At 42.3% G+C, this 130682-nt stretch overlaps 8 protein-coding genes and 2 long non-coding RNA genes across 16 annotated transcripts in view; 6 read left to right on the forward strand and 4 right to left on the reverse strand.

Moving 5' to 3' along the window:
• The window catches only part of LOC115144422 (chitin synthase chs-2-like), a 16837-nt gene extending 15211 nt beyond the window's left edge, over positions 1 to 1626 (reverse strand). For both annotated transcript variants that reach the window (XM_029685464.2, XM_029685463.2), the window contains exon 1: positions 1502 to 1626. In XM_029685464.2, the coding sequence (XP_029541324.1) occupies positions 1502 to 1548 (47 nt within the window). In that variant the 5' untranslated portion in view covers positions 1549 to 1626. The remainder of the gene's footprint in view (positions 1 to 1501) is intronic.
• Positions 1627 to 7956: 6330 nt separating this feature from the next.
• On the forward strand, positions 7957 to 17771 carry LOC115144424 (membrane-spanning 4-domains subfamily A member 15-like). 3 transcript variants are annotated; one of them, XM_029685465.2, is made up of 7 exons: positions 7958 to 8128; positions 11687 to 11881; positions 12260 to 12370; positions 12566 to 12622; positions 14358 to 14537; positions 14750 to 14863; positions 15122 to 17771. In XM_029685465.2, the coding sequence occupies exons 2-7, from the start codon at positions 11759 to 11761 to the stop codon at positions 15158 to 15160; spliced, it is 624 nt and encodes a 207-aa protein (XP_029541325.1). In that variant the 5' UTR covers positions 7958 to 8128; positions 11687 to 11758; the 3' UTR covers positions 15161 to 17771. The 3 variants fall into 3 exon arrangements, with proteins under 3 accessions (XP_064858723.1, XP_029541325.1, XP_064858722.1); XM_065002650.1 differs by lacking the exon at positions 7958 to 8128 and adding an exon at positions 8694 to 8788; XM_065002651.1 differs by lacking the exon at positions 12566 to 12622 and having other exon boundaries at positions 7957 to 8128.
• An 18808-nt stretch (positions 17772 to 36579) lies between these two features.
• LOC115144425 (nucleolar RNA helicase 2-like) lies at positions 36580 to 43950 on the forward strand. Its single transcript, XM_029685466.2, has 14 exons — positions 36580 to 36735; positions 38886 to 39128; positions 39378 to 39539; positions 39654 to 39726; positions 39859 to 40037; positions 40201 to 40318; positions 40491 to 40676; positions 40824 to 40969; positions 41682 to 41831; positions 42054 to 42215; positions 42330 to 42683; positions 42831 to 42965; positions 43153 to 43197; positions 43534 to 43950. Exons 1-14 carry the CDS (start codon positions 36652 to 36654, stop codon positions 43747 to 43749), a joined length of 2253 nt encoding a protein of 750 aa, XP_029541326.2. The 5' UTR covers positions 36580 to 36651; the 3' UTR covers positions 43750 to 43950.
• A 226-nt stretch (positions 43951 to 44176) lies between these two features.
• LOC115144426 (interferon regulatory factor 2-like) lies at positions 44177 to 55226 on the reverse strand. Its single transcript, XM_029685467.2, has 8 exons — positions 54680 to 55226; positions 53980 to 54079; positions 50459 to 50638; positions 46952 to 47044; positions 46682 to 46831; positions 45035 to 45075; positions 44818 to 44911; positions 44177 to 44694 (listed from the first exon to the last, which is right to left on the reverse strand). The coding sequence occupies exons 1-8, from the start codon at positions 54764 to 54766 to the stop codon at positions 44615 to 44617; spliced, it is 825 nt and encodes a 274-aa protein (XP_029541327.1). The 5' UTR covers positions 54767 to 55226; the 3' UTR covers positions 44177 to 44614.
• A 2452-nt stretch (positions 55227 to 57678) lies between these two features.
• Positions 57679 to 61107, forward strand: LOC115144427 (kinesin family binding protein). The gene is made up of 7 exons (XM_029685469.2): positions 57679 to 58289; positions 58535 to 58633; positions 58858 to 58937; positions 59013 to 59196; positions 59459 to 59552; positions 59673 to 59785; positions 59882 to 61107. Exons 1-7 carry the CDS (start codon positions 57777 to 57779, stop codon positions 60758 to 60760), a joined length of 1962 nt encoding a protein of 653 aa, XP_029541329.1. The 5' UTR covers positions 57679 to 57776; the 3' UTR covers positions 60761 to 61107.
• Positions 61108 to 62198: 1091 nt separating this feature from the next.
• Positions 62199 to 72145, reverse strand: LOC135561240 (uncharacterized). The gene is made up of 3 exons (XR_010459348.1): positions 71218 to 72145; positions 64318 to 64406; positions 62199 to 62614 (listed from the first exon to the last, which is right to left on the reverse strand). It is a non-coding gene; the product is annotated as an uncharacterized LOC135561240 (long non-coding RNA).
• On the forward strand, positions 70355 to 75155 carry LOC115144428 (serglycin-like). Its single transcript, XM_029685470.2, has 3 exons — positions 70355 to 70520; positions 72275 to 72413; positions 74131 to 75155. The coding sequence occupies exons 1-3, from the start codon at positions 70448 to 70450 to the stop codon at positions 74342 to 74344; spliced, it is 426 nt and encodes a 141-aa protein (XP_029541330.1). The 5' UTR covers positions 70355 to 70447; the 3' UTR covers positions 74345 to 75155.
• Positions 75156 to 87824: 12669 nt separating this feature from the next.
• On the forward strand, positions 87825 to 102849 carry LOC115144429 (vacuolar protein sorting-associated protein 26A-like). The gene is made up of 9 exons (XM_029685471.2): positions 87825 to 87931; positions 97874 to 98023; positions 98712 to 98787; positions 99299 to 99455; positions 99660 to 99824; positions 100000 to 100106; positions 100316 to 100384; positions 100567 to 100709; positions 101649 to 102849. The coding sequence occupies exons 1-9, from the start codon at positions 87929 to 87931 to the stop codon at positions 101760 to 101762; spliced, it is 984 nt and encodes a 327-aa protein (XP_029541331.1). The 5' UTR covers positions 87825 to 87928; the 3' UTR covers positions 101763 to 102849.
• On the reverse strand, positions 102452 to 104322 carry LOC135561241 (uncharacterized). The gene is made up of 2 exons (XR_010459349.1): positions 103522 to 104322; positions 102452 to 103396 (listed from the first exon to the last, which is right to left on the reverse strand). It is a non-coding gene; the product is annotated as an uncharacterized LOC135561241 (long non-coding RNA).
• Positions 104323 to 104555: 233 nt separating this feature from the next.
• LOC115144430 (ATP-dependent RNA helicase SUPV3L1, mitochondrial-like) lies at positions 104556 to 112446 on the forward strand. Of its 4 annotated transcripts, none has more exons than XM_029685472.2 (15): positions 104556 to 105020; positions 106347 to 106424; positions 106552 to 106659; positions 106784 to 106898; positions 107229 to 107397; positions 107564 to 107675; positions 107851 to 107928; positions 108059 to 108150; positions 108335 to 108515; positions 108732 to 108825; positions 109254 to 109473; positions 109598 to 109678; positions 109804 to 109980; positions 111215 to 111363; positions 111554 to 112446. In XM_029685472.2, exons 1-15 carry the CDS (start codon positions 104735 to 104737, stop codon positions 111960 to 111962), a joined length of 2349 nt encoding a protein of 782 aa, XP_029541332.2. In that variant the 5' UTR covers positions 104556 to 104734; the 3' UTR covers positions 111963 to 112446. The 4 variants fall into 4 exon arrangements, with proteins under 4 accessions (XP_029541332.2, XP_029541334.2, XP_029541335.2 ...); XM_029685474.2 differs by lacking the exon at positions 104556 to 105020 and adding an exon at positions 105041 to 106142; XM_029685475.2 differs by lacking the exon at positions 104556 to 105020 and adding an exon at positions 105041 to 105897.
• Positions 112447 to 130682: the final 18236 nt, after the last annotated feature.

Raw genomic sequence — 130682 nt, forward strand, 5'->3', positions numbered from 1 at the left:
TGAGGTCCTGTAGAGTGCCAAAGAATTTGTAAACAGATATCATTTGGGCACCATCAGACTATTCAGATGTTTTGAGAAGAACCAAATGGCCATGCAAAAACATGGGTGTTTCTGTAATTATTTTTTTATTTTTTTTATTTTACCTTTATTTAACTAGGCAAGTCAGTTAAGAACAAATTCTTATTTTCAATGACGGCCTAGGAACAGTGGGTTAACTGCCTGTTCAGGGGCAGAACGACAGATTTGTACCTTGTCAGCTCGGGTTTTTGAACTTGCAACCTTCCGGTTATTTCTAGGAAAATTATTACATATGATGATTCATGAACATGAATGTTTTTGAAGTTAAGTACATTTATTTGGTTTATTTTTTGGGTATCACATTTGACCCCAACCAACTAGTGTTAGAATTGCCCGTGCCACGGGGAAAATTTAACTTCCAATCTTTTCGGATTAAAATCGATATTGTGATCCAACCTTCTTACGTACATACCTATAAATGGTATGAATGATTAGGAGACATATGTACCTTTCTTATATCAAAACATGACTGGCCTAGTTCAAGTGGTCTCTGAGCAATAGAGTAAAATAGAAACATTTCCTCCAGTCTCCCCTACTTCAGGCAGAGCAAAATGTAGTTGTGGGTAGAGTTACCAGAAAGTATTGCGAACCCCTGGTCTTTTAGACGGATAGTATTAGACAAAAGAATCCACATATTCGGTCATTTAAAAAAAATATATCAAATCTAATTTTATTGGTCACATACACATATTTAGTAGATGTTATTGCGCGTGTAACGACATGCTTGTGTTCCTAGCTCCAACAGTGCAGTCGTATCTAACAATTGTATATTTAAAACTTTTCATCTATTGATCAGTTTTACATACCTATAATTGCATGCTATTATTGATCCTAAAGCATGAAATCATTACAATGCATCTATCATGCTCATTCTAATGTCTCAAAACACTTATTCTAAGCAAATAATATGTGTAGTCATTTAACAAATATTACATTGTAAGATGTTAGTGGTGTTTTAATTCCTATTAAACGGCTTTCTTTCAATATAACAATGTCAGTATTGATCTAATATCTATTGTTCTAACACTATATCCTCCGTAGAGTAATAGATGAATTATAACAGCTTCTAGTGACATCTCACACACTGCCGAGGAAAGTCCCAGCATTATCAGAGCAGCGGCCCGCGATAAGGAACATTAGACAAGGAGTTCAACTTTGCTTCCTTATATTGTATATCTTCAAAACTAAATTCTCATTAGTTTCCCAATAATGGTAAATGATATCTACCGTAGTACATAGTATCGTTGTATCATGATATAGTTGTATTACTTATATTTAGTGTCATTTCAGTATTGGTAGAATATTTTTCCATGTCTACAGTGCTAATTATTTTCAAGATCAGGCCCTGTGAATCCTAACAGTTTTGATTGAAATGATTCTCACGTGAAACTGAATTAAATTATTTTTGATTAATAAAACTAACCTGTGCCTTCCTTCCCTTTTCCTCCCTCTGAATTTGAGCTCCTCCATGTTTCACTGTCCTCAGTGGTACAGCTTAGTGGTCCTAAGTGCTAGTCCATTTGCTGAGGCACTAAGGTATTGGCATGCGTCAGTTCACTTTAATCAGCTACCACTATTTGAGATGCCTCGGGCCCTCCCTCTTTTATTGTCCTTTCACCCATAAAGAGGTACAAGGATCATCCATAATACGTAACACTTTAACATCTTTATTGTCTCTCACCGAAATGAATGAACATTTTGAGGTATCTTTTTGCTTACCTTTATGACAATTTACATAATTTACATACTGTACAAACTTAACCACCTAAACATTTACATGTTTTCAGTGGGGCAATTTCGTCACCAAGATGAGTTACATAGCAACAATGCTTTCAAAATATACTTGATATTCTGGTTCTATCATTACAGAACATAAATTAACAGGTTTTCAATGCAAGGTCATAGTATGATGAAGGACCTCATAGATAAATACCCACCACACTCAAACTTAACACCTTGAGATGTGATTTTGCTTTGAGGACCATTTTGAAAATGCTTTTAGATTACAAATGATGAATTTGTTCAAAGACTCCCTCAGTATACAAAGATCCTCCATTTTTACTACAGTATATCTACAAAAATAAGAAACACAAATCTCCACTGGATGAGGAGCTTAGTAACTCCAATGACTTAAGACAGAATTCAGAGAGTTTATTTCCTTGTTCATGTGTCGATTGTTCCATTTTTATCCACCAAGAATGTAGGTAGGACTTTGGTTTCATAAGGAAGTGAATATCTTTTTTATTTCACAAAAACAATTGAAGTTATTTTAGAAATGTATAGCCTTGTTTATACCTGGTGCTAAAATGCATCTTTGTCCTGATCTTGTACACATTCAGAGAAATACAGTATGTCTACACATGGTATTAAAATGTGTCTCTTATCTGTCGACTTTGTTCCCATTGTGACCATATATACCACTTTTCCTGGTCCCTCACTATTATTTGACGGCTATTCTATAAAAATAATATTTTTTTCTTTATTTTAAGACACCTATTGATGCCATGAGCCATAAAGGTTTACTTTAATCAGCTAACACAATTTAAGATGCCTCAGGCCCTCCCTTTTTTACTGTCCGTTCACCCATAAAGAGGTACAAGGATCATCCACAATATGTATGTCATGACTTCCGCCGAAGTCGGTTCCTCTCCTTGTTCGGGTGGCGTTCGGCGGTCGACGTCACCGGTCTTTAGGCATTGCCGATCCACCTTTCATTTTCCATTTGTTTTGTCTTGTTTTCCCACACACCTGGTTTACATTCCCTCATTACTTGTCGTGTATCTGTTCCCCCCCATGGCTGTGTGTGGAATTGTTTGTTGTAAAGTGTTTGTGCACTTCTGACTGGTTTGTGACTGGTTATTTTGTACCCATATTTTGTTGTTCTGGGTGCCGTTGGTTTTGCTTAATAAACTGCTCCGGTTATTACCCAGTTCAGCTCTCCTGCGCCTGACATCCCTGCAGCCAGACACGCACCTCTTATAGAATTCCACACCTGAATATGGAGTCAGCAGGTGCAGGTGCCCCTGGTATAGGGGTCGAGGAGCACATCCGGGAGCACGCGGCAATGCTCCACCTTCATGGCGCCACCACGGACCGCGTCGTCCAAACCATGGACCACTGGGAGAGACAGGGAGTTCCTCCAGCGCCCCCACAAGCACAACTGGGGTCTCCACTACACGCTCCCCCCTGCACCCGGTCCAGGTGGGATTCGTCTCGCCCTTCCCCTGGTGTACGATGGAACGGCGGCACACTGCCAGGGTTTCATGTTGCAGCTGGACCTCTACCTGGCAACCGTCCACCAGGCTCCTTCGGGACGTGAGAGGGTGTCCGCCCTCGTCTCGTGCCTCTCGGGGAAAGCCCTGGAGTGGGCCAACGCCATGTGGGGAGAAGGAGATGCGGTGCTGGACCATTTCGAGGATTTCACCCGCAGCTTCCGGGCAGTCTTTGACCACACGACCGAGGGTAGAGCGGCAGGTGAACGTCTCTTCCATCTTAGGCAGGGGACGAGGAGCGCCCAGGAGTTCGCAATGGACTATAGGACCCTGGCCCCCGGCGCAGGATGGAACGACAGGGCCCTGATCGATCACTATCGCTGCAGTTTGCGCGAGGACGTCCGTTGGGAGTTGGCCTGCAGGGACACCACCCTCACCTTCGACCAGCTGGTGGACCTGTCCATTCGGCTGGATAACCTGCTGGCTACCCGCGGACGTCCAGAGCGGGGTCTGTTGGTTCCGTCCCCCAGCACCACCGTTCCGATGCCCATGGAGCTGGGCGGTGCTGGCCAGCTCCTGCATTTCCCGTGGTGCTAGGCCTACCCTGGTTAGCTTGTCCCCACTTGACCCCACTGTTTCATGGCAACGGAGGGCTCTCACGGGGTGGTCGCGAGAGTGCTCGGGAGGTGTTTAGGGGTTTCCATTGGTGCTACTACGGTGGAAAGTCCAGACCAGGTCTCCACCGTGCGCATTCCCCCCGAATATTCTGACTTGGCTCTCGCCAGGAGTCACATGTATATCCTATCACAGGTGGAGACGGCGGCTATGGAAACATATGTCTCCGAATCCCTGTGTCAGGAGTACATTCGGTCCTCCACTTCACCCGCCTCCTCAAGTTTATTTTTTGTGAAGAAGAAGGAGGGAGGTCTGCGCCCGTGTATTGACTATCGAGCCCTAAACCAGATCTCTGTGAAGTACAGTTACCCGCTACCTCTCATAGCCACAGCGATTGAGTCAATGCACGGGGTGCACTTCTTCACCAAACTAGATCTCAGGAGCGCTTATAACCTGGTGCTTCTCCGGGAGGGAGATGAGTGGAAGACGGCTTTCAGGACCACCTCTGGGCATTATGAGTACCTCGTCATGCCGTACGGGTTGATGAATGCTCCATCAGTCTTCCAAGCCTTTGTAGACAAGATTTTCAGGGACCTGCACGGGCAGGGTGTAGTGGTGAGGGCTCTGGGAAAGGAAACTATGACGTGGGGGAACGGGAGCTGTTGGCTGTCATCAAGGCTTTGAAGGCATGGAGACATTGTCTTGAGTGGGTTAAACACCCTTTTCTCATCTGGTCTGACCACCGCAATCTGGAGTACATCCGGGCGGCGAGGAGACTGAACCCTCGCCAGGCAAGGTGGGCCATGTTTTTCACCCGTTTTGTTTTCACCCTTTCTTACAGACCAGGTTCCTAGAACGTGAAGGCAGACGCACTGTCCCGGCTGTATGACACAGAGGAGCGGCCCATGGATCCCACCCCCATACTCCCGGCCTCCTACCTGGTGGCGCCGGTAGTGTGGGAGCTGGACGCGGACATTGAGCAGGCGTTACGTGCAGAGCCCGCTCCCGTCCAGTGTCGCTCTGGGCATCTGTACGTTCCGTCTGCTGTCCGTGACCGGCTGATCTTTTGGGCCCACACGTCACCCTCCTCTGGTCATCCAGGCATTGGTCGGACGGTGCGCTGTCTGAGCGGGAAGTACTGGTGGCCCACTTTGGCTAAGGACGTGAGGGTTTATGTTTCCTGCTGCTCGGTGTGCTCCCAGTGCAAGGCTCCTAGGCACCTGCCCAGAGGTAAGCTACACCGCTTACCCGTTCCACAACGGCCTTGGTCGCACCTGTCTGTCGATTTCCTTACCGATCTTCCTCCCTCACAGGGTAACACCACGATCCTGGTCATTGTGGACCATTTTTCCAAGTCCTGCCATCTCCTCCCTCTGCCCGGTCTCCCTACGGCCCTGCAGACTGTGGAGGCCTTGTTTTCACACGTCTTCCGGCACTACGGGGTGCCTGAGGATATAGTGTCGGATCGGGGTCCCCAGTTCACTTTGAGGGTCTGGAGGGCGTTCATGGAACATCTGGGGGTCTCGATCAGCCTTACCTCGGGTTTTCACCCCGAGAGTAACGGGCAGGTGGAGAGAGTTAACCAGGATGTGGGTAGGTTTCTGAGGTCTTATTGCCAGGACCGGCCCGGGGGAGTGGGCGGTGTTCGTGCCCTGGGCAGAGATGGCCCAGAACTCGCTCCGCCACTCCTCCACTAACCTCTCTCCCTTCCAGTGCATACTGGGGTATCAGCCGGTTAAGGCTCCATGGCATCAGAGTTAGACCGAGGCTCCTGCGGTGGATGACTGGTTCCGGGGGGCGGAGGAGACATGGGACACCGCCTATGCTCACCTTCAGCGCGCCGTGCTGCACCAGAAAGCCAGCACAGACCATCACCGCAGTGAGGCCCCGTTGTTCGCACCGGGGGACCAGGTCTGGCTCTTGACCTGAAACCTGCCCCTCCGCCTGCCCTGCCGGAAGCTGGGTCCGCAGTTTGTGGGGCCGTTTAAAGTCCTGAGGAGACTGAACGAGGTGTGTTACAGATTACAGCTTTCCGCCGATTACCGTATTAACCCCTCGCTCCATGTGTCTCTCCTCAGGCCGGTGGTGGTTGGTCTGCTCCAGGAGTCAGAGGTGCGGGAGGTTCCTCCGCCCCCTCTGGACATCGAGGGGGCCCCGGCTTATGCCGTTTGCTCCATACTGGATTCGAGGCGTCGGGTGAGGGGCCTTCAGAACCTCGTGGAGTGGGAGGGGTACGGTCCGGAGAAGAGATGCTGGGTTCCGGTGGAGGACATGTTGGACCCTTCAAGGGGGGGTTACTGTCACGACTTCCACCGAAGTCGGTCCCTCTCCTTGTTCGGGCGGCGTTCGTCGGTCGACGTCACCGGTCTTCTAGCCATTGCCAATCCACCTTTCATTTTCCATTTGTTTTGTCTTGTTTTCCCACACACCTGGTTTACATTCCCTCATTACTTGTCGTGTATATAACCCTTTGTTCCCCCAGGTCTGTGTGTGGAATTCTTTGTTGTAAAGTGTTTGTGCACTTCTGACTGGTTCGCGACGGGTTATTTTGTACCCATATTTTGTTATTCTGGGTGCTGTTGGTTTTGCTTATTAAACTGCTCCGGTTATTACCCAGTTCTGCTCTCCTGCACCTGACTTCCCTGCAGCCAGTCACGCACCTCTTACAACGTATCACTTTAACATCTTTATTGTCTCTCACGGAAATTAATGAAACTAGAAAGTTAACATTTTGAGGTATCTTTTTGCTTACTTTTATGACAGTTCACATCATTTACATACTGTATGTACAAACTTAACCACCTCAAAAATGTACGTCTTCAGTGGGGCAATTTCGTCACCAAGATGAGTTACATAGCAACAATGCTTTCAGATATACTTGATATTCTGATTCTATCATTACAGAACATAAATTAACAGGTTTTCAATGCAAGGTATGATGAAGTATAATGAAGAACCTCATAGATAAATACCCACCACACTCAAACTTAACACCTTGAGATGTTGATTTTGCTTTGAGGGCCATTTTGAAAATGCTTTTAGATTACAAATGATGAATTCGTTCAAAGACTCCCTCAGTATTCAAAGACCCTTCTTTTGTACTCCAGTACGTCTACAAAAAATAAGATCCATAAATCTCAAATGGATGAGGACCTTAGTAACTCCAACGGTTTAAGACAGTGTTCAAAGAGTTTATTTCCTTGTTCATGTGTCTAATCAATCTAATCATTAATCAATTGTTCATTTTTTCCCCTCCGAATGTAGTAGGTAGGACTTTGGATTCATAAGGAAGTGAAAATGAAGCAGGGAGAAAAATATCCTCCCTTGACAAAATGTTTTCTCAGTATACAGTGACGCACTTCATGACCTTTATACAGTATCACAGATCATTCATCACTTTGGCATAGAAGCCTAAATGTCCCTGTTGTCCACTCAGCAGAATTAGAAAGGGCATTATTATGTCTGTCATGCCCCACGGCTGATACACCAGGTCTAAATTATACTATTACAGTCAATCACAGCCATCTATTCAACTTGAACTTTGAAATGACACACTATTACATAACCACCGAGACCTCCCAACCCCAAGGTGACACTGCATGTGAATCACCATGTGAATAACCCCAAATAAAAGGTCAAGTGTATTATGTTCCTGTTCAGTGTCAAGAAATAACGTTACAAAAGGTTTACTAGACCAAAAGCCTATCCTTAGGTTTCTAGGCAGTATTGGTCATCATTTGCCCTATTGGCCATATACTCAACTGTTTTAAATGCCATAGATTGGCTAATTAATATAATTTAATTGGATATGTTGGTTGGCGCTTGCATGGTTACCTGATATTTCTGTTTATTCCATAATCAATAAACGTACACAGGCACAGAGTAAACAAACATTTGAGTCAGCTCTTACTGCGTGCATTCATGTGCATGCGTGTGGAGAGAGAAAGAGAGCGAGGGAGGGAGAGAGTTTGGGCTAGGTTGGGCGAAGAGAATGATTTCCTCCACAGCTGTGTTGGGGAAGATGAGGGGGGCTGGAAGTGGGCGGGGGGGGAATGGTCTCATAAAATTTGAGGAATGTTATACATTGCTAAAAAAGCTTGTTTTCGACGGCCAGAAACATATAAGTTGGGTTCAGTGATCAGGAAAACCTCAAAGTTAACGTCTGTTGGAAAGTTCAGAACGATTACCTCTTGATTTAGTCAACTGATCAACTCAACAGTTTGGTAAGCTACAATTTTATCTGGATCCTTTTATGTCTCAATTTCTTCCCTTATTCACTAGTTCAGAAAGCATCTCTGCATGGAATATTTTCTGAATCCTGAATGTGTAGGATGTTACACCCAGATATTGCTTCAAACCGTTCCTTTATGATCCATCTCATCTCGTTCTCCTCCCTCTTCCTTACGAAACACTTTAGCAGGCTCACCCACAGCCAAATGAAAGTAGACATTGTGTAAAACTTTTTTTCTCTCTTCCTCCCACTCCCTCTGCTTTCTGTTAAGCCCCTAACGCATGTCCCATCCCCCAGTATTCTTCTCCATGCTCTCTCTTCTCTCATGTCGGAAAGTGGCTGGGGTCGCAGAACAAAACCAGCGATGTCCTTTTTCGTATTTCAACTGACTGACATTCAACATGAATAAACAAAATGAACCTGTAGTGCACGATGGCAACGTCCTACTCTGCTCTGTCTTTTCTTTCTACCTCGCTCAAAAGTGTTCATTTTCTTTAAATGTTTAAATGACAGATTCCATTGTAAGCACGTTTCTGTGGCCCTATCATACTCCCGCCCGCCCAACCATCCCCACACCCACCCGTCTCCCTCATGTAAATATCTCCCTCCAGTTGTGTAATATTAGTTCATCTACGCAGTTCAGGCAAGCCAGGTCTGTAACTATTTCACTACTTTCTATGCTATACATGTACAGTATCTATCTGTTAAATATGCTACAGTTAGATTATTTGTGAATTTGTAACAAACAAGTTAGGCTCTCTTATTAACAAAGCTTAGATTAGAATGTTTACATATGTCACAGACAGTAATCCATTTCAAATTCCATTTGAAAGTGATCATATTATCTATATCATAGGTTCTATGGTTCTCTGTGCAATTTCAGTGACGTTTTTTTGTTGATGTTGAACTGTTTGATGAATATTGCAGTTCCCTTCAGAAGAATAAAAATACATTATATTATCTGACATTAGTTAGTTTTGAGTTATAGGTTCAGACCTTAGTATTCAATCTCAACCTTATTATATGTGTTTTCAAAACACTAAAAGCTTAGGCTATCTTGTTTTGATGAGGCATATAGCATCTGGCTGGCTACACCTTACAATCCGCATATCAGTTTATGACTTATGATGGTTGTCACATGTAGGCAAGATGAGTTCTGGCGTTGTTTTCAGATGGTTCATTTGTTGCTAAGTTCTTTTTGTGTTATGAATATCATGTCATTTTGAACTTTCACCCAGATCTACACTCCCTATGATTGGGACCTGGGCCTTTACAAAAACATTTTAAATTCTGGTTGCTTTAGGATTGCTTTGCAACTGTTCTAACACTGTTCTCACATAGTTTATAGAGTAATTAAAACCAAACAGGTTTATGTTCATTTATTTTCATCACAGCTGATCTGCTGTATTTTAAGGCCCTCTCCTGGTTCTCTGTCATGGTATTATCAATGTTGTTATGCCTACAGTTTGTTCACTATCCTTCAACAGATGATCATGGCGGACTGCAATAGCATCGAATAGTCCCCACGATATGCAACTGTTCAGGGAAGTCCGGAACCAATACATGCAGTCAGTCAGGCTATTTTTTTCAAGCAGAAATTCGCATCCTAACTCCAAAAAGTTTTGGGACATTGTAAAGTCCATGGAGAACAAAATCACCTCCTCCCAGCTGCCCACTACACTGAGGCTAGGTAACACGGTCACCACTGATAAATCCATGATAATCGAACATTTCAATAAGCATTTCTCAACGGCTGGCCATGCCTTCCTCCTGGCTACTCCAACCCCGGCCGAGATCCCTAAAGATTGAAAAGGTGCCGCGGTCATCCCCCTCTTCAAAGGGGGTGACACCCTAGACCCAAACTGTTACAGACCTATATCCATCCTGCCCTGCCTATCTAAAGTCTTCAAAAGCTAAGTTAATAAACAGATCACTGACCATTTTGAATCCCACCGTACCTACCCGTGACCGGCTCGGTGCACCTCAGCCACGCTCAAGGTACTAAACGATATCATAACCGCCATCGATAAAAGACAGTACTGTGCAGCCGTCTTCATCGACCTGGCCAAGGCTTTCGACTCTGTCAATCACCGTATTTTTATCGGCAGACTCAATAGCCTTGGTTTTTCTAATGACTGCCTCGCCTGGTTCACCAACTACTTTGCAGACAGAATTCAGTGTGTCAAATCGGAGGGCATGTTGTCCGGACCTCTGGCAGTCTCTATGGGGGTACCACAGGGTTCAATTCTCGGGCTGACTCTTTTCTCTGTATATACAATGATGTCGCTCTTGCTGCGGGCGATTCCCTGATCCACCTCTACGCAGACGACACCATTCTGTATACTTCTGGCCCTTCCTTGGACACTGTGCTAACTAACCTCCAAACAAGCTTCAATGCCATACAACACTCCTTCCGTGGCATCCAACTGCTCTTAAACGCTAGTAAAACCAAATGCATGCTTTTCAACCGTTCACTGTCCGCACCCACCCGACTAACATCACCACCCTGGACGGTTCCGACCTAGAATATGTGGACAACTATAAATACCTAGGTGTCTGGCTAGACTGTAAACTCTCCTTCCAGACTCACATTAAACATCTCCAATCCAAAATCAAATCTAGAATCGTCTTTCTATTTCGCAGCAAAGACTCCTTCACTCACGCCGCTAACCTTACCCTAGTAAAACTGACTATCCTACCGATCCTCGACTTCGGCGATGTCATCTACAAAATAGCTTCCAACACTCTACTCAGCAAACTGGATGCAGTCTATCACAGTGCCATCCGTTTTGTTACCAAATCACCTTATACCACCCATCACTGCGACCTGTATGCTCTAGTCGGCTGGCCCTCGCTACATATTCGTCGCCAGACCCACTGGCTCCAGGTCATCTATAGGTCTATGCTAGGTAAAGCTCCGCCTTATCTCAGTTCACTTTTCACGATAACAACACCCACCCGTAGCACGCGCTCCAGCAGGTATATCTCACTGGTCACGATAACAATACCCACCAGTAGCACACGTTCCAGCAGGTATATCTCACTGATCATCCCCAAAGCCAACACCTCATTTGGCCGCCTTTCCTTCCAATTCTCTGCTGCCAGTGACTGGAACGAATTGCAAAAATCGCTGAAGTTGGAGACTTTTATTCCCATCACCAACTTTAAACATCAACTATCTGAGCAGCTAACCGATCGCTGCAGCTGTACATAGTCCATCTGTAAATAGCCCACCCAATCTACCTACCTCATCCCCATACTGTTTTTATTTGATTTACTTTTCTGCTCTTTTGCACACCAGTATCTCTACTTGCACATCATCATCTGCTCATTTATCACTCCAGTGTTAATCTGCTAAATTGTAACTATTCGCTTCTATGGCCTATTTATTTCCTACCTCCTCATGCCTTTTGCACACACTGTATATAGACTTTCTTTTTTCTACTGTGTCATTGATTTGTTTATTGTGTTAATGGCTTGTTTATTGTTTACTTCATGTGTAACTCTGTGTTGTTGTCTGTGTCACACTGCTTTGCTTTATCTTGGCCAGGTCGCAGTTGCAAATGGAAAATTGTTCTCAACTAGCCTACCTGGTTAAATAAAGGTGAAATAAAATAAATAAATGTCGATGAACATGGCGTCCGACATCAGTCCAGCAGGGGGAGAAGGAGGGCCACATACCACTATGGTGGGAGGAAGTAAACCACTGCACCGCTTCATCAGAGGCGAGCCAAAGAGCACTGGGGTGAGACTGGAGAACAGACAACTGATGTATTCATTGTTGCCAAATACTCAAAGGAGTCACTGCGGACAAACGCTGTGAACATTTTATTTTGTGTAAAATGTTTGTATTTATCATTAATTAATTTAGTGTTAGCACTTTACATTACAGCACACAATAAAGTGGTAATAGCATGGTTATAGGTAACATATGTCACGACAGTAATCATAATGAAAACATTATTTAACCAGATACCTCTTCATTTTTGTGTAAACATATGATTATTTCGGTGTCTTTGTTCTATGTCCCTGGTTGGTTAGACTGCAATGCTGGTATTTATTCTATGTTCCTGGTTGGTTAGACTGTAATGCTGTTCTTTATTCTATGTTCCTGGTTGGTTAGATTGTAATGATGTTCATGGGATCATCACTCTTCATCTTGGGGATTCCAATGAGGCTGGATACACTGATGTCCTCTGCTGAGACTTTCACCCCTTTTTGGCTAGGAATCCTGGTACGCCCTTCTTGTGTGTGTCTATATAAATCTATGATACTGACAATCCAAATGTCTTAACATGACATCATGCCTTTCAGTCCTAAAAACCCTTATTTCTTAATCTTCCATTCAATGATATCTTTCAGACCTTCTCCCATGACAGTTTGGGCATGTTGTTGAACTTATAAACCCCCTCCCTCTGCTTTGTGACAGTTCATCATCTCTGGGTTGTTATATGTGCTCACAGAGAGGAATCCTTCAAAACAACTGGTGAGTCCCATGAATTGGAATTCTGCGCAAAGGCATTATAAACGATTATAAGAGCGTCTGCTAAATGACTTAAATGTAAATGTAAATGTAGTCATGGCACATTAATGTTCATAACTATGGCAAACGATTTTCATTATATAAAAAATAGTGTAGAAAACATTAGGAACACCTTCCTAATATTGAGTTGCACTCCTTTTTGCCCTCAGAACAGCCTCATTTCACCAGAGCATGGACTCTACAAGGTGTTGAAAGCATTCCACAGGGATGCTGGCCCATGTTGAATCCAATGCTTCCAACAGTTGTGTCAAGTTGGCTGGATGTCCTTTGGTTGGTAGACCATTCTTGATACACACGGGAAACTGTTGAGGATTAAAAAAACGAGCAGCTTTGCAGTTCTTGACACACTCAAACTGGTTTGTCCGATACCTACAACCATACCCCGTTCAAAGGCACTTAAATAATTTGCCTTACCCATTCACCCTCTGAATGGCACGTATACACAATCCATGTCTCAATTTTCTCAAGGATTAAAAATCTTTCTTGAACCTCTCTCCTCCCTTTCATCTACACTGATTGAAGTGGAATTAACAGGTCACATCAATAACGGATAATCGCTTTCACCTGGATTCACCTAGTCACCTATGTCATGGAAAGAGCAGGTGTTTGTAATGTTTGTATACTCAAGTGTATAGTGAGCGTTCATGTGTGCATTCCACAGAGAGATCTCTTTTTAGTAACTTTTATCAGATTAAGGAAAAAGGAAACCTCACACTGCTCTTGATAGTATCACTGATCTTTAATAAGCTTTACGTATCGGCCTCACGGCCTCACGGCCTTCGTCAGAGCTTTTGTGAGTTTAAGAAAAATTTGCACCCTTATGTAGACCTAGCCCCGCCCACATCCGTTCCAGGAAAAACAAATAAGTGCTACCAAATATAACAATATGCATTTCATAAATATTCAAGTAAAGTGTGTAAATAAGACGTATTAAACAGGTCTGTAAAACCACAATGAGGACGTGCTATGCTACAGACGTGTTTAATTCTTATTTACACACTTTACTTGAATATTTATGAAATGCATATTGTTATATTTGGTAGCACTTATTTGTTTTTCCTTCGCCTCCAACCCCATTCGGTGTGTGGAACGGATGTGGGTGGGGCTAGGTCTACCGAGCAAGTTTTCATTAATCATTGGGTACATCGTACGAAAAACATCAGAGTAATCTTAAATAGGGGCATAATTCCTGTTCAAATCACCCTCCAGACATTATTTCCTAAATCCCTATGTATGTTATGTTGTGAATTTGAACATGAGCAGTGTGAGGTTTCCTTTTTCCTTCATCTTGTTCAACTGTTACCATGCACCTGCAAAAAAGATTGCTCAGATGTGCGAGTGCCTTTTGAATTTAGTAACTTCTACCAAAGAAATTCGTAAATGAATGTCAAACCACAGTTCCTCATCCCATTCTGTTTTTCTTATTAGTCATAGTAAAACCCACTGTGCAAAAGGTAAATAGTGTCAATTTTCAAGATGGTTATTCTTTAGGACTGTTCCCAGACCCTGACAACAGTTCATCACAATGTGATTGCCACTCTGTACTTCAGTCTGGAAGTGTCAAGCAAATGAATGCCTATTCAACGTTCTGTTAACTTCAAGTTAAAGTGCCTTGAAAGAGGCTTTGTCACAACGTGGTTGCAGTTCTTTCACCACTTTATTTGTTCTCACCCTGTAGGTGACAGCAAGCCTGGCCCTTAGTATCATCTCTATGTTGGGGGTCACAGTGGCTTTCTTTGAATTCCTTAAAGGCATCCTGCACATTCGGCAATCACATGACTACTATGATCATTACAACTATGACTACAACGCCACAGAATCTGGCAGAGTTGTAGTCCCCTGGCGTAAACAACATATGGTATGTTTTGTTGCTGTTGTTATTGTTGTGATTCCGGATCACTTTTATCTGGATCAATTATTATTAGAGCTTAGGAATTTGCTTCATCACAATCTCTTTTAAAATGTGATTAAGAAAGGATAAACATCTTATAACACATCTTTAAATCGTCTGTAACTCATTCTGTCTAAATGAAGATACCTTTCATTCTCTGCTCTCTCTCATCATCACAGTACCAGTTGATCAGCCTCGAGGCTGTATTTATGTACCAGAGCTTAGTAGGCATGGTGATCCTAATTGTGATGACATCATTTGCCAGGGTTGCCCTGCATTCCAGCAAGACACAGGTAAAGTACTGTGACATACTTTAAAAACGTAGCTATATGTATTGTGACCTGAGGCTTGTAGACTGTGGTCAGTATGCCAGTACAATTAATCAAATACATTTTGGTTTATAAGTGCCCTACAGAACCAGACATAATCTTATCTGCAACTAATGTTATTACAGTGTATGTTTATATACAGTACAGTGTATATAATGCTTTTTTGTGTGTCTATCTCATGCAGGAATGCCTAAGATAAACTCTGTTCTTTCTTCTTTACAGGCAGTTGTGGTAATGCAAGATCTACCATCACCAGACTGAATAAAGAAAACAAGGCTTTTCTGACTGTCTCTGCCGTGATGAATAGATCACTTGGACTTGCCCATTGATATGAAATAAATGTATTCACAAATATGTAGAACATTTCTTTAAATCCACATATATGGAATTGTCTTTGTATACACTCATCTTTCTATACACTTGTACTTTGTAATAAATATAACATACACCACCAGTCAAACGTTTGGACACACCTACTCATTCAACGGGTTTTCTTTATTTTTACTACTTTCTACATTGCAGAATAATAGTGAAAACATCAAAACTATGACATAACACATATGGAATTAGGTAGTAACCAAAACAGTGTTAAAGAAATCAAAATATTTTAGATTTTAGATTCTTCAAAGTAGCCACCCTTTGACTTCATGACAGCTTTGCACACTTTTGGCATTCTCTCAACCAGCTTCACCTGGAATGCTTTTCCAACAGTCTTGAAGGCGTTCCCACATATGCTGAGCACTTGTTGGCTGCTTTTCCTTCACTCTGTGGTCCAACTCATCCAAAACCATCTCAATTGGGTTGAAGTTGGGTGATTGTAGAGGCCAGGTCATCTGATGCAGCACTCAATCATTCTCCTTCTTGGTCAAATAGCCCTTACACGGCCTGGAGGTGTGCTGGGCTCCCAAGTGGTGCAGTATTCTAAGGCACTGCATCTCAGTGCTAGAGGCATCACTACAGACCCTGGTTCAATTCCAGGCTGTATCACAGCTGGTTGTGATTGGGAGTCCCATAGGGCGGCACACAATTGGTCCACCGTCGTCCGGGTTAGGGTTTGGCCGGGGTAGGTCATCATTGTAAATAAGAATTTGTTCTTCACTAACTTGCCTAGTTAAATAAAGGTGTACACAATCCTATTGAAAACAGATGATGTGCAAACCAGATGAGATGGTGTATCGCTGCAGAATGCTGTGGTGGCCATGCTGGTTAAGTGTGCCTTGAATTCTAAATAAATCACTGACAGTGTCACCAGCAAAGCATCCCGACACCATCACACCTCCTCCTCCATGCTTCATGGTGGGAACCACACATGCAGAGATCATCCGTTCACCCACACCGCGTCTCACAAAGACACGGCGGTTGGAATCAAAAATCTTACATTTGGACTCATCAGACCAAAGGACAGATTTCCACCTCTCTAATGTCCATTGCTCGTGTTTCTTGGCCCAATCAAGTATCTTCTTGTTATTGGTGTCCTTTAGTAGTGGTTTCTTTGCAGCAATTAAACCATGAAGGCCCGATTCACACAGTCTCTTCTGAACAGTTGATGTTGAGATGTGTCTGTTACTTGAACTCTGTGAAGCATTTATTTGGGCTGCAATTTCTGAGGCTGGTAACTCTAATGAACGTATCCTATGCAGCAGGGGTCACCTTGGGTCTTCCTTTCCTGTGGTGGTTCTGTTGAGAGCCAGTTTCATCATAGAGCTTGATGGTTTTTGCGACTGCACTTGAATAAACTTTCAATGTTCTTGAAATTTTCCATATTGACTGACCTTCATGTCTTAAAGTAATGATGGACTGTCGTTTCTCTTTGCTTTTGAGCTGTTCTTGCCATAACATAGACTTTTACCAAATAGGGCTATCTTCTGTATACCACCCCTACCTTGTCATAACACAACTGATTGGCTCATATGCATTACGAAGGAAAGAAATTCCACAAATTAACTTTTAACAAGGCACACCTGCTAATTGAAATGCATTCCAGGTGACTACCTCATGAAGCTGGTTGAGAGAATGCCAAGAGTGTGCAAAGCTGTCATCAAGGCAAACACTGTCTGTTTTGCTTACTACATGATTCCATATGTGTTATTCCATAGTTTTGATGTCTCCACTATTATTCTACAATGAAGGAAATAGTGTTTTTTTAATATGTAAAAAAAACTGGAATGAGTTGGTGTTTCCAAACTTTTGACTGGTACTGTAAATTGCTCAATTAGGGCCTATGTAGCAGTATAAGAAAATATTCAAAAACACATCTTTGTATTTTCAAAATATACTTCACTTTCAAAATTAAACAACATCCATGTAGTGCAATAGAAAAGGAACATGATCATTATAGAGGGGTTATTTGTTTAGCAAAAACACAGACGCATGAGCAGCTACGGTGCAAAACAGACGGGGTTGACTTAGATTGTTGACAAAATGTAAGCTATATTTTACTCTCCAATGTTTATTGAAAACATAAATACATTTGCACAATGAGCACTTGCTGTCTCTCAAATCATTGTTACAGTTGTTGGTTAGCAAGCTAATGATGTTTAGCCATATTAGCATTGACATGAAATCGATGCCTCTCTTTGTTCGGGAGGTGCTCGGAGGTCGATGTCTCCGGTCTTCTAGCCATCTCCGATCCATTTTTCATTTTCCATTTTGTCTTGTTTTCCCACACACCTGGTTCTCATTTCCCTCATTATGTGTTGTGTATTTAACCCTCTGTTTACCCCATGTCTTTGTGTGGTATTGTTTATTCTGTTTCATGTTATGCGCACGTTAGTCTGTTGCGCTGGGTTATGTTAACCCGTATTGTTATTTCATTTTCACTTTGCCGTGTGCTTTTGGTTCGCCTAAATAAAAGGCTCCGTTGGCTACTCAATATCTGCTTTCCTGCACCTGACTCCCTTACAGCCATTTATGCATACCTGACAGAAAACCACACACATTATGGAGTCAGCAGGAGCAGGTACCTATGGTAATGGAGTCGAGGAGCGCGTCCAGGAGCACACGGCGTTAATTCACCATCTCGGCACCGCCATGGACCACGTCTGTCAGACGATGGATTGCTGGGAGAGACAGGGAGTTCCTCCAGTACCTCCTTCAGCACAACAGGGGTCCTCACTACCCGTCCCTCCCGTACCCGGCTCCAGTGGGATGCGTCTCACCCTTCCCGGAGAGTATGATGGGACGGCGGTACGGTGCCAAGGCTTCCTACTACAGCTGGACCTCTAACTGGGCACCGTTTATCCAGCTCCTTCGGGAAGGGAGAGGGTGCCCGCCCTCATCTCGTGCCTCAGGGAGAGCTCTGGAGTGGGCCAACGCCATGTGTGGAGAAGGAGATGCGGCGTTGGATGACTTCACGGAATTCACCCAGTCTTCGACCACCCGCCCGAGGGTAGAGCGGCGGGTGAACATCTGTTCCACCTGAGGCAGGGGACGAGGAGCGCCCAGGAGTTCACACTGGAATTTTGGACCTTGGCCGTCGGAGCGGGATGGAGCGACAGGGCCCTCATCGACCACTACCTTGCAGCCTGCTCGAGGATGTCCATCGGGAGTTGGCCTGCAGGGATACCACTCTTACCTTTGACCAGCTGGTGGACATGTGCATTCGAATGGATAACCTGCTGGTCACCCACAGACGTCCAGAGAGGGCTCTGTCGATTCCCTCTTCCAGCACCACCGCTCTGGTGCCTATGGAGCTGGGAGGTGCTGCGCACAGGGAGACCGGAGGAGGGGCTTTCACGTGTACCATCTGTGGCCGCAGAGGTCACACTGCTGGTCGGTGCCGTGTTGGCTCCTCTAGGGTTCGAGGCAGCAGGCAGGGCACTCTGGCGTCACCCCAGGTGAGAAGGTACCATTCTCACCCAGAGCCCTCTGTTGCACACATGTTATTGTTTGTTACTTTTCCTGAGTTTTCCCCGCATTCCTAGCATAAGGCGCTCGTCGATTCAGGCGGAGCTGGGAATTTCATTGATATATCATTTTCCCATAGTTTAGGGATCCCCATTGTTCCCGTGGATGTGCCATTCCCCGTTCACACCTTAGATAGTCGACCATTAGGGTCAGGGTTGATTAGGGAGGTCACCGCTCCTTTGAGCATGGTGACATAGACTCTCCTGCATTTCCCATGGTGCTGGGCCTACCCTGGTTAACCTGTCATAACCACACTGTTCTTGGCCACAGAGGACTCTCACGGGGTGGACGCAGGAGTGCTCAGGTAGGTGTTCAGGGGTTTCCGTTGGTGCCACTACGGTGGAGAGTCCAGACCAGGTCTCCACCTTGCGCATTCCCCCTGAATATGCCGATTTGGCTCTTGCATTCTCTAAAAAGAAGGCGACTCAATTACCACCTCATCGCAGGGGCGATTGTGCGATAAATCTCCTGGTAGGCGCTGCACTTCCCAGGAGTCACATGTATCCCCTCTCACAGGCGGAGACGGAGGCTAGGCGCTGCACTTCCCAGGAGTCACATGTATCCCCTCTCACAGGCGGAGACGGAGGCTATGGAAACATATGTCTCCGAATCCCTGCGTCAGGGGTACATTCGGTCCTCCACTTCACCCGCCTCCTCAAGTTTATTTTTTGTGAAGAAGAAGGAGGGAGGTCTGCGCCCGTGTATTGACTATCGTGGTCTGAATTTGATCACTGTGAGGTATAGTTACCCGCAACCGCTCATACCCACAGCGATAGAGTCAATGCACTTGGCGCGCTTCTTCAAAAAACTAGATCTCAGGAGCGCTTATAACCTGGTGCTTCTCCGGGAGGGAGATGAGTGGAAGACGGCTTTCAGGACCACCTCTGGGCATTATGAGTACCTTGTCAATGCCGTACGGGTTGATGAATGCTCCATCAGTCTTCCAAGCCTTTGTAGACAAGATTTTCAGGGACCTGCACGGGCAGGGTGTAGTGGTGTATATTGATGACATTCTGATATACTTCGCTGCAAGCACCGAGCATGTGTCCATGGTGCGCAAGGTGCTTGGTCGACTGTTGGAGCATGACCTGTACGTCAAGGCTGAGAAATGTCTGCTCTTCCAGCAGTCCGTCTCCTTCCTAGGGTATCGCATTTCCACCTCAGGGGTGACCGCATTGCAGCCGTGTTTCATTGGCCGACTCCCACCACGGTAAAGGAGGTGCAGCGGTTCTTAGGGTTTTCCAACTATTACCGGAGGTTTATCTGAGGTTTTGGTCCGGTAGCGGCTCCCATTACCTCACTGCTGAAGGGGGGCCCAGTGCGCTTGCAGTGGACAGCTAAGGTGGACAGGGCTTTTAGTCACCTGAGGGCTCTGTTTACCTCAGCTCCCATGCTGGTTCACCCGAATCCCTCTTTGGCGTTCATAGTGGAGGTGGACGCGTCCGAGGCTGGGATAGGAGCTGTGCTCTCTCAGCGCTCGGGTATGCCACCAAAGCTCCGCCCCTGTGCTTTCTTCTCGAGGAAGCTCAGCCCGGCGGAGCGAAACTATGACTTGGGGGACCGGGAGTTGTTGGCTGTCGTCAAGGCTTTGAAGGTGTGGAGACATTGGCTTGAGGAGGCTAAACACCCTTTTCTCATCTGGACTGACCACCGCAATCTGGGGTACATCCGTGGGCGGCGAGGAGACTGAACCCTCGCCAGGCAAGGTGGGCCATGTTTTTCACCCATTTTGTTTTCACACTTTCTTACAGACCAGGTTCCCAGAACGTGGAGGCAGACACACTGTCCCGGCTGTATGACACAGAGGAGCGGCCCATGGATCCCACTCTCATACTCCCGGCCTTCAGCCTGGTGGCGCCGATAGTGTGGGAGCTCTATGCGGACATTGAGCGGGCGTTGCATACAGAGCCCGCTCCCGTCCGGTGTCTCGCTGGGCGTCTGTACGTTCCGTCTGCTGTTCGTGACCGGCTGATCTATTGGGCCCACACGTCACCCTCCTGCAAGTGGAGAGAGTTAACCAGGATGTGGGTAGATTTCTGAGGTCCTATAGCCAGGACCGTCCAGGGGAGTGGGCAGCGTTCGTGCCCTGATCAGAGATGACCCAAAACTCACTCCGCCACTAACCTCTTCCCCTTTAAGTGTATATTGGGGTATCAGCCGGTTCTGGATGCCGCCCATGTTCACCTTCAGCGTGTCGTGCTGCGCCAGAAAGTTGTCGCAAACCATCACCGTAGTGAGGACCAGGTCTGGCTCTCTACCCCAAACCTGCCCCTCCGCCTGCCCTGACGGAAATTGGGTCCGCGGTTTGTGGGGCCATTTAAAGTCCTGAGGAGAGTGAACAAGGTTTGTTACAGGTTACAGCTTCCCCCCGATTACCGCATTAACTCCTTGTTCCATGTGTCTCTCCTCAGGCCAGTGGTGGTTGGCCCGCTCCAGGAGCCTGAGGTGCGGGAGGTTCCCCCGCCCCCTCTGGACATCGAGGGGGCCCCGGCGTACTCTGTTCGTTCCATACTGGATTCGAGACGTCCGGCGAGGGGCCTTCAGTACCTCGTGGACTGGGAGGGGTATAGTCCAGAGGAGAGATGCTGAGTTCCGGTGGAGGACGTGTTGGATCCTTCCCTGCTGCGAGAGCTCCACCGCCTCCATCCGGATCGCCCTGCGCCTCGTCAGGCTCCATTGGCTACCCAATATCTGCTCTTGTCACGCCCTGACCATAGAGAGCCTTGATTCTCTATGGTGGTGTAGGTCAAGGCGTGACTAGGGGGTGTTCTAATCGCTGTATTTCTATGTTTGGGTTTGAGTACGGTTCCCAATTAGAGGCAGCTGGTTATCGTTGTCTCTAATTGGGGATCATACTTAAGGTGTCCCTGTTTCCACCTGCATTTGTGGGATATTGATTGTGTATGTGCTTGTTGCACCACGTAAGTCACATTTCGTTGCTTGTTTATTGTTTCACTTTTAATAAAGATGTGGAACTCAAATCACGCTGCGCCTTGGTCCGTCCATTCTAACAACCGTGACAGCTCTCCTGCACCTGACTCCCTTATAGCCAATTACGCATACCTGACAATTATGGCTAAACCCCGACTATTTCTACAATTTAAATCCTAAAATCTGATTTTAAACCTAACCTTAACCCTACCTTTAACCACACTGCTAACTTTATGCCTAACCCTAACATTGAAATTAAGACAATCAAGTACATTTTGTTACCATGAACACAAGCACCATCAGGAACCTGTTCCTTCTAAAGCCATTACTGGTACTTTCAAGACAACTGGGAACCCCCAAAAAAAACGAGGTCAAATCATAACATAATTGAATTTCAGGTTGGAAAGTCGGAGCTCTAGAAAGATGCCAGAGTTTCCGACTTCAAATTCCTAGTTGGATGACCGTTCAAAACAATTTTACCAGTCGGAATTCATATTTTTTTCAGAGTTCCCAGTTGTCTTGAATGCATTGAAGTCGGAGATTACCAAGTTGCGAGTTCCCTGTTGTTTTGAACACGGCATTAATATCATAAGCACTCCTCTGTAACCACAGCATACCTGTCCATCTAGCCTATACCGGCTACGTAAAACCAGTTCCGGAGTATGCTGTCCCTGGGTCTTGAGCTTAATGACGAGTTTGGAGGGTACTATGGTGTTAAATGCTATGCTGTAGTCGATAAACAGCATTCTTACATAGGTATTCCTCTTGTCCAGATGGGTTAGGGCAGTGTGCAGTGTGATTGCGTCATCTGTGGACCTATTGTAACGGTAAGCAAATTGGAGTGGGTCTAGGGTATCAGGTAGGGTGGAGGTGATATGATCCTTGAGTAGTCTCTCAAAGCACTTCATGATGATAGTCGTTTAGCTCAGTTACCTTAGCTGTCTTGGGAAAAGGAACAGTGGTAGCCCTCTTGAAGCATGTGAGCACAGCAGACTGGGATAAGGATTGATTGAATATGTCCGTAAACACACCAGCCAGCTGGTCTACATATGTTCTGAGGACGCGGCTAGAGATGCCGTCTGGGCCGGCAGCGTTGTGAGGGTTAACACGTTTAAAAGTTTTACTCACGTTGGCCATGGTGAAGGAGAGCACACAGGTTTTGGAAGCTGGCCATGTCAGTGGCACTGTATTGTCCTCAAAGCGAGCAAAGAAGTTGTTTAATTTGTCTGGGAGCAAGTCGTCGGTGTCCCTGACGGGGCTGGTTTTCTTTTTGTAATCCGTGATTTACTGTAGACCCTGCCACATACGTCTCGTGTTTGAGCCGTTGAATTGCGACTACTTTGTCTCTATACTGACGCTTATCTTGTTTGATTGCCTTGGAGAGAATAGCTACATTGTTTGTATTCGGTCATGTTTCCAGTCGCCTTGCCACATAATTTAAAGCAGTGGTTCGCACTTTCAGTTTTCTGCAAATACTGCCATCAATTCACGATTTCTGGTTAGGGAAGGTTTTAATAGTCATCATGAGTATAACATCCCAGATGCACTTGCTAATAAACTCACTCACTGAGTCAGCGTACACATCAATGTTGTTGTCTGAGGCTATCCGGAACATATCCCAGTCCACGTGATCAAAGCAATCTTGAAGCGTGGAATCCAATTGGTTGGGCCATCGTTGAACAGACCTGAGCACGGGCGTTTCCTGTTTTAGTTTCTGTCTATAGGCTGGGAGCAAAAAAATGGAGTCGTGGTCAGATTTGCCGAAAAGAGGACGGGGGAGGGCTTTGTATGCATCGTGGACGTTAGAGTAGCAATGGTCCCGAATGCTGCCAGCTAGAGTCGCGCATTCGATATGCTGATAAAATTTAGGGAGCTGTCACGACTTCTGCCGAAGTCGGCCCCTCGGTCCCGGGCGGAGTTCGGCGGACGACATCACCGATCCTCTAGCCATCGCCGATCCACCTTTAATTTTCCATTTGTTTTGTCTTGTCTTTCCACACACCTGGTTTCAACTCCATCATTACATGTTGTGTATTTAACCCTATGTTCCCCCCATGTCCTTGTCCGGAATTGTTTATTGTAGTGCTTGTGCACGTAATGCTGGTGTGTAACGTGTTTTGTTTACCAATTGATTTATTGTTCTGTTTACGGTGCTTTTGTTTATTAAACAGCGCCGTTGTAAATCAGTTTTTGCTCTCCTGACGCCAGTACGCACCCCCTACAGGAGCCTTATTTTCAGATTAGCTTTGTTACAATAAATTTAGCCTCAGGATATATGTTTTCCAGTTTACATAGAGTCCAGTGAAGTTCTTTCAGGGCCGTCAAGGTGTCTGCTTGAAGGGGTATATACACGGCTGTGATTATAATCTAAGAGAATTCTCTTGGTAGATAATGCGGTCGGCATTTGATTGTAAGGAATTCTAGGTCAGGTGAGCAAAACGACTTGAGTTCCTGTATGTTGTTATGATTACACCACAAGTTGGTAATCATAAGGCATACACCCCCACCCTTCTTCTTACCAGAGAGATGTTTCTTTCTTTCGGCACGATGCGTGAAGAAACCGGGTGGCTGTACCGACTCTGATAACATATCCCAAGTGAGCCATGTTTCCGTGAAACAGAGAATGTTACAATGTCTGATGTCTCTCTGGAAGGCAACCCTTGCTCGAATGTTGTAGTATACTCGGGAGCGGTGAGCGATGTGCCTGTCTTCGGAGCCTGACCAGAAGACCGCTCCGTCTGCCCCTTCTGCGTTGTTTTGGGTCGCCTTATGGGATCGGTTCCATTGTCCTGGGTGGTGGTCTGAACAGAGGATCCACTTTGGGAAAGTCATATTCCTGGTTGTAATGTTGGTAGGTTATATCCAATAGTTCTTCCCGGCTGTATGTAATAAGACTTAAGATTTCCTGGGGTAACAATGTAAGAAATAATACATTAAAAAAACAAAATATTGCACAGTTTCCTAAGAACGCGAAGCGAGGCAACCATCTCTGTCGGCGCCATCTAACAGTGTGTACTGCATGACAGAGTTATAGACCGTTTCATCAACATGAAAGAGAGGAGGATGGCATTGGTGTTTCTCTACAAGTAGGGTCAGTTTTCTACCCGCACGAACACACACACACAGTTTTAAAATCACCATTGGCCTCATGGTGAAACTCCTGAGAGGTTTCCTTCCTCTCCGGTAACTGAGCTGGAAGGATGCCTGTATTTTTGTAGTGACTGGGTGTATTGATACACCATCCAAAGTATAATTAACCCTTGTGTTGTCTTTAGGGTCAAAAATGACCCGCCACTATGTTTAACAGCAGAGAAAACCCCCTAAATTATATTATTTCACCTTGACATTTGATGACTTTTCCTAGAGTGACCCCAACCTTAGGAAAAGTGAAACATCACCTTTGTTCATATTTCCATGAGAGCTGTACACCTCCAGGCTACAAAGATTGTCTTAAGGTCATTCTTGACCCGGCAGTTATAAAATAATTTACACACGACAAAAAACACAAAGACACACACACAAACAATGAGAAATTGAGATTATGCGTGCTACTGATTGAACTCAGAAAAAACGAAAACTTTCTTGTGCATGTGCAGCATCTCCCTTCCACGACCCCTCCACGACCCCTCCACGACCCCACACATGACTCAAGTTCAGACAAAATAAACAACATTTCAGACAAAATAAACATTTCTTGAAAGCATTGTTTACTATGGGGAATGCAGTCAGAGGCTATAAAGGTGTTGCAGATGACAATCCCCCTCAGGTCTCTCTTTGCTGAAACCATGAGTGCACGTTTCAGTGCCCAACAGGTCATAGATCAGATTTTTTTCAGATGTCCAGGAGGAACAAGAGAACAATGATTTTGAAGAGGAGAATGTAGCTGAAGAAGAAAATGGGGAAGAATATAACCCAGAGCACGATGTATCATCTTCAGATGAAGAAGAAATCCCCCAGGCAGAAAGAGAGACATTTTTGTCAAAGAACAGCAAATGAACATGATCCTTGCCACCATATGACAACCAGGGCAGGATGGCAGCACAAAATGCCATAAGGAAGACCCCAGGGCCCACAAGACATGCAGTTTCCCAGGACATCACCTCAACATTCAACATGTTCATCACACCAGCCACAAATTTGGATGATTTCCATAAATATGGAGACAACTGGAAAAGGATGGATGAGATTGACCTGTATGCCTACATAGGGCTGCTAATCTTAGTGGGTGTGTATAGGTCCCGAGGCAAGGCTACTACATGTAGTCTCTGGGATGCAGAGAGTGGAAGAGCGATTTTCCATGCCACAATGCCACTGAAAGTCTTTCACACTTTCTCATGAATGCTACGATTTGATAACCGTGAGTCAAGACCTGCAAGACGTGTGAGAGACAAACTGGTGGCCATAAGAGAGGTCTGGGAGAAGTGGGTGGAGCCATAAGAGAGGTCTGGGAGAAGTGGGTGGAGCGCCAACCATACCTCTACAACCCTGGGCCTGAAGTAAGAGTGGAAGAGCAACTGGTTCCATTCAGAGGTACATTTTTATTTTCATATCTGTAATGTAAGTGATTTTCATTGTTAATTGTATAATTTATTGATATATCATTGATTTATGTGATTGTTTTCTGTGACAATGATACTAATTACTGATCGTAATCCCTTTTGTCAAAAGTTCGCTGTCCTTTCCGGCAGTATATGCCCAGCAAGCCAGCAAAGTATGGCATCATACTTTGGCCTGTGACATACAATCCAGCTACGCTTGGAAGATGCAAGTCTACACAGGGAAGACGACCATTGGAGGCCCGGTGAAGAACCAGGGGATGTGGGTTGTGCTTGATGTGACAGATGGACTGAGGGGGCACAATGTCACGTGGGACAATTTCTTCACCTCTTATGAACTCAGCCAGCAGCTCCTGAAGAAGAAGATCACCATGGTTGGCACAATAAGCCTGAGCTCCCCCTGCACTCCTTGCAACGAGGGGGAGAGGCCTTCTCATCAAAGTTTGCCTTCACCCCTTCACCACCACTCTAGTTTCTTACCTCCCAAAGAGGAACAAGAGGAGGGTGTTCCTGGAGCACCCTGCACAATGCTTCTACACCTGTATTGCTTGCTGTTTGGGGTTTTAGGCTCTGTTTCTGTACAGCACTTTGAGATATCAGCTGATGTACGAAGGGCTATATAAATAAATTTGATTTGATTTGGAGCAGCTGGGAAAGGCACTTTTAATCCCACACATTCAAAGAAGGGAGCGCCTCCCCCACACAGCAGCCTCTGCAGCACTTGTGAAAGCTGAATCTTATCCTGATCCACCCGAGGCTGCAGCTGGGGCAGGCAAGAGGAGGAGATGCCAATTCTGCCCCCCCCCAAAGAAGGACTGTAAAACAAATACTATGTGCTGCACATGTGGGAAATACATCTGCAAAGTACATGCACACGCACTTGCATACTGTCCTACATGTGCTAATTAGAGTTGATTGATTTATGTTCTTCACGTTTTTTGGTTGTATCTATTATCTTAATTTATTCTTATTTATTGTTGTTGTGTATTCACCTTGTGGGTGGGGGCAATGGTTAAAAAAATGGGAGAAGACTAGTATTTTGTTGTTGAATTCCTCACTGTACAGTATATAAGAATATATCACTGTGTTGCCAAAAGTTCAAGACTATTATTGTTTCCCTTCAATAAAATGCATTCAAAACTACTTTATGCACATTTCTGCTACTTTTAGGCTATACAAGTGCTATCTCTTGCTAAAAATATATATGTTTACATCTATGCAGTACCTTAAGCAACAATAATAATAATAAACCTCTACTTTAGTAAAGAAAACAATAATGCCAGGTGTGTCGTAATAAAACGAGTGGTGTCCACTGATTAAATGCAGTCTTTCTGCATTGTGAAGAGGGAAAACCCCAGATATTCACAACGTTTGTAATGAATGACAGGTTGTTTCTTAATGCAAAATAGTTTTGGGGTTTAACATTAAATGAAGCTGCTTTATTTTAGGGGTTTAGTGAAGGTGGGTCATTTTTTACCCTTAGGACAAGGGGAGTATAAAGAATGTTAAGACTACACAAGAGTTAATAACTTCACCATTATCAAAGGGATATTCAATGCCTGCTTTTTTATTTGTACCCATATACCAATAGGTGCCCTTCTTTGCGAGTCATTGGAAAACCTCCCTGGTCTTTGTGGTTGAATCTGTTTTTGAAATTCACTGCTCAACTGATTGACCTTAAAGATATTTGTATGTGTGAGGTACAGAGATGAGGTAGTCATTCAAAAGTCATGTTAAACAATGTTATTCCACAAAAAGTGAGTCCATGTAACTTTTTGTGTGACTTGTTAAGCAAATGTTTACTCATGAACTTGTTTAGGCTTGCCATAACAAAAGAGTTGAATGCTTATTGACTCAAGACATTTCAGCTTTTCATGTTTAATTTTTATAAACTTGAAAAACATCATTCCACTTTGACATTAGTAGGTTTTGTGTGTAGGCCAGTGACAAAAAAATCTAAATTGGATCCATTTTAAAATCAGGCTAAACACAACAAAATTTGGAAAAAGTCAAGGGGTGTGAATACTTTCTGAAGGCACTGCAGCTAGCAATGCTAATGTTAGCTGGCTAGAATGTCAGTGCTCTCCCCTCAATCTTAGCTAGCTACCTAAAGTTATATTGTATCTAAAGTCAATCTGAAGACATCACAATGATGACAAAGGCCTGCCCTGCTAATTATTTGCCTCCTTTTGAAATGTCATCATGTTTCCAAGCCACAGTAATGCACTTTAGACAAAATCTTCCTCAACACCCATTGAGACTGCATTGAGTAGACTGTTCAGCTGGGCATCTGACCTAAAACTAACGTTCAAAACAATATTGTGACGAAATGTGCAACCCATGAATATAAGGCCACTTGAAATAGGGTATAAGACAAATCCATCTTGATGATTCATTTTCACTTCATCAAATGACAAACTAATGCCAAAAGGTGCTTTCAACAAATTGTTTTCGAAGTGACAGAGAACATCTGAAAGCATTTCCTTTTCATCAAATGGCTGGTAGCACAGACTATCATACCAAAAGCGCTTTCCCAAAGGTTTTTGGATACAGTTCACAAGTGGCTTGAACCCTGATCAACTCTATCTCACAAACTGATCTTGATAGAGTTGAACAAGCCGTAGCCCTGACCTAATTCCAAAGTTGTGTAGGATTTTCAGCTGAAGCTCCATTGCTTTGATTGTTGCTGCCATCAGGTGGGGCCTGTCCTCTGAAGGTCCTCGCAGCCCCGTTGGTGGACGCGCATGTGCTCAGTGACCCGGTACTGTCTGGAGAAGGTCATGGGACACTGGGGGCAAGAGTAGGGCCTAACACCCAGGTGGGAGCGCATGTGTCTGTTGAGGGAGCCTCGCTGGCTGAAGGCCCTATCACACATAGTGCACTGGTAAGGCTGGACAGAGGCAGATGCAGGCACACCCACACTCCCATTGGAGTCAGGGTACCCTGCCAAGGGATGTTTGGCTGAAATGTCCAGTAAAACGAAATCTGAGGTGCTGGCTTTGACATTTATGCCAAGGCCTCCTCGGAGATCAGAGTTAGCCATGGCACTATACAGACCATCGTCGTCCGAGTCACTGGATTGTACAGGGTGATGTTTTTCCCTTGCAAGATAGTGATAGCGAACTTGTCCTTGATATGTTTCCATTTCGTTGGTGTTAGTGTTACTGCCCTTGAGATCACATCTGCTCTCGTTTGATGTTACCTCCTCAGATATTTTGGGGTTTAGTGTAGAGTAGCTCGTTGCCTCAGTCCATAGATTTAATCTAGAGGCACTCTGAAAGCATTTTGTTGCGTTGTCCTGGGAACAATATCCACTGGTGATCATTGAACTCCATAAATCCTTTAATTTACCCTTAGGGGTGTTTTCTATGGCATTATCAGGGATGTACTCATCAGCATCTGATATATTTTCAAATTGCCGTGTGGGGTGGCATTTAGAACCTTTCTCTTTGTTTGACTCCAACTGATCTATTGTAGTTACCCCTTCGTTATCACTACATTTGGAAGTTGTATCTAAGTGAGGACAACTTTGAATCCTGGAGTAATGACTTGAAGTATTTAAGTGGGATGTAAATTCCTGATTTGTAGTGTTTTCAGTATCATCCTCCTCACCAATTTCTGAACATACAGCAGTGTGTGTCAGGATGGCATTCCCAGAACTTTGTAATACCGATTTTTCATCCAACTCCCTTTGACGCCTTCCTGTGTAATATGCTGCATCCTCTGGGGCAGCCATGAGCAGATCCTGGACATTGGAGCATGTACTGCCAGATAAAATCTTGCTTTGTTTTGGTTGTGACTCATATAAAGCTGCCTCATAATTATCATCCGTTTGTAATCCATAGTGCTTTAAATTGTGTCCATGACCAAGTGTCACCTTTCGTTCACTGCCTCCTGCCTCCTTTATGGTCACGTCAGACTCACTGTTCAATTTTCTCCTTTCAGGTCTGGATTCTGACAATAGAGAAGGCTTTCCAGTTGTGCTGACATGGCATATGACGGGGACGACTTCACAACTTAGAGGGGTTGGTGTGCACTGCGATGGAGAATGTTCATTCTTCTTGTTTTGCTGCTGATCTGAGCATTTCCTCTTTAGATTGGGTTTTATATCTGCTGAAAGAATGAATATAGAAATTAGAAAGAATATATGATTTTAGAAATTAGAACACAATGTGATATTATTCTTACACAATTTAAATAATGAATAGATAGATTATTTGACCTGCAACAGTGCAGTCAGACTCAGATGATGTGTCCAGTGTGCTCCTTCTTATTAAAGCCTTCTGTAGTTCATCCATTTTCAGATAAGTAGCAGCAGAGAGAATAGATTCATCCTGATCTGATGGGGGTAGTGTCCCAGTGTAGATAAATTCCAAAAGAGACCCCAGAATTTCAGTTGAAAGGGATGGAAACTGCAAGTCCAGCAGTGCACCTTTACTGGGGAGAAGGGAAGCCAAGACGGGACTAGAAGCTGACAGGACATTTTTGTGGGCCAGATAGAGTTTCACCGGGTTCAGATGTTGTCGAATCACACAGTCACAAAATTGCCCCTCCATTCTCTGAAAATTGAGTTTCCTCAGTAGGGCCACAGCATGGGTGCTGACCACTAAAGGATATGTTCCCACCTAGGTAACAGATTAGAGCAAGTCATTAAAACAAACTCTTCATAGTGTGGCGTGAGTCTTTTTGTTCAATATGTGTGAAGTTTGCACATACTGTATTGAGCATGTTGAGATCTATAGGCTAACTAGACCATTGCAAATATTATGGGAATGTTATGACAATTTAAAATAGGCTATTGTTCTATGATTCTAGAGGCCTCCTGTCCCAATTCTATGGTGACAATAAAATACTTTTCAGATTTATAGAACTGTTGTTTCATGCACACAACAGGTTGATTTGGTTTTGCATTTATTACATACAAAATAATCTCACAATAAGAAACCAGACAGAATAACAAGAAAGTTTAGGCCTATCAATAACTTCATTATTATTATAACTTCATTATAGACCTATTATTCCAGCCTATTATTACAAACTAGGATTTCTGTTGATTCACTCAACAAATCGACCATGAAAATAACAGTAATAGGGTTACTATGATAAAGTTGGCACTAGCTGCAATAAGTATGGAACACTGGATACAATTCTGAAACAATAACATTTTCATTCAGTATAGTTTTATATACTAATAAATGGCATATAATAAAATGGAACATCTATAAAACAAGACAAAGGTATTGTGTTACTTACATTCATCGTGAACGCACTCTTCTTAAATAAGTGCATAGAATCCTTGCAAAAGTGAAAACTAAAGTATCCGTGTATATACTCCGCTGCCGGTGTCTACGTGCGCTTTCATTCGGAAAAGAATCACACGCTTTTGATACTACGAGGCTGGCGACGTGACACTCTTCAACAGCTGCTTTTAGGGAGTCCCTGCCATGACGTCAAAGTCTCCATGTCCGGCTATGGTGAGACCCAACCCACATTTCCCCTGCGGTGTCCTCACTTGTTCCACCCAATGATGTATACAAACATCATTGGTTAACAACCCTGCGCAAGCCCTCAGTGATGCTTTGTTGATAACTCCATAAATGCAGTCTCCTCCTGTCCCCTACCCCACGTGCTCGTCACATCCCCACTGTACACTTACTAAGGTTACACATATCACCGTAGTCCCGTGGGTATGTTTCTTGCGCAATGGAAATACCACCACAGATATAGGTTGCCGCAGCCTCATTCGGAAACAGGGATGATGGTGTATGATGTATTATGAAGTATAGGCACTATTTTAAATATAGTACTTAAATAGAACACAACAACACAATAATATCCCCTGTTAAGAAATTACCAGAAACAATGGAGGCTGGTGTTGAGACTGTCTTTTTGGAGGACCCAGACTGCACACATTAGCAGCGTTTAGACAGGCAGCCCAATTCTGATCTTCTTTTACTAATTGGTCTTTTGACCAATCAGGTCAGCTCTGAAAAAGATCCGATGTGAAAATATCTGATGTGATTGGTCAAAAGATCAATTAGTGGTAAAAAAAATATATATCAGAAATTGGCTGCCTGTTTAAACACATCCATTGTACATAATCGTATTATGTTCCAGTGATATTTCAGCTATTTTATTTAATCTGAAAAATGGAATATGAAGGAGGATGATGATGTTAATTATTGAGGATGAGTTTTATTAATGGTCACAAAACTATGTAATTGTTATCATTGTCAATATAATGATAGGGACCTTAAGGTCATACTCCAGTCTCCTTTTCACCTCATTTATCATCTGATTTATTTAACAAAAGGCACATCTCAATAGGTGGTCCAGGTGTCCTTATGACATGGACTTTCCTCTTTTGTTCTCTATAGCTCCTCTATTGTTCCCGCAAGCAAGAGAGGAGGATGCCGATGACATCAGAGGACACCATCACACCAAATCCTTAAATGGTTTTCAGTTGTGTCTGAAAAACACTATTTTGGTCAAAACAAATTTCTATACTTATACGTGGGATTTTGTTTTTCAACAGGAAAAGTTCAAAAATAGCTGGAGTGCTTCTTTAAGCAGTGGTGGAAAAAGTAGCCAAATGTCATACTGTCATACTTGAGTAAAAGTAAAGATACCTTAATAGGAAATTACTAAAGTAAAAGTAGAAGTAATCCAGTCAAATACTATTTGAGTAAAAGCCTAAAAGTATTTGGTTTTAAACATACTTAATTAAGTATCAAAAGTAAATGTAATTGCTAAAATATACTTAAGCAAACCAGACGGCACCATTTTCTTGTTTTTTAAATTACGGATAGCCAGGGGTACACTCCAACACTCAGATATAATTTACAAATGAAGCATGTGTGTTTAGTGAGTCCGCCAGATCATAGGCAGTAGGGATGACCAGAGATGATCTCTTGATAAATACATGAATTGGACAAATGTTTTGTTCTGCTAAGCGTTCAAAATGTAACGAGTACTCGTGGGTGCCAGGGAAAATGTATGGAGTAAAAAGTACATTATTTTCTTTAGGAATGCAATGAAGTTAAAGTTGTCAAAACTATAAATAGTAAAGTACAGATACCCCCAAAAAACGACTTAAGTAGTACTTTAAAGTATTTTACTTAACACTACTATCTTTAAGCCAATGCCTCCTGGGTTGAGTCGCTGAACCCGGGCTCGAGTCCTGGTTGGGGCTCCCCCTGAATTTGCTGCTAGATGCAGTCAAGAGTGTGCAAAGTGGTATTGAATGTCACTGTCTGTCACCTCAAATTTGTCTCTCGACCTGTGTGCACCTACGTTGTAAACTCATAGGATAGGTTGTAGTAACCTCGTGAGGGGTATAGGGTAGATTTGGTATCATGTAGTAGCCTAAACCTATCGCTGTTACATTGAACTGGGTGAATGTAATATGAATAAGAGTCATTCAATATGCTGTAATAGAAATAAGGCCATGCTCATCAAAAAAAGAATGTCCTCCCTCCTCTTAAACATCACTGACCACCACTGGTAGTAGCAGTAGTAGTAGTAGTGGTAGTAGTAGCAGTAGTAGGTGGTAGTAGTAGCAGTAGTAGGTGTTAGTTGTAGCAGTAGTAGGTGGTAGTAGTAGGTGGTAGTAGTAGCAGTAGTAGGTGTTAGTTGTAGCAGTAGTAGGTGGTAGTAGTAGCGGTAGTAGGTGTTAGTAGTAGCAGTAGTAAGTGTTAGTAGTAGGTGGTAGTAGTAGCGGTAATAGGTGGTAGTAGTAGCGGTAGTAGGTGGTAGTAGTAGCGGTAGTAGGTGGTAGTAGTAGCGGTAGTAGGTCTTAGTAGTAGCAGTAGTAGGTGGCAGTAGTAGGTGGTAGTAGTAGGTGGTAGTAGTGGCAGTAGTAGGTGGTAGTAGTAGCAGTAGTAGGTGGCAGTAGTAGGTGGTAGTAGGTGGTGGTAGTAGTATCAGGTGGTAGTAGTAGGTGGTAGTAGTAGCAGTAGTAGGTGGTAGTAGTAGCAGTATGAGGTGATAGTAGTAGGTGGTAGTAGTAGCAGTAGTAGGTGGTAGTAGTATGCCTAGAAGGTGGTAGTAGTCATAGCATTAGTAGTGTAGGGCTGTATCACTAGTAAGTGTTAGTAGTAGCAGTAGTAGGCAGTAGTGGGTGGTGGTAGTAGTATCAGTAGTAAGTGTTAGTAGTAGCAGTAGTAGGTGGTAGTAGTAGGTGGTAGTAGTAGCAGTAGTAGGTGGTAGTAGTAGGTGGTAGTAGTAGCAGTAGTAGGTGGTAGTAGTAGCAGTAGTAGGTGGTAGTAGTAGGTGGTAGTAGTAGCAGTAGTAGGTGGTAGTAGTAGGTGGTAGTAGTGGCAGTAGTAGGTGGTAGTAGTAGCAGTAGTAGTTGGCAGTAGTAGGTGGTGGTAGTAGTATCAGGTGGTAGTAGTAGGTGGTAGTAGTAGCAGTAGTAGGTGGTAGTAGTAGGTGGTAGTAGTAGCAGTAGTAGGTGGTAGTAGTAGCAGTAGTAGGTGGTAGTAGTAGGTGGTAGTAGTAGCAGTAGTAGGTGGTAGTAGTGGCAGTAGTAGGTGGTAGTAGTAGCAGTAGTAGGTGGCAGTAGTAGGTGGTGGTAGTAGTATCAGGTGGTAGTAGTAGCAGTATGAGGTGATAGTAGTAGGTGGTAGTAGTAGCAGTAGTAGGTGGTAGTAGTATGCCTAGAAGGTGGTAGTAGTCATAGCATTAGTAGTGTAGGGCTGTATGCCTAATTATTATAATAGAAACTGCCTATTTTATTTGTAGCTTTTAAATAATGTTGCTGAAAATCATCCAAGGCTCAGAAAACCATCTGGATGTATGCCATGCCCATTGAGCTTGGGCTGCCTGCTCTGGCCGGTTATACCACTTTCAGGGGTGACATGGCAGGGGCTACGTGCGTTTCCATTCAATGGGCACTCCACGCCATACCTCACGTACAGATCAGAGGGAGTCCCCTTGTACAGTCTAATTCCGGAATAAGCCAGCTGTTCACCTCGTGCCTCGTTGTTCCAAATTTATCCCAACGCCAAGCAGCAGACACTGGTCAAGGCAATATTACACAACTGCCAAGAGCTATTCTTAATTTTTTTCATGACCTGGCCTATATATGTAGTACAATGTATTATAATATAATGGAAAGTTATGGACTATTTTAATCGCCTATTGTAATATATTTTCTTTCCCTTTTACATAGACAACCACACTGTTAGCCTAATAATATAGGGGAAAACATATTTTAATGTATATTTTTATGGTGTTTTATTATTATTATTATGTCTAATTACCCAGTAAGTATGTGTAACATATTGGAATATAGTTAGAAATCATGGCCCATTTGATGCAGACCTGGGTTCAAATATATGCATATTTTAGTGTTTGTAATACAAATACTTATTTTATATGTATTTGAGTATTTTCAAATAATGTGGCTGAATCCAACTACTTCTATTTGAAGTATTTTAAAATAATCTCCTATAAAAATAGCTACTGTTTGAAACTATTTTCAAACAGCCTACTTGTTTCCAAATACATTTCAAATACCCATAGGGCCAAACAGACCTGGGTACAAATGCATGTTAATTTGAAAATACTTTTATTTGGGAAAAAAGGCTGGTCTTACTTCAAAAAGTAGGCTGTTTGTTCATACTTTATTCATATAAATACTTAAGTGTTGAACCCAGATCTGATTTGATTAGCCATTTGCAACATATGTTATCATATTTGACGTTTGCAGTCATTGAGTGCTTTCTATCATGAAGAAAATATACATTTGTATTTTTCTTTAGATCGGCTATCATGACCAACTGATTGGAATCGTGTCCATAATATCAGTGTGTTTCTCTGGTGTGGGCCCAGGTAGGCTAGAGAGACGGGCCAGCAGTTGCACGATTGCCAGATCGAATCGTCCAACAGTGAGTGAGTGAACTGGCAAATCTCTGTGCTCTGACAATAGTAATTGCGTAAAAAAATCCCAACACTAACCATCGCAATGCCAATCTGTATTGACTCCTCTGGCTTTCCGTCATATCCCTAGAATTAGAACAAGTAGAATAAATATAGGTATATTGTGTACATAATTTTCATAAAACTATCATATGTCAGCACAGATTAGATGAACATTGTTATGAATGGAGTACAAACGCGCATAAAACAACTAAGAATAGGACACACATATTTGTAAGCTAAAGAACCAACCTAAAGTTCCACATCACGGCGTCTAAGTTGCTCTGTACTGGCTTCCAATGAGAGGGCCGTTCTACCTACTCAATTTCTATGCTTGTAAAAGCTCTAGCGCAACACCACACAGTCGTGTCGTTCCTTTCTGTACGCGTGCCGGTGGGGTTAGCCTGTGTCCACTCTAAGGGAAAACAACCGGGGAAGATGCCGTCAAAGATTATTTTTGAAACCGAAGACATCGGGATGGAAGGTGAAATGGACATTAGTGCGGGCAGTACGACACCAAAAGTAAGTAAAATGGAACACAAATAGCTGGTTGTTAACGCTCGCTAAATAGCCGAAACTGTACTATGCCCTCTGGCTAGCCCCGCTATACGGCATGCTAGCTAGTTACATTCTACATCCGCGTTGTAGCTAACGTTATATAATGTCGTCACAGATGTCATATTGTTCAAATTGTATTGCCATTATGCTAGAGGTACGCTTTACGGGGAAATACAAGTAGAGGTTTAAACAACTGCCAGTCTTTGTAGAAATTAGCTAGCCATCACCGCATGTTCATTGCTACTAGCGCGCAGCCTCGTGCCCATGACACGTGGTCAGCTGATCCGCAAAACAGAAGGATAAACTTTCCACCATGTACTCTTCTTCGATGAGGTTTAACGCCGGTTGGCAACCAATATGTTGCATTACCGCCACCTAACGCTTGGAAAATATACAAATACCCTACCATCAAACACTACACTCTCAAAATAACAAATGTAATTAAAATAACACCACCCTACTCCATTATTTAAATCTATTTAGTCCTACCTCATGCCAACAACTGGAAATTGTGACATCTCTACTTAACACACCCTGTATATATCCTAACATCACTTTGTCAGGCAAAGACTCTGCATCAAAACTCAAAAGAACAGACAATGACACTTCTGTTTCACCACTCTCGCTGCTCTGTCTGCTTCTCACCAAACGACGAGCATCACACACACTGGGAATCTTCCCCTTCAGTTGGTTATCTTTAACATTTACTGCTACCCCAGTAATCACTCCTTTCAATGTGGCCCCCTCTTGAGAGCGAAACAATTCACATTTCTTGCCCCCATTCGTTTAACACTGAGCGCCTTCTCCCTCAGACCAGCAGAAACAAACAATTATCACAAGACCACTTCTGGTTACCCTCACAATTCCATAGTACCCAACTCTGTTTTCACCCACCCTGAAAGCACAAATTGATCAGCCAAAAGGCAAAGGTCCACTTTTTCAAAAAACTTCACTCCCACTGTTAGACTAATCTTTATCCTGACCCTCGGTGCAAGCTTCAGGCTCTGAGAACTCCACCACACCTACCACCTCCGATACTTCCCCCTCATTCACTTCGTTCTCCTCCTGTCTTCAGCTCCTTCAGCTTTTACTTTCTACCATTCTTCTTTAACAAACCATCTCCCTTTTTTCTACAATTTTTAACTGACTCAAGCTCACCCTCTTACTCCCTCCCTCTCTCTTTTAGACCTCCCCTGCCTCTCTTTTTCCCTTCATTCCTCCCCCGTATTCCAGTTATACATCTCCTTATGATAATACTGCACTTCTCCTGACATATATCTTGTTCTTGCTTTCTCAAGGGACGCCATATAACCGAATGTCACAATCGCCGTACAATCAACACAAACCCCTCGGGATGTAGCGCTCAACAATGCATCCCACTTATTTTTTTATATATATTTTATTTATTTATTTAACCAGGTAGGCTAGTTGAGAACAAATTCTCATTTACAACGGCGACCTATAAAGCAGCTGCTTCCATAGTGAGCAATGATAGACTTCGGCACCTGAAATACCGGATTAGTGATGTTTTCAGAGCTGGTCAAACCCGGCCTCTTGAACTGCACTGTATTTACTGCAGCCTCTGTAGCCTACTGGGCTACGTTCGCACAGGCAGGAACCCTAACTCTGCGAGCCCAGCATGTACTCGGGTACAGTCACAGCCAATCAATTTGTGCCACGTACAGCACTTGATGGATGACGTTGCTCGACATGTTTCCATTGCTGATCCGCAACAATTTATCCAATACAATATAATTTTTAAAAGCCTTTATTTAACTAGGCAAGTCAGTTAAGAACAACGTCATCGTTTATAATGACGGCCAAACCCGGACAACGCTGGGCCAATTATGCGCCGCCCTATAGGACTCCCAATCATGGCCGGTTGTGATACAGCCTGGAATCGAACCAGGGCCTGTAGTGACGCCTCTAGCACTGAGCTGCAGTGCCATAGACCGCTGTGCCACTCGGGAGCCAAATGTATCCATCTGTCTTTCTAGTTCACTAGATAGAAGAAATATAGCTATACATTGATATAACTTGCAACTATTCTGTCCCCTTCAACTTAATGTCTGGTGCCCTGTGTTAATGTCTGGTGCACTATGTTTGGTTGGTAGAAAATAAAGGAGAAGAAGACCAAGGAGGGAAAGAAAATCAAGAAACAGAAAACGGTTGTTGAAGAGGAACCTGACTGTGAACCTCCTGCTCCCAAGAAGAAGAAGAAGAAGAATAAGGAAAAAGAGGACAAAACTAACGGGGGCGCAGAAGTTGATGTTAACAGCAACACAGAAGAATCACCTTTGAAGGACAACACATCTCTTTCCAATGAGGAGTCTGCAGACAATGACAAAGCAACCGAGGTTACCTATATTATATGTTGTTTTGATTAAACATGGCTACACTCAGTACTGCATTACAACGGATGGGTATTGATTTGTTTTGACATCTGTTTTTCAAATACACATTGTTTATTTGAGCTAGTCTTCAGATGGGAATTAATAGAATAATTTCATAATCAGACCTTTTGAAACTAGCTAGGTCAACAGAATATATGTTAATCGGTAATCAACACAGCTTTTTACCATGTCCCATTCTGCCATTACCAACAGAAGAAGAAGAAGAAGAAGAAAAAGGAAAAAAAGACCGATGAAAAGGTCATCGTCAACGGAGTGTTGCCTGAGACTCCCACGCTGATTGCACAAAGTAATGGGCATACCGCGGCGACAACTCCAGCACAATCAAGCGAGGACTCCGACAGTGGAAAAGAAACCGTGAGTCTTTCCAGTGATTTTCTGATTCATCAGTGAAGTGGTTTTTGGAAAAGTAATTTAAAGGACTTTAAGAACATTGTCAGTCTGTTGATTTCTCTGTTTTCATGCATTTAGGAGACGCCAGAACAGAAAGAGGGAGCCTTCTCTAACTTCAGAATCTCCCCCAACACCATTAAACTACTTCAAGGTATTCTTTTTCTTATTTGTCTATTTTCATTCAACTAAAATGCTTTTTCAGTTGAGTTACACATTTTTAAACGTGCAGTCTGTTATTTGATATTTGGGCCGCCTACATTTTAATCATCTCTTTTCCCTCTAGCAAGAGGCATATCTTACCTCTTTGACATCCAAACACAAACCTTCAATTCTGTGTACGAGGGAAAGGATGTGATTGGCCAGGCAAGAACAGGCACTGGGAAAACTTTAGCTTTTGCCATTCCGCTGATTGAGAAACTCCAAAATGACCCAGATGACAAGAAGAGGGGCAGAGCCCCAAAGGTAGGTCTGCTGCAGATACTGCCATCAGATATTCAGCATGTGCTGTTAGTGCTAACATATTGTCGATTAGCTACATAATATAGTCTTCGAGAGGATGTATAATCTTTTGACCGAAATACCTAATTTATTTTCTTCCCGTCATTAACCGTGTCCACTTCTATAGATTTTGTGCCTTGCTCCAACCAGAGAATTGGCTATTCAAGTATCCAAGGATTTCAAGGACATGACAAAGAAACTGTCTGTTACTTGTTTCTATGGTGGGAGCTCCTACAACCCCCAACGTGAGTTTCATTCCCATTTCTTACTTTTTCAATTGAACATCCTCTAGTTGTGCACAATTTGGCTTCATTGCAAAGTGGCTGTTATTTATTTGTGAAAAGTGATGCTGTAAACTCCATATACGGTTAACTTGATCATATTTGTGGAAAATAATTTTGATCTGTTTTCTCTCAGTTGATGCGATCCGCAGTGGCATCGATATCCTAGTGGGAACTCCAGGTCGTATCAAGGACCATCTACAGAATAACAAACTGGACCTGTCTCAATTGAAGCACGTTGTATTGGATGAAGTGGACCAAATGCTTGATATGGGCTTTGCAGATCAGGTGGAGGAGATACTGTCTGCGTCTTACCAAAAAGGTAATGAGACATTTTCATATGGGATTGATTTATTTAGGCCATATACTGTAGATTTGCCTTGGGTTGGATGGGAGGCCAAAATAGTGTGTCATAACATTTAGTACGGAATAAATGCACAGAACTGATCCAAGGTTTCTTTGTGGGCAGACTCTGAGACCAACCCCCAGACCCTGCTCTTCTCTGCCACATGCCCATCGTGGGTGTATGATGTGGCAAAGAGGTACATGAGGCCAACCTATGAGCATGTGGACCTCATTGGCAAAAAGACCCAGAAAACTGCCACCACAGTAGAGGTAAGAAGGAAAACTATTTTGTCATCCTTTCAGCAAGTGATGGTTCATTTTGATTGACAAGTCCTCTCCGTCACTTTAGTTAAAAAAATAAAAAATAAAAATTAATTCAGATTACATTTTTCATATTTTAAATTGTACATTTTAGAAACTAAAAAAATGTATAATAATAGTTTCATCGTTCTTAAGAAATGCACAACAAGTTTCTTAAACATCATACTTGCTGAACCAGTTTCTTCTGACTCTAGCTACTTTAGCCTTTAACTCATTTTTTTGTATCCCCAGACTCATACTATTGTAGTTTCTACTTTGCTGTAATCCAGCGATAAAGATCAAGTGTGTGTCTTACCTGGAAGCACTCTAGTGATCAAAAACAACAACTTTATTTTAGGCACTTCAGCTGCTGACACACAAACCAGTTAACATATAGCATAGCTATTTAGCAGCTTTACCCATATTTAGCCCGTCCCATTTATAATAATTATACACGCCATTTATCAGATGCTTTTATCGAAAGCGACTTACTCATGTGTGCATACATTTTCTGTTCATATCAAACTGGTAAAAGACCACGCAATACTGATTCTTAGCTGTCATTTCTAAATGTTTCTCATTTTGTAATGTGTGGTTCACTCAGGCCTACTAAACATAGTTGTTTTCACACCGATCAATGCTTTTTGTTAAAAGTCCTCTCCGTCTCTTCCTCCCCACCCAGCACCTTGCCATAGCGTGTCACTGGTCCCAGAGGGCTGCAGTCATTGGGGATGTGGTGCAGGTTTACAGCGGGAGCCACGGCCGCACCATCGTCTTCTGTGAGACCAAGAAGGATGCCAACGAGCTGTCAATGAATGCCTCCATAAAACAGGTACCAGAAACCTGCCGTAGCTTTGTTGATTGTTAGTTTTAATTTTGCTACACAGTGCATACTGAATTAGTGAGGTAGGACATTGATACAAGGATCAACCTGGAAGGTTTGACATGACAAGACAGTAAATGACATTGAAAGTCAAGTGAGGTAGTTGACTGTATTTCTAATGGGTTCATTGGCTTATTCATTCTCGGGTCTGATTTGTGTTCAATGTTGCAGAGTTCCCAGTCACTTCATGGGGACATTCCTCAGAAGCAGAGGGAGATCACACTGAAAGGCTTCAGAAGTGGCACCTTCGAGGTCCTAGTGGCCACCAACGTTGCTGCCCGCGGGTTGGACATCCCAGAGGTAGACCTGGTCGTGCAGTGCTCACCCCCAAAGGTAGATGAATACTGTGATAACACCATGTTAGATGTTCTTTTCAATGTGTCACTGTTATTGATCTAGCAACAACAACAAGGCATTAACGTGAACACTTCGTTGTCCCTTTACCAGGATGTGGAGTCCTACATTCACCGGTCAGGTCGAACTGGTCGGGCTGGCAGGACTGGCGTCTGCATCTGTTTCTACCAACGCAAAGAGGAAGACCAGCTCCGATATGTAGAGCAGAAAGCGGGCATTACATTTAAGCGAGTTGGAGTGCCCACGGCCAATGACATCATCAAATCCTCCAGTAAAGACGCAGTGAGGTTTTTAGACTCTGTGCCTCCTCAAGCCATTGAGTATTTCCGCGTGTCTGCTACCAAGCTGATTGAGGAGCGTGGGGCCGTGGAGGCCCTGTCTGCCGCCCTGGCACACATATCAGGAGCCACTGCCTTGGAGCAGAGGTCCCTCCTCAACTCTGACACGGTGAGTGTTTAGACCCTGCTAGCTCAGTCTACATGCAGCAATTGAATAATGAAGGACATGTCAACATGTGTAAATGCCCATAATGGTTTAAAATGCGCCACAAAAGGTTCAAACTTGTATTTAATGTTTGTTATTCAATCCATCCAGGGCTACACCACAATGACAATGAACTGCTCCCAGGAGCTGCAAAACATTGGCTGCGCCTGGCGTGGTCTGAAGGAGCAACTGGGAGAGGAGATTGACAACATGATCCGGGGGATGACCTTCCTCAAGGGCAAAATGGTACATTTGTCATTCATTGTGCCTCCAGTCAGAAGGGGAAGGGTGATATCTTTGTTTTCACCTTTGAAATAAAACCACCCTCCTTCACTCTTTGTACTATAATAGCAATACTATTGAGGCTCTGTAATTTACTTGCCTGATGTTAAGCAAAAATGTGATCAGTGAGCTGTATTTTTTTGCTCTGCAGGGAGTCTGTTTTGATGTCCCGGCTGACAAGGTAAAGGAGTACCAGGTAAGTCGAGAGCAGATACTTTTCCACTCAACTTTGACGAATTGGACACATGTAAAATGCTTGGTTTAATGTTATTCAAAGCTGAGAAGAGCAATTATCCAAGACTATTTCTCAAACTGCATTTTCATTGTGGGCATTTTAGAGTATTTCCCCAGCCTACTGTCAAGCTCTGCCAGAGTGATGCTACTGCCTCAAATTTCACAACACACGCAATTCATCATCGCTTTTTCTTGTTAAAAACAAAGGCTTCCTTAATTAAGGCCACTGTAGATCATGTGGTTATTAACAGAGTCCCGATTGTTCTTGCGGTGATCACTCCAATTGTCTTCTCCTCAGGATGCCTGGCAGGATGGTAGACGTTGGCAGCTGTCAATCGCCACAGAGCTTCCTGAGCTGGAGGAGAAACCGCGCATGGGTGGTGACCGTGGATATGGACGTTCCTTCGGAGGACAGGGAGGTGGCCGTGGCTTCAGAAACGGCGGAGGCGGCGGCGGCAACTGGAGAGGTGGAGGCAGTCATAAACGCAGCTTCAGCAGTGCGTTTGATTATTAACCACTGACTTCCCAGTCGCTGGACTGTTGACATAGCTGTCTGTCTGTTTCCTGGTTTTTACTGGTGTTTGGTGGACTGACTGTTACCAGCGCGAAAGGAAATTCCGCAATATATGTATGACCTGATTGATTTGCAATTATGCATTCAACTATCTGTACTTGAAATAAGCCCATTCATTAAAGGTTGTCTGAGGAAATCAAATTCTAGGTCTTTTTTCACATACTATTTTTATTCCCCCAAATTCTTCCTTGGACAGTACCAGTCAAACGTTTGGAAACACCTACTCATTCCAGGGGTTCTCTTTATTTTTACTATTTTCTACATTGTAGAATAATATTGAAGACATCAAAACTATGACATAACACACATGGAATCATGTAGTAACCAAAAGTGTTAAAACAAATCAGAATATATTTCATCTTTGAGATTCTTTAAAGTAGCCACCAGCTTCACGAGGAATGCTTTTTCAACATTCTTGGGAGTTCACACATGCTGAGCACTGTTGATGTTTTTCCTTCACTCTGGTCCAACTCATCCTAAACCATCTCAATCTTGAAGGGTATTTCCTGAGATGCTATGCTAAAACTCAATTGTGTCAATTTTAAGTTCAATAAAAAGCAAACATTTAAAAGAACTCAGTCATTCTAATCTGAACAAGTAGACTGTCACTGTAATGTGATGGTGTAGCACTTAATAGTTTTTAATGTACTGTATGTGTGCTCAGACCCTTGGTCGCCGTCTGGCAGTCCATCAGAATACAGAATTTTAGAGAGCTTGTGCCAGCATGGCTTGGAATGTGGTATATCCTCCTTTTTCAGGGATTTTAGCTTGGCATTCCGTTCGATGCATGTTGCTCCCACTCGTCTTATAGAAATTGTATTTGCTGTGCACTGTAAGTGTAGCAGTCAGTCTCCATGGGATACCCCAAGTAATCCATATCCTCACCTGTAGAGTGGATAAAAAGGCTTTATCACCCAAAATGTGAACCATATCTGTGAGGAAATGACTTGAAATTTGTCCGCTTGGGGAATGAAGAGAAAATAGTCGATTGCCAAGTGTCTTACTTACAGTAACTGTCCACCCAGCTGGCGTCTGCTGCCCTCCAGCTTCTGTTGTCATTAGACTGGCTCCAGTGCTCCAAGTGTTTTAGGTGATCAACTATCTGCAGGAGCACATCTCACTGGTTTGAAATTGTAGTTGCATGGAACGTTAATGTATGTTCATATTATACATAGAAACAAGCTTACACAAATCCCCTCTGAAATCATAGAACCTGCTAGTTTACCTTGAATACAGCGTCTGCTTGCTCATTAGCATCAGAGTTTTCTGTATAGTTAAAGACCAGGCAAAATGTTATCATTCATAGAAAAAAATACTCTACTTTTGTATGAATATTGACACTTTAGCTTTATAAAGTACCTTATTCATACCCCTTGACTTATTCCACATTTTATGTTGAAGCCTGAATACACATAATACCCCATAATGACAAAGTTAACGTTTTTATACATTTATTGAAAATGGAATACAAAAATATCTAATTTAACATAAGTATTCACACCCATGAGTTAATACATGTTAGAATCCCCTTTGGCAGTGATTACAGCTGTGATTCTTTCTGGGTAAGTGTAAAAGCTTTGCATACCTGGATTGTACAATATTTGCACATTTTTTGAATTATTCAAGCTCTGTCGTGTTTATTGTTGATCATTGTTAGACAGCCATTTTCAAGATGATTTTAAGTCAGAACTGTAACTAGGCCACTCTGGAACATTCAATGTTTTGGTAAGCAACTTCAGTGTATATTTGGCCTTGTGTTCTAGGTTGACCTGCTGAAAGTTTAATTTGTCTCACAGTGTCTGTTGGAAACAGACGAACCAGGGTTTCCTCTAGGATTTTTCCTCTACTTTGCTCTATTCTGTTTCTTTTTATCCTAAAAAAAACTCCCTAGTCCTTCCCGATGACAAGCATACCCATAACATGATGCAGCCACCACGCTTGAAAATATGAAGAGTGGTACTCAGTGATGTTGTTGGATATCCCCCCAAACCACACTTTGTATTCAGGACATAGTTAATTTCTCTAACTGTTTTAAAGTCACCATTGCCCTTATGTTGAAATCCTTGAGCGGTTTCCTTCCTCTAACAACTGGGTTAGGAAGGACACCTGTATATTTCTGGTGACTGGGTGTGTTGATAAACCATCCAAAGTGCAATATGCACCATGCTCCAAAGGGATGTTCAATCTCGGCTTTTCTTTTTTACCCATCTACCAATAGGTGCCCTTCTTTGCGATGCATTGGAATACCTCCCTGGTCTTTGAAATGCACTGCTTGATTTGGCGTCCTTACAGATCATTGTATGTGTGGGGTACAGAGATGAGAGTCATTTTAAAAAACATGTTAAATACTTATTGCACACAGTCCATGTACATTTTTACACATTTATGCCTGCCATAACAGGGGTTGAATATATTGACTCAAGACAGCTTTTCGTTTTTTATTAATTTGTAAAAATTTGTAAAACATTATGGGGGTGTTGTGTGCAGGCCAGTGACATAACATCTCAATATAATCCATTTCAAATTCAGGCTGTAAAAACAAAATGTGGAAAAAGTCAAGGGATTGTGAATATTTTCTGAAGGCACTGTACATTGCAAGTTGGTGTTTATTGTCATAAGTCTTGCCCTGTAGGCAGAACTGTGCGATTTCTGCTAGATGGGCCAACTGCAAAGTCAAAATTGACTATTGTAAAAATTCATAAAGACAAAAAATAGCTTTTAGGTCTTAATTTAAGATTAGGGTTAGCAGTGTGGTTAGGGTAAAGGGTGTGGTTAGGTTTGAAATCAGATCTTATAACTGGCTGTGCCAGCTATTTCCCACCGTGCAGTACATGAATCATGTCAAATGCCAACCTGCATATGCAGCTCTTACTATGTGCTTCAGGTGTGAAGGAAGACTGGTGAGAGTAGGGCTGTTCTGGTGATCTTTCCTCGTTGTTGTTGTTGGGAGGGTAGTTGTCCTCGACATGAAACATAGCAGGGTTGTGACTGGTCTGTCCACCTCTATACTTCAGGAAAACCTCTATGGAAACGGGGACGGGCTGATGTTTAAACACTAGATATCAAGAGAACCCCAATGCACTAATCAAGAGAATGCAGGACAGTGACTTTCTGCCAATACTCTATAGTGAGTTGTCCCTACCTGCAAACCCATCCAGTGGAGCACAAGAACGTGCCTCATTTTCTGAGAGGGAGATCGGACTATGTTTTATATCAACGTCTGACTTCTGAGGTCCTAGACAGGAACAAAGAAAGGGACAGGAAACAACACATGACTTATTATCAGTGAACTATATTCCATCACTGAGATGTATACTCTTGATCATTTAAATCAACTTAATATGATAAACAACCCGTGTTGTGGAGCAGTAAACTACGTGTAGTTCGGTGGAGGCAGCTGTGGGGAGAATGACTCATAATAATATCTGGAATGGCGCAAATGGCATTTAATGCATGGAAATCATGTGTTTGGTATATGTTATACCATTCCACATATTCAGCTCCAGCCATTACCACGAGCCCATCCAAACAAATTAAGTTGCCACCAACCTCCTGTGATGTAGTTTAACTAGTAGTTGAACTACATTTTGCAGTAGCTTGGTGGAAGTTGAACTAAAGTCTAATCTAGGTAGTGTTTTCAGTAGTAAATTACTTGCTTTGGTGATCGTTGGCACCAACTATGTTTGGATGAAACAGTCAGAGGTCACCAAGCGCAACATAGCTTCAGCGTGTAAATCAGCTAGAAAAGAGGTGTCGGCATCGAGTAATTGTCTCTGACCCCTTCCCAGTTAGGGGGAGTGATGAGCTCTTCAGCAGTCTCACAACTCAATCGCTGGTTGAAAACTGTTTTCTGCCCCTCCCAAAAGATAGCATTTGTAGATAATTGGCCCTCATTCTGGGACTCACCCACAAACAGGACCAAGCCTGGCCTGTTGAGGAGTGACGGACTCCATCCTAGCTGGAGGGGTGCTCTCATCTTATCTACCAACATAGACAGCGCTCTAACTCCCCTAGCTCCACAATGAAATAGGGTGCAGGCCAGGCAGCAAGCTGTTAGCCAGCCTGCCAGCTTAGTGGAGTCTGCCACTAGCACAGTCAGTGTAGTCAGCTCAGCTATCCCCATTGAGACCGTGTCTGTGCCTCGACCTAGGTTGGGCAAAACTAAACATGGCGGTGTTTGCCTTAGCAATCTCACCAGAATAAAAACCTCCTCCATTCCTGCCATTATTGAAAGAGATCGTTATACCTCACATCTCAAAATAGAGCTACTTAATGTTAGATCCCTCACTTCAAAGGCAGTTATAGTCAATGAACTAATCACTGATCATAATCTTGATGTGATTGGCCTGACTGAAACATGGCTTAAGCCTGATGAATTTAGTGTGTTAAATTAGGCCTCACCTTCTGGTTACACTAGTGACCATAACCCCCGCACATCCCGCAAAGGTGGAGGTGTTGCTAACAACAAATTTCAATTTACAAAAAAAAAATACATTTTCGTCTTTTGAGCTTCTAGTCATGAAATCTATGCAGCCTACTCAATCACTTTTTATAGCTGCTGTTTACAGGCCTCCTGGGCCATACACAGCGTTCCTCACTGAGTTCCCTGAATTCCTATCGGACCTTGCAGTCATAGCAGATAATATTCTAATTTTTGGTGACTTTAATATTCACATGGAAAAGTCCACAGACCCACTCCAAAAGGCTTTCCATCATCGACTCAGTGGGTTTTGTCCAACATGTTTCCGGACCTACTCACTGTCACAGTCATACTCTGGACCTAGTTTTGTCCCATGGAATAAATGTTGTGGACCTTAATGTTTTTCCTCATAATCCTGGACTATCGGACCACCATTTCATTACGTTTGCAATCGCAACAAATAATCTGCTCAGACACCAACCAAGGACCATCAAAAGTCGTGCTATAAATTCTCAGACAACCCAAAGATTCCTTGATGCCCTTCCAGACTCCCTCTGCCTACCCAAGGACGTCAGAGGACAAAAATCAGTTAACCACCTAACTGAGGAACTCAATTTAACTTTGCGCAATACCCTGAATGCAGTTGCACCCCTAAAAACGAAAAGAAAAAAATCATAAGAAACTAGCTCCCTGGTATACAGAAAATACCCGAGCTCTGAAGCAAGCTTCCAGAAAATTGGAAAGGAAATGGTGCCACACCAAACTGGAAGTCTTCCAACTAGCTTGGAAAGACTACCGTGCAGTATCGAAGAGCCCTCACTGCTGCTCGATCATCCTATTTTTCCAACTTAATTGAGGAAAATAAGAACAATCCTAAAACATGTTGATACTGTTGCAAAGCTAACTAAAAAGCAGCATTCCCCAAGTGAGGATGGCTTTCACTTCAGCAGTAATAAATTCATGAACTTCGAGGAAAAGATCCTGATCATTAGAAAGCAAATTACAGACTCCTCTTTAAATTTGCGTATTCCTCCAAAGCCCTGAGTCTGCACAACTCTGCCAGGACTTAGGATCAAGGGAGACACTCAAGTGTTTTAGTACTATATCTCTTGACACAATGATGAAAATAATCATGGCCTCTAAACCTTCAAGCTGCATACTGGATCCTATTCCAACTAAACCAGTGAAAGAGCTGCTTCCTGTGCTTGGCCCTCCTATGGTGAACATAATAAACGGCTCTCTATCCACCAAATGTGTACCAAACTCACTAAAAGTGGCAGTAATATAAAGCCTCTTGAAAAAGCCAAACCTTGACCCAGAAAATAAAAAACCAATCGGCCTATATCGATTCTTCCATTCCTCTCAAAAATTTGAGAAAAAGCTGTTGCGCAGCAACTCACTGCCTTCTTGAAGACAAACAATGTATACGAAATGCTACAGTCTGGTTTTAGACCCCATCATAGCACTGAGACTGCACTTGTGAAGGTGGTAAATTAACTTTTAATGAATGGCGTCAGACCGAGGCTCTGCATCTGTCCTTTGAATTTGTTTGGCCCTGTCCGGGGGTATCATTGGATGGGGCCACAGTGTCTCCTGACCCCTCCTGTCTCAGCCTCCAGTACTGCAGTAGTTTGTATCATGGGGCTAGGGTCAGTCTGTTACATCAGGAGTATTTCTCCTGTCTTATCCGGTGTCTTGTGTGAATTTAAGTACGCTCTCTCTAATTCTCTCTCTCGAAGGACCCGAGCCCTAGGACCATGCCTCAGGACTACCTGGCATGATGACTCCTTGTTGTCCCCTTGTTAGGCTGGGTTTCTGTACAGCACTTTGATATATCAGCTGATGTAAGAAGGGCTATATAAATAAATACATTTTGCCATGTAGCCGTGCAGCTAACTACCGGAACTGCAAACAACTTCATCAGATGAAGAATTTCATCAGACCTGCCTAATTCTCACTTGAAACATTGTTTTTGGGTTAAATAAGCAGAATTAAATATGCTGTTAACCTATGACCCCAAACTGATATGTTCTTGCAATTTGTAGTCTGTGACATCCGATTTACATATGTAGTTTTTCATGAAGTAGTTTGGATGAAATGAACTACTTTTTCAAAGTAACTCCAGTAAACTTTCTTAAGGCTAGCTTTAGTGTAGTTTAACTTCTTAGTAGTAGTTTAACTTCCCCAACATTGCAAACAACTTAAAGCATGCATTCTAAAGCTACTCACCTTTTCTTCGTTCGATACGTTTAACAACAGGCAGCATCATGTAAACCCTGGAGGCATTACTGCCCTTCTTGATGCTCTTGCCCTGTAGCTCTTTCACATCGGGTAGAGTGTTCAGGGCACATCGGAAGTTGGCTTTCCAGGTCTTAGGATCAGGCTTGTCTATCCCAGGTTTGTATCTGCCTTCAAACAAAGGGATACAATTAGTTCATCAAAGCAAACCTGTGAACTGTGTCATTTTACATACAAGCAAGGATGAGGAAGTAGTGTTTTACTTGAGTTTATTTAGTAAATATTTTTGAACTGCATTGTTGGTTAAGGGGTTGTAAGTATGCGGTAAGGTGTGTTACTTGTTGTATTCGGTGCATGTGACAAATTACATTTGATTTGATTTATCCCAAAGGTTCCAAGTACTGACTTTGAAAACGCACGCTCAAATTGGTCAATTTGTTGCCCTTGTCTGTACAGGAAAATATAGTAACAATTGATAAAACTATCCATATCCACAACAATTGATTTGCATTTGACCATCCATAGATGTGAACAGTGTTGGCTAGTAGTGAACTACACGTAGTTCAACTAGTAATTTAACTACATTTTGCAGTAGCTGGGTGGTAGTTGAACTGAATTCTAACCTATGTAGTATTTTCAGTATTTAGTTATATTCTCGCCATGTAGCGGTGTAGCTAACTACTGGAACTACAAACTACTGTTTTACCATGTAGCGGTGTAGCTAACTACTGGAACTACACACTACTGTTTTACCATGTAGCAGTGTAGCTAACTACTGGAACTACACACTACTGTTTTACCATGTAGCGGTGTAGCTAACTACTGGAACTACACACTACTGTTTTACCATGTAGCGGTGTAGCTAACTACTGGAACTACACACTACTGTTTTACCATGTAGCGGTGTAGCTAACTACTGGAACTACACACTACTGTTTTACCATGTAGCGGTGTAGCTAACTACTGGAACTACACACTACTGTTTTACCATGTAGCGGTGTAGCTAACTACACACTACTGTTTTACCATGTAGCGGTGTAGCTAACTACTGGAACTACACACTACTGTTTTACCATGTAGCGGTGTAGCTAACTACTGGAACTACACACTACTTTTTTCTGCGTAAAGAAAATATGGGTGAAGGAAGCAAGAATTTCCTTTCTTTTTCAGCATCAGGACTGCCTAATTCTCACTTAAAACATAGTATTTTGTGTTGAATTGGCTAAATTTGCTCTTGCAATTTGTAATCTATGACATTTCAGTTTACATATGATCATTTTTCACAAAGGATTTTGGATGTAGTGAACTACTTTTTCTAAGTAACTTCAGTAAACTCTTTTTCTTAAGGCTAACTTTAGTGTAGCTTAACTTCTTCCAGCGTGAAGTTATTGTTAGCTTGGTAAACTATATTTTCAGAGTAGCGTCACAAAAATGTGGTTTGGCTTGTGTGACAACGGTGTTTCCAGGCAAATAGCTTATCAGGGCTTCATAAGAATCTCTGCTTGAATGACAATGCATCAAAACACTGCTGTTTGGAAATGCTCCAGGTGCTATGGCCATTGAACATGGAAGATAAGAAAAACGTTAATTCCACAAAGGTCACGCATAGCCGCAGGGGTGCTGAGGGTGCTGCAGAACCCCCTGAAAATTCATAATAAAAAATAGAAAGATATCTTTTGAAAACAATATTGTTTACCAAAAGTAGTGCACTGTGCCTTTACTAGTCCTGTATTAGTGGACTGATATAGCCATCTGAAGCGTGGGCAAAGAATTATCATATTGCAACAACGCAAACTGCTAAATGTATTGCTGTTGTTCTAACTCGCTTTACAGATGGAACATGTGGGACTTGGGAATACAGTTGAAGTCAGAAGTTTACATACACCTTAGCCAAATACATTTAAAAACTCAGTTTTTCACCATTTCTAAAGTTTTAGGTCAGTTAGGATCACCACTTTATTTTAAGAATGTGAAATGTCAGAATAATAGTAGAGAATTATTTCTTTCAGCTTTTATTTCTTTCATCACATTCCCAGGGAGTCAGACGTTTACATACACTCAATTATTATTTGGTAGCATTGCCTTTAAATTGTTTAACTTGGGTCAAACGTGTCGGGTAGCCTTCCCCAAGCTTCCCACAATAAGTTGGGTGAATTTTGGCCCATTCCTCCTGACAGAGCTGGTGTAACGGAGTCAGGTTTGTAGGCCTCCTTGCTCGCACACACTTTTTCAGTACTGCCCACAAATTTTCTATAGGATTGAGGTCAGGGCTTTGTGATGGTCATTCCAATACCTTGACTTTGTTGTCCTTAAGCCATTTTGCCACAACTTTGGAAGTATTGCTTGGGGTCATTGTCCATTTGGAAGACCCATTTGCTACCAAGCTTTAACTTCCTGACTGATGTCTTGAGATGTTGCTTCAATATATCCACATAATTTTCTTTCCTCATGATGCCATCTATTTTGTGAAGTGCACCTGTCCCTCCTGCAGCAAAGCACCCCCATAACATGATGCTGCCACCCTCATGCTTCACGTTTAGGATGGTGTTCTTCGACTTGCAAGCATCCCCCTTTTCCTCCAAACATAACAATGGTCATTGTGGCCAAACCACATTTCTTTGGCCCCAAGTGCAGTTTCAAACCGTAGTCTGGCTTTTTTATGGTGGTTTTGGAGCAGTGGCTCCTTCCTTGCTGAGCGGCCTTTCAGGTTATGTCGATATAGGACTCGTTTTACTGTGGATATAGATACTTTTGTACCTGTTTCCTCCAGCATCTTCACAAGGTCCTTTGCTGTTGTTCTGGGATTGATTTTCACTTTTCGGATCCAAAGTACGTTCATCTCTAGGGGACAAAGCGCGTCTCCTTACTGAGTGGTATGACGGCTGCGTGGTCCCATGGTGTTTATACTTGCGTACTATTGTTTGTACAGATGAACGTGGTACCTTCAGGCGTTTGGAATTTGCTCCCAAGGATGAACCAGACTTGTGGAGGCCTACGTTTTTTTTCTGAGGTCTTGGCTGATTTATTTTGATTTCCCCATGATGTCAAACAAAGAGGCACTGAGTTTGAAGGTAGGCCTTGAAATACATCCACAGGTACACCTCCAATTGACTCAAATGATTTCAATTAGCCTATCAGAAGCTTCTAAAGCCATGACATAATTTTCTGGAATTTTCCAAGCTGTTTAAAGGCACAGTCAACTTAGTGTGTGTAAACTTCTGACCCACTGGAATTGTGACACAGTGAATTATAGGTGAAATAATCTGTCTGTAAATAATTGTTGGAAAAATGTATTGTGTCATGCAAAGTAGATCTAACTGACTTGCCAAAACCATAGTTTGTTAACAAGACATTTGTGGAGTGGTTGAAAAACAAATTTGAATGACTCCAACCTAAGTGTATGTAAACTTTCGACTTCAACTGTACATAATACCTTCATGCCTTGATGGAAGATAGCTTTGCATTGTGCAATCAGAGAGCTTTGTACATTGGTGTCTGGACTTGCTTCTTACCTGTGTGCATTGCCCAGTTTCGGAACAAAGTGGCGTCCTTGTCTATATTCCAACCATGTCGAGCCGCATGCTTCCAAGGAATCTGGAAAACTTGAGCTGTCTAAAGTACAAAGCAGAGTAGTCAAAATGTTTTACCATTCACCTTTTCCCATCTGAACTGTGACAAAGGCAGTATATTCTCAAAAGAATGATGTGATACCCCCATTAGAGTGGACTTAACTTCTAATAGCTATGATCAAAATGATGTTTCACTTGAGATCTGATATCTGTGACACAGGCTGTTGGTGGCACCTTAATTGGGGAGGAAGGGCTCGTGGTAATGGCTGGAGCGGAATAGGTGGAATGGTATGAAATACCATTTCAATGCAATTGTGTTCAATATGTTCAATGCAATTCCATTTGCGTCGTTCCAGCAATTATTATGAGCCGTTCTTCCCTCAGCAGCCTCCACTGATCTGTGGGATTTAAACATGTTCTGGTGGGAGCAGTCTTACACGATATCTAACATAATTAAGGTTTGTGGTCTAAAAGCTTTTATTTATCAAACTTTAGACCTAAATCCATACAGAGAGTACAATACAGTATGCATACTGACTACAGTGTATCCATACTATAAATATATAAGAACAAAAGTATTGACAATCTGGATTATGAAAATATTATTGTAAAATGATTGAAAACATGCGGAACAATATCTCACCTCATCAAGCCAGGTGACACCTGGGTATTTCCCTGACTGTATCTGCTTCTCAAGCCAGGGTCGCAGTCTTAGACGACCTTGTTGCATCTTCTAATGACCCTAGGGTTGCAGTCTGCCTTAGCTCACACCTGACAAAAGTGCACTGCACAAAATGGATGTGTACCTTGTTCAACTACATCAACGTCTTGTCCGGGGGAGATTCAGAATTCAGAACTGTGATTAGTGAGTGTGTGTGATTAGAAAATGAGGTGTGAAATTACCCTACATTGTCAGGCGAATGTCAGAAAGATTATAACAAATAGTAATAAATACAGCAGGACATATTCTTCTCTTAAACGATCCCACTCAACTATTTACACAACTGACTCAATTCCGCAAATCACCACACTGTTTCGATTTAGAATATGCCTGAATTAGTCCAACTAGAATGCTTTTCAGACATTAAACAGACCATGCTTAATGAGTGGTGTCTATGTTTTGTGATAGCTGTCATCACATATTTGATTATCATTTATCACCCTGCTGTTTAGAATAATCTTGATAATAGCTACTTCACTTACCAGTGCATGGAATCCTCAAACCTCCTGTGCGCTCGCACTGACAGGTTTACTTAAACCACAGGTGCCCACATTGGCAGGTAACCAGGTTTCCTTAGAAGTGCGTATGAATTTCAAAAGAACTCTACCTTCACTCAGCCCCCTTTAAGGCCCCTCCTCCAACTACACAACATACAGAAATGTGACACCCACACACAAAAAAAAACAAGTTTGTAACGACTTGCAGCATGACATATTTGTCTGAAAGTACTGGTCAGTGGTCAAATACTGGTCAGTGGCCAAGATGTGGACCACCAGACAAGACAACAAGGCTTAATTTGAGCATTTCCTTAAGCTAATGAAGATAGTTTGAGTACCGCCATAGTTACTTTAACTCTGCCTACATGTACACTACCGGTCAAAAGTTTTAGAACACCTACTCATTCAAGGGTTTTTCTTTATTTTTACTATTTTCTACATTGTAGAATTAAAGGTGGTCTGACGAAATGAAATTCTAGGTCTTCTTTTTTCATCCCCCCAAAATTCTTCCTTGAACAGTACCAGTCAAACATCTGGAAACACCTACTCATTCCAGGGTTTTTCTTTATTACTATTTTCTACATTGTAGAATAATATCGAAGACATCAAAACTATGAAGCAACACATATGGAATCATGTAGTAACCAAAAAAGTATTAAACAAATCCAAATATATTTTATATTTGTTATTCTTCAAATAGCGACCCTTTGACTTGATGACAGCTTTAAACGAGCTTGGCATTCTCTCAACCAGCAGTCACCTGGAATGCATTTCAATTAACAGGTGTGCCTTCTTAAAAGTGAATTTGTGTCATTTCTTTCCATCTTAATACGTTTGAGCCAATCAGTTGTGTTGTGACAAGTTGGGGGTATACAGAAGATAGCCCTATGTCCACATTATGGCAAGAACAGCTCAAATAAGCAAAGTGAAATGACAGTCCATCATTACTTGAAGACATGAAGGTCAGTCAATATGGAACATTTCATGAACTTTGAAAGTTTCTTCAAGTGCAGTCGCAAAAACCATTAAGCGCTATGATGAAACAGACTCTCATGAGGACCGCCATAGGAATGGAAGACCCAGAGTTACCTCTGCTGCAGGATACGTTCATTAGAGTTACCAGCCGCAGAAATTGCAGCTCACAAAAATGCTTCACAGAGTTAAAGTAACAGACACATCTCAACATCAACTGTTCAGAGGAGACTGTGTGAATCGGGCCTTCATGGTCGAATTGCTGCATTGGGTGAAAATTTGTCCTTTGGTCTTGGTCTGGAGCCCAAATTGGAGATTTTTGGTTCCAACCGCTGTGTCTTTGTGCAAAGCTGAAATAAATCATTCTCTCTACTAATAATCTGACATTTCACATTCTTAAAATAAAGTGGTTATCCTAACTGACCAAATCAGGGAATTTTTACTTAAATGTCAGGAATTGTGAAACTGAGTTTAAATGTATTTGGCTAAGGTGTATGTAAACATCTGACTTCAATTGTAGATATGCATATGTTGTCAGGATCTCGTCACGGTATCTCTGTGAATTCAAATCGCCATGGATAAAATGGAATTGTGTTCATTGTCTGTTGCTTATGCCTGCCCATACAATAACTCCACCATCACAATGGGGCTTTCTGTTTACAACATTGACATCAGCAAACCGCTCGCCCACATGATGCCTTACACGTGGTTTGCAGTTGTGAGGCCGGTTGGACGTATTGCCATATTCTTTAAAACGACGTTGGAGGTGGCTTATGGACATTCAATTTTCTGGCAACAGCTTTGGTGGACATTCCTGCTGTCAGCATTGCTCTCTCCCTTAAAATTTGAGACATCTGTGGCATCTGTGTTGTGTAACAAAACTGCACTTTTTTTTCACCAGCACAAGGTGCACCTGTTTAATGATCATGCTGTTTAAGCATCATCTTGATATGCCACACCTGTCAGGTGGATGAATTATCTTGGCAATGGAGAAATGCTCAATAACAGGGATGTAACTTATTTTGTGCACATCATTTGTGAGAAATAAGCTTTTTGTGCATATGGAACATTTTTGGGACCTATTATTTCAGCTCATGAAACATGGGACCAACACTTTACAAGTTGCGTTCATATTTTTGTTCAGTGTAGTTGGACGAAACAGGCATGTTCTACACCGAAACAGTGTGGTGATTGCATAATTTAGTAAATTGTATAAATAGTTGAGTGGGATCATTTCGGGGAAAAAAAGCTGCTCTATTTATTATCTTGGTGTAAACAGCTGTATTTAATTCAATTTGTTATAATCTTTGAGAGATTAGTCCTAGCTAAATTAGTCCTAGTTAAATTGTCAATTAAAAGCAGCTTTCGAAATTCCTTTGTGAATCTCATTATTTCTTTATGCCCCTAGCTTTCTTTATACGTACCGTGTCCTGGGTTCTATTCATTAGGCACTAGACGGACTGAAACAGGGAGGGACTACCTGAACTTGTCCAACACTAAACGCTCGTTTTTGTTTTCTGTTGCAAAACGTTTAGCAACGATATGTCCTAATGGACACGACCCTGAGCATCCCAACTACGGGTCCCCGGTTGAGTCATACTGAAATAACAAACATGGCTTCCACATACAGTCATGAGTGGAGAGCAGTTTGCGACAAATTTAATAATGCTCAAGATCTATCTGAAGTAGAATCAAGAAAAGACCCAGAAAATGACCCTTTTCGATCGAAGTATAAGGCAAGGGAGCTTTTGAGAGAGATTTACTGCTCTTTGAAGAATTTCGATGTCGGTGAAAACGAGAGCGTCAATGATGAAGTCGACCAGCGCCCGACAGAGCAGCCCGTTGACGGAGGAATGGAGGAGAGCTTTGGGAGAGGCCACTGTGGAGATTCACCAGCCGGATCAAGAGCAGCTAAACTCGGGGCGGTGGAGTATTATCTTGGTGTAAACCACGTGGAAACAGAAGAGCTGTCTGCTGGAGAGGAACATTTAATGAATTGCATGACATTGCTGGAGAAGTGCAGCATATCACCCGAGAACGTGTCTTTGTTCATCCAAGTCAGGGTAATCAAATTAAATTGTATTCATCACATACACAGTTTACAGCCGGTATAAAAAGTGCAGCTCCCTCAACAATGCAGTATAGAGCACCTAGCACTCTTTAATTTAGTCCGTAACTAGCAGTCCACTGCATAATATTTGTATAATTAAATATGCACACACATGGTCTAACTTTAGCTAAAGATAATGAGTTAAGTAGCCAGTAAAATTCTTTAAACTGACTCCCCGTTTTTGTCTTTTTTTTACAGAATCAACTGGGCATTCTGTGGGCTGGCAGGGATGAAATTGAGAAAGCCCAAGGATTTTTGGAAACTGCAGAAGCAATGTATATTCGTTACATGAAAGAGGTAGCTAGTCATGACACTGTCTAGATGCATAATTTACCTACTTAGCTAGGTTCATTTTGGGAGAAGAGAAAACGGCAGCATCATCATCTTTCATCAGGAAGGCCAGCCGCAGTGCATTCTAGTTTATTGTCCTGTCAGACTTAATTCTATGGTGGCTGTTTAATAATTGTGACCTTGAAAAGGCTGAAGGAAAAATCTATTGTTTTGTTTTATTCACACCATAGGATGGGCAACCCCCAATGGACCTCACCGAGTTCTTTGTGGCAGAGGAAGAAGCATTACCCCAACAGGAGAGGACCAAGAGGTGTTATGGAGTCTCAACAATTTCATAAATAAATGACATTGCTCTTTTTTAAAACTTTTCCCTCTCTTCAAACAGATTTGAAATGGCTTATACCCACACGCTGTACTATCTTGCACAAGTGTACAAGAACTTGGAGCAGTATGAGAAAGCTGGGGGCTACTGCCACAGCACTCTGCAGAGACAGCTGGAATTCAACCAGTTCATTCCTCTGGAATGGGCCATCAACGCAGCCACTTTATCACAATATTACATCACCAAGGTAAATGATTAACTGTAAAAATGTGTTTTCTTCATCAAGATGAATGACTTGTTATGTATTTACAGTCAGTACATGACTTGATTTCTTTATAGTGATATTTGGTATTTTTAATAGGATCCCCATTTCTATTTCTATTTATTATGGATCCCATAATAATAATAGTGTGAAAGCAGCAGCTACTCTTCCAGAGGGTCGACATGAAACATGGCATAATACAGAACATTAACTCTGGATTAATCTCACATTTTGTTCTTCCTTCCAGACCCTCTACATGGAGGGCAGGCACTGTCTATCTGCTGCCAGTGTCATAGCAGGCCTGGCCGGGGAGGTCCCCTCAGAAGCCGCTGCCCAGGAGAGTAAGTTCTCACTCTGAATTCATATACTCAGCCTTGATAGTATATGCTCTTTCTGAAATGTTTGTAAAGTTGTCTTTCATTCAATACTCATTAATATACATCTCAAACATTTTTCTTTAGGTGAAGCTGAAGCTGAGAAGCGAGACCAACTTCGACAGAAGAGAGCTGAAATAGCCAGGTGTTGGATAAAATACTGCCTTAATTTGTTGCAAGATGCCAAGAAACTTCTCGAGGTAATTTAGATATTTTCAGATCAAATGTAATTCTGTAGATGATTATCCTATAATTGTGAGACAATATCTTATTCTTATGTCTACTGGTCTGAGCAGGACAACATTGGAGAGCTAGATATGGATCGTCAGGCAGAGCTAAGAGCAACACGGCTAAAGGAGGAGGAGGAGAAGGAGAGGGGAAGGAAGAGTGCTGTTCTGTTTGGTTCCAGTGACACTTTTGACTCCATCTGTGGCCTGGAGGAGAAAGTGAGTTGTGTCTTCCCTGTGGACTTTGAGGAAGCCCGCTCCATCTTCCTGGTTGGCCAGACCTATGTAAATCAAGCCAAGGAGTACTTTGAGATGGACGGCCACGTCACAGACCACATCGAGATCCTGCAGGACCACAGCGCTCTCTTCAAGGCCCTGGCCTTCTTCGAGGAGGACCTGGAGCGGCGCTGCAAGATGCACAAGCGGCGTGTGGACATGATGGAACCCATCTGCAAAGACCTGAACGCCCAGTACTACCTCCTCGTCTGCCGCCAGCTGCAGTTTGAGCTGGCTGAGACCTACTACGAGATGATGGATCTCAAGCTGGCCGTGGCCAACAAGCAGGACGACTTGGATGCGCATACGGTCAAGAAGTTTAACCACCTCTGCTCCTCCTCCACCAAGTTCTACCAGATGTTCCTCGACTCCGTCCGCTCGCCAGAGGGCAAATGGCCGGAGAAACTGGAGGACGAGGTGCTGAGGCCGGCACTGGTGGCTAAGTTCCGGGTGGCTCGTCTCCACAGCAGGCTGATCTCGTCCAGCAAAACTGTTCAGCTGGAGAACCTGAACCGCGCCCTGGAGTGCTACAACTTTGTGGTCCAGTACTGCAAGGACAACCCAGAGGCTAAAAGCGCCATCGAGACAGAGCTGGAGCTGAGCGAAGAGATGGTCAGCCTTCTGCCCCTCAAGATCAACCGAATCCAGGCAAATCTGGCCTCCTCTAACTGACTCTAAATGTGTCCTAAACGCTACATGACAAAGCTTGCTGAAACACCCCTATCATATATTGCATATGTAATTCTCCTCAACCCCCATCTGCATTTCCTGATGTCACTGTGTAAATTGTTAGTCTTGGACCAATTAACCACACCTTTAATAGCTTAAAACAATTAGTTATATGCATGATAACACATACATTGCCTAATTTATTTGTTCTAGCTGATTGAAAATAACTTATGGTATGTAGCTAAAAACAATGTAATGGAAATATGAATTAACTGATGTGATATTTGTTTTAAAATTGTTTTTTGGTTTATTTCCAACTGACAACCCAAAATAAACATAGGTGCAAATCACTTTTACTTGTCTCTCAAATTATAATTGTGTAAGTTCATTTGAACAATTAGGTTGATTATGACGATCTATGTGTTCTTGTCCAGCAAGTGTCAATTGTGTTTTTAATACAGTATCAAATCGTATCTGTATTTATTAGAGTTCCAAGCAGATTTGTTGCTGCGTCAGAGTAGACAGCGGTGTGGGCCACGTCGGAGTGAGTGTAGGGCTTTACAAGGAACCTGAAGAGGTCGCTGTTACTCATCAAATGGCTTCTGACATAGAATTGCATGAAATTCTTTTATCAAAAGAATTTTATCATGCAATGCTTTTATTAATAATATCCACATACAGAGGGTACAGGGCAGAGGTTACAGTGGAAGTTATTTATGTAGCTACTTCATTCTGTTAGTAGTACTACAGGAACTTTACTTCATTGTCAGTACTATACTAATTTGAAATGTAAATTGCTCTCAGGCTAGTACAAGCATAGATGTCTTACATTATCATAAACCCAAATCAAGACACTTCCTCCATTGCTTAGGTTTTTGTAACAATTTTAGTTTAAAAAAAAAAGTGTATATATTAAAGGTATGTTGATGTCATGAACTGTCAGTCGTTGTGTCTATAGCTCTGTATATGAATTTTGAATGTTGTTACATTTCCTCAACCCCATTAGCTTACCAAACAAAGTGGCAGGGCCAGGCTGATGAAATATCAGATTGTGCCTTTAACTGGAAATTACCCTTCTGCTATCTGTATTAGCAGATGTGGCCATGCTTAGTATGAATCACTTAATCTTTTCCTCTGATAAAAAAAGCATCCACACGCCCATCATTTATAAATGAATATATTGTTTTTTAGAAAATCGAACCTTCACTCAAATATGAATGTATAAATGTGTTCATAGCTGAATATAAAAACATCTGATAAGCTTAATCTATTACCAAATGATTAGTTCCTCACTAACAAGTTACCAAGAAGAATTTTGTTAAGTTTTGTATCTCAATCATTGCTCTGCTACAGGATACAGCAGAAACTTAAATTCATCTTAGTTCCCCTTTGAAAGGTTCACAAATGTTTGATGATCATGTCCATGAATACTTGTTTTTTTTTATAAAGGAAACATTTTATTGTAACATTCATACAAACATGTAATACATGACTTACATAGAAACATATATAATAGCTCTGTGACTTAGATGTACATAATTGTACATTTTAGGAGCTGGGAGGATTTAATTATAGACCTATATTGTTTACATTTTAAGAGGCATAAATGTGTCTCTGTGTCAAGATTTATTGCCACTACAGCTCTGTAAATATACTTTGAATGCAAAACCATCCGGATGGGGCTTTTGTGTTGTTACCATGTGAATTCTCCTGAGCAAGTTGCCAACGAGGCTGTGGGAGGCATTTAGCTCCACTTGGTGTGACTTGGCTGTAGGATGAAACCTCAACCTGACAATGGCAGTGTAGTCGCTCTCTTTAAAAGCCCACTGAAGAGGAATGATCTTTTCTCCATTTGTGCTAAAGAGAGATGACAGACAAGACAGCTGATGAGTATGCTTGTTATTTTAAAAACATTAAAAATAGTAGCTAATACTTATTTTTATTAAAGCAAAAACACGTTTCGTTGGTAAGGTGGAGAATTGTTATTTTTGTGCTTTAAAAAAATGTACATTTGATATAATTTACCCAACAAAAACAGTCCGCAAAAATAAAATAAACATTAGTTCAGTTGAAAAATTCTTTGTCCCTGCCTTAGAAAAATATATGATTTAAGGCATTTCATTTACTTGGTCATCAAACACTTCAGTTTTTGCTCAGCTAGGGCATTTTACTCTGAATGATATTTGAGAAAGAGACAGCCAGCAAAGAATCTAGATCACCTCATTCACGTCTCATCTTTCTACCCTTCTCTAGAAAATCTTCTGTTTACATGCATGAGTTCTCAACATGGAGTGCTTTTCAGTGGACACAGATTGAGCCTAGTCCTAGGCCAAAAAGGATTTTCGATGGATATTGTCCATTGAGTTTGCTTTTTAGTCCAGGACTAGGCTTAATCTGTGTCTGGGAAACTGTCTCAATTAGCTAAAACAACAGCATGAGTACAAGTAACAAAAACAGACACTTCCCTATCAGTCATAACATGTATAGTGGTATTAGTAAAGTTAGTCCAATAGTTTTTCAGTATAATTTGTTTTCATGGGATACATGGGATTGTAAGTCGCTCTGGATAAGAGCGTCTGCTAAATGACTTAAATGTAAATGTAAATACATGGCTGAAGGGTAGACTGTAATGGAGCCTAAAAGCAAAAAGAGGAGATTCCTCAGAACATCAGGATGGGTCTCCAGTGCAATCTTTTCTGAAAAAGACAGTTTGGCAGAGCCATATGTTTAGACCTATAAGTATGACTGACAGTTGCTCCAACAGGCGACCTAATACAAACAGGTGACTTGCTGCAATGGAGTTATGACAGCAACAGGATCAGGACAACTTTAGTAAATTGTGAATAAACTCAAGTTTTTCTTGTATGAATTTATCACTTACACTTTGAACTAAAAACTTCTAACATGTTTAAGCCTTCATACTTTTGAAGCCAGCCATGTTATTCTTGAGATCAACACTTCTAACATGTTTAAGCCTTCATACTTTTGAAGCCAGCCATGTTATTGTTGAGATCAACACTTCTAACATGTTTAAGCCTTCATACTTTTGAAGCCAGCCATGTTATTCATGAGATCAACACTTCTAACATATTTAAGCCTTCGTACTTTTGAAGCCAGCCATGTTATTCTTGAGATCAACACATTTCCCCCTTAAGACAAACTGCATAGGCTATGTATGTTCCCCAGGCCAGGCAACTCTATTGCTGGCTGGCTTCAAAAGTATGAAGGCTTAAACATGTTAGAAGTGTTGATCTCATGAATAACATGGCTGGCTTCAAAAGTACGAAGCCAGTGAAGAAACTGAAGTGTCATTTCCTGAGAAAAGATAAAAGCACCCGATAAACCCACTTCCTGTTCCATCTCACATCTACGACTACGCATTGGCTGAAAAGAAACATTCATACACATGCACGTCACCTTTTCAAAACAAGATTTTAAAGAGACCAATTAACAAGACAGAGATCAATCATCAGAATCTAGAGTACACTCTAAAAAAAATCTGTGGCCCAGCTCAAGATCTTTAAGTAACTAGTTCCACAGACTTTTTGAGTTTACTCAACATTTTGGAGAAGTGGTGGTCCTCTGTAGCTCAGTTGGTAGCGCATGGCACTTGCAACACCAGGATAGTGGGTTCAATTACCAGGACCACCTATGCAGAAAGAATGCATGCATGATTGTAAGTTGCTTTGGATAACAGTGTGTGCTAAAGGGCCTGCAATTAATAAACATCCCTATTTTAAGCATGAAGGACACCATGTCGCTTGCTAATATCAAGATTCAAACCCACAACCTCTGCCTCCCAAACACACATGACCACCCTCCTGAAGCGTGTTACCCAGTCGCACCACTGAAAAGGTAGCTATTGGACAAAGCAAGTGGAGACACTGCAGGTCTCTGACAAGTAAATTAACTACAATATAGTATAATACAACTTGCCGAAAGGCAGACTGGGAAATGTGTTAATAAGACATGTATTTTAAGGTAGCCTAGTGGTTAGAGCGTTGGACTAGTAACTGAAAGGTTGCAAGTTTGAATCCCCGAGCTGACAAGGTACAAATCTGTCGTTCTGCCCCTGAACAGGCAGTTAACCCACTGTTCCTATGCCATCATTGAAAATAAGAATTTGTTCCTAACTGACTTGCCTAGTAAAATAAAGGTAAAATAACATTTAAAAAAAAGCCAACACAGTATTTTTAGTTGCAAAGCTCAGCAAACAACATTTTTCAAATTTAACTGACATTGAGCAATACTCTTTCATTAATGTACTTATAATTTCTATTAAGTGCTTACATTGCTTGTCAGATCCATCTACATTTACATAATTTTACATTTAAGTCATTTAGCAGACGCTCTTATCCAGAGCGACTTACAAATTGGTGCGTTCACCTTATGACATCCAGTGGAACAGCCACTTTACAATAGTGCATCTAAATCTTTTAAGGGGGGTGAGAAGGATTACTTTATCCTATCCTAGGTATTCCTTAAAGAGGTGGGGTTTCAGGTCTCTCCGGAAGGTGGTGATTGACTCCGCTGTCCTGGCGTCGTGAGGGAGTTTGTTCCACCATTGGGGGGCCAGAGCAGCGAACAGTTTTGACTGGGCTGAGCGGGAACTGTACTTTCTCAGTGGTAGGGAGGCGAGCAGGCCAGAGGTGGATGAACGCAGTGCCCTTGTTTGGGTGTAGGGCCTGATCAGAGCCTGGAGGTACTGAGGTGCCGTTCCCCTCACAGCTCCGTAGGCAAGCACCATGGTCTTGTAGCGGATGCGAGCTTCAACTGGAAGCCAGTGGAGAGAGCGGAGGAGCGGGGTGACGTGAGAGAACTTGGGAAGGTTGAACACCAGACGGGCTGCGGCGTTCTGGATGAGTTGTAAGGGGTTTAATGGCACAGGCAGGGAGCCCAGCCAACAGCGAGTTGCAGTAATCCAGACGGGAGATGACAAGTGCCTGGATTAGGACCTGCGCCGCTTCCTGTGTGAGGCAGGGTCGTACTCTGCGGATGTTGTAGAGCATGAACCTACAGGAACGGGCCACCGCCTTGATGTTAGTTGAGAACGACAGGGTGTTGTCCAGGATCACGCCAAGGTTCTTAGCGCTCTGGGAGGAGGACACAATGGAGTTGTCAACCGTGATGGCGAGATCATGGAACGGGCAGTCCTTCCCCGGGAGGAAGAGCAGCTCTGTCTTGCCGAGGTTCAGCTTGAGGTGGTGATCCGTCATCCACACTGATATGTCTGCCAGACATGCAGAGATGCGATTCGCCACCTGGTCATCAGAAGGGGGAAAGGAGAAGATTAATTGTGTGTCGTCTGCATAGCAATGATAGGAGAGACCATGTGAGGTTATGACAGAGCCAAGTGACTTGGTGTATAGCGAGAATAGGAGAGGGCCTAGAACAGAGCCCTGGGGGACGCCAGTGGTGAGAGCGCGTGGTGAGGAGACAGATTCTCGCCACGCCACCTGGTAGGAGCGACCTGTCAGGTAGGACGCAATCCAGCGTGGGCCGCGCCGGAGATGCCCAACTCGGAGAGGGTGGAGAGGAGGATCTGATGGTTCACAGTATCGAAGGCAGCCGATAGGTCTAGAAGGATGAGAGCAGAGGAGAGAGAGTTAGCTTTAGCAGTGCGGAGCGCCTCCGTGATACAGAGAAGAGCAGTCTCAGTTGAATGACTAGTCTTGAAACCTGACTGATTTGGATCAAGAAGGTCATTCTGAGAGAGATAGCGGGAGAGCTGGCCAAGGACGGCACGTTCAAGAGTTTTGGAGAGAAAAGAAAGAAGGGATACTGGTCTGTAGTTGTTGACATCGGAGGGATCGAGTGTAGGTTTTTTCAGAAGGGGTGCAACTCTCGCTCTCTTGAAGACGGAAGGGACGTAGCCAGCGGTCAGGGATGAGTTGATGAGCGAGGTGAGGTAAGGGAGAAGGTCTCCGGAAATGGTCTGGAGAAGAGAGGAGGGGATAGGGTCAAGCGGGCAGGTTGTTGGGCGGCCGGCCGTCACAAGACGCGAGATTTCATCTGGAGAGAGAGGGGAGAAAGAGGTCAGAGCACAGGGTAGGGCAGTGTGAGCAGAACCAGCGGTGTCGTTTGACTTAGCAAACGAGGATCGGATGTCGTCGACCTTCTTTTCAAAATGGTTGACGAAGTCATCTGCAGAGAGGGAGGAGGGGGGGGAGGGGGAGGAGGATTCAGGAGGGAGGAGAAGGTGGCAAAGAGCTTCCTAGGGTTAGAGGCAGATGCTTGGAATTTAGAGTGGTAGAAAGTGGCTTTAGCAGCAGAGACAGAAGAGGAAAATGTAGAGAGGAGGGAGTGAAAGGATGCCAGGGAGGCGAGTTTTCCTCCATTTCCGCTCGGCTGCCCGGAGCCCTGTTCTGTGAGCTCGCAATGAGTCGTCGAGCCACGGAGCGGGAGGGGAGAACCGAGCCGGCCTGGAGGATAGGGGACATAGAGAGTCAAAGGATGCAGAAAGGGAGGAGAGGAGGGTTGAGGAGGCAGAATCAGGAGATAGGTTGGAGAAGGTTGGAGCAGAGGGAAGAGATGATAGGATGGAAGAGGAGAGAGTAGCGGGGGAGAGAGAGCGAAGGTTGGGACGGCGCGATACCATCCGAGTAGGGGCAGTGTGGGAAGTGTTGGATGAGAGCGAGAGGGAAAAGGATACAAGGTAGTGGTCGGAGACTTGGAGGGAGTTGCAATGAGGTTAGTGGAAGAACAGCATCTAGTAAAGATGAGGTCGAGCGTATTGCCTGCCTTGTGAGTAGGGGGAAGGTGAGAGGGTGAGGTCAAAAGAGGAGAGGAGTGGAAAGAAGGAGGCAGAGAGGAATGAGTCAAAGGTAGACGTGGGGAGGTTAAAGTCGCCCAGAACTGTGAGAGGTGAGCCGTCCTCAAGAAAGGAGCTTATCAAGGCATCAAGCTCATTGATGAACTCTCCGAGGGAACCTGGAGGGCGATAAATGATAAGGATGTTAAGCTTGAAAGGGCTGGTAACTGTGACAGCATGGAATTCAAAGGAGGCGATAGACAGATGGGTAAGGGGAGAAAGAGAGAATGACCACTTGGGAGAGATGAGGATCCCGGTGCCACCACCCCGCTGACCAGAAGCTCTCGGGGTGTGCGAGAACACGTGGGCGGACGAAGAGAGAGCAGTAGGAGTAGCAGTGTTATCTGTGGTGATCCATGTTTCCGTCAGTGCCAAGAAGTCGAGGGACTGGAGGGAGGCATAGGCTGAGATGAACTCTGCCTTGTTGGCCGCAGATCGGCAGTTCCAGAGGCTACCGGAGACCTGGAACTCCACGTGGGTCGTGCGCGCTGGGACCACCAGATTAGGGTGGCCGCGGCCACGCGGTGTGGAGCGTTTGTATGGTCTGTGCAGAGAGGAGAGAACAGGGATAGACAGACACATAGTTGACAGGCTACAGAAGAGGCTACGCTAATGCAAAGGAGATGACAAGTGGACTACACGTCTCGAATGTTCAGAAAGTTAAGCTTACGTAGCAAGAATCTTATTGACTAAAATGATTAAAATGATACAGTACTGCTGAAGTAGGCTAGCTGGCAGTGGCTGCGTTGTTGACTTTGTAGGCTAGCTGGCAGTGGCTGCGTTGTTGACACTACACTAATCAAGTCGTTCCGTTGAGTGTGATAGTTTCTACAGTGCTGCTATTCGGGGCTAGCTGGCTAGCTAGCAGTGTTGATTACGTTACGTTGCGTTAAAAGAACGACAATAGCTGGCTAGCTAACCTAGAAAATCGCTCTAGACTACACAATTATCTTTGATACAAAGACGGCTATGTAGCTAGCTACGATCAAACAAATCAAACCGTTGTACTGTAATGAAATGAAATGAAAATGTGATACTACCTGTGGAGCGAAGCGGAATGCGACCGGATTGTTGAGTGAGGAAGTTCTATTCGGTAGACGTTGGCTAGCTGTTGGCTAGCTAGCAGTGTCTCCTACGTTAAGGACGACAAATAGCTGGCTAGCTAACCTCGGTAAATTAAGATAATCACTCTAAGACTACACACTCTAAACTACACAATTATCTTGGATACGAAGACAGCAAAGACAACTATGTAGCTAGCTAACACTACACTAATCAAGTCGTTCAGTTGAGTGTAATAGTTTTTACAGTGCTGCTATTCGGTAGACGGTGGACGTTTGCTAGCTGGCTAGCTGGCTAGCTGCTGGGCAGATAGCAGTGTAGACTACGTTAGGACGACAAAAATACGATAATTACGCAATTATCTTTGATACAAAGACGGCTATGTAGCTAGCTAAGAAGAAATTGCTAAGATTAGACAAATCAAACCGTTGTACTATAATGAAATGTAAAGAAAAGTTATACTAACTGCGGACCGAAGTGCGGATGCGACCGCTCGCTCCAACCCGGAAGTCAACACATCTAATTCTAATATTCTCACTCTTGTGTATTTTGAGTATGGTTCGAAATGCACTTTTCTTCCAAGTTGTGTGGTGTTTTCTAGCAGTAATTTGTTTGGTCGATACCGACCACATCCAAGACAGTGACTAACCCCACCTCAACACTTCGCCTGTTACCAAAGGCAAGTCAGTCAACACATTCTTATTTACAATGACGGCCTACCGAAAGGCCTCCTGCGGGGACAGGGGCCTTGGATTAAAAAAACAACATAATTACAGCATAAATATAGGACAAAACACACACAACAAGAGAGACAACACAACACTACATAAAGAAAGACCTAAGACAACATAGCAAGGCAGCAACACATGACAACACAGCATGGTGGCAACACAATATGGTAGCAGCACAAAACATGGTACAAACATTATTGGGCACAGACAACAGCACAAAGGGCAAAAAGGTAGAGACAACAATACATCACACAAAGCAGCCACAACTGTCAGTTAGAGTGTCCATGATTGAGTCTTTGAATGAAGAGATTGAGATAAAACTGTCCAGTTTGGGTGTTTGGCTGCAGCGAACTGAAAAGAGGAGCGACCCAGGGATGTGTGTGCTATGGGGACCTTTAACCGAATGTGACTGGCAGAACGGGTGTTGTATGTGGAGGATGAGGGCTACAGTAGATGTGTTAGATATATTGTATGCATACAGTCACTTTAACAATACATAGAATTTTCATAATATCTTCAGAATTCTTGAGAAATTAGTCAAAGGTAATCAAATGTGAAATACTGCTCATTCATTTGCTGAAAATTCCCTTCAGCAAATTAATGGGGGGGGACTTTGGAGAGATGTTACATGGTAGCATACCAACTAAGTATTTTAAGTTTTAGATCTTATTCGTTCATCTAGGACTTCATCTATTGGATTTAGGCTAATTATTGGGCCAAAGCTTGATTCAAATTAGGCTATGTGTCATTTTCTATCAATATATGATGGTCTATTGAAGTTCTACAGTGTGACTACCAATTTGTATATCCGTGGAATTTCCAGATTAAGCTACTGTGTTTATCTTTTTTTGTTGTTACAAACTAAATGCGCTGAACGTAGGCATGCTAGATATGGAAGAAAAGAACTTTCCATTGCGGATGTTAAACTTCTTGCTAAAACGTCTGGTTTCAGGAAACAATGACGCATAAATGGGCAGGGTTTAGGGGTATTCAACAGTGCGATTATGTGTACTTTCAGAATATTCACACACAAAGGTTATTCTTAAAAGCATATATTGTCGTCTCCTCATTACAGCATCGAAAATAATGAAGGGACTACTGAAATCGGAGATCTGTCTGACACTGGCTGTCATCTTCTTTCTCGCAGATAAAGGACATGGTAAGTTTTCAAATAAATAGTAGGTTATATCACCTTTTTGCATTAGCCACATGTAGGATACTTGAATATTTAAATATTGGGAAAAGTAATTAGGGATAGTTAAGGATTTTTAATAATAACATTAAAGTTGAGTAATTCGTATTGATACATTTATCCGCGCGTCTGCTACTATCAAGAAAGACGTCTTCTGGCACGTTTGACAAAATAGTCTATAGGTTACTGACTATTTTGTTTGAATTGGTTTGTATTTTCTGACAGGAGGATACGTTTTACTACCAGAATAGAGTACGAGTAAGAAAAATGTTGAGGCCCCACAAGATAGAACAATGTACATTTTGCTCATAACTTTAAGCTGCCATTTATAAAATGGGTGGTTGCATAAGTGAAAGTGTAATTTGATCATAGTATTGACATAGTCTATTGTAGGCCGACATCATACTGTGAATACATTTTAAAGCCTTATAATAATAATATAGGCTAAATGTGTAAAAGCAGAGTAGCCACTGTGAGTTTGTGTGAATAAGGTATATCTTTGTTTTCTGTTAAAAAAGCTAAATAAGTAGGCCTATATCCATTCTGCCCAACAGAAACTAAAGCTGTAGGCTACCTATTTTGTTTTTCTGTTTTTTCTAAAGTGAAAATATTCTCACAGATTGCAAGAACAAGTTTACTAGCAAGAAATGGGAAAGTGTCTCACAGTTGGAGTGCTGGTCAGCTCCTCTCACAGTTGGAGTGCTGCTCAGATCCTCTCACAGTTGGAGTGCTGCTCAGATCCTCTCACAGTTGGAGTGCTGCTCAGATCCTCTCACAGTTGTAGTTCTGGTCAGCTCCCCTCAGAGTGGTGGTGCTGGTCCTCTCTGTCCATTATAATCTTAAAGGCAAAACTGAACCCAAATCAATACCCCTACTCCGAGACGCTTGGTACATACGGACCGAGAATAGTTTAGAGTACATGTTTTTGGAAAGTTGTCAAAATATACCCCCAAAACAAGTTATTTTATACTGTTTCCCCTTGCAGAGCAAGGGGAACCACTACTTCAAGGTCTCAGAACAAGTGACGTCACCGATTGAAACGCTATTAACGCGCACCACCGCTAACGAGCTAGCCATTTCACATCCGTTACACTCACCCCCCTTTTGACCTCCTCCAACCAGTGATCTGGGTCACGGCACCAATGTAACAGTATAACTTTAGACCGTCCCCTCGCCGAGCGCGAGCCAGGGACCCTCTGCACACATCAACAACAGTCACCCACAAAGCATCGTTACCCATCGCTCCACAAAAGCCACGGCCCTTGCAGAGCAAGGGGAACCACTACTTCAAGGTCTCAGAGCAAGTGACGTCACCGATTGAAACGCTATTAGCGCGCCCCACCGCTAAGTAGCTAGCCATTTCACATCCGTTACACTGGCATAGATTCTACAATTGTCTGGAACTCTTTCGGTGGGATTTGACACCATTCTTTTATGAGAAAGTCCATAATTTGATGTTTTGTTAATGGTGGTGGAAAACGCTGTCTCAGGCGCCGTTCCAGAATGTATTAATGTTCTGTATTATATCATGTTTAATGTTTTGTGTGGACCCCAGGAAGAGTATCTGCTACTTTCGCAACAGCTAACAGGGATCCTAATCAAATTCCAATGTTTAAAAGCATATATTTCATATCTCATATTCAATAGGAATATTGTTGACAAATTATCCTTTGTCACAAATGAGTTATGTTTATATATTGTCATTCCTTTATGAAACACAGGGGCTCCAGCAAAAGGCAGATATATGTGGCTTAACTGCAGGCCAGACGCCAAGAATGCCAACTGTGAGACACAGCGAGGTCCCTGGATGGACTTGCCCGGGCCTCCTGACAGACTCCCTTCAATTGCCGTAAAGGATATGTAAGTATATGTCATCATCACAGATCAATTTGTCAGGAGACCAAGGCTCTATGGGCTAATGAATTTCAGAATTGAACAGACTATGACAGGATTGTTCAAACTTTAACTTCTTTGCGCCATTGCTTTTGATGAGCGATGTCCCCATAAAGGATTGCAATAACGGACATTGACAAATTGTGTCACAAGCCCAACTTAAGCATAAACATTTCCAAAATCTTTTTTTTTTAACTTCACAATATCCTGTAGGAAATGTTATTAATTACAGAATCGGCCTGGTAGGTGCGTAGTGTGACTTGAATGGCCTCCAATATTCGGTCTTATTCCGAGAGTGATGGAAGCATACAGAAAGAGAGCACTTTGATGACTTCTTATTAGTATAAACTACACACTGTGAGCCTACTCTTTGGTTCTAGATTATCCTGCTGAAAGATCCATGTTAAAACTACGACCTATTTTAAATGATCTGATTATATATGTGTGATTTCCGCACTCGTTATATTACGACAGACAGAAGATAACAATATGCACTCAGCTCTGTTAAACGCTCTGTTCAACATTTTCACTATTGAGGAAGCTAACCATTTGCTCTCATATGGTCTAAGACACCACTTCCCCTCTAGTGGTCAAAATCCTATGCAAGACATTGTATCAGTTAGAAAAACACCAAGACCCAAAAAGGTTGAATCTCACAAAACCCTCTTCCTTATACTGTTGTTTGCAGAAAAAGTTATTACCGTTATAAATTACCATATTATGATGTAGAAATATAAAAACCTGCCTTATACGACAATAAAGTACAATGGCAAAAAGTCAGGAATACACTGTTTAATTATGGATTTTGTGTATTACACTTGTTAAAGTACCATGCAAACAGAAGCTTCAGTATTTTAATAAAACCTGTGTAGTAGTGCTGTTATTATGTTAGTAACAACATTGTATTTTATGCAATTACAAAGCATTTCCTAAATAATTACTATGTGACAACATATGAATCCAATATAGTGACTGGAGTAATAAGTGTTTCTTCACAGGTACAGAGCAACTTTGTAAAGTTTTACAAATGATTCATCTACATGTGGTTATTTTCGCATTCACTTAAATGTGCACTATGTAGAAATTGCTCTGCCATTTCCTGGTTGCTAAAATTGTAATAGTTCGCCTCATTTCAGGTTATGTGACAAAACAAGCAGGTGGAGTGTAGAGAATCATTGTACACTCTAAACCGCTGTGAAATATATTTTCCATAACCGAAAATATTGTATTTTCAGCTGGTGTACAAAACTGAATGTAAAAGACACAAAAATGAAACTTAAGAGCGGGAAGCATAGAAATAATGCACATAAAACAAATCTACTGCTTCTTAGGCTTGCTTTCAATGAGAATGACAGCTCTATAACACACATTTCTATGTAAATTTGATTGGGTCGCCCAAAAAGTTACATAATGCTGCTTTAAGTTGATAAAATAAAAGATTGGACACTGTTTCAACAATATATTCTCTGGCAAGAACGGTTATAGAGTTATCATACTCTCAGCCTTTCTTGTTAAACGCTTTGTGACTTCAACTTAATACAATCCAAGGCTCTCAGACAAACAAAGCAGGGAGGATGGGTGTGTAGAGACTCCCAGGCCTGCTCGGTAGTGAAAAAACACAGGAAGAGCTCAGAGGATGTAGACTGTAATGGCTAACGTTACTGTGCTTCTGTTTTTCTTCCAGAGTGCCAGAAGAGGCTGGCTCAGAGCCGGAGGAGCAGTCAGGCGAGGGTTCCGCCACAGGAGTCCTTTTAACTGAGCAGGGCTCTGGCGACCAGTTGGGCAGCACAGATGTGGATGAGATTGACTACCCTGGCTTTGTCTTCCCACCGAAAATGACCATGGATCAGGCTCTGCCTCCTGCTCAGGAATTGAAAGAGGATCACCTGATCCTGTAGCCTGCCAGAATGCTAAATATTGAAATTGTGATGTCAATCCGGTTGTGTAAAATGCATTTTGCAACCTCTCATGATTCCATGAGCACCTTAAAACGGAATTTCCATTTGAATTATTGTATTTTCTGGTCAATGCTATCCGCATCTTATGAAAGTAGTAATACCATGCTATTTGACCCAGGTATTGATGCTTGGCTGTGTAAGATTGCATTTAGGTAACTGAAGTGTGGGCAATGTAAGTGGTTATAGCATCATTTACACAGTTTAGTTATTTCCCATGGAACCAAAGAGATCAAATGAATCGCTTTTTTGTGTGTTTTTATTTTTAATACCTGCCAAGAATGTAATTAATTAGATTTAACCAGTAGCCTTTATTTTTGAGCTCAGCAAATTATATTTTTCATATGGTTTTAAAACGTGTGGTTTTATGGGGGATATTGTGCTTTTATTGTTTTCTTTTGCAATTAAATTTATAAGATACTATATGATAGTCTTTCCCTCTTCAAATATTGTCAAACATAATACTTTATTCAGAATATCCACAATTGTCACAATTTGATATTATATCATTCCACACTCATATTTTTTGGGAAGATTTAAATAAACGTGTTTTGAAAATCCAATGGTATTTGAACCATAAACTATTTAAGGATATGGGATTAGGTTTCTTTAATGGACATGAGTTGGGCTCATGGTCTCGTGATCAGGTCCCACTGGGCACACACTGGTTGAATCAATGTTGTATCAATGTAATTTGTCAACGTATTGTGACATGAAATCAATGTGGAATATACAATGGATTCAAAAAAAGTAATCAATCAGTACTGCTTTCATGTCATTTCAACCAGCGTTGTAAATATTGAAATAGGGGTAAGATTTCAACTTAAATACATTGACTTAACCTTACTAACAGGTTGTTACATCAATCTACTTTCAACATAATCATCAGAATTATATATACTTTGAAAATTCCACATAGAAACGTTCATAGCCTAATGCTAAATGACTCCGGAGTGGCGCAGCATTCAAAGGCACTCATCTCAGGGCAAGAGGCATCACTACAGTACCTGGTTTGAATCCAGGCTGTATCACATCCGGCCGGGATTGGGAGTCCCATAGGGTGGTGCACAATTGGCCCAGCATCGTCGGGGTTTGGCCAGAGTAGGCCGTCATTGTAAATAAGAATGTTTTCTTAACTGACTTGCCTAGTTAAATAAAGGTTAAATAAAAAAAATACTAAAATGTAAAATTCAGTACAAAGGTAACTGCCAAAATAAAGGAAACACTTGAGCAAATTAGGGTTCTGGTGGCTTTGTTATTGTGTGGGGTGCATTTTCCTGGCATGGTTTAGGTTCACTTAACCCCTTAGAGGGTGAGGTAAACTCCAATAAATATACAGCCATTGTTTGAGTGATGACCTTGAACCTATGGTGAATCATTTCTATCCTGATGGCCCTATTAAGACACTTTATGTTGGTGTTTCCATTATTTTGGCAGTTACCTATATATTGGGTGGTTGAAATTATGCAGAATTTCCTGTTATTTGACCTTGTTTCAATGTTGATAGCTAAATAGTAAGTTTGAACTGTTTTAGCTATAAACTATTATAACCCCATTCCTGAAAGCTAAGACTCTCTGGAACATAGATGTGCTTTCAGATCCCCTCTATGATGATCACAGGCTGCGCAGGACCAGTTACATGCTGACCACACTGCCCATGTTGCGTGTGAGATCATTGCAAAATAAATGTACACATACAGTTGAAGTCAGAAGTTTACATACACTTAGGTTGGAGTCATTAAAACTCATTTTTCAACCACTCCACAAATTTCTTGTTAACAAACTATAGTTTTGGCAAGTCGGTTAGGACATCTACTTTGTGCATGACATAAGTAATTTTCCAACAATTGTTTACAGACAGATTATTTAACTTATAATTCGCTATATCACAATTCCAGTGGGTCAGAAGTTTACATACACTAAGTTGACTTTAAACAGCTTGGATAATTCCAGAAAATTATGTCATGGCTTTAGAAGCTTCTGATAGGCTAATTGACATCATTTGAGTCAATTGGAGGTGTACCTATGGATGTATTTCAAGGCCTACCTTCAAACTCAGTGCCTCTTTGCTTGACATCATGGGAAACAGGTACAAAAGTATCTATATCCACAGTAAAACGAGTCCTATAGGCCGCTCAGGAAGAAAGAAGCCACTGCTCCAAAACCGCCATAAAAAAAGCCAGACTAAGGTTTGCAACTGCACATGGGGACAACGATCGCTATGTCTTTAACCAAAGACTAAAGGAGAGTGTGTGTCCACAGGTATGGAGGAAGCTAAAGTCATTTCACTACCTAAAAATAGTAAAGCAACGTTTGCTGGCTCTAACTGCCGCCCAATCAGTTTGCTGCCTGTTAGTAAACTGATGGAGAGAATTGTGTTTGACCAAATACAATGCTATTTTTCAGAGAACAAGTTAACTACTGACTTTCAGCACGCATATAAAGAAAGGAACTCAACTAGTACTGCACTGACTCAGATGACTGATGAATGTTCAAAATAAATGGATAACAAGATGATAGTTGGAGTATTGTTAGATTTCAGTGCAACCTTTGATGTTAGTGATCATAAATTGTTATTGAAAAAGCTCATAGCTTTGCATCACCCGCAATCACGTTTGGAGAGATATTTATCCAACATAGAGCTCAAACACCCATACATGCCCCACAAGACATCCCACCAGGGGTCTCTTCACAGTCCCCATGCCCAAAACTAATTCACGGCAACAGACAGTATTGTACAGAGCCATGACCGCATGGTCATCTCCGATTGCTCAAGCAAACAGCAAAATTACTGTCAAAAATATATTAAAACGACATCTCATGGAACAATAGGGACTGTGAAAGGAGAAACACATGCACACAGACACTATCACACACAATCTACAAACACAATATTCCAATAGTGTTTGAGCTGTGACATCCACTCATATTGATCATATCTTCACTATTGCTAGAGCTTTGCTCCAAAGCAATATCAGTTCATATTGGCTGTAGTGACCATAAGATTGTGGCAATAACTAGGAAAGCCAAAGTGCCAAAGGTTGGGCCTAAAGTAATTTATAAGAGATCATACAAAATGTTTTCTTAGGACGCTTTTGTTGAAGAGGTAGTACACACACATTATTGTTTAGTTATATTGTTTGTATATCGTTGTATTTTAAATTTGTGTGACTGTCCTATCAGTATATCAGTGTTTTGTTGTGTTTTTTTGTTGTTGTTGTGTTGGCCCCAGGAAGAATAGCTGCTGCTTCGGCAAAAGCTAATGGGGATCCGAGTAAACCAATAAAACCCATTTAATGAAAGTGCAATAGAGGTGGTATGGTGATCCATGCATGTGATGAGCAACCTTGCCTGAGACCTAAAGATGTGTTAGTATGACTGATGGGGTTCTCACAATGGTCACCTGTGCGCCAGACAATGCAACTTTTCAGGTCTCAGACAAGTTAGTCATCCTGTGAGCGTGGTCACCGAACCCCCCTTTGATCTCCTCCTTGAAGAGACCCATCCAAGTCACAGGACCAATGCCTAGGCTTTAGCTCAGCAGGCAAACACAGTCTTAACCCAGCCAGTCACATGTTACACATCATGACTACCCTTGCCGGAGACTTGAAATGAACACGTCTAACACAAACTCACACATGTCAAACTAACACTTCTTTAGGTTTCAGGCAATGTTCTCATCGCATTAGCATGGCCCACCAAACCACGCTCTTTTGACGAGTAATTTTGCTGGATCTTGAAGACATGTATTGGTGTAGCAGATGGGGTTCTGTGAAACTCAATACTCAGCCTAAAGTGTTGCCCCTTGCAATTGAAGAAAGACCTTTTTAATAGTAAGATGGGTTGGAATGCTTCAGAAAAGGCATTCATGTGTGTTTGAGGCAGAAGTCCTGAGTTCAAGTCTCCATTTGAGCTGAATCAGGGGTAAACGGTACTAGCTAAGCACGCAGCTAACATCCTCTACAATTGTGCCACTGGACTCCAATCTGCAGTTTGCTGGTTCAACCACAGTGGTCACTGTGAAGTCAGTTTGGGAGGTGAATGTAGCAGATGGGGTTATGTGAAACTCACTCATCAGTCTGAAGTGTCGTCCTTGTACATTAGAAGAAGGCATTTCTCAATAGTGTGGTGGGTTGGAATGCTTCAGCAGGGAGGTCATGTGTGTTTTCGAGGCAGAGGTCCTGAGATTGAGTCTCGGTATCAGGTGGAAACATTGGTTCGAACCCAGTCAATCTCAAAAGCGAGATTAAATGGGCAGTGGAAAGGCTATCCTTAGAATATAATTCTTATTAGGCCAAATTTCATTTTTTGTGACACTCCCTTCTAACGTATCCTGCGCGGCGTGTGATCATCGTAAAGGAAAACAGAAGGCATATCCATGTTCCAGAGAGTCGTAAGCTTTCCAAATCCATAGGACGGAAATGAATTCAACATGTCACATTCCCTTCACAAACCGCTAAAAGCGTCTGTTTACCAGAGATCGAATCAAATGCTATCCGTACTCCTCTACCTTTCTGGCTGGCAAAATACCAGGATGTTGTCTCTGGTTTTGAATCTGAATTTAGAGAACTGAAATTGAAATCTAAATTCGAATGCATCTGAGAAGTTGAATATACGAAACTTTGATGAACTTAAAATTATAGTTTGTAAACTTGATAGTTTGTAAACTTGATACACAGGCAATGTATGCAATATCTACCATATTGAAACTCAATATATAAATACTGAATTTGAATATTCAATTAAATTTACATTTAATTTGAAAGCTGAATGCAATATTAATTCAATTAAATTTGAAAACCAGTTTAATTTATGAATTAAATTATTCAATTTGTGCATTACAAATAAAAAAATATTAAATTCAATATCCTAATACAAATTCTAAATGACAGAATTCAAATACAATTTCTGTTTGCACTGAAATTGCTCCATACCTGCCTGCAACTTCAGTATCAGTGTCACTATGCTGCTGATGGAATTTCCTCGTGATCTAACAGTTCATATGAGGGTTTAATGGCCAAGACGTTAGTTTCTCCCGTGAGAGACCAGGGTTCAGATCCTCCCGTGACACTTCAACCACACTGTGTCATTTCCTGAACTGGCGAAAGTCCATTATCACACCCTCATGTTGAATATTTCCCTCAGCTTCCTCTGTAAAGTACCTGATGACCTACAAAACCACCAGTTTTGTTATGCTGAGACCAAGATATATTTTTTAAGATGATCCCTGAATTACTGAAATTACAGAAATACACACATTAAAATACAAATACAAAATGCAAGCAGAAAGAAAACAAAAAAAGTTAAATATATTAACCTGTTGGTTAGTGCACTTGCCTCTCTTTTTCATAATTTTCCAGATGAAAATACAGGACAAAAATAATAGACTGTATTGTTTCTTATTAAACTGGTTGTTTGGATCCTGGATGCTGATTAGACGAGCAGCGTTCCAAACCGTGCTGTATGTATTGGCCGTCATAGACAGAGAGTGAACCGTGCCCAGACAACTTCAGAGCCAGTCGAAATCGCGCACCAATGTCATTATCATGGACATAACCAAGTAAATGCCAATAGAAAAAAAGCACAAACAAACGAAGCTAGGATACTGTCATTCCAGGTTCAATGTTTGATGTGACTGAGTTAGCTTAAGTTGGCTAGTTCGCTAGCAAGTGACATGAACGTTGTCCAGCCTGCATAGCAACCATTTATTTTAGAATGGACGACCAGTCCTTTTGAATAGCAACTATAAATAAATGAATGTGTCGCGTCTATTACGTGATAATGCCCTCGAAGCCGGTGTTTTGTCTCGGGACAGCAATCCGTGCCAATATATCCCCCAAACACCGGCTTCGAGGGTATTATCACTTTTATACAAGGGGTTACCAACATATTAAAATAATGATTAACATATTTTGATTAAATGTTATTTTGAGGAATTTATTCATACTATTCCATCCTTCCACAAGATATAGTCCCGACACAAATCTAGGGTTGCTACCCAAGCCAGCTGGTTGTGCATTCTGTCGGTTCGGTTGCTAAAGATGCGACCCAGTCTTCAGTATTTTTGTTCTTTATCCATGGACGTGACCCAGTCATTCCTTCTAAATGTTCCATTGCCATACTGGCTGGCAACGTTCTTTCTTATCCCTTGCTTGGTAGCCTAGCCAGCCAACTACGACTAATTTACAGTCACCTCAAAAAAGTGCAGCCAGAATAACAGCAAAGTAGCTGCATTTGCAATTGTTTAAGCTGTTTTCTAGTGACATTTATTTGGATACAACCATAACAATGAGCTAATGAGGTGCGATATCGCCTGGCATAGAAAATGTGCTCACTCATCAGGACACTGTTCACTCATGACTGCATGGCCAGGCACAACTCCAACACCATCATTAAGTTTGCCTAAGACACAACAGTGGTAGGTCTGATCACTGACAACGATGAGACAGCCTATAGGAAGGAGGTCAGAGACCTGGCCGTGTGGTGCCAGGATAACAACCTCTCCCTCAACATCATCAAGACAAAGGAGATGATTGTGGACTACAGGAAAAGGAGAACCAAGCACGGCCCCCATTCTCATCAACGGGCTGTAGTGGAGCAGGTTGAGAGCTTCAAGTTCCTTGGTGTCCACATCACCAACAAACTATCATGATCCAAACACACCAAGACAGTCGTGAAGAGGGCATGACAAAGCCTATTCCCCCTCAGGAGACTGAAAAGATTTGGTAAGGGTCCTCAGATCCTCAGAACGTTCTACAGCTGCACCATCAAGAGCATCCTACCTGGTATGGTAACTGCTCAGCCTCCGACTGCAAGGCACTACAGAGGGTAGTGCGTACGGCCCAGTACATCACTGGGAACAAGCTTCCTGCCATCCAGGACCTCTATAACAGGCGGTGTCAGAGGAAGGCCTTAACAATTGTCAAAGACTCCAGCCACCCTAGTCATAGACTGTTCAATCAATCAATTACATTTATTTATAAAGCCCTTTTTACATCAGCCAATGTCACAAAGTGCTATACAGAAACACAGCCTAACACGCCAAACAGCAAGCAATGCAGATGTAGAAGCAATGCAGACTGTTCTCTCTGCTACCGCATGGCAAGTGGTACCAGAGCGCAAGGTCTAGGTCCAAAAGGCTCCTTAACAGCTTCTACCCCCAAGCCATCAGACTCCTGAACAGCTAAACAAATGGATACCCAGACTATTTGCATTGTCCCCCCTCTTTTACGCTGCTGCTACTCTGTTTATTATCTATGCACAGTCACTTTAACTCTACCTGCATGTACATATTAATCAAATCAAATGTATTTATTAAGCCCTTCATACATCAGCTGATATCTCAAAGTGTTGTACAGAAACCCAGCCTAAAACCCCAAACAGCAAGCAATGCAGGTGTAGAAGCACCGTGGCTAGGAAAAACTCCCTAGAAAGGCCAAAACCTAGGAAGAAACCTAGAGCAGAACCAGGCTATGAGGGGTGGCCAGTCCTCTTCTGGCTGTGCCGGGAGGAGATTATAACAGAACATGGTATAACAGAACAGCATGGTCAAATAATAATAATCACAGTAGTTGTCGAGGGTGCAACAAGTCAGCACCTCATGAGTAAATGTCAGTTGGCTTTTCATAGCTTTTCACCACTAGAGGGATATCTTCAACCACCAACTTACCATCCTGAGACAAGGCCGAGTATAGCCCACAAAGATCTCCGCCACGGCACAACCCAAGGGGGGGGCGCCAACCCAGACAGGAAGATCAAGTCAGTGACTCAACCCACTCAAGTGACGCACCCCTCCTAGTGACGGCATGGAAGAGCACCAGTAAGCCAGTGACTCAGCCCCTGTAATAGGGTTAGAGGCATAGAATCCCAGTGGAGAGAGGGGAACTGGCCAGGCAGAGACAGCAAGGGCGGTTCGTTGCTCCAGAGCCTTTCCGTTCACCTTCACACTCCTGGGCCAGAGTACACTCAATCATATGACCTACTGAAGAGATGAGTCTTCAGTAAAGACTTAAAAGTCGAGACCGAGTCTGCGTCTATTTCATGGGTAGTCAGACCATTCCATAAAAATGTAGCTCTCTAGGAGAAAACCCTGCCTCCAGCTGTTTGCTTAGAAATTCTAGGGACAATTAGGAGGCCTGCGTCTTGTGACCGTAGCGTACGTGTAGGTATTTACGGCAGGACCAAATCGGAAAGATAGGTAGGAGCAAGCCCATGTAATACTTTGTAGGTTAGCAGTAAAACCTTGAAATCAGCCCTTTCCTTAACAGGCAGCCAGTGTAGGGAGGCTAGCACTGGAGTAATATGATCAATTTTTGGGTTCTAGTCAGGATTCTAGCAGCCGTATTTAGCACTAACTGAAGTTTATTTAGTGCTTTATCCGGGTAGCCGGAAAGTAGAGCATTGCAGTAGTCTAACCTAGAAGTAACAAAGTATGGATTCATTTTTCTGCATCATTTTTGGACAGAAAGTTTCTGATTTTTGCAATTTTACGTAGATGGAAAAAAGCTGTCCTTGAAACAGTCTTGATATGTTCGTCAAAAGAGAGATCAGGGTCCAGAGTAACGCCAAGGTCCTTCACAGTTTTACGACTGTACAACCATCAAGATTTATTGTCAGATTCAACAGAAGATCTCTTTGTTTCTTGGGACCTAGAACAAGCATCTCTGTTTTGTCCGAGTTTAAAAGTAGAAAGTTCACAGCCATCCACTTCCTTATGTCTGAAACACAGGCTTCTAGCGAGGGCAATTTTGGGGCTTCACCATGTTTCATTGAAATGTACAGCTGTGTGTCATCCGCATAGCAGTGAAAGTTAACATTATGTTTTCAAATGACATCCCCAAGAGGTAAAATATATAGTGAAAACAATAGTGGTCCTAATTTTCAGAGGACAAACCATTCACAGAGACAAACTGATATCTTTCCGACAGATAAGATCTAAACCAGGCCAGAACTTGTCCGTGTAGACCAATTTGGGTTTCCAATCTCTCCAAAAGAATGTGGTGATCGATGGTATCAAAAGCAGCACTAAGGTCTAGGAGCACGAGGACAGATGCAGAGCCTCGGTCTGACGCCATTAAAATGTAATTTACCACCTTCACAAGTGCAGTCAGTGCTATGATGGGGTCTAAAACCAGACTGAAGCATTTCGTATACATTGTTAGTCTTCAGGAAGGCAGTGAGTTGCTGCGCAACAGCGTTTTCTAAAATTTGAGAGGAATGGAAGATTCGATATAGGCCGATAGTTTTTAAAAACTTTTCTGGGTCAAGGTTGGGCTTTTTCAAGAGAGGCTTTATTACTGCCACTTTTAGTGAGTTCGGTACACATTTGGTGGATAGAGAGCCGTTTATTATGTTCAACATAGGAGGGCCAAGCACAGGAAGCAGCTTTTCAGTAGTTTAGTTGGAATAGGATCCAGTATGAAGGTTGAGGCCATGATTATTTTCATCATTGTGTCAAGAGATATAGTACTAAAACACTTGAGTGTCTCACTTGATCCTAAGTCCTGGCAGAGTTGTGCAGACTCAGGACAACTGAGCTTTGGAGGAATACGCAGATTTAAAGAGGAGTCCGTAATTTGCTTTCTAATGATCATGATCTTTACCTCAATTTCCTCGACTAACCTGTGCCCCCCCGCACACGGACTCTGTACCCCTGTATATAGCCTCGCTACTGTTATTTTACTGCTGCTCTTTAATGATTTGTTATTTACATTTTTTACTTAACACTTATTGTTCTTAACTGCATTGTTGGTTAAGGGCTTGTAACTAAGCATTTCACTGTAAGGTTGTATTCGGCGCATGTGACAATTAACATTTTATTTGTTGAGAGGAGCTAGCCAACAACACAGCTAACACAATCACTTCAAACCGAAGCTGAAAAGACTGTGAACTAGCTGCACTTCATTTCATTTTACTTTTTTCTACTGACATTGAGATCCATAAAAATTATGCCAGCTGATACATGATTTCGACTGGCTGAGAAACGCTGTCTGTCTGTCTTGTCCTGACACGTTCATTCCTATGGGACAGCTGGAGATTGAAACAATGTTGTAAATGTCGGGGAGACAGACAGCAGGTTTATACAAATTTCCGCTGTTGAAAACCAAATGTTAGTCTAAAATAAATGTGAGATAATGTCTAGATGCTTTTTATAATGGTGATCAAGTTTATAAATTGTTTGGCTGGGCTGATGAGACAGTGGATTGCCCAGTCAGATGGAACAGAGTAAATAGGCATTTCAATGGAATAGATTTAGCCGGTGGTAATTTGTGGAATAGACACTGGCTGGAATGCGGTTTTAACCAATCAGAGTTCAGGATTAGGCCCACCCGTTATATAAAGCAACATGACCAAAACACCTAACGACCAGATTTTTGTCTGGACTAGCTATATCTTCTGGTGGAAGAATTCAGTTGTATGAATTGGCTTGTCAAAATAACGTTTTAATGAAAATATGTAAAAACAATTATGAAATAAAGAAATAAGGCTCGTGAGGCAGTGCCATATCATGAATTAAAATTAAAAAAGGATTGTGCAACACTACTCCACCTTTTCATATGACTTTTGGTCACATGACAGATCACGGGATTTTAGAGTGTGATGTTTGCAACAAGATTATTTATATTCCAGATTTTTAGGACAAAATAAAAGTCTACTGAGGGTGTGTGCACTATGGGATTTTGTAAATTCAGAGCGTTTTGCTTATGGAGCATTCAGAACGCACACGGGATGCTCTGGCCAAGGAGTAGGGTTGATCCGAGCATTCTTACCTCACAACAGCAGTCAAGCACCCAAGCTAACTGGTTAAAGTTGGCTAGCTTGCGAGCTACTTCCAAACACAAATGAGAGAACACATCTTTTTACTCAGCGTAGCAGAGCTGGTTTCATGTTATCTATCATTGGTGACCTGTCATTCAGGGGTAAAATAAATACAATTTGTTGCCTGTTTTGCATGTTATTTTGAGCCTAGTGGTTAGAGCATTGGGCTAGTAACTGAAAGGTTCCTAGATCGAATCCCTGAGTTGACAAGTTAAAAATCTGTCGTTCTGCCCCTGAATAAGGCAGGTAACCCACTCTTCCTAAGCCATCATTGTAAATAAGAATTTGTTCTTAACTGACTTGCCTAGTTAAATAAAGGTTAAATAATAAATGAATAAAAAAAAGATATATTAATACGTGTCACTTATCTTTTTGCAAACAATGTAAAAACAATTATTGAGTTAATAAAGCCTCATACAAACATGGTCTCTTTTGTGCTTTATTGAGTAAGGCAGCTCCAAAATACAGGTGTTTCAGCCTAGATCAGTGCTTTCTGTAGTGGTGAGGCAGCCAGCAGAAAATACAGAGCGTAGGCATTGGTCATCTTCTCTAGTTGCACCGTGATTGGCTCAGTGTTCTGTCACTCATGGGGACACTATGTCACTGCAGAATCTATAGGGAGAGCTAGGCAGTTCAAGCCCCCTTGGGTGCTGCCTTAGAGTTTCATTAGAAGTGCCCATCCAAAAAGGCTCAAGGTCATTGGCCACAGATAAAATGACGTCAAATCTACCATAGCTTTGATTGGACTGTAGCTTTGATTGGATCTTAGTTAGGAAGCTGACAAGCAGTCATTATCATGAATCGTGTCGACAATCTACTTGCAAATCCTCTTCAATCCCTGTCGTATGAAGAGAAATTATAGATAAAATGTATCGGTGCTCATCGGCCATTGAACATAAACATTACACAATAAGTTGGAAATCGCAAACACAATGAGTGTTTTGGAAGGAATGAGTGGCTAACTGCAAGCGTTTCAAAGCAATCACTATTTTGCTTCCCCTGCCTGCTGTTTGTGGAGAGGGTGTGTGGTCCAAGTCTGGGTTTAAGGGTCTCTTTATCCAAGCTTAAAATGATAAACATTCACACGCAACACCATGGGCCAGAAAAGGTTGAATAAATTGGCCATGCTGTCAATCCAGCATGACTTCTGCTGAGTTCAAAACAACTGGAAACTCTGAACTGGGAAATCCCAGACTTCAGTGAGTTCAAGATAACTGGGAAAAAACTAGCTCGGACTGGGAAAATACGTTTTGAACTGTCATCCAACTCAGAATTACAAGTTGGGAACCTGGGCCTCTTTCTCGAGCTCCGACCTTGAGATCACTGACGTCATGATTCAACCTAGTTTCTTTTACGAGTTCCCAGTTGTCTTGAAAGCACCATAAATCCAGAGAATTCCAGACTTTGATGACAAAGTCTCACGACAATGTTGCGGTATTCTGCTGCATAATTGATGTAATATGTCAGGGAGATATGTATACTGTAGCTAAGAAAGTCATACATGTTGTGGAGTAAGCTGTTAGTTGCCCACGTGCCTTCCCCTAATAATTTGGTCCCTTTCCCACTCATAACTTAGCCTACTGTTCTGACTTGGTGGTGCACATGTAGCCTATAGCCTGTTTTAGAGATATTTCATGATCTAATATTGTAAGAACTTACATTGTCTGCTTTTATGCCCCCTTTATTTATCCTATAGTTCTGACTTGGTGTACAGGGAGAATACTGTAAAAACAGCCCATGTTCTGAATTCTGTCACTTTACATTTCAAAAGTGCTGAACAAATAGTTAGTGACTACATCCGTCTTATCTCGCTCATTCATTTCTTAATTGAAATTATGGATGGCCTCAACCTCTTTTATGCCATATTTGTACATCTCAATTGTCAGTAGAACCCACATTAGTTTAAGCAATTCAGCAATATCAGCTATGTTTTTTAAGAAGGCAGTAAATAAGGCTGAATTAACCGTTTTGCTGCCAGACAAGTCTCTGCTGATAGCCAGGTGTAGCGGGGGTAAGGTTTCACTCCATCATACTGAAAAGAAAGCTCTGCTGTTGGGACAGCTTTATGTTGGTCCTAACAGTTTGTGGACACCATTTGTCAACGTTATAGTGCAATTAATGTATTGTTTAGTGTTGTATTGCGTAGTGGCTTTGCTGGCACTGAGATTTACATGCTAAAATCGCCACTGATGGTGACTAACTGTGCTGCTGGCAACAATTTAATTGCGTTTTGTTGCCGAAGTTTACTGACACTGGTCATATTAAAAGATTGTTGTGGGTTAGTAAATTCATCAGTTATTCTGCGCTCAGGCACACTCAAACGAGAGTGCTCTGAAATTGGAGTGGATAACCAGTGTGAATTTATAAATGCACCCCAAGTAACGCTGGCTTGATACACAACGTGCTGCTATATCAAAGTCAAGATATTACCGATAAACTGCCTCTTCTAAAGAAAGTTACTGTAGACAATAGAGATTTTGCCAAAACCTTCAGAAAAGTACTCGATCATCTGCAAACAGTGAATGTGAAAATTTGCAGCAGCAGTGGACTAAACAAATTATATCGCTAGACGTTGGACTTTTATTTTGAAATGTATGTGTTGCCATTGCTTCTGTATTCACAGATATACTGCTTCTCTGTTTTGTGTATCGACACAGGAATTAGCAACACGGAGGCTAGCTAGCTGTCACAGCAGTTTAAACAGCTGAAATGGTGAGTTCAAAATGAAAGAAGTAGCAACACATACATAAAGAGATGTGCTAAAGCTGTCATTGTCATCCTGACCATTTGCTTCGTTTTTTCCCCTAATTCGTTAGCTAGCTTGGCTAACGGATAGCTAGCCTAGCATAACGACGTTAGGTTCGGTATCAATACAGACAGGGGTCGGAGGCCCACTGTGTTCTTCCAGCTGTAGCTAGATAACTAAAACGTTTTAGTTGGCGGCAATTTGCTAATGTAGCAGTTATATAATTGATCACTTTGTGGTGATTATCGATGAAAGTTACGCAAAATTGCTAGATGTCACGAGACATTTTATTTTTCGATGAGGTTTAATTGCGGTTGCATTATCGCCACCAACTAGACTGGAGTATAACTCAATTATACTTTAATTCTACACAAGTTAAAAACCTATTCCACTATTTAACCCCATATTGTCCTGCACTATGCCAATGGCTTGGGAGGACGGGACGCCACCACTTCGCACACCCTGTAACTCTTCTGAAGTCAAATCTAGTACACTCAAGTACTTCTCTACAGCTGCCACAACATTATTTTCTGTGACTTACGTCCCATCTCTGCCGTACAGTTGATAACCATTGCTAAGAAGCCAACTTCACTGAAGCATATATCACTCGTTGGCCTATCCCTCTGTGCTGGCACAGATCTATACTGAACAAAAATATAAATGCAACATGTAAAGGGTTGGTGCCATGTTTCATGAGCTGAAAAAAAAGATCCCAGAAATGTTCCATACTCCCAAAATGAATATTTCTCTCAAATGTGCACATCCCTGTTATAGAGGATTTCTCCTTTGCCAAGATAATCCATCCACCTGAAAGGTGTGACATATCAAGAAGTTGATTAAACAGCATGATCATTACATAGGTGTGCCTTGTGCTGGGGTCAAAAGGCCACTCTAAAGTTGATATCTCAAGTTTTGAGAGAGCATGCAATTGGCATGCTGACTGCAAGAATGTCCACCAGAGCTGTTGCCAGATAATTTAATGCTCATCTCTCAACCATAAGCTGCCTCCAATGTTGTTTTAGAGAATTTGGCAGATCACATGTAACCACGCCAGCCCAGGACCTCCACATCCGGCCTTTTCATCTGCGGGATCGTTAGAAACTGGGTTTGCACAACCAAAGAATTTCTGCACAAATGTCAGAAATCGTCTCGGGGAAGCTCATCTGCATGCTTGTCCTCACCAGGATCGTATCTTGACTTGACTGGAGTTCGGCGTCGTAACCGACTCCAGAAGGCAAATGCTCATATTTGATGGCCACTAGCACGCTGGTGATGTGTGCTCCTAACGGATGAATCCCAGGTTTCAACTGTACCAGGCAGATGGCAGACACACCTTACTGTGTAGGTATAGACCTTACCGTGAAATGCTTACTTACAAGCAAGCCCGTAACCAACAATGCAGTTTTAAGAAAATAGGATTAAGAAAATATTTACAAAATAAAGTAAAAAAGGTAACACAAAAACAATGAGGCTATATACAGGTTAGTCGAGATCATTTGTATATGTAGGCAGGTGTAAAATGACTATGCATAGTTAATAAACAGCGAGTAGCAGGGAGAAGGGTGTCAATGCAATTAGTCTGTTTTGCCATTTGATTAATTGTTCATCAGTTCTTTGGCTTGGGGGTAGAAGCTGTTAAGGAGCCTCTTGGCCCCAGTGATGTACTAGGCTGTACTCACTACCTTCTATAGCGCCTTACAGTTGGATGTCGAGCAGTTGCCATACCTGGGCGGTGATGCAACCAGTGAGGATGCTCTCAATGGTGCAGCTGTATAACTTTTTGAGGATCTGGGGACCCATGCCAGATCTTTTGGTGTGACTTTCTTGGTGTGTTTGAACCTCTAAAGTTTGTTGGTGATGTGGACACTAAGGAACTTAACTCTCGACCCGCTCCACTACAGCCTTGTCGATGTGAATGTGTTCGGCCCTCCTTTTCCTGTAGTCCACGATAATCTCCTTTGTCTTGCTCACGTTGAGGGGGAGGTGGTTGTCCTGGCAGTGCGCTAACCTCCTCTCTATAGGCTGTTTCATTGTTGTCGGTGATCAGGCCTACCACCATTGTGTCTTCAGCAAACTTAATGATGGTGTTGGAGTTGTTTGGCCATACAGTCGTGGGTGAACAGGGAGTACAGGAGGGGACTAAGCACACACCCTTGAAGGGCCCCCGTGTTGAGGATCAGCGTGGCAGATGTGTTGTTGCCTACCCTTACCACCTGGGGGTGGCCTGTCAGGAAGTCCTAGATCCAGTTGCAGAGGGAGGTGTTTAGTTCCAGGGACCTTAGCTTAATGATGATCTTTATGGGCACTATGGTGTTGAACGCTGAGCTGTAGTCAATGAACAGCATGTTCACATAGGTGTTGCTTTTGTCCAGGTGGGAAAGGGCAGTGTGGAGTGTGATTGATATTGCGTCAGCTGTGGATCTGTTTGGGCGGTATGCGAATTGTAGTGGATCTAGGTTTTCCGGGATGATGGTGTTGATGAGCCATGACCAGCCTTTCAAAGCACTTCATGGCTACCGAAGTGAGTGCCACAGGGTGGTAGTCATTAAGGCAGGTTACCTTCACTTTCTTGGGCACAGGGACTATGATGGTCTGCTTGAAACATGTTGGTATTACAGACTTGGTCAGAGAGAGGTTGAAAATGTCAGTGAAGACATATACCAGTGTCTTCACAGCGTACATGTCTTCGAGCTGTTTGCTGATGTCAACTGTGAAGAGTGCCCCATGGTGGCCGTGGGGTTATGGTATGGGAAGGCATAAGCTACGGACAACTAACACATCCATTTTATCGTCGGCAATTTGAGTACACAGAGATCACATGTTTCAGCAGGATAATACACAGCCCCATGTCGTTACAGCCTTATTCTAAAATGCATTAAAGAAAACATTTTCCTCAATCTACACACACTACCCAATAATGACAAAACGAAAACAAGTTTTTAGAAATGACCTTATTTACACAAGTATTCAGACCCTTTGCTATGAGTCTTGAAATTGAGCACAGGTGCATCCTATTTCCATTGATCATCCTTGATGTTTCTACAAATGGGAGTCCACCAGTGGTAAATTGAATTGATTGGACATGATTTGGTAAGGCACATACCTGTTTATATAAGGTCCCACACTTGACAGTGCATGTCAGAGCAAAAACCAAGCCATGAGGTCAAAGGAATTGTCTGTAGAGCTCCGAGACAGGATTGTGTCGAGGCATAGATCTGGGGAAGGGTACCAAAAAATTGAAGGTCCCCAAGGATACAGTGGCCTCCTCCATTGTTAAATGGAAGAAGTTTGGAACCGCTTAGACTCCAGCTAGAGCTGGCCGCATGGCCAAACTGAGCAATCGGGGGAGAAGGGCCTTGGTCAGGGAGGTGACCAAGAACCTGATGGTCATTTTTATTTTTTATTTTTTTATTTCACCTTTATTTAACCAGGTAGGCAAGTTGAGAACAGGTTCTCATTTGCAACTGCGACCTGGCCAAGATAAAGCATAGCAGAGTGAACAGACAACACAGAGTTACACATGGAGTAAACAATTAACAAGTCAATAACACAGTAGAGAAAAAAAAGGGGAGTCTATATACAATGTGTACAAAAGGCATGAGGAGGTAGGCGAATAATTACAATATTGCAGATTAACACTGGAGTGATAAATGATCAGATGATCATGTACAGGTAGAGATATTTGTGTGCAAAAGAGCAGAAAAGTAAATAAATAAAAACTGTGGGGATGAGGTAGGTGAAAATGGGTGGGCTATTTACCAATAGATTATGTACAGCTGCAGCGATCGGTTAGCTGCTCAGATAGTTGGTGAGGGAGATAAAAGTCTCCAACTTCAGCGATTTTTGCAATTCGTTCCAGTCACAGGCAGCAGAGTACTGGAACGAAAGGCGTCCGAATGAGGTGTTGGCTTTGGGGATGCTCAATGAGATACACCTGCTGGAGCGCGTGCTACGGATGGTTGTTGCCATCGTGACCAGTGAGCTGAGATAAGGCGGAGCTTTGCCTAGCATGGCCTTGTAGATGACCTGGAGCCAGTGGGTCTGGCGACGAATATGTAGCGAGGGCCAGCCGACTAGAGCATACAAGTCGCAGTGGTGGGTAGTATAAGGTGCTTTAGTGACAAAACGGATGGCACTGTGATAAACTGCATCCAGTTTGCTGAGAAGAGTGTTGGAAGCCATTTTGTAGATGACATCGCCGAAGTCGAGGATCGGTAGGATAGTCAGTTTTACTAGGGTAAGCTTGGCAGCGTGAGTGAAGGAGGCTTTGTTGCGGAATAGAAAGCAGACTCTTGATTTGATTTTCGATTGGAGATGTTTGATATGGGTCTGGAAGGAGAGTTTGCAGTCTAGCCAGACACCTAGGTACTTATAGGTGTCCACATATTCAAGGTCGGAACCATCCAGTGTGGTGATGCTAGTCGGGCAAGCGGGTGCAGGCAGCGATCGGTTGAAAAGCATGCATTTGGTTTTTACTAGCGTTTAAGAGCAGTTGGAGGCCACGGAAGGAGTGTTGTATGGCATTGAAGCTCGATTGGAGGTTAGATAGCACAGTGTCCAATGACGGGCCGAAAGTGTATAGAATGGTGTCGTCTGCGTAGAGGTGGATCAGGGAATCGCCCGCAGCAAGAGCAACATCATTGATATACACAGAGAAAAGAGTCGGCCCGAGAATTGAACCCTGTGGCACCCACCTTAGAGACTGCCAGAGGACCGGACAACATGCCCTCCGATTTGACACACTGAACTCTGTCTGCAAAGTAATTGGTGAACCAGGCAAGGCAGTCATCCGAAAAGCCGAGGCTACTGAGTCTGCCGATAAGAATATGGTGATTGACAGAGTCGAAAGCCTTGGCAAGGTCGATGAAGACGGCTGCACAGTACTGTCTTTTATCGATGGCGGTTATGATGTCGTTTAGTACCTTGAGTGTGGCTGAGGTGCACCCGTGACCGGCTCGGGAAACCAGATTGCATAGCGGAGAAGGTACGGTGGGATTCGAGATGGTCAGTGACCTGTTTGTTGACTTGGCTTTCGAAGACCTTAGATAGGCAGGGCAGAATGGATATAGGTCTGTAACAGTTTGGGTCCAGGGTGTCTCCCCCTTTGAAGAGGGGGATGACTGCGGCAGCTTTCCAATCCTTGGGGATCTCAGACGATATGAAAGAGAGGTTGCGACAATGGCGGCGGATAGTTTCAGAAATAGAGGGTCCAGATTGTCAAGCCCAGCTGATTTATACGCGTCCAGGTTTTGCAGCTCTTTCAGAACATCTGCTATCTGGATTTGGGTAAAGGAGAACCTGGAGAGGCTTGGGCGAGGAGCTGCGGGGGGGCCGGAGCTGTTGGCCGAGGTAGGAGTAGCCAGGCGGAAGGCATGGCCAGCCGTTGAGAAATGCTTGTTGAAGTTTTCGATAATCATGGATTTGTCGGTGGTGACCGTGTTCCCTAGCCTCAGTGCAGTGGGCAGCTGGGAGGAGGTGCTCTTGTTCTCCATGGACTTCACAGTGTCCCAGAACTTTTTGGAGTTGGAGCTACAGGATGCAAACTTCTGCCTGAAGAAGCTGGCCTTAGCTTTCCTGACTGACTGCGTGTATTGGTTCCTGACTTCCCTGAACAGTTGCATATCGCGGGGACTGTTCGATGCTATTGCAGTCCGCCACAGGATGTTTTTGTGCTGGTCGAGGGCAGTCAGGTCTGGAGTGAACCAAGGGCTGTATCTGTTCTTAGTTCTGCATTTTTTGAACGGAGCATGCTTATCTAATATGGTGAGGAAGTTACTCTTAAAGAATGACCAGGCATCCTCAACTGACGGGATGAGGTCAATGTCCTTCCAGGATACCCGGGCCAGGTCGATTAGAAAGGCCTGCTCACAGAAGTGTTTTAGGGAGCGCTTGACAGTGATGAGGGGTGGTCGTAGCGGATACAGGCAATGAGGCAGTGGTCGCTGAGATCCTGGTTGAAGACAGCGGAGGTGTATTTGGAGGGCCAGTTGGTCAGGATGACGTCTATGAGGGTGCCCTTATTACAGAGTTAGGGTTGTACCTGGTGGGTTCCTTGATGATTTGTGTGAGATTGAGGGCATCTAGCTTAGATTGTAGGACTGCCGGGGTGTTAAGCATATCCCAGTTTAGGTCACCTAACAGAACAAACTCAGAAGCTAGATGGGGGGCAATCAATTCACAAATGGTGTCCAGGGCACAGCTGGGAGCTGAGGGGGGTCGGTAGCAGGCGGCAACAGTGAGAGACTTATTTCTGGAGAGAGTAATTTTCAGAATTAGTAGCTCGAACTGTTTGGGTATGGACCTGGAAAGTATGACATTACTTTGCAGGCTATCTCTGCAGTAGACTGCGACTCCTCCCCCTTTGGCAGTTCTATCTTGACGGAAGATGTTATAGTTGGGTATGGAGATCTCTGAATTTTTGGTGGCCTTCCTGAGCCAGGATTCAGACACGGCAAGGACATCAGGGTTAGCAGAGTGTGCTAAAGCAGTGAGTAAAACAAACTTAGGGAGGAGGCTTCTAATGTTGACATGCATGAAACCAAGGCTTTTTCGATCACAGAAGTCAACAAATGAGGGTGCCTGGGGACATGCAGGGCCCGGGTTTACCTCCACATCACCCGCGGAACAGAGAAGGAGTAGTATGAGGGTGCGGCTAAGGGCTATCAAAACTGGTCGCCTAGAGCGTTGGGGACAGAGAATAAGAGGAGCAGGTTTCTGGGCATGGTAGAATATATTCAGGGCATAATGCACAGACAGGGGTATGGTGGGGTGCGGGTACGGCGGAGGTAAGCCCAGGCACTGGGTGATGATGAGAGAGGTTTTATCTCTGGACATGCTGGTTGTAATGGGTGAGGTCACCGCATATGTGGGAGGTGGGACAAAGGAGGTATCAGGGGTGTGAGGAATAGGACTAGGGGCTCCATTGTGAACTAAAACAATGATAACTAACCTGAGCAATAGTATACAAGGCATATTGACATTTGAGAGAGACATACAGCGATGCATACAGTGAACACAGGTGTTGAATTGGGAAAGCTAGCTAAAACAGTGGGTGAGACAACAGCTAATCAGCTAGCATAACAACAGCAGGTGAGATGGCATTGACTAGGCAACTCGGCCGACAGATAAAACAAACAAGCAGAATGGAGTACCGTGATTAATGGACAGTCCAGCGTGCATCAGCTATGTAGCCAAGTGAACAGAGTCCAGGGGGCAGCGGTGGATGGGGCAGGGGGGCTGGGCTGGCGAGTGTTATCCAGGTTAAGAAAACTAACAATGACTAAATAGCTTGTAGCTAGCTAGCTGGTTAGCTTCTGGAGGTTCTTGAGTGTGTTCTAAAAATAAAGATAATAGCGATTCCGTATCACATTGGGTGAGGCAAGTTTCCGGAAGGTATAAACAATTTTTTTTTTAAATCGGGAAGAGATAGAGTACATATGGGCCACTGCGTTTTTGGGACGTGGCGGGACGGTTAGCAGGCCTGTGCTAACAAGCTAACAGATTAGCAGGCCGGGGTAAACAAGGTAGTAGTTAGTGGACCTGGGCTAAACAAGCTAGCAGTTAGCGTGCCGAACTAGCAAGCAAGGAGATAGCGAGGGCTAGAGAGTTAGCCTTTGGAGGACGTCGCGATGGGGTGAGTCTGTTTATTCCTCTTCATGTGGTGATATCGATAGACCGGTCGTAGTCAAGGTATTGTAGCCCAGGAGTATGCTAGGAGCTCTGGCCGGGCTAGCTTCAAGCTACGTGGGTGGAAACGCTAGCCAGGAGTAATCAACCAGGGTTGCTGTTTAGCTCGATAGCTAGTTGCGAGGATCCAGCTGAAGAATGTTCCGTTTGTGGTGGGAATCCGGGGGTAAAAAAAATTAATTGGGTCCGTTATGCTCTGGTTAGCGTCGCGTTGTTCGAACTGGCGAGAGCTTTCCGAGCTAAAGGTTAGTTGGTGACCGCTAGCATAGCTGGTAGTTAGCTGGCTAGCTTCAGTTGAGAGGGTCCGGTTCCGAAGTAAATATAACTACTTTAGGAAAGTAGCTACATTGGCGGGTTGCAGAAGAGTATTTGGAAGCTTAGGTTTAGCAAAATGTTTTTAAGGATATGCGAAGAAAAAAAAAAATATCTAAAAAATATCTAAAACGAAAAAGAGACGATATTTACAGAGAGACGATACGACAGGACAACTACTGCTACGCCATCTTGGAAAACACTCTGACAAAGCTTCAGGGTTCCTCTGTGGAGATGGGAGAGTCTTCCAGAAGGACAACGATCTCTGCAGCACTCCGCCAATCAGGCTCTGATTCTCTGGTCTGATGAAACCAAGATTGGTTTGGCCTGAATTCCAAGCGTCACATTTGGAAGAAACCTGGCACCATCCCTACGGTGAAGCATGGTGGGGATGTTTTTCAGCGGCAGGGGCTGGGAGACTAGTCAGGATCGAGGGAAAGATGAACAGAGCAAAGTACAGAGAAGATCATTGATGAAACCTGCTCCAGAGCGCACAGGACATCAGACTGGTTCACCTTCCAACAGGACAACGACCCTAAACACAAAGCCAAGACAAAGCAGGAGTGGCCTCGGGACAAGTCGCTGAATGACCTTCAGTCGCCCAGCAAGAGCCCAGACTTGAACATCTCTGTAGAGAACTGAAAATAGCTGTGCAGCGACACTCCCCATCCAACCTGACAGAGCTTGAGAGGCTCTGCAGAGAAGAATGGGAGTAACTCCCCAAACACAAGGTTTTAGCGTCCTACCCAAGACTCAGCTGTAATTGCTGCCAAAGGTGCTTCAACAAAGTACTGAATAAAGGATCTGAATACTTATGTAAATGTATTGTTTCTAAATTTGTATTAATAAATGTACTAACATTTCTAAAAACCTGTTTTGCTATGTCATTGTGTGTAGATTGACGAGGGAGAAAACAATTTAATCAATTTTAGAATAAGGCTGTATTGTAACAAAAGGTGGAAAAAAGTCAAGAGGACTGAATACTTTCTGAATGCACTGCACCCATTGAGCATTTTGGGATGCTCTAGATTGACGTTTATGACTGTGTGTTCCAGTTCCCTTCAATATCCAGCAACTTCGCACAGCCATTGAATAGGTGTGGGACAACCGGTGTGGGGGGGACACAAGCAAACATCACCTCTCCGGGTTACCTTCAACAACTCAACAGCAACCAACATATATTCCGCCTAACCTGATACCACACATTTTTTTGTGTGGAACTATCTGTGCCATGTAGTGAATCAGTCAAAAGGCCTGGCTCCACTTTCTTAAAATCTCACTCCCACTGGACCAACCTCGTCTTCATCATAACCATGCCCATCAATGTAAGGCTCAGGCTCTGCACTCCTCACCACACCTTCCACCTAACTTAAATCTCCCTCATTCACTTCCATTTCACCTCCAGAACTCGGTCTGGGGTCACAGTTCACTCTGTTTGTACTTGACCCCAATCATCTTCGATACACCATCTCCCTCTTTTCCGCCAACGTTCAACAGATTCACACTCAACCTCTGTTTCATTCTATTCAACCTACTTCTTCCTTCTAATTTTCTTCCCAAATTCCTCCCTCGAAATCCACATTTCCATATCCCTTTCCCTGCATTCCTCTTCTCCCGGCTTTGCTAAGCGGCCCAGTGGCATCCTGACGTAACTCCATCTCATAATCAGAGTTGGACATGGCTGGTATACAATCGTCAGCTCGGAAAACCGTCAGTTTGCACACAATGCATGAACAATCCTCCATCTTTATCGAGGGTACGCGGAGCGCTCAGTCCAGTCAAAACTACTAGAAATGTTGACTGTGTTAACGTTAGCTGTCAGGTTAGCCGATTCTGTGCCTGTGTAACGTCGTACGATTGTATGTGCCTTTGAGATGATTGTATACTTACTAAGTCTTCCTGTGTTTCAGAGTTTCCTGGGTGGTTTATTTGGTCCTGTGTGTGAAATTGATGTCCTACTCAATGATGCAGAGACTAGGAAGACCGCAGAACTCAAAACAGAGGATGGAAAAGTGGAGAAGAACTACCTTTTTTATGATGGAGAATCTGTCTCTGGGAAGGTGAGCGTTGCGTACATACACACACTTGACATGACATTTCTTTATTGCAACAAATAATTTTGAAGGTACGTGACCTCATCGCGTAACTCTAAAGTGCCATCCCACATTTCATTCTAAATGCCTACTGCTTTCAAATAAACATGTTCAACTAGAAAAGTAATGTTGTTTTGCAGGACAGTGATTGTCCTGACTTTCAGGAATGCCTGAATTGCTTTGCGTTGCTTTTCTGGTTGGTTGGCAAGTTTCACCGTCCAATAATTATTACAGTTGAAATTTCAACATGGCACGGGCCGTGGTGATATGTTGACACAAGAATTATTAGAATATGGCAAATATTTGCCAATTATTTAATTCTATCCATGCTGGTTTTCCCGGGGCTACTTGAGACATAGAACAGATAGGTGGGAGGGCATTGGCTACAGGCTGTCGCCAATTTATTAGGTTATTTGCGTAAATGGCTAATGGAAACACTTCATTTTTATTCAACACTGTAGGTTTTCTTTAGGTGTGATGTCATTACGTCCATGTGTTTTTATCGTCTGGATAGTTAAATGGAAACGCACCGTAGCAGGCAATTGTCGCATCTATTTTTTTTAATGCGAACTTTCTGAATGTTAACAAGCTAATGGAAACATACCTACTGTGTCCTATGCCAATACCCCATAACTTGTTTGTGTTTTCTTGTAAGGTGAATCTCAATGTGAGGCAGACGGGCAAGAGACTAGAACACCAGGGGATTCGAATTGAGTTTGTTGGGCAGATTGGTGAGTTTGTGTAAATTTATATTTTGACATTGTAACCTAACAGCAGCGCCCACCTCAAACACCAACCATGCATTGTTCATTGGTTCACAAAACAAGTGTGCTATCAGTCTCATTTATGCTAAACCGCTTAGCAAAGCATGTGCTTGTCATGTGAAAACCGCAGTTGTCCACACTCCACAGCACACACTCTGGTCTGGTGGCAAAGTGTTTCTGTGAGGATTCCTCAACCATTACGAAGTGTTGTTTCAATGTTGTCAAACTGACTGAGGAAGTTTGGGGAAGCCTACAAATACCATATTAATATCTGAATGTCTGATCATAGGACAAAAGTTAAAGTAAATCTAATACAGGACAATCTAGGTTAATAGATTTAGGACTCTATTTATACTTTTGTTAAAATAAATGTTTCCCTTGTTACAACGGATGTGCTTATTGGAAATGTGAGGTTCCTGTTTGTGATGATGTGATGAACCTAACAGAGGTGTTTAAACTTGTGGTGTATTTCTTTTAGAGCTCTTCAGTGATAAAAGCAACACACATGAGTTTGTTAACCTGGTGAAGGAGCTTGCCCTGCCAGGGGAGTTGACCCAGAACCGAAGCTACGACTTTGAGTTCACGCAGGTGGAGAAGCCCTATGAATCTTACGTTGGAACCAATGTCCGACTGAGGTTAGCGCACAACTCTGTCATAACCAGATGTCCTCTGCGTCGTCCTTTTCTATTGGCACAGCTTGAGATGATCAGTGAAACTGCATCAGATGGCTTCTTGTTGTCATTGCTGCATCCACCTTATGAATATAAGCAGTGTGTCGGTTTAATGTCATTTGCATTGTTGTAAACCATCCATAACTCTCCTTTTGTTATTTCCTGTAGATATTTCCTCAAAGTGACAGTAATGAGGAGACTGTCTGATCTGGTGAAAGAGTATGAGCTCATTGTCCATCAGCTGGCTACTTACCCTGATGTGAATAATTCCATTAAAATGGAAGTTGGCATAGAAGACTGTCTACACATAGAGTTTGAATACAACAAGTCCAAGTAAGATATATCACTATAAGACATTTATGCATTCAAACCATAGCACAGTAGCAAATACATGTCAAAATCGGTTTCAGATTCAGAATTTAGAAGTCATAAATTAAATAAATGATTAGAAGTTATATATACATTATTATAAATGTATAACTTGACCTGACCTCCACTGTCTTCTCAGATACCACTTGAAAGATGTCATTGTGGGTAAAATCTATTTCCTTCTGGTGAGAATCAAAATCCAGCACATGGAACTTCAGTTGATAAAGAAGGAGATGACTGGAATAGGTGAGATGAGGTTTACTTAAAGGGAAAGTTAACTTAAAACGGCATAAGATGTTACTCTTTTAAATAACATTTTTATTTTAAATTATTGAATGTTCCAGATTCTTCAGATTTCAAATTTTGTGAAAACCTAAAACTTCCCTGTAATCTCTGCGTTTGCTTTAAGAACAGTGTGAAATGTATGCATTTGGTCATGTGATATTCCTTCGCAGGGCCTAGCACAACTACAGAGACGGACACTGTTGCCAAGTATGACATAATGGATGGCGCCCCTGTGAAAGGTAAGCACAATATGGTGTTGATTTGTCCCAATATTATGATTTTTATTTCAATATCTATTTTATTTTGTTATTCCGCCCCACCAAAGCAGTTTAATGTTTTCAGGACTTGTAGTGTACATCTGTCTCTTCTTGCCATGGAACTTGTTTCACAATCCTCTTCATGCCTGTTCTTTCGCTCTTAGGAGAGTCCATTCCCATCCGTCTGTTTTTGGCTGGCTACGACCTGACAGCCACCATGAGGGACGTCAACAAGAAGTTCTCTGTGCGGTACTTCCTCAACCTGGTGCTGGTGGATGAGGAGGACAGGAGATACTTCAAACAGCAGGTACAGAACATCAAAGCCAACCTCTATTTACCGGTCTGTTGTTATTGTTCCAAGACTGCAGATGCACTACATACAGTACCAGTCAAAAGTTTGGACACACCTACTCATTCAAGGGTTTTTCTTTATTTAGAGTGGTGTAAAGCTCACCGCCATTAATCACTCTTTGCCATCTGGCAGTCCAACAAACTAATCTGGATTTTGCGGATGCCAGGAGAATGCTACCTGCCCCAATGCATAGTGCTAACTGTAAAGTTTGGTGGAGGAGGAATAATGGTTTGGGGTTGTTTTTCATGGTTCGGTCTAGGCCCCTTAGTTCCAGTGAATGGAAATGTTAACGCTACAGCATACGATTCTGTGCTTCCAACTTTGTGGCAACAGTTTGGGGAAGGACCTTTCCTGTTTCAGCATGACAATGCCCCCGTGCACCTAGCGAGGTCCATACAGAAATGGGTTGTCGAGATCGGTGTGGAAGACCTTTACTGGCCTGCACAGAGCCCTGACCTCAACCCCATCAAACACCTTTGGGATGAATTGGAATGCGGACTGTGAGCCAGGACTAATCGCCTAACATCAGTGCCGACCTCACTAATGTTCTTGTGGCTGAATGTAAGTCCACGCAGCAATCTTTCAACATCTAGTGGAAAACCTTCCCAGAAGAGTGGAGGCTGTTGTAGCAGCAAAGGGGGACCAACTCCATATTAATGCATATGATTTTGGAATGAGATGCTCGATGGTGTCCATATACTTTTGGTCATGTAGTGTATATCTGTGGCAGCAAAATATTACAGAAGTTTAATATTACAGTAGTTTGAACTCAAAACAAGGAAGTAGGCCTATAGTATTATTGAAAGCGATCGTCTCATCTCAGTATGCACATTTACAATAACCTATGAAAGGATCACTGTGACTAGTGTTGATGTAATTCTTCTCTATTACTAGGAGGTCGTTCTCTGGAGGAAAGCTCCTGAGAAAATAAGGAAGCGGAACTTCCAACGCTACGAGTCGCCGGAGCCACGGCCGACGCTTACTGCTGAGCAGCAACCCGAAATGTGAAAGCCATCGGAGTTAAACGGAAAAATGCTGAGAATGCTTCTGATTATAGCCTAAAGCAAATGAGAAGAGAGAGGGGGCACAACTTGACACGCAAGGAGAAAATAAAGTCAGCCATTTAATACATCTACCTTCTGCAATGTGACAGTGACCTACTGGTGCATCTGACTGTGCTGGGTCTACTCTGTTAGCGTACTGTATGGACTCGTCTCTTTGACACACAATAAATAGCACTGGAATGGGATCTACCATCACGTTTTTAGGGGACCTACCCTCTCTGTAAAAGAGGCACTTGGTTTGGCTCAACACTGGCATACAATCATTCACTTCTAGATATTTCAAAGGATGTTCCAGTGCATGTAAGCAGGTCAAATTGAATGTGATGGGTTAGTATCATGTCAATGCTGGCAGTCGGGTCAATTTCTAAGGTCAAGCTGTAAGACAATAGGCATTATTTGAGCTCAAATAGTACCTTGTTTATAATTCACCTTAGGAGTTAGAAATCTTTTACATCTTAAGTCTTTTAGTGTAGCTACATACAACCTGTAGTTTGATTCTTTTTTTCTCTTCACTTTTTCTTGTAATTTGCGCTTTCTTCAAATATATTATATATCAATAAATGCTTTTGCTAGTGGCATTGGATTGAGGTGACACAAAATGCTGTTTAATGGGTACTTACATTTTTGGGGGGACTAGATTTAGGGAAATATCACTTTACTTAATTTCTCTAAGGTTAAATATTTAAACTCAGATGGGGCTGTGCTACATCTGAACACTATACAGGCAATATATTTTTTAAGTGCCTGTAAGGTCAAGAAGAAACTGTTATGCCAAATACTGCCCTGACCCACCACTGCATGTTCATTTTTATACTGGGTCCAATGTAACAGACTTGTGTGGACGTTGAACATTTGTATATATCCATCCGTCATCGACTCAAAGGAAATGCGAATTTAGACTTGTATGTATTGGAGTGATGTCTTTAATACGTTTTGATTACTTATGCACTGAATAACAATATAAATGCAACATGTAAAGTGTTGGTCCCATGTTTCATGAGCGGAAATAAAAGATCCCCGAAATTGTCCAATACGTACAAAAAGCTTATTTCTCTCAAATTTTGAGCACAAATTTGTTTACATCCCTGTTAGTGAGCATTTCTCCTTTGACAAGATAATCCATCCACCTGACAAATGTGGCATATCAATAAGCTGATTAAACATCATGATCATTACACAGGTGCACCTTGTGCTGGGGGCAAAAAAAGGCCACTAAAATGTGCAGTTTTGTCACACAACACCACAGATGTTTCAAGTTTTGAGTGAGTGTGCAATTGGCATGCTGACTGCAGTAATGACCACCAGAGCTGTTGCCGGAAATTGTTGGTGAGAAGTTTTCTGATGTCAACGTTGTGAACATAGTGCCTCATGGGGACAGTAGGGTTATGGTAGGGGCACCTATAAGCTGCGGACAACAAACAGAATTGCATTTTATCGATGGCAATTTGAATGTACAGAGATACCGTGACGAGATCCTGAGGCCCATTGTCGTACTATTCATCTGCCGCCATCACCTCATGTTTCAGCATCATAATGCTCAGCCCCATGTCGCAAGGATCTTTACACAGCTCCAGGAAGCTGAAAATATTGGGATGTGTGACACTTACTCATCAGCCTTAAGTGTCCTGCATGCATCACCTCATTAGCTAGCTTTTGAGGTTGTATTCGATGTACCTTTAAATTTCAATGATCTGCATACTCACCAGACATGTCACCCATTGAACATGTATGGGATGCTCTGGATTGACGTGCATGACAGCGTATTCCAGTTCCCGCCAATATCCAGCAATTTCGCACAGCCATTGAAGAGGAGTGGGACAACATTGCACAGGCCACAATCAACAACCTGATCAACTCTAGGTGATGGAGATGTGCTGTGCTGCAAATGGTCACACCAGATACTGACTGGTTTTCTGATCCACGCCCCTACCTTTTTTTAAGTTACCTTTCACAAACAGAACAATATCTATATTTCCAGTAATGTGAAATTCATATATTAGGGTCTAATGAATTTATTTCAATTGACTGGTTTCCTTATATGAACTGAAATTGATGCACGTTGCGTTTATATTTATGTTCAGTATATTAGGGTTTTCAATCCTGGTCCTAGGGACCTACAGGGATTTGCACATTTGGATTTTACCTGGTTATATGCATTAAAATGTTACCTATCACAAGAATATTGTGGTCCATTGATCTCACTCAAATGCTGAGTTATAGTAGGCATTTTAATTTCGTGCTTGAAGTTAACGTTTGCATGTGTATAACTAGAGCTGCTAACTCTCACGCATTCACCATGAGACACATGCAATTGACATCGATCACGCAAACTCACGCTACACCTCTTATATCACGCTGAATCCCAGAAATGTTTTTTTTTTGTGTGCTTTATTTCCAGGAATTGTGTTCAGGTATGAATATGAAGGCAGAACCTCCCCAAACGCGATCATCATTTATAACTAACATTTGTTTTTAGCGATGCGCACTTTAACCTTTGATCCATCTTTGACCTTTTCAAGGACCTTTTGATTTGTGAAATGTAGGCACCACAGACATGCCAGAGTATTATCAGTAGATGTGTGCTCATATAGTACGTATATCATTTGAACGTATAATCACGGTATTTGTATAGAAACAATTATATGTTTTCTAATTAAATTAACGCATTTCCTGAATTACTATGATATATATTTTTACATATTGCTACAGGCATATTTTTGGACTCCAATGCAAACAAGGGTCCTCCTGCACGTTGTATCACAGAATGAAGCCCATGTAGACAGTCCTCTGCTACAATACTGTGCAAAAACGTACCAGCAAAAGATGACACATTGCATAAAATGGGACATTGAAAAGTGTTAATTGACACACACCAGACAAGGCAACATAATCGCGGACTGTATCTAGCAACCAAGGATGTCAGTAAACCGCTGTATGCTGTTGTTCTCAAGAGTACAGCCCAGAATATGCGCCATATCTGTACGAAACAAAAACGCTCTGGTGGACAGTCGTTGTGGAAACTTTGGATCGACAACGTTATTGAAAGACCCCTGGTCTGGTCCTCTGACCTCCAGACGAGGTGTTTATTCGAACAGTTCGTCACGATCACCAGACACCTCACTATTTGTGCCTCTCATCATCAAGAGTGATGTCGACGATGGTTGGGCTGTGGGAGCTGAGCTCACGCAACCTTTGGACAGAAGTACTGTATTTTTAATATCTAGATTGTTGCGTTATGTTAATGTTGAGTGCCAATTAGACAGATGGGCTGTTAGTATAGCTGAAATTGACATTTTTGTAATTTAGTGCCAAGATGGCTGCGAGGTGGCTTCAATACAGCACCCCCTGTCTGTCTTCCAGGGTTATACACAATATTGGAAGATCATGTACCACTCTGCTTGTTTACAATAAGTTGCACTGAGGTCACAAGGCAATCACGTTTACATGAAGACACCATGGAGCTGGCACGACATATGGGTGGGAAAACGTACCTCAATGCAGAGATGGAATAGGCCATTGTACCTTTATCCACACTGATCAAGAATATTGAAATACTGCTAGTTTCCCAGAAACAACCCTTTTTGCCCTCATGCTAGCTAGCAGTAGCCACCGGGGCATTTTGGAATGGCCGTGTCAGCCAACCAACCCCTTTGTTCAATGCAACGTGCCATTCTATAATGGCTGCTGCTAACTAGTATGAGGATGAAATGGGCAGTTGTCCAGGAAAACTAGCAGTACTTCAATCTTCTTGAAGGAGCAGTGTGGATAAAGGTACAATTTGGAGTTCAGTGGCACATGCCTACATTGAGGTATGTTTCCCAACCTATATCTAGCACCGGCTCCACACTCTTAATGAAGATCTGATAAAGGATATTCTTTAAAAAATCTAATAGGAAGGGCCAACTAAAGGTGTTAACCCTCCAACTCGCTCAAGCTAACTGGATCACTGAACCAGGGGCTCTTAGATATCCTCAGTGCCAGCAAAAGTGAACCGCCTTCTGACTAACGAGGATGACAAGTCAGCACAGGTGTAACACATACTGACTAACGAGGTGCCACCAATCGGTGCACCCAACGTGGTAACGTCCAACCTCGAAATCTAAATGGGAAAACCAAAAACCTGTAACAATGTGATATGAAAGTAGAGGGATTTTATGTTTCTAGAACCGTGCTGCAATTGAGAATGGTTTCATGTTTGGATGCAATATTTGTGTGGCTTCCAGAGCCAATTTGCCTTTAAGCAGACCATGTAAAGTCCTTTGGCTAAGAGTAACGTTATACTGGGGCAGCCATGGCCCTGAGATATGGGGGCTGTATTCTAACGGTATACTATGGAGTCTTATAGCCATGTCTCAGTAACAGCTCGCTATGAGTCTGAGACTTGTGAACATTTGGTCACATTCCCTGTCAATATATATTTTGTAAAAGCTGTTTGCTGGGACTCTCTTCCTATAATGTTTATAGCTTCAAGAGTAGGCCTGCTACATGGCTGTTTTATCAGTCATTACTATGTGGTTTCTCCTAACAGGTGAACTTCTAAAAATACTGAATAAGTTCTACAAGAGGAACGAGATGCAAAAAATTGCTGCGGATCAAGGTCTCGATGGTGAGAACAACCATTTTCAACTAGTTGGCCTACTGGTATGGTACCCTCATCAAATATATGTTTAGTGATCATACTCTTCCAACCAAGCCTCATGGGCATACCAAAACATTCATCTCTGTGTTGTTAGCTCGTCTCTTTCACCAAGCCTTCATCAGTTTTCGGAAGTATGTGCTGGAAATCTCTACACTCAGTGCAGACCTTCATATCACCCTCAATGACATATGCTGTGGAGCAGGTGAGTACAACACTCTTCTTATGGCGTAATGAATCAGGTGATTGAAAGCAACTGTGAGTTGGAACTGAATTCCAACCCCATCACACCCTCTCAACTGATGAGTGTGTTTGCTTGTGTTCACCAGGCCACATAGATGACCTCTATCCTTACTTCATGAGACATGCAAAGCAGATTTTCCCCATGCTGGACTGCATGGAGGATCTACGAAAAATCAGTGATCTGCGTGTACCAGCTAATTGGTAAGTATCACCTCATTCATGATCTCAACATTAAACACATTATGTAATAGTTTTTGTGGTTTTATTGTCACATACATGGGGATAGGTGCAGTGAAATGTGTTGTTTTTAAAAGGGTCAGCCATAGTAATGCGGTGCCCCAAGGGCAAATTAGGATTTAAGTGCCTTGTTCAAGTGCACATCGACAGATTTTTCACCTTGTCAGCTCATGTATTCGAACCAGCGACCTTTCGGTTACTCGCCCAACGCTCAAGATATTTATACATACAGCGCTGTGTTCACACAATACTCCACACAAGTGTCTTTCAGCCATGCACCTGAATGTTTCCCAGGTACCCTGAGGCTAGAGCCATCCAGAGGAAGGTGATATTCCATGCTGGTCCGACCAACAGTGGAAAGACCCATCATGCAATTCAGAGATACCTGGCTGCCAAGTCTGGTGTCTACTGTGGACCGCTGAAGCTGTTGGCCCACGAGATCTTTGAAAAGAGCAACACTGCTGTTAGTATGACCCCTCTTTCACCAGTAAACCTCCATAGAGAAGACATTAAGAAAGCTTCTTTTTGTGTAGCTAATACCTTGAAACAATTGAAGCAAAAATGTTTAATTTAATTCTCAGAGCACTATGTCGAAGGAGGACGTTAAATCAAAGTTTCTTTCTCCCCAGGACGTGCCATGTGATTTGGTGACAGGAGAAGAGAGAACATTTGTGGATGCGGAGGGGGGACAAGCTGAGCATGTGGCCTGTACTATCGAGATGTGCAGTGTCACAACTCCATGTCAGTGTCTTATCTTACCTCTCAACTTCACCTCATGTACATGAAATATGTTTATTTTATCACTTCCATGTAAGTATTGGGTTCATGTTCTGCTAGAGCTAGATATTTGTTGACATTGGTTATCACCTGCTGTGTTCACTAACGTGAAATGTGTCGTCCTCTGTGTTCTGTCCAGATGAAGTAGCGGTTATTGATGAGATCCAGATGATTAGGGACATATCGAGGGGATGGGCTTGGACCAGGGCTCTTCTCGGTCAGTAACTTCACTGTATTGTTATTGTATAGAAATGACCAGCTATTTACTAGGTCAACAACAATATGGTAAAATGATAATTTCACAGTAATAACTAATGGATTGTTTGTTTTTCTCTGTCTGGGAATAGGTTTGTGTTCCGAGGAGATCCATGTGTGCGGAGAGCCTGCTGTGATTAACTTTGTCACAGAGCTCATGTACACAACTGGTGAAGAGGTGGAGGTGAGTCTTGCCAGTCTGCTGAACATTAGTGTGTTCGGCTTCTAATGAGACTGTCAGTCATTTGGGGTAGAGGCCTGCTTGTCATTTACATGATTCTGCTGAATATCAATTAAAAACTCAGACTTCTAGTGTTAAAAAAAAAAAAGAAGCCAAGTGTCTTACAGTTGACGTATTCTACTGGCAGGTTCGTAACTACAAGAGGCTCAGTCCGTGCTCAATTCTGGACCGTGCTGTGGAGTCTCTGGATAACCTGAGACCAGGCGACTGTGTTGTCTGCTTCAGCAAAAACGATATTTACTCCATCAGTAGGCAGATCGAGAGCCGAGGCCTGGAGTGTGCCGTCATCTACGGAAGCCTTCCACCCGGTAAGGCTTTCCTCTGTTCTTATATGTCCACAGAGCACAGTGATTGAGGTGATGGAGATTTAGAATGGAGTGAAAAATGTCAAATATGGACATTCAACTTGTTCGGGTGCTGGACAGAAAAACAAAATGGCTGATGTACTCCCGCCGTGACATCACTCAATCCTTGAGGTGTAATAGTGTGTATCATTAAAGCACTGTCAATCGTCTGCTAAACAGGGACCAAGCTATCTCAAGCAAAGAAGTTCAATGACCCAGAGGACCCATGTAAGATCCTGGTTGCAACGGATGCCATCGGGATGGGACTAAACCTGTGAGTTGAGCGTTGAAGCTGATCTTGTTAGCTTATTGTTTTAATTGACCTCTGACAATCCATATTATGTTTGAAGTACATTGTTCTACATATTGTCATAAAACTACTAAAACAGAAGAAAAAAAAACACATTTCTTGCATGATTAGTTGATTTCAGTTTGCTGCAGCGTTGTAGTTGTTGCAATGCATGAAATGTACAACTTGTAATTGAAATGTACGACATTTGTAATTTTTACTTTGAATTTTCATTTATTTTTCCTTTACCAAAAAAATCTATCAACCCCTACAAAAATGTCCATTAATTATAGTCCACGTAATAATTCACATTTCCTCTTGCTGCAGGATTATTTTGCTGCTGTAGCACACTGGCTCAAATTTAAGATCCTACAGCTGTATAAGCTCTGTCTACCATGCCCCTCCCACATTAGGAGTATCAAGAGAATCATCTTCAACTCCTTGGTGAAACCCAACATCAATGAGAAGGGTGAGAAGGAGCTAAACACCATCTCCACGTCTCAGGCTCTCCAGATCGCCGGGCGGGCCGGACGCTTCAGCTCAATCTTTAAAGAGGGCGAGGTCACCACCATGCACCGCGACGACCTGCCTATCCTCAAGGAGATACTCAGCAGGACCGTCCACGCCATCGAGGTGAGGAATATGGACCGTTTCTGACCTTTGATCTCCTGTGTGTGGTATATCTGACTATTTAATATCCTTTATTTAATTTAATGACAATGAAGTATGACATTATGTTAATTTTCCCGAATCCTAGATAGCTGGGCTGCACCCTACAGCAGAGCAGATTGAAATGTTTGCCTACCACTTACCTGATGCCACCTTGTCCAATCTGATAGTAAGTAACTTTACTTCGCTACAAATTACTCTGTAATGAAAATTAAGATTTCCTGTTAAATTCACAGATTAGTATAGAATTATTTGTGTTAATTTAAAAGTAAACCTTTTTCTTTCTATCCCCAGGATATATTTGTGAGCCTCTCGCAAGTTGATGGTATGTACTTTGTGTGTAACATTGATGACTTCAAGTTCCTGGCTGACATGATCCAGCACATTCCCCTCAACCTGCGCTCTCGATATGTATTCTGCACTGCACCCATCAACAAGAAGCAGCCCTTTGTGTGCACCTCCTTCCTGAAGGTAGGAGCAGAGACATCTTTACAGCAGAATCATCCCCATTCCATTAGCAACACTGGTTAAAACGTCTGGGCCCGCATTCACAATGTAGGAGTGGTCATATACGGTATCACCTTTTAGGCCATTATCAACCCTTTACACTCGTACCAGTATACAGGTTGAACATGGCAAATTTGGACACTGATAAGTGCCCTAAATTGGAATGCATTGGCTGTACAGTAACATGCTATTTATAATGGACTTTTTTGGGATTGCTTAAACAACAACAGTAATTGTGTAAAGGGGGGGATGCAGGGCTGTGTTCCAAACAAACAACTACAAATGTGTTTGCTTCAGTTCCTCAATGGCAAAGCTAGGAGAGATGAAAAAAGCACCTTATAGTTGAAGGCTCTTTCCTTGAGCCATAAAAGTACATTTAAATTCCGTATGAACTGTGCCCAGTCTGGAGAGGTGTGTCCACTTGGAGACACCAGTTAAACATCACACTCAAACTCTTGTAATTATTTTGTCTTATGTTGCACCTACCCCAAAATTGTCATGGATATTGTTATTATGTAACTCCATGTCCAGCATATTTTCAGTTTTCATTATAAAATGTGGCAAAATCAACATTATAATGTTTGGATTCAGTCTTGTCAGGTGAACTGTTGGCCATAACTTTTAAAATAATTTTCCCATGATCTCTGAACTGTTAATGTTTTATTTCTGCCGTGTATATGCATATTCTTTTCCATATTTATTCTGTAAGAAACATTTCAAATGTAGCCCTACAGGCCAATTCCCAAGAGTGTAAAGAGTTAACAAGATTGTATGGACAGGGGGAACCTGACTCTAGATCAGCACTCCTCCTCTGAGACGCTTTGTGAATACGGGCTCTAACCTCTGAATGTTCCTGTCATTCAGTGATGGGTCTACCGTTTGGAATATAGAATTTGTCATGGGAAGCACACGTCCTTGCATGAGTCACTCCATATTCTGGCATCAGCAGTATGTTGCCAGTTTGCCTCTGATATGAGCTGTCTTCTGGTCGTACAGTAACTATAGCACCATTGATAAGCTTTTGTTAGTTGTGCTTTAAGGAACATGACATCAGTGTTGTTACGGCAGCAGTATTGATAAGATCTAGTGTGGGTTGGGTGAAACATTACGGTGACTACGGTATAAAGGTAATCCTATGGTAATTGGGTCTGGATGATGAGGCACTGAGTGTCTGAGGTGACGCTCTCTCCGTCTCCAGTTTGCCAGACAGTTCAGCAGAGATGAGCCTCTGACCTTTGACTGGGTGTGTCGGCTCGTCAGCTGGCCCTTGGTCCCACCCAAGAACATCAAGGACCTGGTGCACCTGGAGGCTGTCCATGATGTGCTAGACCTCTACCTCTGGCTCAGGTGATCCCGTCTCTCACCACTCTACCTTACCAAAACCATTCTCCAATCAAAATGACCACGTGTTCTTGTTGTGCTAAAGGTCATCACAGAATTTAGTAACACAATGTGCTTAATGAGGTCATTGAGAATAATTGCAATAAAGACAATCAATCAGATATTAATAACACTCTCTTTTGGACTTTGTTTCCAGCTACCGCTTCATGGACATGTTTCCGGATGCCAATCATGTCCGGGAGATCCAGCAGGAGCTGGACGGCATCATTCAGTTGGGCGTGCGCAACATCACACGACTTATCCGAGCAACGGAGACCAATGCCACCCCTGGGATAGACCCCCTCTCCAACCAGAGGAGGCCGGGGCCCAGCCCAGTATCCCCAAGGAGGGTTCGAGGAGCTCCCAAGGCCCAGGACAGTGGAGTAGAGGCTGGGCAGCTGGACAAGTCCCTAGGCTCCCGCCTAGTGCAGGAGGGCTTACTGACTCCCGACCTCCTAAGGCAATTGCAGAAGGAGTGGTCCAAGGAGCACCGTCAAGAGGAAGTAGGAGTCAAACTGGTAGTGGAAACTTTGAATAATAAAAGGAAAGGGAGGAAGAAAAAGTGACCGCTCCAGTCTCTGACTTAGTTGTTGTGAAAAACAGGATCTGTTTCCTGTTATGTTGACGGGACTTCATTCCAGGCTGCATTATGCAGCTGTTGACCAATTGGACTGTGTGTGTCCCAGCTCCTGTCTATAACTGCTCAAAAACAGTCATTTTCTGAGCCAAAGGGTAAATAAATATGTTATTACAAAGTCATTTTGTAGTCTTATTTTATTTTTATCACTTGAAAAGTAAAATGGTTGACTGCATCACGTAGATAGTCCGTCTCATGCAGCAAGCAATGACTAATTTTTACACTGAGGCAACATTCCTTGAGCAATTTGTGCCCATCCTATGCTTGGGCTAGACCACTGTAACAGAAACAAATGTTATGAGACATCGTCTCTTGCACTTTACACCACTAATTATATGCTCCTATGTATGATTTGCGAAACCGACAGTATAAGTGATGTGATTGATAAAATAAAAGTTACATTTTTCTTTTGACAGGGTCTTTGTATTTATTTTATGTGAGACGTGAGGTGACAAATCTCTAATGTAAACATGTCCTTAAGCTTTATCACAAATGGTTATAAGATGTCACGTCAGTGATTTTCTTGCCTTATGACACTGATTAACGTCTTTATAATGAACACTTCATACCACATGATAAAGGTTGTGACACTTAGACCATGCTGAGACCTTGTGCTACGTTCTAAGTGTTCTCTCTGAACTGGGATTAGCTTTAGCCAGTTTCAAAACACAACAGCCAGTGGGATTAGCTTTAGCCACTTTCAAAACACAACAGCCACTGGGATTAGCTTTAGCCAGTTTCAAAACACAACAGCCACTGGGATTAGCTTTAGCCAGTTTCAAAACACAACAGCCAGTGGGATTAGCTTTAGCCAGTTTCAAAACACAACAGCCAGTGGGATTAGCTTTAGCCAGTTTCAAAACAACAGCCACTGGGATTAGTTTTAGCCACTTTCAAAACCCAAGAGCCACAGAGTGGGAATGGAGACAGAATTTCATTATTTCCTAATTTGTTACAAAATAATCCCATTTGTGAACTGATTGAAGCTGTTATTTGAGAGAGGGGATATGATGTTTCAACCTTCTGAATTGTTAGAAATTAAAGCAGTGATCACTCTTATACTGTGACGGAGATGACCCTGGATCCTCCAACCAAGGTCCTCCTAGGAAAACATGGGCTTGATACCGTATATAGATCTAGGCTTCCATTTCTGTTGTTGAACCCATCCTTTGCTTTTGAATTGGACACAGTAAAAGGTCCCATGGTTCCAAAGGAAAGTGCTCTTTGGAACCCGAGCCAAGGCATTGCTAGGAGTAGTGAGAGAGAAAGACTAGAGCTAGGCTACTCATTACTGAGCCAATGGAGGGGCCATGGATTAGGAAAACAAATAGTTGAGGAAGAAAAACACTCATACAACACTCACATTGTAGCTGAGGGGACACAGCTACAAGCTCAAGGACTGAAACAGTTTCCTCTCGAAGTTTATGAGATTGTTCTGATTAAGGTTGTATTGCTTTGAGTAGACACATTTGTAGTTGCAGGATAGAATTTACAGGTACCAGAAGTGAACATGTTTGCTGTGCACTTGCTCTCTTTCCATTCCTCCAAGCCTCAGGAGGACCAAATCAAGAATGTGACACATTTCTGATGTGTGAAGGATTGTATTTGATAAGAAACTTGTTTTTTTGTTGGTTATGTGTACATACTGTAAGTAGCCTAGTTGCTATAGAAATACAGATGTTGGCTAATTGATCATTAGAAAATCCTTATGCTATTGTTAGCACAGCTGAAAACTGTTGTTCTAATTAAAGAAACAATAAAACTAGCCTTCTTTAGACTAGTTGAGTGTCTGGAGCATCAGCATTTGTATGTTCAATTACAGGCTCAAAATGGCCAGAAACAAAGAACTTTCTTCTGAAACTGTCACTCTATTCTTGTTCTGAGAAATGAAGGCTATTCCATGTGAGAAACTGAAGATTTCGTACAACGCTCTGTACTACTCCCTTCACAGAACAGCGCAAACTGGCTCTAACCAGAATAGAAAGAGTGGGAGGCCCCGGTGCACAACTGAGCAAGGGGTCAAGTACATTAGTGTCTAGTATGAGAAACAGATGCCTTTCATGTCCTCAACTGGCAGCTTCATTAAATAGTACCCGCAAAACACCAGTCTCAATGTCAACAGTGAAGGGGCGACTCCGGGATGCTGGCCGCCTTCTGGACATTTTGAGCCTGTAATCGTACCCACAAATGCAGATGCTCCAGATACTCAACTAGTCTAAAGAAGAACAGTTTTATTGCTTCTTTAATCATCAACAGTTTTCAGCTGTGCTAACATAATTGCAAAATGGGTTTCTAATGATCAATTAGCCTTTTAAAATGATAAACTTGGATTAGTTAACACAACGTGCCATTGGAACACAAGAGTGATGGTTGCTGATAATGGGCCTCTGTACGCCTATGTACATATTCCATTTAAAAAATCAGCCGTTTCCAGCTACAATAGTAATTTAAACATTAACAATGTCTACACTATGTCTGATCAATTTGATGTTAATTTAATGGACAAAAAATAGCTTTTCTTTCAAAAACAAGGACATTTCTAATTGACCCCAAACTTTTGAACGGTAGTGTACATTAACTACAGTATGTTGTAATTTCAAGTAGTCAGCTGTGTGGTTGTCATCAGGGGTTGAATTATTATTTGGTCCTGAAACTATCCCCATAATTGATTACTTTTACATCATTTTCAACATAAATACTGTAGTCAAGAGGACAGTTTTGTACCCCCAACCCACCACAAAAGGGCCTCTGAGAATAAAGCATGGAATAGCTTATGTATTTTCAGTCATACTATTTTGAATCATTCACACTTGCAAGGCTCCTCTACAATATTTACAGTATGTTAGGTCCTTTATTTGGAGATAGTCAAGTCTTTCTACTGCTTTGTAGGTTCATTGGTCAGTTATTTGGCTAAAGGTCAGTTGCACATTTTTACAAACTTTAAATAATCTACATTCAGAGTATGGGCATAGTTTATCATCCAACTCATGCAATAATCTGATTTCTCTTGGATCCGTTAAATCTGTCTATTGAAATCTTCATAATTCCAGACTGTTATTTTAATGGCGGGCCAGACATTAAAATGACCATTCCCTGGCCACAATCTGCTTGCTGGCGGCTGGGTGGAGAAAGCCTATAATTGCACAATCAAATAATGATAATTGAACTTGACTGTGAAGCTGACTTTTTAGCAGTGATGCCATATCATCAATACCATGCAGCAAGCATCTGAGCCAGTACTTTCCCAAGGATGCTGGGCAGTTCTGTGGGCAGAGTTAGAGACAACACGTATAGGTCTGCAGCATAAACGGAGGAGGCAGATTCTGTCTAACCTAGGAAATGTAATGCAAAAGAAATCAGATTGCGTTACTCATTTTGAGTTAAGAGATTACATTACTAATTACCTTTATTGTCATGTAATCATCGATTCCTTTTTTTATCATCGATTCCTTAAAAAAAAAGTTTTTAAAGTAATCTGCCCAACCATGTTTATTTTATGGCTGTTTGACCATGTGAGTCTCTGAAATACTTCCTGCAAAATAAGCACATTAATCAGAAGACGAAAGCTTTGGGCTTCACCTTTTCTTTCACTTGTGGACAGTCCGAAGTAGCTGAGGTATTTAGTCTGAAGTATTTAGCAATGCAGCCTAGGTTAATGATTCAATCCATGTTTACTCTAGACACCTTAAATGGGAGTCTTTTCTTAATGAGTATTATCATTACAAAAACAACAGACAATCTCCAATGAATTATCAATAGAACTAGCTACCTGCATAGCCACTTCCATGTGACTTAACAGTAGGTGTGAACTGCACTGACAAACATGGTCATCATGTGACTATATATTCAGAGTGTAAGGCTTCTCCTCAGAGTGGCAGTTTTCCTCTTTGCCTGTGAACAATGATAGTTAAATCTCCCTAGTTCTTTCTCTCTTTCTCCCCCCCTCTCTCTCACTCACTCACTCTCTCCGCCATCCTCCCAGGTACACTTAGAAAGAGGCCTTAGGATTCCCACAGCACGGCCTACGTTAAAATGCTGCTCTCCTTCGTGTACAGGACAACTGATGGGTCAGGTGAGAGGACTGGCTACAGGTTGAAGGTTTACCTTGTTATTCATAATGCGGAACATGATCATGTTATTACCATGCTAATATCCTTTATCACACTTTATTCTGACCCGTCACTGAAACAGTTTATGAGACGTTGCGGTTTAAAATCATATAATTAGATTCAAGTTGTTTCATTCAAATTCGAGTGATTACACGTTTATTATTGCAGAGCAAGGAAAGTACTTGGTTTTGGACCTGGGAGGAACTAACTTCCGGGTCCTGGTGGTGAAGATCCGGAGTGGAATAAGCATGTCTGTCTGCATGTACAACAAGATCTACGCCATCCCTCTGGACATCATGCAGGGCACAGGAGAGGAGGTGAGGCTGCCACCGCCCCACTGAGGGGTGTACTGGAGGATCAATGAGTTATCCAGCTAACTTTGATAAACAACCAGAAATAACTATTGATTTTCTGCTTAATTAAGAAATCAAAACGTAGATATGTGTTTTCATTGTTGAGTCGATCAGCCCATGCCCATTTCGAGCTTATCTTTCTAAAAAGTAATGTTATTTCAGAATATTTAGGCAAGTTAGCTGACTAACTCATTTATCCTGCTTTGCAGGATACCCCTGTGGTGCCTAACCTTAACCTGACCCGATTCTCTGTTTCCAGGTGTTCAACCACGATTTCCAGTGCATCTCAGATTTTCTGGACAACATGGGGGTGAAGAATACTCGCCTCCCTCTTGGTTTCACCTTCTCCTTCCCCTGCAGACAGACAGGAATCGATAAGGTAAAAGTAGAATCGTCATGATAAAGATCAGCAACCTTAATGCCAAAGAATGGCAGTTATTTCAATGTCCTGTCTGCTTAATCAGGGTAAGACATTCCATTATTTTTCGAGTATGTAACCACTCTCCATTGTAATACTTCCTTCCTTAGGGAAGTTTGGTTAGCTGGACCAAAAGGGTTCAAAGCCACAGACTGTGAAGGAAGTGATGTGGTGGAAATGCTGCGAGAAGCTTATAAGAACAAGGAATGTGAGTGAAATGGAACAAGCCCTACTGTGCTCTGTAATAGCTAGTCTGGATGGAAATAACTATACTATCGCCAATTATAAAAGTATCCATAGGCCAAATGTAATATTTTGTTTCCTGTAGCAATTTGATCTCTATATTCTTGCTGTGGTGAATGACACAGCGTGCACAATGATGTGTTCATATGAAGACCCCAAGTGTGAGATAGGACTCATTGCTGGTATGTAGGTTCTAGCTATTCTCAGCCCTGGTGATTTTATACTGCACTACACTAACAAAACAGTGAGATGTGTATGATCTCAGAGTGAAATGCTGCTCCCTAGGGACGAGGAGTAACGTGTGTTACATGGAGGAAATGAGAAACATGGAGATGGTGGAGTGGGACAAGGGATGGACGTGTGTAAACACAGAGTGGGTCGGTTTAGGGGAGAATGACTCCCTAGAGGACATCTGGACCAAGTTTGACAGAGAAGTAGATGAGGGGTCATTGAACAACGGCAAACAAAGGCAAGTTGTTAATATCCAGATCAGACTGACCAGGGTTTCTGAAACTATTGGTTCAGGACCCAAAGTGGGCCCTGGGCATGTGAGAGGTGGGTCGCGAGTTACTCTTCATTTGGGTTGTTGGAGGACGATTTAGGTCACGGGACGAAGGTCAATTTCTCATTTGGGTCTCGCGCTGAAAAGGTTTAAGAACCCCTGATGTAGAGGACACCCTGGTACCAGATCTGACTGAACACTTCATGCACAAAAATTATTTTATAATAATAATTTTATAACAACAATAATAATAATATATCATAACTTACTGTGCTATTAGAGGACACCCTGCTGCCAGGGATTGTCTCTCAATTAGTTTCTTATCCATAGTTCAGTCTAAAACCATGTTAAAGCGAGATACATTATGCTTCATTATGCTTATGGGAATTTTCCCTGACCCATAATAATTTAAAAAGGCTTGATTCAAATTCTGCATGACAATGTCCCCATATTAGTTTGCCCTGGCAATACAGTGAAATATTGAACAATTTAAGCTTTTTTTGCATGTTGTCTAATTCATGTCATATCCTGTTCCCCCAGGAGAAGATGACCAGCGGTATGTACTTCAGGGAGATAGTGAGACAGATTCTCATCGACCAACCAGGAGAGGTCTTCTGTTCCGGGGCCACATCACAGAGCCTCTGAAGAGAGACCAAGTAATACAGCTACTAAGGTCTGTAGTAATAGTAGACAGATCCAACGTAAATCCACATGGGAAATATAAGATTACTAAAATGAATATGTGCTTTTAATGCTGGTTAGGGTTACTTACAGTAAGTGTTTACACTTGCATAAGTGAAGTAGGCTTTCATACCAGGGTTCTCTCCATTGTGATATCATCACTTCCAACTAGAGTTTCTATTGGACAAATTCAGGTATGCCCCTCCCCGCAGTGTTGCCAACTTAGCGACTTTGTCGCTATATTTAGTGAGTATTCAGACCCCTCTAGCGACTTTTTCTGGTGTTATTGGAGACTTTTGGAGACTCTTACGTGAAAGCACATGTCTTTCTTACATGCTGACCAGACAGGACACGTCGCATGCGCGAGCGTCGCAAAATACATTTAGAAATCCATGTTATTCAATTATTGCACCCACACTTCTCACGAGCATCTGCGATGCCAAGGGCCAAAATATAAATCATTTCTATTTCTGATGCAGATCGTGCTGCAAGTCCTGCCTCTCCCATCTCCTCATTGGTCCCTCGGAGTGTGGTGTCAGGAAAATAACCTCACACTCAACGTCAACAAAACTAAGGAGATGATTGTGGACTTCAGGAAACAGCAGAGGGAACACCCCCCTATCCACATCGATGGATCAGTAGTGGAGAGGGTAGCAAGTTTTAAGTTCCTCGGCATACACATCACAGACAAACTGAATTGGTCCACTCACACTGACAGCGTCGTGAAGAAGGCGCAGCAGCGCCTCTTCAACCTCAGGAGGCTGAAGAAATTCGGCTTGTCACCAAAAGCACTCACAAACTTCTACAGATGCACAATCGAGAGCATCCTGGCGGGCTGTATCACCGCCTGGTACGGCAACTGCTCCGCCCTCAACCGTAAGGCTCTCCAGAGGGTAGTGAGGTCTGCACAACGCATCACCGGGGCAAACTACCTGCCCTCCAGGACACCTACACCACCCGATGTTACAGGAAGGCCATAAAGATCATCAAGGACATCAACCACCCGAACCACTGCCTGTTCACCCCGCTATCATCCAGAAGGCGAGGTCAGTACAGGTGCATCAAAGCTGGGACCGAGAGACTGAAAAACAGCTTCTATCTCAAGGCCATCAGACTGTTAAACAGCAATCACTAACATTGAGTGGCTGCTGCCAACACACTGTCATTGACACTGACCCAACTCCAGCCACTTTAATAATGGGAATTGATGGGAAATGATGTAAATATATCACTAGCCACTTTAAACAATGCTACCTTATATAATGTTACTTACCCTACATTATTCATCTCATATGCATATGTATATACTGTACTCTAGATCATCGACTGCATTCTTATGTCACTAGCCACTTTAACTATGCCACTTTGTTTACTTTGTCTACATACTCATCTCATATGTATATACTGTACTCGATACCATCTACTGTATGCTGCTCTGTACCATCACTCATTCATATATCCTTATGTACATATTCCTTATCCCCTTACACTGTGTATAAGACAGTAGTTTTGGAATTGTTAGTTAGATTACTTGTTGGTTATCACTGCATTGTCGGAACTAGAAGCACAAGCATTTCGCTACACTCGCATTAACATCTGCTAACCATGTGTATGTGACAAATAAAATTTGATTTGATTTGATTGGTTTATAGAAGCAGGTGCCAACGGCCATCTCCTCATTGGTTATACCCATGTGGGTGATTGAAAGACGAAATGTTTTGCCGGTTGTCGTGGTAATACTATGAAAGTGTATATACCGATCACAATATAAATTCAAAGATGAAAAAGCCTGGGAGGAGAGATGACTAGAAACGATTCGGTTGGCCTTTTTATGTGTGGATTAATTGTCGGAGTAGAGGACGTTGTGCATTTCAGATAAAATAACAACTCAATGTTTATATCCCATGACAAATTAGCTAGCAACAGCAAGCTAGCTAAATAGGACAAATTAGCTAGCAAGTGCAAGCTAACTAGCTAAATTGCCATACATGTTTAATGCTTTTCGACCTGTCCCCAAATTAATGTCATTGGTTCAGAGTTTGTTTTGATATTTTAACCTGCGTGTCGTGATCGCGTTTGGTGAGGGGGGAAGCCGCCGCTGGCTGATCCCGCCCTGGCTTACATTCAGGGTGGGATGTAAATGTAAAAAACTAAACTAAAAAACTAGATAAAATAAAAAACAAAGTAACTCCGCCAGAGTGTCTCTTTTGGGTCACTTTTGCCGGTCCCAAGCCCGGGTAAAGGAGAAGGGTTGGAATTGTGACATAAAAAAACAAACAAGAATCGACAGATGAAAGTTCATTTGTAGTTCTAAACATATTTAGGGTGTTTTTGACTCACTTTTTGTCTCTGCCACGACATTATTCCTCTCTCCTACAGCATCCATTACAATTACATGCACATGGCCAATTATGCGAATTAGGTGGTGACGTCATTTCGCTACTTCTAGTGACTTTTAGGACAGCCAATAGCTACTTTCCTTACTGAGGAGTTGGCAACACTGCCTCCCCGTTTTGTTCTGTTTGCTGCTTCTGTATGCTTCTGTTTGGTTACTTTGGTTCTGAGTCTTCCCACAATTTCTAAAAAACCTACCTATTCACAGTGTCTTGATGAATCCCACAGCACACCCTCACCCCTACGTTTCTTTCATTAACATATTTACTAACGACCTGCCACTGGCTCTGAATAAAGCCTGTGAATGACTCAACACTATGCATGTCTGCTACTATAGCAAGTGAAATTAATGCAACACTTAACAAAGAGCTGCAATCAGTTTCAGAATAGGTTGCAAGAAATAAGTTAGTCCTAAATATATCCAAAACTAAAAGCATTGTATTTGAGACAAATCATTCACTTAACAATAAACTTGTAATTAATAATGTGGAAATTTAGCAAGTTGAGGTGACTAAACTGTATTTTCTTACTAGTATAGACTTTGCTGCTTTGTTGAGGAAAGATGACTAACTATGACTGTGATTTGTGGTTGTCCCACCTAGCTACCTTAAAATGAATGCATTAACTGTAAGTCGCTTTGGATAAAAGCATCTGCTGAAGGGCTAAAATGTAAAATGTAAAATGTAGTGAATACACCCCAGGCGTACAAGAAAATCAAGTTTGAGACTCTATATTTCCCCCCAGTGACCGCTTGGCGCTACTGCAGGTTCGGTCCATTCTGCTGCAGCTGCGTCTGGACAGCATACGTGATGACAGCGTCATCGTCAAGGTGGTGTGGTCCATTTTTTTATATTTAAAAAAAATTAACAACAAATCAATACAGGAAGAACATGTGGGAACACAAGTATAAATAAATAATATACAAAGGACAATTGGGCTAGGGGTGCAGGGCTGGAGGCGGGGCTAGGGTGTGCAATATCACATTAAACAAGGACCTTAAGGGACATACATAACACTTATAATTCTAACAGCTTTTTTTGTTAGTAGAGTATTTAATTGTCTTAAAATATAGTTCCATTTATTTTTGTAAGGTAAAAAATGTGGTGTTTTGTTTGTAAATTTACATTCATGAATATGAAATTTGGCCAAAAGAATTACATAAAATTGTTTCATCTTATTTCTATTGTAGGTAAACAATCCAAGCAGTACATCTCTCCACAATAGTGTAAAATCTTCATAAATGTGTTCAATTATAAATCTACTGATGTCTTGCCACAGTTTCCTTACATGAATACAATGCCAAAAAATATGCAACACTGTTTCTGGGGGGTCATTACAAAAGGTACAATTTGAGTTGATGTTTTCCTTAAACTTCTTCATATAGTGGTTGGCAGGATAATATTTATGAACAATTTTAAAGGAAACTTCCTTAATTTTGTTAACAAGTAGGCATGTGTGTGGCAACATCCAAACTTTTTTCCAAAAGATATTATCAATAGATCTGTTCCAATAAGGCATGACATAAGGTATAGATACAACATCTTGCTGAAACAAGATTCATATTGCTCTTGTTGAATGGACCAAAAGAAAAACAAATCTTTCCTACTGATGAGTCAACAGGGTCAATGGAAGGTAGGCTCTGAGGGTCAGGTCTTGACACATTCCTGAATAATAAAGCAACACCTAAGGGAATGGCATCTAAAACAATTGCAAAATCTTTAGGTGTTACGGGGACCTTGTAAAGAATTCCTTATAACTAAGTAAAAAACCCTCTGCATTTACCAGTCGGCTCACCAATAGGATATTATTTCAGAACCAATATTCTAAAAACAAATAAGTATTTTTATACAATATATCACGATTATTCCATATATAATATCTGTGTGGAGAAAAATTGTGCTTATAAATTAAGGACCATGATAAGAAAACCTGCCGATGAAAAGCAGAGTCACTGGAATTTTGTCAATATTAGAATTGCAAACCAACATGAAGTCAAGGCCACCAAAAGTAGACAAGACATGATGAGGAATACAATTCCACATAGAAGTGGGTCTTCTTATGAATTGTTTTATCCAATTGATCTTAAACGTAGTAAAGGTAGTAATGTCCAGAAAATTCAGCCCACCATACACATAAGTGTTCATTACAACAGTTTTCCTAATGTAATGTGTATGGTTTCTCCACAGATAGTTGAAAAGCATCTGGTCTATCTCCTCGCTTATTTTACAGTCAAGATATAAAGACAGAGCGCCATATGTTAGTCTAGAGATACCTTCAGCCTTGGTTATTAGGACTCTTCCTTTTAAAGATTAAGTCCCTCTGTAGGCATTGATTTGGTGTATTCTGTTTTTTTTTAATAAGATGTTTAAAATTGAGTAAGCCTCTCGACTTCTGCTCCTTAATAATGGTTATGCCTAAATATGTACAGTTGAATTCAAAAGTTTACATACACCTTAGCCAAATACATTTAAACAGTTAACAATTCATGACATTTAATCCTCGTAAAAATTCCCTGTCTTAGGTCAGTTAGGATCACCGTTTATTTAAAGGATATGAAATGTCAGAATAATAGTAGAGAGGGTGATTTATTTCAGCTTTTATTTCTTTCATCACATTCCCAGTGGGTCTGAAGTTTACATACACTCAATTAGTATTTGGTAGCATTGCTTTTAAATAGTTTAACTTGGGTCAAAATTTTCAGGTTGCCTTCCACTAGCTTCCCACAATAAGTTGGGTGAATTTTGGCCCATTTCTCCTGACAGAGCTGGTGTAACTGAGTCAGGTTTGTAGCCCTCCTTGCTCGAACACACTTTTTCAGTTCTGCCCAAACATTTTCTATCAGATCAGGGCTTTGTGATGGCCACTCCAATACCTTGACTTTGTTGTCCTTAAGCCATTTTGCCACAACTTTGGAAGTATGCTTGGAGTCATTGTCCATTTTGAAGACCCATTTGCGACCAAGCTTTAACTTCCTGACTGATGTCTTGAGATTTTGCTTCAATATATCCACAAAATGTCCCCCGCCTCATGATGCCATCTATTTTTTGAAGGGCACCAGTCCCTCCAGCATCTTCACAAGGTCATTTGCTGTTGTTCTGGGATTGATTTGCACTTTTTGCACCAAAGTACATTCATCTCGAGGAGACAAAATGTGTCGCCTTCCTGAGCGGTATGACGGCTGCGTGGTCCCATGGTGTTTATACTTGCGTACTATTGTTTGTACAGATGAACGTGGTACCTTCAGGCGTTTGGAAATTGCTCCCAAGGATGAACCAGACTTGTGGAGGTCTACCATTTTTTTCTGAGGTCTTGGCTGATTTCTTTTGATTTTCCATTGCGGTCAAGCAAAGAGACACTGAGTTTGAAGGTAGGCCTTGAAATACATCCACAGGTACACCTCCAATAGACTCAAATGATGTCAATTAGCCTATTAGAATCTTCTAAAGCCATGACATAATTTTCTGGAATTTCCCAAGCTGTTTAAAGGCACAGTCAACTTAGTGCATGTAAACTTCTGACCCACTGGAATTGTGATACAGTGAATTATAAGTTAAATAATCTGTCTGTAAACAATTGTTGGTAAAATTACTTGTGTCATGCACATAGTAGATGTTCTAACCGACTTGCCAAAACTATAGTTTGTTAACAAGAAATTTGTGGAGTGGTTGAAAAACGAGTTTTAATGACTCCAACCTAAGTGTATGTAAACTTCCGACTTCAACTGTAAGTTCTTCTTTCACTGGAATACCATAATATGAAGGTTTCACACAATCTTTGACAGCTATGAGTTCACATTTATTAATGTTAAGATATAGACCAGACGCTTTGGAAAAGGATTGTGTCATATTGGTCAATATGGGAATTTGGTGTGCATCTTTCAGAAAAAATGTAGTTTCGTCAGCCAGCTGGCTTATAATTTCTTTACCAGCTATGGAAATACCTTGTACAGGACTATTATTTAAATAATTTGTGAGAAGTTGGGTGATTAATAAAAACAGATACAGAGAGATAGGACAACCAAGCCCAATTCCTCTCTTTAACTCAAATCTAGATGAGGTGCCATATTTCAAGTTGATAGAGCTGTTACCATTTGTATAGAGAGTCTTAATAGCCTTACAGAAAAAAATCCCCAAAGCTAAATCTCTTAAGGGAGTGGAAGAGGAACTGATGCTCTACTGTGTCAAAATGCTTTATAAAAAAAAACTACATATAATATGAAGCTATCCTCAGTTATTAGGTCTGAGTAGTCAAGTAGGTCTAATACTAGTCTGATATTGTTAGAAATATGTCTGTTCCTCATAAAGCCAGACTGTGTTTCATCAATGATTGCATCCAGGACTTCTTTAATTATTTTTGCAAGTAGTAAGGTTAATATCTTATAGTCATTATTAAGAAGACAAATTGGACGCCAGTTATCGATGAGCAGCACTTCTTTTTTAGGCTTAGGTATCAGTGTTATTAACCCCTGACTCATTGTAGGAGGGAGAACATTGTTTTTAATACTCTCTAAAAAGACTTCAAATAGGAAGGGAGCTACTTGTTCAGAAAATCATTTGTAAAATTCTGTAATGTAATTCTATCAACATCTGGTGATTTATTGTTCTTTAGATGTTTGATAGACTCTGTAAATCTCTTCAACGTTGATGGGTTCATCACACTGTTTAGATTCTTTATCACTGATAGAGAGAACATTATTTAGTGAGTCAAAAAAACATATCTGTGGATTCCTGATAGTAAGTAGATCTATACAATTTCCTGTAAAAATTGCTACAATATTTAGCGATTCATTTTTGGTCATGTGTAATAACACCATCAATGTTTAACTTGTGGATAGTGTTACTTGTAGAGTGAAATTGCTCAAGTCTAAAGAAATAGGATGAATTCTGTTCTCCCTCCTCAATCCATTTTTTCCTAGATCTAATAATGTCTCCTTCTGCTTTTAATCTCTATATATTATCCAGTTTCTCTATATATTATCAATTTGATTTCATCTCTATATATTATCCAATTTATTTCATATATATATATTATCCAGTTTATTTAATCTATATATATTATCCAGTTTATTTTGCAACTCAATCAGTTTCATCTTCTCCTCCCAGAGAGGTCGGCTGAGGACCTCTGAGAAAGGGAAGTGTGTGTGGTACATTGTCTCCGCCTGGTGGCCACCGTTGTCGACACAATCCGATATAACCGTGGGCCGAACCAAATGGACATCACTGTGGGGGTGAACGGAACGCGCTACAAATTGCATCCACAGTGTGTAGTCTCCAGGGGCAAGGGAATGTTCGATTTCACAGGATTATAAATTATACTTGTGTCGTTTAATTGGTATAAAGAAAGAAGAGGATATAATATTTCTGGTCAGATGAGACACAGCAAGGAAAGACTAATCAAACCTCCAGGGGCAGCATGTGGTCAGGAGTCAAACTAACACGAAGGTTGCAGTAAAACACTTCAAAAAGACACACCCGATCCCCTCAGCCCTCAAATTAAGTGGAGACTTCTGATGACGTATCATGACGTCTGACAAGTATACACTTGCAAGGCGAGCGGCGAGGAAGAATTGATTCGGTCATTATTTTACATTCACCATTGTTGCATTGCTAACGTGGCTAGAAGAGCTTAGTGAGATAACCAACAACTCACATTAAAAACAATTGGTTTGCAATTCCCGAACAATCATCAACATGCCTAAAAGAAAGAGTGCTACCAAGGGAGATGAGCCTGCAAGACGTTCAGCACGTTTGTCATCTAGACCTGCGCCCAAACCCAAAAAAAGAGCCGCACCCAAAAAGCCAGTCAAAGGAAAGAAGGCAGCTGAGAACGGTGATGCCAAGGCTGAGGCGAAGGTTGAAGCCGCTGGAGACGCCAAATGAAGAACTGTTTGAAGTTGTGATCATTCTGTGTACTTGGTGACTGTACAGTTTAAAAATAAGTATTTTTTACCAAGTTGTTTTTGTAATATTAAAATATATCATTTATAGTTCATTGTGGGCAAACATTTGACGTAAATGAAGCTATTCCAAGGGGTTGCCACGTTCATATCCATTTTATGCCTTGGTTAAATGAATACCGTCCATATCCAGTCAGTTTTAAAAACCAACAACAAAAAACTTCTAAACCTGTTTTTTTTTTTTTTTTACTGCTGAATGTTATTTTCCTACATAAATTCAAACATTAAAGGCAGCTAAAGTGTGTTTCTAAAATGTTTAAGAGGAATAGGGTTTTTGACACTCCTTTTAGTTTTTTATTGTACAAGTAATATGAATTAATTACATACCAAATGTTTTGAATCAACATCAGATCTTCTCATTCAGGAGACAAAAGACACCGTTTGAAAGTAATCACTAACTTGTATTAGGTCAACACACAAAATTAAAAATGTGAACTTAATCATTTGTTCTATTGTTTATTTTCTTAAATTGTTCTGTAAAAACAGTGGAAAGAGCTATTGTGACGCCTATGAAATTTGAAGGAAATAATGATTTTCAAAAGGTCCACCATTGGCCGGAAATTCGTCACTCGTTCATCCCGCGATGATTGTTTTCAGTGTGGATGCTTTATATGCACTACAGTCAATTATGAGTGCATGTCTACTTATGTCTACTTATACTACATATATAATTATTAATATACGGCTACTGTATGATGGCTAGCAAATTAATTAACTATCTGACGTTAGCCTGCCTAGCTGGAACTTCTGAAGAAGGAATATGTTTTATTTATACAATTTCCGAAAGATAACCAAAACATATTTACTTTTTACGAGACGTGTTTGTGCCGTTATGTGCACTATTAGCACAATTTCTAATGTATTTGCATTCGTTTTTACTTACACTTGTATGTCGACTTCTCCATTGATGTTGTTTTTAAGTATTCGCAGACTTTTTTCTTAGCGTATGTACAATCGTCGCGAATTGAATTATGGGGAGTTTCAGACCCCGGAGTGAAGATGATTGTAAACTCGACTGTAAACGAGGGCTGAGGGGCTTACGTTTCAAACTTCCCTTGCTTGGCTAATCATTTGGACCGCCCTCCAAGATGACGTGGATCCCACCTAGGGCATAAGGTGAGGGTGTGTATTTTATGAGTTTGAACTGCAGGCCTAGTCCAGATTTTGACAACTTGTAGTCATGAGTCAAACCAAGACCTAGTCCATAATATATATTTATTATGGATCCACCTTAAGTTGCCAAGGCAGCAACTGCTCTTCCTGGGGTCCAGCAACATCAGAGCAGTTACAGTGCCTTGCGAAAGTATTCGGCCCCCTTGAACTTTGCGACCTTTTGCCACATTTCAGGCTTCAAACATAAAGATATAAAACTGTATTTTTTTGTGAAGAATCAACAACAAGTGGGACACAATCATGAAGTGGAACGACATTTATTGGATATTTCAAACTTTTTTAACAAATCAAAAACTGAAAAATTGCAAAATTATTCAGCCCCTTTACTTTCAGTGCAGCAAACTCTCTCCAGAAGTTCAGTGAGGATCTCTGAATGATCCAATGTTGACCTAAATGACTAATGATGATAAATACAATCCACCTGTGTGTAATCAAGTCTCCGTATAAATGCACCTGCACTGTGATAGTCTCAGAGGTCCGTTAAAAGCGCAGAGTGCATCATGAAGAACAAGGAACACACCAGGCAGGTCCGAGATACTGTTGTGAAGAAGTTTAAAGCCGGATTTGGATACAAAAATATTTCCCAAGCTTTAAACATCCCAAGGAGCACTGTGCAAGCGATAATATTGAAATGGAAGGAGTATCAGACCACTGCAAATCTACCAAGACCTGGCCGTCCCTCTAAACATTCAGCTCATACAAGGAGAAGACTGATCAGAGATGCAGCCAAGAGGCCCTTGATCACTCTGGATGAACTGCAGAGATCTACAGCTGAGGTGGGAGACTCTGTCCATAGGACAACAATCAGTTGTATATTGCACAAATCTGGCCTTTATGGAAGAGTGGCAAGAAGAAAGCCATTTCTTAAAGATATCCATAAAAAGTGTTGTTTAAAGTTTGCCACAAGCCACCTGTTTGAAGCCTGAAATGTGGCAAAAGGTCGCAAAGTTCAAGGGGGCCGAATACTTTCGCAAGGCACTGTATATACAGTGAAAAATATTACATAACATTACATAACACTTTACCCTATACATTAGTGTTCCCTCAGGCTACTATCACATATTCACAATACAACATCCGTGTGTGTCTTATCATGTGTGTCTGTGCCTGTGTGTGTGTCTCTTCACTGTCCCGCTGTTCCATAAGGTGTATTTTTATCTGTTTTTTAAATCTGATTCTACTAGTTCAGTGGTTCCCAAACGTTTTATAGTCCCGTAGCCCTTCAAACATTCAACCTCCAGCTGCGTACCCCCTCTAGCAGCCGGGTCAGCGCACTCTCAAATGTTGTTTTTTGCCATCATTGTAAGCCTGTAAACTCACCACAGGTTAATGAAATGGTGTGCAATTTTGGGTTGTATTGGAGAGAGTCTCAATATTAAATAATTTTCCACACACCGTCTGGGTTTGTATTTAGTTTTCATGCTAGTGATGGTGTCATCGCTCTCACACTCCCACATACTGACTGGTCACTGGAAGTTCAACATGGCACCTCATGGCAAATCAAATCAAATTTATTTATATAGCCCTTCGTACATCAGCTGATATCTCAAAGTGCTGTACAGAAACCCAGCCTAAAACCCCAAACAGCAAGCAATATGCAGGTGTAGAAGCACAGTGGCTAGGAAAAACTCCCTAGAAAGGCCAAAACCTAGGAATAAACCTAGAGAGGAACCAGGCTATGTGGGGTGGCCAGTCCTCTACTGGCTGTGCCGTGTGGAGATTATAACAGAACATGGCCAAGATGTTCAAATGTTCATAAATGACCAGCATGGTCAAATAATAATAATCACAGGCAGAACAGTTGAAACTGGAGCAGCAGCATGGCCAGGTGGACTGGGACAGCAAGGAGTCATGTCAGGTAGTCCTGAGGCATGATCCTAGGGCTCAGGTCCTCCGAGAGAGAGAAAGAAAGAGAGAATTAGAGAGAGCATATGTGGGGTGGCCAGTCCTCTTCTGGCTGTGCTGGGTGGAGATTATAACAGAACATGGCCAAGATGTTCAAATGTTCATAAATGACCAGCATGGTCGAATAATAATAAGGCAGAACAGTTGAAACTGGAGCAGCATCACGGCCAGGTGGACTGGGGACAGCAAGGAGTCATCATGTCAGGTAGTCCTGGGGCATGGTCCTAGGGCTCAGGTCCTCCGAGAGAGAGAAAGAGAGAATTAGAGAACGCACACTTAGATTCACACAGGACACCGAATAGGACAGGAGAAGTACTCCAGATATAACAAACTGACCCTAGCCCCCCGACACAAACTATTCATTTGGGGATTGTGAAGAGACCTTTGGTGGCATGTCTTGTGGGGTATGCATGGGTGTCTGAGCTGTGTGCTGGTAGTTTAAACAGACACCTCGGTGCATTCAGCATGTCTACACTTTTTACAAAAACAAGTAGTGATGAAGTCAATCTCTCCGTTCTGTCTCCTTGCTCAAATAAACAGCAAACCTGGTTTATGCTGCCTCTGACTCTGGTCCCCTGACTCTGGTCCTCTGACTCTGGTCCCCTGACTCTGGTCCTCTGACTCTGGTCCCCTGAGTCAGAGGCAGCATTCTGGGAACTGAAGCACTGCTTCACTTCTACTCCAATCCTTACCCAGCCAGACCCAGAATTCCAGTTTGACCTCGAGGTGGATGCTTCCGATACCGGGGTAGGTGCAGTCCTGTCTCAACGTTCTCCCGTGGATCAGAAGCTTCATCCTTGTGCCTTGTCCCGCAAGCTCTCGCCTGCAGAGAGAAATGTTGACGTTGGCAACCGAGAACTTGACTGTTAAGCTGGCTCTTGAGGAGTGGTGTCACTGGTTAGAGGGTTCAGTTCT

Source organism: Oncorhynchus nerka, linkage group LG16 (genome assembly GCF_034236695.1).
Source record: "Oncorhynchus nerka isolate Pitt River linkage group LG16, Oner_Uvic_2.0, whole genome shotgun sequence".
NCBI classification, from domain to species: Eukaryota; Metazoa; Chordata; class Actinopteri; order Salmoniformes; family Salmonidae; genus Oncorhynchus; species Oncorhynchus nerka.

Bases quoted from the DNA above. Each gene is read 5' to 3' on its own strand.
- LOC115144424 (XM_029685465.2), top strand. From the start codon at position 11,759: ATGTCGATGAACATGGCGTCCGACATCAGTCCAGCAGGGGGAGAAGGA. The intron at 12,371-12,565 runs GTACGCCCTTCT...GCTTTGTGACAG, and splicing joins CTTTTTGGCTAGGAATCCTG to TTCATCATCTCTGGGTTGTT. The intron at 14,538-14,749 runs GTATGTTTTGTT...TCATCATCACAG, and splicing joins CCTGGCGTAAACAACATATG to TACCAGTTGATCAGCCTCGA.
- LOC115144425 (XM_029685466.2), top strand. From the start codon at position 36,652: ATGCCGTCAAAGATTATTTTTGAAACCGAAGACATCGGGATGGAAGGT. The intron at 41,832-42,053 runs GTACCAGAAACC...TCAATGTTGCAG, and splicing joins TGAATGCCTCCATAAAACAG to AGTTCCCAGTCACTTCATGG. The intron at 42,684-42,830 runs GTGAGTGTTTAG...CAATCCATCCAG, and splicing joins CCCTCCTCAACTCTGACACG to GGCTACACCACAATGACAAT.
- LOC115144426 (XM_029685467.2), bottom strand. From the start codon at position 54,766: ATGCAACAAGGTCGTCTAAGACTGCGACCCTGGCTTGAGAAGCAGATA. The intron at 44,912-45,034 runs GTAAACTAGCAG...GTGCTCCTGCAG, and splicing joins AAGCAGACGCTGTATTCAAG to ATAGTTGATCACCTAAAACA. The intron at 44,695-44,817 runs GTAAGTAAGACA...TCCACTCTACAG, and splicing joins CAGCTGGGTGGACAGTTACT to GTGAGGATATGGATTACTTG.
- LOC115144427 (XM_029685469.2), top strand. From the start codon at position 57,777: ATGGACACGACCCTGAGCATCCCAACTACGGGTCCCCGGTTGAGTCAT. The intron at 58,290-58,534 runs GTAATCAAATTA...TTTTTTTTACAG, and splicing joins CTTTGTTCATCCAAGTCAGG to AATCAACTGGGCATTCTGTG. The intron at 59,553-59,672 runs GTAAGTTCTCAC...ATTTTTCTTTAG, and splicing joins AGAAGCCGCTGCCCAGGAGA to GTGAAGCTGAAGCTGAGAAG.
- LOC115144428 (XM_029685470.2), top strand. From the start codon at position 70,448: ATGAAGGGACTACTGAAATCGGAGATCTGTCTGACACTGGCTGTCATC. The intron at 70,521-72,274 runs GTAAGTTTTCAA...TATGAAACACAG, and splicing joins TCTCGCAGATAAAGGACATG to GGGCTCCAGCAAAAGGCAGA. The intron at 72,414-74,130 runs GTAAGTATATGT...TTTTTCTTCCAG, and splicing joins TCAATTGCCGTAAAGGATAT to AGTGCCAGAAGAGGCTGGCT.
- LOC115144429 (XM_029685471.2), top strand. The intron at 98,788-99,298 runs GTGAGTTTGTGT...TATTTCTTTTAG, and splicing joins TGAGTTTGTTGGGCAGATTG to AGCTCTTCAGTGATAAAAGC. The intron at 99,825-99,999 runs GTAAGATATATC...CTGTCTTCTCAG, and splicing joins TTTGAATACAACAAGTCCAA to ATACCACTTGAAAGATGTCA.
- LOC115144430 (XM_029685472.2), top strand. From the start codon at position 104,735: ATGTCAGTAAACCGCTGTATGCTGTTGTTCTCAAGAGTACAGCCCAGA. The intron at 107,676-107,850 runs GTCAGTGTCTTA...TGTTCTGTCCAG, and splicing joins GTGCAGTGTCACAACTCCAT to ATGAAGTAGCGGTTATTGAT. The intron at 108,151-108,334 runs GTGAGTCTTGCC...TTCTACTGGCAG, and splicing joins CAACTGGTGAAGAGGTGGAG to GTTCGTAACTACAAGAGGCT.